The following is a 130,383-nucleotide window of genomic DNA, read 5'->3' as shown; positions in this document are numbered from 1 at the left end:
GTTTGTCACATTTAAAAAAATAAAAATATACTCACCTTTCTGAGGGCCCCTTGTAGTCCACGGCAGCTTCCGGTCCCAGGGTTGGTATGAGCGCAGGACCTGTGATGACGTTGTGGTCACAGGCAATATACTACGTGGGCTGGGCAATATAGTACGTGGCTGGCCAATATAGTACGTGGGCTGGCCAATATAGTACGTGGGCTGGCCAATATAGTACGTGGGCTGGCCAATATACTACGTGGCTGGGCAATATACTACGTGGGCTGGCCAATATACTACGTGGGCTGGCCAATATACTACGTGACTGGGCAATATACTACGTGGCTGGGCAAAATACTACGTGGCTGGGCAGTATACTACGTGGGCTGGGCAATATACTACGTGGGCTGGCCAATATACTACGTGGGCTGGCCAATATACAACGTGACTGGGCAATATACTATGTGGCTGGCCAATATACTACGTGGGCTGGCCAATATACTACGTGACTGGGCAAAATACTACGTGGCTGGGCAATATACTACGTGACTGGGCAATATACTACGTGGGCTGGCCAATATACTACGTGGGCTGGCCAATATACTACGTGACTGGGCAATATACTACGTGGCTGGGCAAAATACTACGTGGCTGGGCAATATACTACGTGGGCTGGGCAATATACTACATGGCTGGGCAATATACTACGTGGCTGGGCAAAATACTACGTGGCTGGGCAATATACTACGTGGGCTGGGCAATATACTACGTGGCTGGGCAATATACTACGTGGGCTGGGCAATATACTACGTGGCTGGGCAATATACTACGTGGACATGCATATTCTAGAATACCCGATGCGTTAGAATCGGGCCACCATCTAGTATATCTACATATATATATATATATCTATTCTATGTGTACACATTTATTCCACCTATTCTACTGTAAGCTGTCAGTGTGATTTTACTGTACACCGCACTGAATTTCCGGCTTTTCTCTCTAACACCGCTGCGTATTTCTCGCAAGTCACACTGTTGGTCCGTGTGTAATCCGTATTTTTCTGGCCCCCATAGACTTTCATTAGTGGATTTTTTGCGCAATACGGTGACAAACGCAGCATACTGCAATTTTCTATGGCCGTAGAAGACCGTATAATACGGATCAGTAAAACACGGCTGATAGGAGCTGGGCCATAGAGAAGCATTGTACCGTATGCAATCCGTATTTTATGAACCGCTCATACGTCCGTAAAACTCGCAGGTGTGAGGTCGGCCTAAGGCAAAAATTTTCGATAAAGATATACTTAGGGATTCAGTGTTTATTTCAAATGTAAAGTTACTCTATAGCAATGTATGGGTTTGCCTTGTTGAAAACGCAATTAAAGTTTAACCTCCGCTAATTTATTTTTAAATAGTGAAGTGGAAAGGAAAAATAGATTAAAAACATTCAACTTTAGAAAAAAAACTACCATAGGCATAGGTATGGCAGAATATGGCGCATAAAGAATGAATCCCTAAAATGATCCTAATGAAACTTGGAAGATAATGTCATTGTACTAATATGAACTAATTCCAATAAAAAAAACGGAGCTCAAAACCGTTTTTCCGTTTCCAACCGTGATAACACTGTAGGCATAGGTATGGCAGAATATGGCGCATAAAGACTGAATCCCTAAAAAGATCCTAATGAAACTTGGAAGATAATGTCATTGTACTAATATGAACTAATTCCAATAAAAAAAACGGAGCTCAAAACCGTTTTTCCGTTTCCAACCGTGATAACACTGTAGGTATAGGTATGGCAGAATATGGCGCATAAAGAATGAATCCCTAAAAAGATCTTAATGAAACTTGGAAGATAACGTCATTGTACTAATATGAACTAATTCCAATAAAAAAAACGGAGCTCAAAACCGTTTTTCCGTTTCCAACCGTGATAACACACTAGGCATAGGTATGGCAGAATATGGCGCATAAAGACTGAATCCCTAAAAAGATCTTAATGAAACTTGGAAGATAACGTCATTGTACTAATATGAACTAATTCCAATAAAAAAAACGGAGCTCAAAACCGTTTTTCCGTTTCCAACCGTGATAACACACTAGGCATAGGTATGGCAGAAAATGGCGCATAACGACTGAATCCCTAAAAAGATCTTAATGAAACTTGGAAGATAACGTTGTTGTACTAATATGAACATATTCCAATAAAAAAAACGGAGCTCAAAACCGTTTTTCCGTTTCCAACCGTGATAACACTGTAGGCATAGGTATGGCAGAAAATGGCGCATAACGACTGAATCCCTAAAAAGATCTTAATGAAACTTGGAAGATAACGTCATTGTACTAATATGAACATATTCCAATAAAAAAAACGGAGCTCAAAACCGTTTTTCCGTTTCCAACCGTGATAACACACTAGGCATAGGTATGGCAGAAAATGGCGCATAACGACTGAATCCCTAAAAAGATCTTAATGAAACTTGGAAGATAACGTCATTGTACTAATATGAACATATTCCAATAAAAAAAACGGAGCTCAAAACCGTTTTTCCGTTTCCAACCATGATAACACACTAGGCATAGGTATGGCAGAAAATGGCGCATAACGACTGAATCCCTAAAAAGATCTTAATGAAACTTGGAAGATAACGTCATTGTACTAATATGAACATATTCCAATAAAAAAAACGGAGCTCAAAACCGTTTTTCCGTTTCAAACCGTGATAACACACTAGGCATAGGTATGGCAGAAAATGGCGCATAACGACTGAATCCCTAAAAAGATCTTAATGAAACTTGGAAGATAACGTTGTTGTACTAATATGAACTTATTCCAATAAAAAAAACGGAGCTCAAAACCGTTTTTCCGTTTCCAACCATGATAACACACTAGGCATAGGTATGGCAGAAAATGGCGCATAACGACTGAATCCCTAAAAAGATCTTAATGAAACTTGGAAGATAACGTCGTTGTACTAATATGAACATATTCCAATAAAAAAAACGGAGCTCAAAACCGTTTTTCCGTTTCCAACCATGATAACACACTAGGCATAGGTATGGCAGAAAATGGCGCATAACGACTGAATCCCTAAAAAGATCTTAATGAAACTTGGAAGATAACGTCATTGTACTAATATGAACTAATTCCAATAAAAAAAACGGAGCTCAAAACCGTTTTTCCATTTCCAACCGTGATAACACACTAGGCATAGGTATGGCAGAAAATGGCGCATAACGACTGAATCCCTAAAAAGATCTTAATGAAACTTGGAAGATAACGTCATTGTACTAATATGAACATATTCCAATAAAAAAAACGGAGCTCAAAACCGTTTTTCCGTTTCAAACCGTGATAACACACTAGGCATAGGTATGGCAGAAAATGGCGCATAACGACTGAATCCCTAAAAAGATCTTAATGAAACTTGGAAGATAACGTTGTTGTACTAATATGAACATATTCCAATAAAAAAAACGGAGCTCAAAACCGTTTTTCCGTTTCCAACCGTGATAACACACTAGGCATAGGTATGGCAGAAAATGGCGCATAACGACTGAATCCCTAAAAAGATCTTAATGAAACTTGGAAGATAACGTCGTTGTACTAATATAAACATATTCCAATAAAAAAAACGGATCTCAAATCCGTTTTTCCGTTTCCAACCGTGATAACACACTAGGCATAGGTATGGCAGAAAATGGCGCATAACGACTGAATCCCTAAAAAGATCTTAATGAAACTTGGAAGATAACGTTGTTGTACTAATTTGAACATATTCCCATAAAAAAAACGGAGCTCAAAACCGTTTTTCCGTTTTCAACCGTGATAACACTGTAGGCATAGGTATGGCAGAAAATGGCGCATAACGACTGAATCCCTAAAATGATCTTAATGAAACTTGGAAGAGAACGTTGTTGTACTAATATGAACATATTCCAATAAAAAAAACGGAGCTCAAAACCGTTTTTCCGTTTCCAACCATGATAACACTGTAGGCATAGGTATGGCAGAAAATGGCGCATAACGACTGAATCCCTAAAAAGATCATAATGAAACTTGGAAGATAACGTTGTTGTACTAATATGAACTAATTCCAATAAAAAAAATGGAGCTCAAAACCGTTTTTCCGTTTCCAACCATGATAACACTGTAGGCATAGGTATAGCAGAAAATGGCGCATAACGACTGAATCCCTAAAAAGATCTTAATGAAACTTGGAAGATAACGTTGTTGTACTAATATGAACTAATTCCAATAAAAAAAACGGAGCTCAAAACCGTTTTTCCGTTTCCAACCGTGATAACAGACTAGGCATAGGTATGGCAGAAAATGGCGCATAACGACTGAATCCCTAAAAAGATCTTAATGAAACTTGGAAGATAACGTTGTTGTACTAATATCAACATATTCCAATAAAAAAAACGGAGCTCAAAATCGTTTTTCCGTTTCCAACCGTGATAACACACTAGGCATAGGTATGGCAGAATATGGCGCATAACGACTGAATCCCTAAAATGATCTTAATGAAACTTGGAAGATAACGTTGTTGTACTAATATGAACTTATTCCAATAAAAAAAACGGAGCTTAAAACCGTTATTCGTAATTCTTACCAAAGTGATGATGGGAGAGCCTGGTGTTGATGCTTGACTTCAGTAAGGTACAGTCACACATAGCGACGCTGCAGCGATATAGACAACGAGCCGATCACTGGAGCGTCGCTGTTTATGTCGCTGTAGAGACGTCAAACAGAACGATGCAGGAGCGATCCAGTGACGTAACGGCGACTCGCTTATTGTTCTCGCTCCATGTAAAACGTTGCTGGCGTAGTTGTTTTTGATGTCAAACATGACGATACGCGCCAATCTAGCGACCAAATGAAGTTCCGGACTTCTAGCTCTGACCAGCAATGGCACAGCGGGATCCAGATCACTGCTGCGTGTCAAACACAACGAGATCGCTATCCAGGACGCTGCAACGTCACAGATCGCTGTCGTTCTCGTTGCAAAGTTGCTGAGTGTGACGGTACCTTAAGATATGCCCCAGCCAGCATGTCCACTTACTCTGCATTCTGTGGTTGCTGGGTACTGGATGTGTGAGAGGAGGGTTTATAAACTATCTCAAGGTAAACAATATTAGGCTAGGTTCTCATTGCGTCAGGGCAATCCGTTTAGCGCTAAGCGCTAGTGGATTGCGCTAACGCAATGTCTTTTTAGGGGTCGCGTTAAATGTCCCCGCTAGCGCTAGCTGCAAGCAGCGTCCGAGGCGCGCCACAAAAGAACGGCACATCGCTAGCGCGTGCCGAAAATGGCACGCACTAGCAATGCGCTTTAACATTGCTGGCAATGGGAGCGTTAACGGACACGTTGCACGGCGTTAATTTCGCCGTGCAACGCTGTCTGTTAGCGCTCACCCGAAAACGAAATGAGAACCTAGCCTTAATATTATCTCACTCAAAACATCCCCCTCCCTCTCTCAGTTCAGGTACACAGAGAAGGGTGTTGTAAGGCTATGTGCACACGTTCCGTATTTTTCGCGGTTTTTTTCTATAAAAATGCGATAAAAACGTGAAAAAAACGCTTACATATGGTTCCCAATCATTTCAATGTAATCCGCAAAACTTGTGCAAATGTTGCGATTTTTTTCCGCGAAAAAAAACAAATCGCGGAAAAAAAAGCAACATGTTCATTAAGGCCGGCTTCACACTTGCGAGTTTTACGGACGTAAGAGCGCAGAAACTACGTCCGTAAAACTCGCAAAAAATACGGCACAATTATTCTCTATGCCCCTGCTCCTATCTGCCGTATTTTACTGATCAGTATTATACGGCTTTCTACGGCCGTACAAAATCGCAGCATGCTGCGTTTGTCACCGTACTGCGCAAGAAATACGCCAATGAAAGTCTATGGAAGCGTGAAAAATACGGATTTCACACGGACAAGCAGTGTGACTTGCGAGAAATACGCAGCGCTGTTAGAGAGAAAAGCCGGTAATTCAGTGCGGTGTACAGTAAAATCACACTGACAGCTTACAGTCCAATAGGTAGAATAAATGTGTACACATAGAATAGGTATATATATATATATATATATATATATATATATGTCATTAGACACATATATGTATATATATTAATATTTATTCCAGCGCTATACAGCTTGAAAGCCGGTAATTCAATTGCCGGCTTTTTCTTTCTCCTTCCTAAAAGCCGACATGATTTGAGACCTGGTTTACATACAGTAAACCATGTCTTCTCTCCTTTTTTTTGCAGATTCCACACTACTAATGTCAGTAGTGTGTATCTGCAAAATTTGGCCGTTCTAGCTCTTAAAATAAAGGGTTAAATGGCGGAAAAAATTGGCGTGGGCTCCCGCGCAATTTTCTCCGCCAGAGTAGTAAAGCCAGTGACTGAGGGCAGATATTAATAGCCTGGAGAGGGTCCATGGTTATTGGCCCCCCCCTGGCTAAAAATATCTGCCCCCAGCCACCCCAGAAAAGGCACATCTGGAAGATGCGCCTATTCTGGCACTTGGCCACTCTCTTCCCATTCCCGTGTAGCTGTGGGATTTGGGGTAATGAAGGGTTAATGCCACCTTGCTATTGTAAGGTGACATTAAGCCTAATTAATAATGGAGAGGCGTCAATTATGACACCTATCCATTGTTAATCCAATTGAATGAAAGGGTTAAATAAAACACAAACACATTATTTAAAATTATTTTAATGAAATAAAAACAATGGTTGTTGGAGTATTTTATTCTACGCCCAATCCAATCACTGAAGACCCTCGTTCTGTGAAAGAAAAAACATAATAAACCAACAATATACTTACCCTCCGCAGATCTGTAACGTCCAACGATGTAAATCCTTCTGAAGGGGTTAAAACATTTTGCAGCAAGGAGCTTTGCTAATGCAGGCTGCTCCTCGCTGCAAAACCCCGGGGAATAAGTCTAAATATAGATCAATGAGCTATATTTAGCTTCATTTGCGGTGAGGCGCCCTCTGCTGGATGTTCATAGATCGTGGGAAATTTCCTAGAAAGCTATATATATATATATATTTTTTTCTTTTTGGGACACATGGATCATTTCTATAGCGGTATGTTGGTTTTGCAAGCCTGCGAGAAAACCACGCAGTACGGATGCCATACGGATTACATATGGAGGATGCCATGCGCAAAAAACGCTGACACACCCTGCCTACGGAGGAGCTACGGACCACTATTTTCGGGACATTTCAGCGTATTACGGCCGTAATATAAGGACCGTTTTTTCATACGCTGAGTGTGAAGCCGGCCTTATTCTGCGGAATCGCTGATTTCCCGCACACTGTAAAAAATCTACCATAGGTATAGACTAATATGACTAAAAAAATCTACCATAGGCAAAATCTACCATAGGCATAGGTATAGACAAATGACACATAGGGTTTTAGTATTTTCCGGTGCAGCCTCATGACCTAAAGGGGTTGCAGCAATTCCTGGGCTTCGCTAACTTCTATAGGAAGTTCATTAAAGTGTTTTCGTAGGTGGTGAAACCCTTGACGGACCTCACTCTCAAAGTTGCAGATGTAAAAAATTGGTCCGTGGCTGCAAAAAATTCCTTTCTGACATTGAAGAAATGTTTTACTTCAGCCCCTACAACCCAATCCGTTGAGACCTTTTATTGTAGAGGTCGACGCTTCTGAGGTGGGGGTTGGGGCACTAACCTCAAACCCTGCACCTTTTTCTCTAAAAAATTATCTTCGGCCGAGACAAATTATGACATCAGCAACAGGGAATTGTTGGCGGTTAAATTAGCCTTAGAAAAAGGAGTCATGGCAAAAATTCTGTGAAGCACCTGTGAGATCAAGGTGCTCACGCCACATCTAAATAGATTCCATAAGGAGTCTAGTTTCAAAGACTGAATCACTTGTGTTTTTTTTTCACTGTTTAGGCACATCAGGGGTTCTCTAAATGTGATATGACACTAAGGGTACCGTCTCACAGTGGCACTTTTGTCACTACGACGGTACGATCCATGACGTTCCAGCGATATCCATACGATATCGCTGTGTCTGACACGCAGCAGCGATCAGGGACCCTGCTGAGAATCGTACGTCGTAGCAGATCGTTTGGAACTTTCTTTCATCGCTGGATCTCCCGCTGTCATCGCTGGATCGGTGTGTGTGACACCGATCCAGCGATGCGTTCGCTTGTAATCAGGGTAAACATCGGGTTACTAAGCGCAGGGCCACGCTTAGTAACCCGATGTTTATCCTGGTTACCATCGTAAATGTAAAAAAAAAAAAAAAAACAGTACATACTTACATTCCGGTGTCCGTCAGGTCCCTTGCCGTCTGCTTCCCACACTGACTGACTGACGGCCGTAAAGTGAAAGCAGAGCACAGCGGTGACGTCACCGCTGTGCTGTGCTTTCACTTTACGGCCGGCAGTCAGTCAGTGCGGGAAGCAGACGGCAAGGGACAGACACCGGAATGTAAGTATGTAGTGTTTGGGTTTTTTTACGCTGGTAACCAGGGTAAACATCGGGTTACTAAGCGCGGCCCTGCGCTTAGTAACCCGATGTTTACCCTGGTTACCCGGGGACCTCGGCATCGTTGGTCGCTGGAGAGCTGTCTGTGTGACAGCTCTCCAGCGACCACACAACGACTTACCAACGATCACGGCCAGGTCGTATCGCTGGTCGTGATCGTTGGTAAATCGTATAGTGTAACGGTACCCTAAGAGACCATTTCATCAAAGTTGAATTTCAAAACATCACTCCTTTTGTGAGCCCTGTCGTGCCCCCAAACAGTAGTTTACCCTCATATATTGGGCAGCTACATACTCAGGAGAAATTGCACAACAAGTTTTGGGTTCTATTTTCTGCTGTTACCTTTTGAAAATAAAAAAATGGGGCTAGAATAACATTTTTGTGAGGAAAATTAGCTTTTTTTATGTTCACAGTTCTACATTATAAACTTCACATAAATCTACACATCTAGATACATTTCTCGAGGGGTCTAGTTTCCAAAATGGCATCACTAGTGGGGGATTTCCATTGTTTAGGCACATCAGGGGCCAGCGTCAGACTGCAGCACCTTGGGCCCACCAAAGAAAATCATTCTTGGGGCCCACTATGTAGCTACATAGAAATAAATACAAGACCACCAATTATGCGGTAAAATACACTAATATCAGGGCATAACATAAGGTAGTACACGTCTTAATGATATAGCAGGGGTTGGCACCCACGTTTTGGTTCAAACTCAATGATAAATGTTCCCTGGTGTTTATTAACCACTAGGCCAATGTGTTATTGCACCAGTGTACAGGAGGGGATTCTATGACATCTCATCTATATTCTGAGAAAATCCCTGGCGGTAGTAGTAAACGCAGCAATATCTGCACCATGTCTATTTCCACTGTTAATTTTCTGTTTGATCTCTGCAGCAAATACATTATGTGAATGCCCCATCTTCTAGTGCTGGGGGTCCTAGATCACTTATGTATGACACTGGAGTAATATCGAAAGCGTTTTCTCTCACATCGCCCATACACTTTTTACAGAAATCTCTCTGCCACCTATAAGGCCATAACTTTTTATAAAGGGCCTCATTTTGTTAGTAGCAAGGAAAGAAAAGTTTTAGTCAGGGGTGACAAAGGGAGAGAGGGGATCAATCAGCGTGATGGAGGGGGAGGTGATGCAGTCAGTCAGGGGTGATACAGGGGGAGGGGATGCAGTCAGTCAGGGGTGATACAGGGGGAGGTGACACAGTCAGTCAGGGGTGATACAGGGGGTGGTGACACAGTCAGTCAGGGGTGATACAGGGGGAGGGGATGCAGTCAGTCAGGGGTGATACAGGGGGTGGTGACAGTCAGGAGTGATACCAGGGGGAGGTGACGCAGTCAGTCAGGAGTGATACAGGGGGAGGTGACACAGTCAGTCAGGAATGATACAGGGGGAGGGGATGCAGTCAGTCAGGGGTGATACAGGGGGAGGTGACACAGTCAGTCAGGGGTTATACAGGGAGAGGTGACACAGTCAGTCCGGGGTGATACAAGGGGAGGGGATGCAGTCAGTCAGGGGTGATACAGGGGGAGGTGACACAGTCAGTCAGGGGTGATACAGGGGGAGGGGATGCAGTCAGGGGTGATACAGGGGGAGGTGACGCAGTCAGTCAGGGGTGATACAGGGGGAGGGGATGCAGTCAGTCGGGTGATACAGGGGGAGGTGACACAGTCAGGAGTGATACAGGGGGAGGTGACACAGTCAGGAGTGATACAGGGGGAGGTGACACAGTCAGTCGGGTGGTACAGGGGGAGGTGACACAGTCAGTCAGGGTTGATACAGGGGAAGGTGATGCAGTCAGTCAGGGGTGATACAGGGGGAGGTGACACAGTCAGTCATGGGTGATACAGGGGGAGATGACGCAGTCAGTCAGGGGTGATACAGGGGGAGGTGACACAGTCACTCAGGAGTGATACAGGGGGAGATGACGCAGTCAGTCAGGGGTGATACAGGGGGAGGTGACACAGTCAGGAGTGATACCGGGGGAGGTGACGCAGTCAGTCAGGAGTGATACAGGGGGAGGTGACACAGTCAGTCAGGAGTGATACAGGGGGAGGTGACACAGTCAGTCAGGGTACTTATCTACAGCATTCTGTAATGCTGTCCGGTCCGATGGGTGTTGCGATCGGGTCCGGGGCCTCCCATCTTCTTACGATGACGTCCTCTTCTTGTCTTCACGCCGCAGCTCTGGCGCAGGCATACTTTGTCTGCCCTGTTGAGAGCAGAGCAAAGTACTGCAGTGCACAGGCGCCGGGAAAGATCAGAGAGGCCCAGCGCCTGCGCACTGCAGTACTTTGCTCTGCAGACAAAGTACGCCTGCGCTGGAGCCGCAGCGTGAAGACAAGAAGAGGATGTCATCCTATGAAGATGGGAGGCCCCGGACCGCGACGCCCATCGGATCGGACCGCCCGCCCAGGTGAGTATAATCTAACCTTTTTTTCTCATTTTTCAGGATACATCGGGGGCTTATCAACAGCATTACAGAATGCTGTAGATAAGCCCCTGATGCTGGTGGGCTTAGCTCACCTTCGATTTTAGGGGTTCCCTTTAAGCAACCAACCAACCAACCAGGGGAATGGGTTTCCAAAACCGCTTTAACCCCTTTACCCCCAAGGGTGGTTTGCATGTAAATGACCGGGCCAATTTTTACAATTCTGACCAATGTCCCTTTATGAGGCTATAACTCTGGAACGCTACAACGGATCCCGGTGATTCTGACATTGTTTTCTCGTGACGTGTGTACTTCATGATAGTGGTAAAATTTATTTGATATTACCTGCGTTTATTTGTGACAAAAACGGAAATTTGGCAAAAATTTAGAAAATGTTGCAATTTTCCAACTTTGAATTTTAATGCAATTAAATCACAGAGATATGTCACACAAAATACTTAATAAGTAACATTTCCCACATGTCTACTTTACATCACCACAATTTTGGAACCAAAATTTTTTTATTAGGGAGTTATAAGGGTTAAAATTTGACCAGCAATTTCTCATTTTTGCAACACCATTTTTTTTTAGGGACCACATCTCATTTGAAGTCATTTTGATGAGTCTATATGATTGAAAATAACTAAGTGTGACACCATTCTAAAAATTATACCCCTCAAGGTGCTCAAAACCACATTCAAGAAGTTTATTAACCCTTCAGGTGTTTCACAGGAATTTTTGGAATGTTTAAATAAAAATGAACATTTAACTTTTTTTCACAAAAAATTTACTTCAGCTCCAATTTGTTTTATTTTACCAAGGGTAACAGGAGAAAATGGACCCCAAAAGTTGTTGAACAATTTGTCCTGAGTACGCCGATACCCCATATGTGGGGGTAAACCACTGTTTGGGCGCATGGTAGAACTCGGAAACTAAGGAGCGCCATTTGACTTTTCAATGCAAAATTGACTGGAATTGAGATGGGACGCCATGTTGCGTTTGGTGTTGTGAATTCAGCTTTTGAGCTCCCTCCGGTGGTTGTAGAGGGTAATGCAGTTGTGCCTGGACTGCAGGAGTGGACAGGTGTATCTACTAATTGCAAAACTGACTGGGGTATATAGCTTTGCAGGATCCTTTAGTCAGTGCCAGTTGTCCATTGTTCTTGAAGGATTCACTTCCCTGCTGGTCTCTCCAGTTTGCTGTGTTTTTCTACAAAGATAAGTCCTGGCTTTGTTTTTGCTGTCCACCTGCTGTGGACCTTATAGCTCTGTGCATTTTCATGTTTTTGTCTTGTCCAGCTTAGTCTGTGAAGGATTTTTTGCAGCCTAGCTATTTCTCTGGAGATGCAGATATACCCCCTGTGATGAGGGAACAGCCGCCATCTTGGAACAGGCATGCTATCAGATTGGCGTGACTCCATTTTGTCTCCTGGACACAGGAGTGCTCCTGGCCCCCACCTTTGCTAATGAATAGAGTTCCTATTAGTATGCTAACGGGCTGAGCTCAGTGTAAACTGTAGATGGTAGTTCAAAGCCCCATGAGGAAACCACGCCACCAGGGGGCTTGGAAATGCTTGGGGGCTTAATTAAAACACGCATGCCAAGTGGCCACTGGATACACATCTATTATGGCAGCCCAGCCAAACCGTCTCCAACATGGAATTGTGAATTATGGACGCATCGTCCGAGGTACAGGCTCATAAAAAATATTCTCATTACCCTAAAGAAATTGTACATCCAACAGTGTGACTCCCGTGACGGTGGAAGGTCTGAAACCCGAGATATAGGGATCAGCCTCCCACAGGGACCGAATGGGTCCAGGTTTGATCCCAGTATGACCGGCAGAACAAACCACAGGCGCTGGTACTGCCCGTGTGCTGATCCGATCATCCTGAGAGAAGTTATCCCATTTATTATATATTGGAATAAATCTTGCAGGGAGACAGAGGGGGTGGAGATTGCTAAGCCCCCCAGCTGCAGGCAGGGGGGCTCAGCCAGGTATAAGAAGAAGCTGAGGTCACTGGGAGGGACTCACTCCACAGAAGATGATGATGATGACATCTTAAGGAACAGGGTATGCCAGCCAGAGGGGAGCAAGCACATGCTTTCTGGGGGCTGCCCGGCAACTAAGTTTTTGGACCTGCGGAATGCTATGCCCCCCGGCTTCCACAAGCGACCTTCGACCTGGTAAATTGACCTCCAGCTTTATACCTTTAAGCCTTGTATTATTGTTGTTATATTGTACTCTGACTGTAACTCTTGATATATTGTGATTGTATATTCCTTGTAATTATCTAGTGCGCCCTTAAGGCAATTAAATCATAAATTAATTTTGGGCTGATACTTTTACTCTGATTGCGAATCTTAGAATACCCAGGGTGGGTAACAGGGCAGTCTCCCCGGCGGCCATTTGCTCTAGGTGCAGTCCCTTTACTGACCTGAGAGACAAAGGGGGCGCCGGAGAGCTGGACCTGTGTAGTGACGTCACGGATTGGTGACGTGGGAGGAAGGGGTAATCCTTCACAGTGGTGGCAGCGTACGTGGGATCAGAGTAATAGTGTGCGTGGGACCCCTACTCCCAGACACTAAAGACTACCAGTGGTAACTTTCACTGCTGGGGTCTTAAGGTCAGCCCAGCACTAGACGGTCAGAGTGTAGATATAATAAGTTGTGTGCAAGGTCAGGGGTACAGCTGTGTCAGTAACCAGAGGTTCCAAAGATGGCGGAGGGCACCAGGAGTGCATTGAGGGCGCAGGCCAGTGCTATGGCCTATGAGGAGGTGGTGGTGGACGGCACTGTTCCAGGCGAGGGGGAGCTCAGCCCAGACTCCCCAAGGAGCCAGCCACCCGTGCTTAGCCCGGCAAGGGACTACCCACCACCTACCCGCCCCAGCCTGTCCACATCAGCGGCCCTTGTTGCAGCGGCAGTAGCACGTCTCGAGGCGGGTAATGAAGACGCCTATATGAGACTCATGGCAGCTGCAGAGAAAGCAGCGGAGGCCGAGCGTGCAGAACGCCGTGAGGCAGCGGAGCGGGCAGAGAGAGCTGCTGAGCGGGCAGCGGAGCAAGCAGCGGCAGAGAGAGCAGCGGAGCGCCAGCACCGACTGGAGATGGCTCAACGCGGGCTCCCGCTGGACGCCCCAGCACCGCCAGAGTCCAGGGTTTCCAAAGTCCGGGCCGAGGACTTCCCTCTGCTTGAGAAGGATGGAGACCTGGATTCCTTCTTGCTGGCCTTTGAAAGGACCTGCCTTCAACACCATCTGGCCCCGGATCAGTGGGCAAGATACCTGACCCCCCGTTTGAGGGGTAAGTCCCTGGAAGTTTTGGGGGACTTACCTGCCGGGGCGGAGCAGGACTACAGCAGCATCAAGCGGGTCCTGATCCAGCACTACAACCTCACCCCAGAGTCTTACCGCAAGAAGTTCCGGAGCCTGCAGCGGGGCCCAAAGGACACCTGGACCGACCACATGCGGGCGTTGCTGAGAGCTGCAGAGCACTGGACCTCGGGTCTAGCGCTCACCACCCACCAGGAGGTCCAGGAACTGTTCGTCACGGAGCAGTTCTTGTGGAACTGCCCAGAGGACCTCCAGCAGTTCCTCCGTGACCGGAAACCGAAAGGGGCTTCTGCTACAGCCGCCCTGGCAGACGAGTATGCCAATAACAGGGCACCTGAGCCGAAGAAGCCTGCCAGCAGCACCTGGAGAGGGGGTAAGCCCAATCCTGCCCCTGTTCCCCCAGCCCCCAGAGTGCAAGGGGTGTACCCCCCTGCTGCCCTCTCCAGGCCAGGCGCAGAACCCAGACGTTGTCATCACTGCAACCAGCTGGGACACTTCAAAGCTGCATGTCCCCAGCGTCTTAAGGCCCCATCCCTGTCCCCGGAACCGTCCACTGTTTTATGTGTGGGAGGGGGTGGTGGGAGGTCCCTGGACAATTACCAACCCGTCACTATCGGCCGCTCAGCGGTCGTGGGACTGCGGGACACAGGCGCTGAACGAACCCTAGTACGTCCTGAGGTGGTGTCCCCTCAAGACTTGGTGCCAGGGAGAACCCTGTCCGTCTCCGGAATTGGAGGCGTGGAACCGGCGCTGCCTGTCGCAAAGGTGTTTTTGGACTGGGGTGCCGGGAGGGGAATGCGGGAGGTGGGAGTAACGTCGAATATTCCTGCTAATGTATTACTTGGGACCGATTTGGGGCGGCTAGTGTCTCAGTATGTGGCCACTGAACCCCCAAGTTCGGCTCCCCAAGAATGTCATGACTCTACTGTGAATGTTGATGTGTTGAATGTGCCTCCAACAGTGGGGGAGGGAGTGAAACCTGAGGGTACTCCATACACTGACACCACACACGCAGGGCTCACAGTGAGGACAGGTGAGGAGACTGTAGGGGAGAGCTCAGAGGTGGAGGGAGGGGCTGCTACGGGCAGTGTAGGGCCCCTAAGTGAATCCAGCCTGCTGAGTCTAGGGCCCCTGCAGGAAAAGGAACAGGCCATGGGGGGAGGAGGCGTCCCGGGAGAGGAGCCACCAGGTAAGACCCCAGGGCGGGAGTTCCCCACACCCGGGATGTCAGGAGGGCCGGGAAGTCTGCCTGACCCGGCGACTTGGTCAGGAGCCGGGGGGAAGCAGGCGCTACCCATGGACACAGTGGTCGTGGCCGCTGTCACCAGGAATGGGAGCGCCGGAGCCCAAGGAGCCTTGCAGAGGTCCGACGGCTTCCCCCTCTCTGACCAAGTGGCTGCCGAGTCAGACAGCGGCCAGGAGACAGATCCCGGGGAGCTGACGGTGGATGTGGCGGTGTTGTCCATTCTCGCCACATCGAGTCAGGGATGTCAGGAAGCGCTGGAAGCTGACGCTAGCCTGAAAGCTCTTAAGGAGCAGGCGGCACAGCCTCCCGGGGAGTCAGACCGCGAGCAGGTGGTCTGGGACCAGGGACGGCTGTACCGGGTAACGGTCCAGCAGGGTTCACCGGAGGCGTGGCCCAGGGACCGACAGTTAGAGGCAGCCTCTGAGAGAGAGGGAGAAGGAGGAGGGGGCAGAGGCAGCCTCAGAGAGAGAGGGGAGGGGGCAGAGACAGCCTCAGAGAGAGAGGGAGGAGGAGGCAGAGACAGCCTCAGAGAGAGAGAGGAGGGGGCAGAAACAGCCTCAGAGAAAGAAGGAGGAGGGGGCAGAGACAGCCTCAGAGAGAGAGAGGAGGGGGCGGAGACAGCCTCAGAGAGAGACAGAGGAGGAGGCGGAGACAGCCTCAGGAAGAGAGGGGAGGAGGCAGAGACAGCCTCAGGAAGAGGAGGAGGGGGCAGAGACAGCCTCAGAGAGAGAGAGGAGGAGGCAGAGACAGCCTCAGAGAGAGGAGGAGGGGGCAGAGACAGCCTCAGAGAGAGAAAGGATGAGGCAGAGACAGCCTCAGAGAGAGACAGGGGAGGAGACAACCTCAGAGAGAGAAAGGAGGAGGCAGGGACAGCCTCAGAGAGAGAAGGAGGAGGGGGCAGAGACAGCCTCAGAGAGAGAAAGGATGAGGCAGAGACAGCCTCAGAGAGAGACAGAGGAGGAGGCGGAGACAGCCTCAGGAAGAGAGGGGAGGAGGCAGAGCCAGCCTCAGAGAGAGACAGGGGAGGAGACAGCCTCAGAGAGAGAAAGGAGGAGGCAGGGACAGCCTCAGAGAGAGAAAGGAGGAGGCAGGGACAGCCTCAGAGAGAGAAGGAGGAGGGGGCAGAGACAGCCTCAGAGAAAGAAGGAGGAGGGGGCAGAGACAGCCTCAGAGAGAGAGAGGAGGGGGCGGAGACAGCCTCGGAGAGAGACAGAGGGGGAGGCAGGGACAGCCTCAGAGAGAGGAGGAGGCCGAGACAGCCTCAGAGAGAGACAGCGGAGGAGGCGGAGGCAGCCTCAGAGAGAGAGAGGAGGGGGCAGAGAGAGCCTCAGAGAAAGAAGGAGGAGGGGGCAGAGACAGCCTCAGAGAGAGAGAGGAGGAGGCCGAGACAGCCTCAGAGAGAGACAGCGGAGGAGGCGGAGGCAGCCTCAGAGAGAGAGAGGAGGGGGCAGAGACAGCCTCAGAGAAAGACGGGGGAGGGGGCAGAGACAGCCTCAGAGAGAGAAAGGAGGAGGCAGGGACAGCCTCAGAGAGAGAAGGAGGAGGGGGCAGAGACAGCCTCAGAGAGAGAGAGGAGGGGGCAGAGACAGCCTCAGAGAAAGAAGGAGGAGGGGGCAGAGACAGCCTCAGAGAGAGAGAGGAGGGGGCGGAGACAGCCTCGGAGAGAGACAGAGGGGGAGGCAGGGACAGCCTCAGAGAGAGAGAGGAGGCCGAGACAGCCTCAGAGAGAGACAGGGGGGGAGACAGAGTCAGCCTCAGAGAGAGGAGGGGGCAGAGACAGCCTCAGAGAGAGACAGGGAAGGAGGCAGAGACAGCCTCAGAAAGAGGGGAGAGGCAGAGACAGCCTCAGAGAGAGAGAGAGGAGGGACAGAGTCAGCCTCAGAGAGGAGGAGGCAGGGACAGGCTCAGGGAGAAAGTGGCAGAGACCATGGTAATGCTGATGGGTTGTCCCGGCAAGGAGAAGGTGTGGAAGGGCGCATGGGGGAACACAGGAATGTGATGCCCCCTAGCGCCCTCTAAAGCAGGGAGGTGTGATGAGGGAACAGCCGCCATCTTGGAACAGGCATGCTATCAGATTGGCGTGACTCCATTTTGTCTCCTGGACACAGGAGTGCTCCTGGCCCCCACCTTTGCTAATGAATAGAGTTCCTATTAGTATGCTAACGGGCTGAGCTCAGTGTAAACTGTAGATGGTAGTTCAAAGCCCCATGAGGAAACCACGCCACCAGGGGGCTTGGAAATGCTTGGGGGCTTAATTAAAACACGCATGCCAAGTGGCCACTGGATACACATCTATTATGGCAGCCCAGCCAAACCGTCTCCAACATGGAATTGTGAATTATGGACGCATCGTCCGAGGTACAGGCTCATAAAAAATATTCTCATTACCCTAAAGAAATTGTACATCCAACAGTGTGACTCCCGTGACGGTGGAAGGTCTGAAACCCGAGATATAGGGATCAGCCTCCCACAGGGACCGAATGGGTCCAGGTTTGATCCCAGTACGACCGGCAGAACAAACCACAGGCGCTGGTACTGCCCGTGTGCTGATCCGATCATCCTGAGAGAAGTTATCCCATTTATTATATATTGGAATAAATCTTGCAGGGAGACAGAGGGGGTGGAGATTGCTAAGCCCCCCAGCTGCAGGCAGGGGGGCTCAGCCAGGTATAAGAAGAAGCTGAGGTCACTGGGAGGGACTCACTCCACAGAAGATGATGATGATGACATCTTAAGGAACAGGGTATGCCAGCCAGAGGGGAGCAAGCACATGCTTTCTGGGGGCTGCCCGGCAACTAAGTTTTTGGACCTGCGGAATGCTATGCCCCCCGGCTTCCACAAGCGACCTTCGACCTGGTAAATTGACCTCCAGCTTTATACCTTTAAGCCTTGTATTATTGTTGTTATATTGTACTCTGACTGTAACTCTTGATATATTGTGATTGTATATTCCTTGTAATTATCTAGTGCGCCCTTAAGGCAATTAAATCATAAATTAATTTTGGGCTGATCCTTTTACTCTGATTGCGAATCTTAGAATACCCAGGGTGGGTAACAGGGCAGTCTCCCCGGCGGCCATTTGCTCTAGGTGCAGTCCCTTTACTGACCTGAGAGACAAAGGGGGCGCCGGAGAGCTGGACCTGTGTAGTGACGTCACGGATTGGTGACGTGGGAGGAAGGGGTAATCCTTCACACCCCCCCATGTCTTTAGTCAGATGTGGTGATTCGTATTTTCTGCGGTGGATATTTTCTAGTGTTTTTATACTGACCGCATAGTACTCTGTTCTATTCTTTCTTTTTAGCTAGTATGGCCTCCTATGCTAAAATCTGATTTCATATCTGCGTATGTTATTTCCCTCTCCTCTCACAGTCAATATTTGTGGGGGGCTATCTATCCTTTGGGGATTTTCTCTGAGGCAAGATAGGTTTCCTGTTTCTGTCTTTAGGGGTAGTTAGATCTTAGGCTGTGCCGAGGGGTCTAGGGAGTGTTAGGTACCCCCCACGGCTACTTTTAGTTGCGCTGCTTGTTTCAGGGTTTGCGGTCAGTACAGGGACCACCTTCTCCAGAGTACGTCTCATGCTGCTCCAAGGCCATCAGATCATAACAGTACAACTGGCCAACAATGAGTTAATTGCATCTCAGAAGAAGGGTGGAAAGATTTTGAGCCATTTTTTTTTCCTTAGCCTGTTTGGTCTGTTCCTCCCTCTTTACCTCTGGGTGGCTACGGAGTCTAGTATTAACATGAATGTTCAGGAGTTAGTTTCTCGGGTGGATCAGCTTGCTGCTAGGGTACAGGGTATTTCAGATTTCATTGTTCAGACTCCTGCCTTAGAACCTAAGATTCCCACTCCTGATTTATTCTTTGGTGACAGATCCAAATTTTTGAGTTTCAAAAATAACTGTAAACTGTTTTTTGCATTAAGACCCCGGTCTTCTGGTGATCCTATTCAGCAGGTTAAAATCATCATATCTCTGCTGCGTGGTGACCCACAGGATTGGGCATTTTCCCTGGAATCTGGCAATCCTGCTTTGCTTAATGTTGATTCGTTCTTTCAGGCATTGGGGTTGTTGCATGATGAGCCTAATTCTGTGGATCAGGCTAAGAAAATCTTATTAGCCCTGTGTCAAGGTCAAGAAGCGGCAGAATTGTGTTGCCAGAAATTTAGAAAATGGTCTGCACTGACTAAATGGAATGAGGATGCCTTGGCGGCAATTTTCAGAAAGGGTCTTTCTGAATCCGTTAAAGAGGTTATGGTGGGGTTCCCCACACCTGCTGGTCTGAGTGATTCTATGTCTCTGGTCATTCAGATTGATCGGCGCTTGCGCGAGCGCAGAGTTGTGCACACTGTGGCGTTGTCCTCTGAGCGGAGCCCTGAGCCTATGCAGTGTGATAGGATTTTGTCTAAAGCTGAACGTCAAACATTCAGGCGTCAGAATAGGTTGTGTTTTTACTGCGGCGATTCTGCTCATGTTATTTCTGATTGCCCTAAGCGTACTAAGAGAATCGCTAGTTCTGTTGCCATCAGTACTATACAACCTAAATTTCTGTTATCTGTGACCTTGATCTGCTCATTATCATCATTTTCTGTCATGGCATTTGTGGATTCAGGCGCCGCTCTGAACTTAATGGACTTAGAATTTGCCAGACGTTGTGGGTTTCCCTTGCAGCCTTTGCAGAACCTTATTCCTTTGAGGGGCATTGATGCTACACCGTTGGCTAAAAATAAACCTCAGTTTTGGACACAGCTGACCATGCGCATGGCGCCAGCCCATCAGGAAGATTGTCGTTTTCTGGTGTTGCATAATTTGCATGATGATATTGTTGTTGGCATATGCAACAGATTGGGATTTATTATAAGTGAAAGGAGGACTTTATACTAACCAGACAGCAGATGGCGATAGTGTGTAAAGTTATATACTTGCTGTAATGTGGGGAGGGAAGCTCTTTGTGGTTTTGCTTTTCTTCATGAATGTGTTGTCTTCAGTGCACGGACTGTGTGACACTGAATTGTATCTCATGTTTATCCAGTATGAAGTAAATACTGTTTACTCAAGATATCTTGCTGATTGAAGCTCTCCTAAGTACAGCGGTGACTGCAAGAAGACGCAAGAAGACGCACTCTGCAACAATTGTGCTGGGTTTTCCATGGTTGCAGCTACATAATCCGGTGTTAGATTGGAAATCTATGTCTGTGACTAGTTGGGGTTGTCAGGGGGTTCATGATCAGGTTCCTTTGATGTCAATTTCCTCTTCTCCCTCTTCTGAAGTTCCTGAGTTTTTGTCAGACTTCCAGGATGTATTCGATGAGCCCAAATCCAGTTCCCTTCCACCGCATAGGGACTGTGATTGTGCTATTGACTTGATTCCAGGTTGTAAGTTCACTAAGGGCCGACTTTTCAACCTGTCTGTGCCTGAACATACCGCCATGCGGAGCTATATTAAGGAGTCTTTGGAGAAAGGGCATATTCGGCCATCTTCTTCACCGTTGGGAGCGGGGTTCTTTTTTGTTGCCAAGAAGGATGGCTCCTTGAGACCCTGTATTGATTATCGCCTCTTGAATAAGATCACGGTTAAATTTCAATACCCCTTGCCTTTGCTTACTGATTTGTTTGCTAGGATTAGGGGGTCTAGCTGGTTTACTAAGATTGACCTTCGAGGGGCATATAATCTTATTCGTATCAAGCAGGGTGACGAATGGAAAACTGCATTTAATACGCCCGAAGGCCATTTTGAATACCTTGTGATGCCATTCGGACTCTCTAATGCCCCATCTATGTTCCAATCCTTCATGCATGATATCTTTCGGAGTTATCTTGATAAATTCATGGTTGTATATTTGGATGATATTTTGATTTTTTCCAATGATTGGGACTCTGAGCGGGGATGTCAGGTGGGCATACCGATGCCCTGTCTTTCGCCCTTACGGGGTAACAAACGTTCAACCCCACAGGTATGAACAGGGGGGAGGATATGTGAGGCAGTGACCCCTGTTACAGCTAGGGGGCGCTGTATGTGCTCTCCAGAATGTGCAAATGAAGCGTAGTGAAGCCATGAGGGCGTACTACAGACACAGCTATGGCTGTAATTAGAAGAGTAAAGCAGTGACTGATTAAAAAGCCCTGTAGTACTGGGTGAAGGGTGTCAGTGTGTTCTTGGAAGCAGACAGGGCAGTTGTCTACAGAGCTCTCTCTGTGTGGAGCAGCACAGAGGCTAAAGGAACCAGAGAGACTGACACCCTGCGTCTTGGACTGTCTTATGTGTACCCGGCTGCACTCCAGAGGATAAAGAGTGCAGTTCGCTGAGTGAGTACAGAGACTTTTTACTGGCGTGCGGTCACCCAGGGAAACTGGCCAGAGGGAAGTTTGGCCTGTGTATTGACTGGGTCATATAGTCATGCATTATTAATGGACTGTATGAAGAAGCTGAATACTATATTGACTGTGTGAAGTAACACAATAAAAGAACGTTTTATTTGAACTTGCTTGGGTCACTGCAGTTTCACTGTGTAGTATGGTCCTACCGCTGCATCACATATGGTGGAGAATGCGGGCAATGTGAACTGAAGCATACCCAAAGCGTGCTGCATGTCAGTGATTAAGCCTGCAAAGCTACAGTTTAAGCCAGCTGATAAAATGGAGGAGCTTTTGAAGCAGTTTGCCCACTCACAGCAGCAGCAGCAAGAGGCGCTGCAGTTGCAGCGGCAACAGTTGGAGCTACAAAAGCAGCGACAGCAACAGACTACTGAATTGTTGATGCAGCAGTTCACGGCTATGCGAAAGGCAGGTCCACCAGGGACAGCATTCCGGTCTGAGGCTCGGTACAAGGTCCGGTCAGCGCTGAGGAAGATGGAGCCTGAGGATGACATGGAGGCTTTTCTCACCATCTTTGAACGTACTGCGGAGTGGGAGAGCTTGCCGGTGACTCAGTGGGCTGAGGTGGTGTCTAATTTCCTGACGGGAGATGACCAGAAAGCCTTCATAGACCTCAGTTGGAACGATGCCCTGGACTATGGGAAGCTGAAAGGTGAGATCCTTGGTAGACTGGGGGTTAATACATATGTGCGGGCCCAACAGGTGTTCCAGTGGTCCTTTTCTGAGACGCGCCCTGCCCGATCTCAGGCGCATGACTTGCTGCAACTGGTTAAAAAATGGCTTCAGCCTGAGACATTAACCCCGCTCCAGATGGTAGAGAGGGTGGTGGTTGACCGCCTGGTGAGAGCTCTGCCAGCAGCCATACAACGTTGGGTGGGACAAGGGGACCCAGGCACTCTGGATGAAGTGGTAGGACTGGTAGAGCGATATACAGCCACTCAGGACTTTATACGGGACACTGCTCCATTTCGGCTGTCACGTAAGGTTTCCCCAGCCCAGGAGCCGGGGAAAACTAAATCGACTCCTGGGCACAGTCATGCCACAGCGATCAGGTGTTGGCGCTGCCAAGGGCCTGGCCATGTGGCTGCTAACTGCCCGTTGGTGTCTGAACCCATGGACTGCAGGTATGGTCGCCGTATTTCTATGTATGCTCAGCCAGTCGGTACCACCACTACACTTCAGCTGGACGTGCATCTAAGGATTAATTACAATGTTGACCTACAGGACCAGACTTGAATTATTCTTCATTCATTCACATATGTATGTAAATGCCGACTGCATAACTATGAGCTGGATTTCATACACCTGTAGCCGTGATCACTGGATCGCCCACCTCATGCACCTCATAGTCATCCATAAAGTATAATGCATAGTCCATAGTCACCTATAAAGTATAATGCACAGCCCATAGTCACCTATATAGTATAATGCACCTGATAGTCATTCAGAAAGTTTAATGCACAGCCCATAGTCATTCATGTACTATAATAAAAAACCCATAGTCATCTATAAAGTATGATGCACAGCCCATAGTCATCCATAAAGTATAATGCACAGCCCATAGTCATCCATGTAGTATAATCCACAGCTCATAGTCATCCATACAGTATAATGCACAGCCCATAGTCATCCATGAAGTATGATGCACCTCAGTCATCCATGTAGTATATTCCACAGCACATAGTCATCCATACAGTATAATGCACAGCCCATAGTCATCCAAAAAGTATGATGCACCTCATAGTCGTCCATGTAGTATAATCCACAGCACGTAGTCATCCATATGTATAATGCACAGCCCATAGTCATCCATAAAGTATGATGCACCTCATAGTCATCCATGTAGTATAATCCACAGCACATAGTCATCCATACAGTATAATGCACAGCCCATAGTCATCCATGAAGTATGATGCACCTCATAGTCATCCATGTAGTATAATCCACAGCACATAGTCATCCATACAGTATAATGCACAGCCCATAGTCATCCATGAATTATGATGCACCTCATAGTCATCCATGTAGTATAATCCACAGCACCTAGTCATCCATAAAGTATGATGCACCTCATAGTCATCCATGTAGTATAATCCACAGCACGTAGTCATCCATATGTATAATGCACAGCCCATAGTCATCCATAAAGTATGATGCACCTCATAGTCATTGATGTAGTATAATCCACAGCACCTAGTCATCCATAAAGTATGATGCACCTCATCGTCATCCATGTAGTATAATCCACAGCCTATAGTCATCCATAAAGTATGATGCACAGCCGATGGTTAACCATTAACTTTAATGCACAGCCCATAGTTCTCAATGTAGTAGTATGGCCACTGATTTTAAAAAATACGTAAATAAATCGTCACCTCCCCTCGCTTCTCCGTCATGCGGCGTCCTCTTCTGAAGCCGGCAGGGCGCATGACGTCACTGTTATGCACCCCTGGTCATGTGCATGCTGACGTCAGCTGCTGGCCTCTGATTGGCTGCCAGCGTGTATTGCTCTGGGACTGTGCAGTGCAATACACTTCAGCTGGACATGCATCTAAGGATTAATTACAATGTTGACCTCCTACAGGACCAGACTTGAATTATTATCCATTCATTCACATATGTATGTAAATGCCGACTGCATAACTATGAGCTGGATTTCATACACCTGTAGCCATGGAACTGAATGAATACCCTGAATTCAATGATTTATAGGTGTGTCTCGATACTTTTGTCCAAATAATGTATATATGAGTATTTATATATTAGATTATCATAGACCTCTCTTTTTTAAAATCTTTAGATATGATTAATAAAGTGTTTATCATACATAGGGTTAATAATGCCAGATGAAATACAGTAATGAACTGATGTGTAGCATTAGATTAAGAGCGGAGTCGGAATGGTGGACATTAGGACCCAGCACTTTCATCATCAGCATAGCTGAGCCCAACATGCCATCCAGACACCGGTGGACTAAGCGTGCACATATACGGTATTATGGAGATCTCCCCTCCTTTTTCGCTGGCACCAGGGATTTTATGTGACAGTCACCGGAGGAGGCTATGACCATGATACATGCAGCCTTAGAAGGTTGGTTTTATCTCATCACATTTTGCAGTCAGTGACACACTCACTCATTCAAGCTTTTTTGCAGATGTTTAGGAATACAGGGACCACTGACATAGTGACATGCATCTGTACATGGGTTACATGGTGCTTCGTTCCTACAGATGGCTGTGATCTCACCCATGCTATAGTGATAGAATACACCTGCCGCCCACCTGATGCAGAATGAGGGGATAGCACTTATGTTATCAAACGTCAGCCACAACATGCCACAACCGCTCATATGTTTAAAGGGAACACACAAGTCCGCCATGTACGAGGATGTGTCTTCAATAACCAATCACAGATCTCCGGGCTCCAATCAGAAGGGATGTTACATCGCAGACAGTAGTAAAGGGTGCAATGTCCCGCATAGCAGCATTGGTGGTGCCAGACTGCTGTCATTCAGGTGACGCACACTGGAGCCCTGATTCCTGATCTACAAGCTGCAGGGATATAGCAGAGCATATCCCATTCATAGCAGGATGCGATCTGCTGAAGAACAATAGAAGACAGCTACAGCACATCTAGGATCTCTGCTCAGCAGCGGTGACAAGCTCCCTTGTATAGTCCCAGGACTGGTCCAGCACCACGGAGGTGGGCAGCTCTGATCTGGGCAGTAGAGGCTAGATTCAGCACCATAGCTGTGGACAGCTTTTATATGGGCAGTATAGGCTAGATTCAGCACCATAGCTGTGGACAGCTTTTATATGGGAAGAACTGTCTAGATTCAGCACCATAGCCGTGGACAGCTTTTATATGGGAAGAACTGTCTAGATTCAGCACCATAGCCGTGGACAGCTTTTATATGGGAAGAACTGTCTAGATTCAGCACCATAGCCGTGGATAGCTTTTATATGGGAAGAACTGTCTAGATTCAGCACCATAGCCGTGGACAGCTTGGCATCTGGACATTAATATCAAATATTGGTTCAAGAACACAAGGTTGGAGGGCAGTGCCATCCAGATTCAGCACCACGCTAGTGGACAGCTTTGGTGCCTCTAGCTACAACAGTTTCAGCACTTCTGCCTAGGACAGCGCCAGCATCTTCACCTCTACCTTGAAGAACCTGTCCTTCTCCTCCCATCTCTGATATCATCAGTTATAAACCAATGCACTGGTTATTGGCACAAGGATAAGTCGGCGACCGAATCCAAGTATACAGCAGGTCTGGACAAGGATATTCGTATTGGTGGGAAATGGCTCTTAAGCCTGTCCTTTCCTTCTGTGCCCTTATCGGAGTGATATGTTATGTTCATGGATTTCCAAAACCAGAAAGTAGCCAAGGTAAATCTACTTCTTAAATATGCAATTATTGCTATCATTTAACATCGCTTACATGGTGTTTATGGGCCAGATGTTCGATAGCAACTATAAACCAGATCTTGTGTGCTAGAAATGTCTATTGCCCTCTAGAAAGATGTAAGACAGAATGTATATGGGGAGAATGCAGCTGACATGTTCTCCGTAATCCAACGATTAAAGTAATCCAACTAAATCCATGTTCACGAATCCACTCTTAAAGGAATAAAGCACCATTATTGAAGAAAGCAGTCTTAGAAGCATGCATATGCGTATTTAGGGTTATTCTTCTATAGCTTATGTTCAGTAATTATTCCTGAATTTATGCATATTAAATTTAAATACATGGACTTGGGGATGAGCTAATTGTAATATTTCTGCCTTTTTATGATCCCTTCTAGACAAGGCTGTGCATAACAGAGAATTAAGTGTAGAGAGACCACTGGAAGAACAGGCAAGTTTCCAGACTTTTACATGGTTTACTTCATTACGTGCAGAGAATTTATACAAAACATTTCCAATCAGATGAGTTGTGTTTAGTGGGTTGCCGATAATTATTTAATAATATGATATAATATACGTGTTTGTCAGATTACCCTAATTATTATACAACCTAGATCAAATCTAAAGCAGATATGTCGTGCAACAGATTCACAGACCTGACTACTATTGTCCTTCTATGGGGTACAGCAATATTCTTGGTATTTAGAAGCATAAATATTTTGGTTAGGGGGGATTTAATATAATTTGTCAGTGCGCCAGCTCCATGCAGCTGTATTGTGGAGGATGGAACAATGAACTCTGGAGACTGCTAATGTTTTTCATTATTTCTCCTTAGATTGCTGAAGCAGATACAGTAAGCAGAGGAGCAAGTAAAGGTAAGATCTAGCAACCACAGGCATCCATTGCTACTAACAGTGAGAAGCAGCAATGAAAGCGACAGTTTTTCCTGTTTTTCCATCCTGTAGATAAAGTACAAAATGATTCCCTTGTGGATGACTTAAGCTTCTTGATGTCAGTAGCGGAGAAAGAAAAGAACGTCAAAAGAAGTGGTTTTACGAAGAGCACGGGCGGTGACCACAAGACCTCCACGGATGAGGCAGACTCGACAAAAAGCTTAAAGCCAGTGGAGTATTTTGATTCCACTAAAAGTCGATTGGATGATAAATATGAAGGTATTTTATAATCATCACAGCCAAGTTGTATTATAAATAAGTGATAAAATACTCGTCCAAACTTTATATATTGCATGAATTTGGTTCAATTTCTCAAAAAAACAAATATCACAACATAAAAGCAGAACACTTGAAAGGCTGCAGATCACAATCGCAACTGGGTGGCCACACATACAGCATATACATCTCAGGACAGAGCATCACAACATCATGTTTTGTTATCCTCTTTTTTCATTAATAGATGGTAATCTTGCTCAACACTGTAGTTCATGATTAATCCATCTACTTCATTAGTGGAAGCAGGTATCTTGTACATGAGAAAGACAGCAAAAGCGATCATCTCCTAGGACACAGGTGGGATGACCACATTAGTGCAGTCTGTGACTCAGGGTGGAATTGATTTTATGACTAAAATGGTCGGAGGTTAATGATTAATCCCCTTTGCCTCTGCTCTGATACTTCAGTTACTGGAAATAGCCATGAGTTTAGAGGATTCCAGTGATAAAAGGAATCACTCAGTGGCGCTGAAATGGTTTATTGCACTAAACAATTGGAAAATGATCAAGCTCTTTTTTTTAATAATATTGGTATTATGTAGCAATAATAAAAATGAATCTACCATATCAAACAACAAAAAGAAAAAAAAGTCGCCACCATACTCAAAGAATTAATACAGTGGCGGCACACATAAGAGAGACGATCACTTTGGGGTGGGTTTCCTCTTAAGGATTCATTGATGTAAATGACATATAATTTATGACCTATAAATACTAAATTCAGAGATATTGGGTCTATAAGTCTAACCCCCCAAATAGTATTCAATTTATTTAAAATGTAATTTATCCATCAGTACCATTAATCACACTGCATCAATCTACACAACGCCATTGACATAAATCACATACCGTAATTAATTACTGAGCAGCTATTATATACTTGAAGATACAACAAAGCATGTAAGCTGTAACAAATAGTAAAGTGCTACTGTTTGTACAAAATCTAAATAGCTAATTAATATCTAGAATACTTACATTATAGACATATATTGCATAACGCATCCTGTAATGACAATGCTTATCGTATAAGCAAAGGCCCCGATTCATCGTTGTATTTGTTCCTTTTTTTGTCAGTTTTGCGCTTTTTTTTGTTCGATCCCAATTCAATATTCTATTTTTACCTTTTTAAGTCTATTTTATATATACTCGTCTTTGTTTTTTCTGCATTGTGGGTAGAGTTTATCAATTACAGATGTTTTCACCTTATTCATCAATAGCAACTTTTTAAAAAGTCACAAAATTTGGCACAACTTTACTCCAGTCCGCTTTTGATGCTAGTGTTTTGGTGCATGTTTACATCATGTTGCAAAACGTGTGACTTTTGGAACCAAAAAGTCTCAAAAACAGTTCAAGGTTGAAAAAATTATAATTTTTGACTTGTCAAATGCCAAATTTATGAATCATGTGCGCCATTTTAGGGAATTTAGCAACAAGAAATACTTCTAATACCAAAAAACAAAAAAGGACAGTGACTTAAAAAACAGCAAATGATGAATCGGGACCAAAGTTTCATGGATACGTACTTTTAAAATAAGATGAATTTTAGATGGAAGGATTGAATAAGCTAATGAGACTTCTTTTAGTATAAATCATACTGTAGATTTATTTCTTTTTATAACTACCCCAATAACCATATTAATGGCACCTAGATTTTTCCCTATTTAGGTTACTATTTTATGAATGGAAATGAATGCCTGATTTTGTCAATGGGGACTCTAGGTTTAAGCACTAAGCCTTAATGAGGAGACATTAAGTGCAGTTCTCCAGAAATGACACAATTAGATGGCTTAAAGTAGGTCAGAAATGATTTATTCTTTTAGATGATCCTGACGGGCTTCACCAATTAGATGGAACTCCCCTCACCGCAGAAGACATTGTGCAGAAGATTGCTATGAGAATATATGAAGAGAATGACAGAGGAGTATTTGACAAGATTGTTTCCAAGCTCCTAAACCTTGGTCTGGTAGGTGAAGACTTTTTATACCTACAGATTATCAGTTAACCAGTTATTCCCTGCAGGAAATATTGGATTATTTCCTTGTAATTTTCTCAGCGGTCTCCCAAAAGGCAAATTAATTTTAGCTTGCTCCTAGATGTTTAGCACGGAGGCAGTAACCCATTTTGGCCTTATGCTTGATGATGTAAAGTTTTCATGCAGCTGCTCAGCCACTAAAACCCATTACATCAAGCTCCCTACACTAAATTTTTGTTCTGATTATTATAGAGAACCTGTCACGAGGTTTTCCTAATAAAAAGTTCAGCAGGCACCCTTAAGACCTGTTTTACAGCATTCTAGTGTGCTGTATGTATGTCTCCAATTCCCTATTCAAGACACAAAACAGACCTTTTATTACACTCACCTATGGCTCGACCCAGACCGATGGGCGTCTCTGGTCTTGATCCGGCACCTCCTCTCTTCCTTCAATGGTCGTCCTCCTCCTCTGCTTCATGTGGATGACGCATCCTACATCATCCACTCAGTGTCCTCCATCGTGCTCCTGCACAGGCGTTCTGCCCTGCTGAGGGCAGAGCAAAGCACTGTAATGAGCATACGCCGGCTTCACCTATTGGTTATCAGCGCTCAGTGCCCTTTCCCGCCACATGCGCATTACAGTACTTAGCTCTTAACTCGGCAAGGCAGACAAAAGTGCGCCTGCGCAGGAGCATGATGGGGGACACTGTATGAATGATGTAGGACACGTCATCCACATGAAGCAGGGAAGGAGGATGGCGATTGTAAGAAGAGAGGAGTGCTGGATCAAGACCAGAGACAACCATTGGACTGGACCTGTGAGTATAATAAAAGGGCCTTTTTGCGCAATGCAGAAGGGATTGGGTATATATATATATATATATATATATATATATATATATATATATATATATATATATATATATAAAATATAGCATGCTAGAATGCTGTAACAGGGGTCTTATAAGGTGTTGGCCCTACTTTATATTGGGAAAGCCTAGTGACAGGTTCCCTTTAATGGGAGAGGTTTGTAATTCCCTGAGACCCCTGTCTGTCACTTTGGTGGTTCTCAGTGCTTCCACCTTTCAATAATACCACTCACAGGAGATGGTGGAATATTTTGGAGGAAAGAAATTTCACAAACTGACGTGTTACAATGATGACATTGCATTAGAGTATCACTCTCAAATTCAGTGAGCTCTTTAGAACGGGCTATTGTTTCACAATTGTCTTCAAAGGGCAGAAAGCATGGCGACGGGCTTGATTTTATATTCCTGTGGAGACTGAATGGAGAACCTGAATTCAATGATTAAGAGGTGCTTCCCAGTACTTGTCCTTGTAGTGTACTTAGGTATTAGAAAGTGATCCCATATGCATAGGACATATGACTGATAGCTAGGCTTCACCCACTGGGACCCCAGTGATGCTGAGAATGTTGAAGAAGAAAATCATCTCATTGATTCCTTCATTTACTCAGCAATACAATAGCAAACTGGAAATTACTGTCAGATTTGTCCTTAAGAATAAATAATATTTTGCTATAAATAAATAAATAAATACGCTGTATAGTATTTAAAAGTCAGGGAAATTGATGTTAATAATGCATCACTTACAGAATAGTACAAATACAGCTTAAACTACAGACTAAAGATATAATAAGTAGCAGAAACCCCATTCCGAGCCAGCGTGAGCACGTCTTAGAGAGCTCTGCAGACAATAAATTAAGAAATTAGACGCCAGCAGGCCTAATAAATCAATTCCACCAGCACAAGAGAGATGATAAAGCCAATGCTTCTCCCAATAGGTAGGACATGACCTGGATGACTAATGCTCAGGAAGGGGAAACATTGGCAGCCGCTATATTGACGACGTCCGCCATCTTCATTCTGATCTTACCTGCAATTTCACCAAGTCATGTTTGCAATAAAACTGTTGTATATAATACATAACCTTTCATGGAAGCATCAAGGAAACATTATACATTCTCCTCAGTGTTTCTACACCTTCATGCTGTAATCTTATGCTTCTGTACAGAGGAAGACCGTTGTATTGATTTAATACAATGTCAAAGTTGATACCTCTGAGAAAAATGTTCCTCCACAGGATTTATTTAACTTCTTAAGGGAAATCAGTCAGCAAGTTTTTGCTATATAATCTGACAGCATCACCATGTAAGGACTGAGACCCTGATTCCAGCGATGTATCACTTATTTTATTGGGTGCAGCAGTTATGATAGAATCACAGTTTTTTCTGCTGCAGATCTAGCAGTGCTCTGAATGCGGAGCTCTGTATAACCCCACCCACACCACTGATTAACTCTTCTGTGTACTGAAGTCCTCCAGTGATAATCTCCTGGACATGCAATCTATCTGTCATCTGAACACATACAGTATGCATTCTTGGTGTTTCCCTTCTTTGTCTTTTTTAGATACATGCTGGTATTATATTACTTGTAAATACATTTATCCTGTTTTAGTATAGTGGATTATCATTATAGAGTCAATTATTGCAGGTATGTCCATACTTTACGTGCTACAGTATATGGTTGGTTGGGGTGGGCCATAACTCCAGTATGGGTTGAGTGGTCAGTACTGTAAGGCCGTGGGCTTTTTCAATTTTTTTTGCATATCTTTTTCTTTCTTTTCAGTCAGTGTTGGGGGCGCAGTTACAGCCGTCGCTCTCTATATACAGAGCAGTGACTGAGCCCCCTGCCGGCACCATGTCTATGAATGAATGCCAGGCTTTAAGTACGGGTGCTGGCAGGTTTAGATTGCTATTAACCCAATATCTGCAGGTTAATAGCGTTTCTTCATGTGACATAATCCCTTTAAGCTGAAGCGGCTATCATATAAAAATCTGTATAATTCCTAAATCAGCACCACATTTAATATTAAAGCTACCCTACATGGACGGAGGATAATGCCTTTACTGCTATGTCACATGAATCATCATTTGAACAGTGAAGCTAATGTAAGCACTAGGACTCTGACCTTAGGGTAGATACGCCCTGGGAATACCCATGTGGTACAGCCTGGAACGAGTCAAATCCCAATTAAATCCTCTACTGTGCAATGTCAAAAGGTGACCTGTAACTACTGTTTCACCTAAAGGGTTAGAAAATATACATATATATGGCATTAATGCAGTTCAACGTCCTGTACTCTATGGTGCCATATACTCCAGCGTCCACGTGTGCAGTTGTGTCTGTGTGTGTGTGTGTGTGTGTGTGTGAAGATACAGTGGGGCAAAAAAGTATTTAGTCAGTCAGCAATAGTGCTAGTTCCACCACTTAAAAAGATGAGAGGCATCTGTAATTTACATCATAGGTAGACCTCAACTATGGGAGACAAACTGAGAAAAAAAAATCCAGAAAATCACATTGTCTGTTTTTTTAACATTTTATTTGCATATTATGGTGGAAAATAAGTATTTGGTCAGAAACAAAATTTCATCTCAATACTTTGTAATATATCCTTTGTTGGCAATGACAGAGGTCAAACGTTTTCTGTAAGTCTTCACAAGGTTGCCACACACTGTTGTTGGTATGTTGGCCCATTCCTCCATGCAGATCTCCTCTAGAGCAGTGATGTTTTTGGCTTTTCGCTTGGCAACACGGACTTTCAACTCCCTCCAAAGGTTTTCTATAGGGTTGAGATCTGGAGACTGGCTAGGCCACTCCAGGACCTTGAAATGCTTCTTACGAAGCCACTCCTTTGTTGCCCTGGCGGTGTGCTTTGGATCATTGTCATGTTGAAAGACCCAGCCACGTTTCATCTTCAATGCCCTTGCTGATGGAAGGAGGTTTGCACTCAAAATCTCACGATACATGGCCCCATTCATTCTTTCATGTACCTGGATCAGTCGTCCTGGTCCCTTTGCAGAGAAACAGCCCCAAAGCATGATGTTTCCACCACCATGCTTTACAGTAGGTATGGTGTTTGATGGATGCAACTCAGTATTCTTTTTCCTCCAAACACGACAAGTTGTGTTTCTACCAAACAGTTCCAGTTTGGTTTCATCAGACCATAGGACATTCTCCCAAAACTCCTCTGGATCAACCAAATGCTCTCTAGCAAACTTCAGACGGGCCCGGACATGTACTGGCTTAAGCAGTGGGACACGTCTGGCACTGCAGGATCTGAGTCCATGGTGGCGTAGTGTGTTACTTATGTTAGGCCTTGTTACATTGGTCCCAGCTCTCTGCAGTTCATTCACTAGGTCCCCCCGCGTGGTTCTGGGATTTTTGCTCACCGTTCTTGTGATCATTCTGACCCCACGGGGTAGGATTTTGCGTGGAGCCCCAGATCGAGGGAGATTATCAGTGGTCTTGTATGTCTTCCATTTTCTAGTTATTGCTCCCACTGTTGATTTCTTCACTCCAAGCTGGTTGGCTATTGCAGATTCAGTCTTCCCAGCCTGGTGCAGGGCTACAATTTTGTTTCTGGTGTCCTTTGACAGCTCTTTGGTCTTCACCATAGTGGAGTTTGGAGTCAGACTGTTTGAGGGTGTGCACAGGTGTCTTTTTATACTGATAACAAGTTTAAACAGGTGCCATTACTACAGGTAATGAGTGGAGGAAAGAGGAGACTCTTAAAGAAGAAGTTACAGGTCTGTGAGAGCCAGAAATCTTGATTGTTTGTTTCTGACCAAATACTTATTTTCCACCATAATATGCAAAAAAAATGATAAAAAAACAGACAATGTGATTTTCTGGTTTTTTTTCCCTCAGTTTGTCTCCCATAGTTGAGGTCTACCTATGATGTAAATTACAGACGCCTCTCATCTTTTTAAGCGGTGGAACTTGCACTATTGCTGACTGACCAAATACTTTTTTGCCCCACTGTATATACATGTGTGTGTATTTGTATATATTATATATATATATCCTCTGCCTCAGCCCACAAGTTTAAAGGGTAGGTAATGTCCTGCTCTGATTAAAAACAGCTTTGAACTGATGGGAGTCAGTCACTACCTCTCAGTGCATATGATAGACAGACAGATAAATATTTACTTAAAGGGAACCTGTCAGCAGGATTGCGCACAGTAATCCACAGACACTGTCAGGTTGGCGCCATTATACTGATTACAATGATACCTTGGTTGATGAAATCCATCTTGTGGGCGTTGTTTAATCCTTATTTTCAGTTAATGATATGCTCATGCTCCGGAGCGGCATGTGGGGGGCTGTGGGCAGGGCTGTGGGTGGGGCATTATGTCGTCTGCTTACATATTCATCCTTATGGGATTAAATGACAGGTCACTGATCCTTTTGTGACCTGCCTCCTATCTTAAACACTGGGCTTGCCCAGTTCATATTTTGGTCTTTGTTTAACTGCGGCAAAATGGCACTGGCTCTTGCATATTGATGCTACTGCGCCCGCACCATTTTGTTGGAGGAGAAAAAAAAATTGGTTGTAGGAAAATCGCATCGGTGGCCGTGTTTGTGCAGCAGCATCTATCTGCAAGCGATAGATGCTACTGCGCATGCACCGCCGTCTGCGCCATTTTGCTGTAGTTCAAATTTTTTTCCAAAGACCACAATATGAATTGCGCAAGTGCAGTGCTTAGAATAGGGGCAGGTCAATGTAGGGTCAGCGACCTGTCACTTAAGCCCATAAGGATGAATGTGTAAGCAGAAGACCACATAAACCCGGCCGCCCCTGAGCACGAGCATGTCATTAACTGAAAACTACAAATAAAGATTAAACAAAAACCACAAGACGGATTTCATCAACCAAGGTATAATTGTAATCAGTGTAACGGCGCTGGCCTGACACTGTCTGTGGGTTACTGTGCACAATCCCGCTGACAGGTTCCCTTTAAGCAAACCAAAGAATACAGCAGCACCACTATATAGCATATACTTATAAAATGAAGGTACATAGCGCACAAATTGGCCATTTCGTATGTGCCCATCAGCAACAACAAGGTGTACCTTTCTTTGAAGGGCCTCTAACCATTTCTATCAGACATACTTTTCTTGGGCCAAAAGCCTACAAATTGAAATGGCAGGTAGGATCCAATGTTAAGAAAAAGCCTTTGACTGATGGGAGGAGTGCTCAGCCAACAATGGAGGCATTCACTACTCCTAAATGAGTGCCTCCTAGAAACAAAAAACTGACCAGCATCTCCTAATGGAATGGAGCATGTGTGAACAGGTGCAAGCTGTCACAATTGTTTGTATATATCTTAGTGCTGCTACATTCTGTTAGGAGATGCTGGTCAGTAAATATATATACTGTATAGAGACACACACTGCATATTCTACTATTGGACAGTAACTGCCACAGTGCATCGTATTAGTGCTGCAATTCTGTGTAGTACTGTGACAAGTTGTTGGTTAGTGTGTGGTAACACCATATGGTAGTCCCGGTATATTATACTTTTAACCATTGTGTTCTCCATTACTATTACATTGCACTAGCACAAATGGAGTTTTTTTATACTAAATTGATTGGTCCATTTGGCTTCATCTGAAGTTGTCAACTCTTCTGTTTAAACTGATTGCCCAGTATGATGTAATGAACTAAGTATAGAGTCATGAGCGCTCTCTTCTCTTCCAGATTACAGAAAGTCAGGCATACACATTAGAAGATGAAGTGGCAGTTGTGTTACAGCAGATAATTGCTAATGAGGCCAACAATCCTGATCAGGAGTCAGAAGGCCATGATTATCCTGCGGTCAGAGCGGACAGCCAAGGGGATGAGAAGCAGGAGGAAAGAATGGTATTTTTTTTTTTCATATTCTTTTTCAGAATAACAAATGTGAAATACAAGAGCCTTTAGCCTGAGGAAATAATTATCTAATTATCTCACAGTTGTAATCAAGGGGATATATTTAATGTAATGGTATGTGATAGTGGGCAGAAATTATAGCCTGCACATGGTCGCCGATAAGGTTAAGGCCACATTCACACATTGAGTATTGAGTGAGTATTTTACCTCAGTACTTGTAGCCAAAACCAGGAGCAGAGCAATCAGATGAAAAGTGTAATAGAAACATATGCACCACTTCTGTATTTATCACCCACTCCTGGTTTTAGTGATGTAAAATACTGACCAAACACTGAACATGTGAACATGGCCTTAGGCTGTGTATGTGGAACAGACATGGTACGTGAAATGAAAATAATCATCCAAAAGCAAAATCTGTGCCTGTATGTGTAATGTAATATGCCATAATGCACCATTTGGTGTGCAGAATAGTGAAGAGAGAACGTGCTCAGGTAACATCTTATCACAGCATGCTCGGGTGTCATCCGAACATCTGGCAGTGCTCGTATATTATGTTCAAGTTCCTGCGGCTGCATGACCTGCGGCTGCTAGACAGCCTGAACACATGTGGGGATTCCTATTGTGAATTCTGTTTTCGAACTCCCTCCTGTGGTCATGAATGGTACTTCGGCGAGTTCTGTCCATGGACTCCCTCTGGTGGCTGTGAGTGGAGCTGCTGCTTCTGAGGTTCCTTCCACAGGTGACGTAGTTTATTCTTTGGCTGGCTGTTCTATTTAACTCCACTCAGATCGTTACTCCATGCCAGCTGTCAATGTTCTTGTACTGGTTCAGTTCGCTCTTGGATCTTTCTGGTGACCTGTCTACTCCAGCAGAAGCTAAGTCCCTGCTAGTTAATTATTTGTTCATTGTTTCCTTTGTTATGACCTGGTGGTAAGGACAATAATAGACCTGGTGGTTAAGAGCACACGGAATGACCTGATAGTTACTAATAATATAGGACGAGCTCTGAGACATGGGAACTCTGCTGACCGCAATCCCTAATCCTATCACACACACTAGAAATAGCCGTGGATTGCTCCTAACGCTCCCTATGCAACTCGACACAGCCTAAGAAACTAGCTAGCCCTAAAGATAGAAATATAAAGCCTACCTTGCCTCAGAGAAATTCCCCAAAGGAAAAGGCAGCCCCCCACATATAATGACTGTGAGTAAAGATGAAAATTACAAACACAGAGATGAAATAGATTTAGCAAAGTGAGGCCCGACTTACTGAACAGACAGAGGATAGGAAAGGTAACTTTGCGGTCAGCACAAAAAAACTACAAAAAGACCACGCAGAGGGCGCAAAAAGACCCTCAGCACCGACTCATGGCGCGGAGGCGCTCCCTCTGCGTCCCAGAGCTTCCAGCAAGCAAGACAAAAATCAAAATAGCAAGCTGGACAGAAAAATAGCAAACCAGAGAAAAACAAGCCGGAACTTAGCTTCTGCTGGGAAGACAGGTCACAAGAACGATCCAGGAGAGAACTAGACCAATACTGGAACATTGACAGGTGGCATGGAGCAATGATCTAAGTGGAGTTAAATAGAGCAGCCAGCTAACGAATTAATCTCGTCACCTGTGGAAGGAAACTCAGAAGCCGCAGCTCCACTCACAACCACCAGAGGAAGCCCATGGACAGAACCAGCCGAAGTACCATTCATGACCACAGGAGGGAGCTCGACAACAGAATTCACAACATTCCTTGTCCAGTTGGCTATCATGATTTTGTCTTGCTAGCTGGAAGCTCTGGGATGCAGAGTGGCACCTCCGCACCGTGAGTCGGTGCGGAGGTCTTTTTGCACACTCTGCGTGGTTTTTTGTAGTTTTTTGTGCTGACCCAAGAAGAGGTGCGAAACCGGCTAAATAAGATTAAAATAGATAAATCTCCGGGTCCGGATGGCATACACCCACGAGTACTAAGAGAACTAAGTAATGTAATAGATAAACCATTATTTCTTATTTTTAGTGACTCTATAGCGACAGGGTCTGTTCCGCAGGACTGGCGCATAGCAAATGTGGTGCCAATATTCAAAAAGGGCTCTAAAAGTGAACCTGGAAATTATAGGCCAGTAAGTCTAACCTCTATTGTTGGTAAAATATTTGAAGGGTTTCTGAGGGATGTTATTCTGGATTATCTCAATGAGAATAACTGTTTAACTCCATATCAGCATGGGTTTATGAGAAATCGCTCCTGTCAAACCAATCTAATCAGTTTTTATGAAGAGGTAAGCTATAGACTGGACCACGGTGAGTCATTGGACGTGGTATATCTCGATTTTTCCAAAGCGTTTGATACCGTGCCGCACAAGAGGTTGGTACACAAAATGAGAATGCTTGGCCTGGGGGAAAATGTGTGTAAATGGGTTAGTAACTGGCTTAGTGATAGAAAGCAGAGGGTGGTTATAAATGGTATAGTCTCTAACTGGGTCGCTGTGACCAGTGGGGTACCGCAGGGGTCAGTATTGGGACCTGTTCTCTTCAACATATTCATTAATGATCTGGTAGAAGGTTTACACAGTAAAATATCGATATTTGCAGATGATACAAAACTATGTAAAGCAGTTAATACAAGAGAAGATAGTATTCTGCTACAGATGGATCTGGATAAGTTGGAAACTTGGGCTGAAAGGTGGCAGATGAGGTTTAACAATGATAAATGTAAGGTTATACACATGGGAAGAGGGAATCAATATCACCATTACACACTGAACGGGAAACCACTGGGTAAATCTGACAGGGAGAAGGACTTGGGGATCCTAGTTAATGATAAACTTACCTGGAGCAGCCAGTGCCAGGCAGCAGCTGCCAAGGCAAACAGGATCAAGGGGTGCATTAAAAGAGGTCTGGATACACATGATGAGAGCATTATACTGCCTCTGTACAAATCCCTAGTTAGACCGCACATGGAGTACTGTGTCCAGTTTTGGGCACCGGTGCTCAGGAAGGATATAATGGAACTAGAGAGAGTACAAAGGAGGGCAACAAAATTAATAAAGGGGATGGGAGAACTACAATACCCAGATAGATTAGCGAAATTAGGATTATTTAGTCTAGAAAAAAGACGACTGAGGGGCGATCTAATAACCATGTATAAGTATATAAGGGGACAATACAAATATCTCGCTGAGGATCTGTTTATACCAAGGAAGGTGACGGGCACAAGGGGGCATTCTTTGCGTCTGGAGGAGAGAAGGTTTTTCCACCAACATAGAAGAGGATTCTTTACTGTTAGGGCAGTGAGAATCTGGAATTGCTTGCCTGAGGAGGTGGTGATGGCGAACTCAGTCGAGGGGTTCAAGAGAGGCCTGGATGTCTTCCTGGAGCAGAACAACATTGTATCATACAATTATTAGGTTCTGTAGAAGGACGTAGATCTGGGTATTTATTATGATGGAATATAGGCTGAACTGGATGGACAAATGTCTTTTTTCGGCCTTACTAACTATGTTACTGTGTTACTATGTATGTTACTATGACCGCAAAGATACCTTTTCTATCCTCAGTCTGTTTAGTAAGTCTGAACTCCCTTTGCTGAAACCTGTTTCATCTCTGTGTTTGTGACTTTCATCTTAATTCACAGTCAATATATGTGGGGGGCTGCCTTTTCCTTTGGGGAATTTCTCTGGGGCAAGGTAGGCTTTATTTTCTATCTTTAGGGCTAGTTAGCTCTTAGGCTGTGAAGAGGCGTCTAGGTCGTGTTAGGTACGCTCCACGGCTATTTCTAGTTGTCTGATAGGATTAGGGGTTGCGGTCAGCAGAGTTCCCACTTCCCAGAGCTTGTCCTGTGTGAGTTTAACCATCAGGTCGTTCCGGGTGCTCTTAACCACCAGGTCCATAACAGATTCCCTAACAAACAGGCAATCCTCGCATGTGTTGAGTAGGCTGCAAATCATGCAGCTGACAGGGACTCGAACATAATATATGAGCACTCCCAGACGCTCGGATAACACCCAAGCATGCTCAGATACGACGTTGTCCCAGCACATTCGCTTTTCACAAGTGCGGATGTTACCACTTTGCAATGGCACTGACAAAAATAAAAGAAAATAATGTTCTTGAATGCAGCGTGCACTCAATTAACCCCTCTGTGACCTTAGACGTACTATCCCGTCGAGGTGCCCTGGGCTTATCTGACCCTGGACGGGATAGTACGTCATAGCCGATCGGCCGCGCTCACGGGGGGAGCGCGGCCGATCGCGGCCGGGTGTCAGCTGCTTATCGCAGCTGACATCCGGCACTATGTGCCAGGAGCGGTCACGGACCGCCCCCGGCACATTAACCCCTGGCACACCGCGATCAAAGATGATCGCGATGTGCCGGCGGTACAGGGAAGCACCGCGCAGGGAGGGGGCTCCCTGCGGGCTTCCCTGAGCCCCCCGCAGCAACGCGATGTGATCGCGTTGCTGCGAGGGTCTCCTCACCTCCCTCCCTGCTCGAGCCCCGGATCCAAGATGGCCGCGGATCCGGGTCCTGCAGGGAGGGAGGTGGCTTCACAGAGCCTGCTTAGAGCAGGCACTGTGAAGGCTGCAGCGCTGCATGTCAGATCAGTGATCTGACAGAGTGCTGTGCAAACTGTCAGATCACTGATCTGTGATGTCCCCCCCTGGGACAAAGTAAAAAAGTTAAAAAAAAATTTTCCAAATGTGTAAAAAAAATAAAAAAAAATATTCCAAAATAATGAAAAAAAAAAAAATATTATTCCCATAAATACATTTCTTCATCTAAATAAAAAAAAAAAACCAATAAAAGTACACATATTTAGTATCGCCGCGTCCGTAACGACCCGACCTATAAAACTGTCCCACTAGTTAACCCCTTCAGTAAACACCGTAAGAAAAAAAAAAAAAAAACGAGGCAAAAAACAACGCTTTATTATCATACCGCCGAACAAAAAGTGGAATAACACGCGATCAAAAGGACAGATATAAATAACCATGGTACCGCTGAAAGCGTCATATTGTCCCGCAAAAAAAGAGCCGCCATATAGCATCATCAGCAAAAAAATAAAAAAGTTATAGTCCTGAGAATAAAGCGATGCAAAAATAATTATTTTTTCTGTAAAATAGTTTTTATCGTATAAAAGCACCAAACCATAAAAAAATGATATAAATGAAGTATCGCTGTAATCGTACTGACCCGAAGAATAAAACTGATTTATCAATTTTACCAAACGCGGAACGGTATAAACGCCTCCCCCAATAGAAATTCATGAATAGCTGGCTTTTGGTCATTCTTCCTCACAAAAATCGGAATAAAAAGCGATAAAAAAATGTCACGTGCCCAAAAATGTTTTCAATAAAAACGTCAACTCGTCCCGCAAAAAACAAGACCTCACATGACTCTGTGGACCAAAATATGGAAAAATTATAGCTCTCAAAATGTGGTATTGCAAAAAATATTTTTTGCAATAAAAAGGGTCTTTCAGTGTGTGACGGCTGCCAATCATAAAAATCCGCTAAAAAACTCGCTATAAAAGTAAATCAAACCCCCCTTCATCACCCCCTTAGTTAGGGAAAAATAAAAAAAATGTATTTATTTCCATTTTCCCATTAGGGCTAGGGTTAGGGCTAGGATTAGGGTTAGGGTTAGGGCTAGGGTTAGGGCTAGGGTTAGGGTTAGGGCTAGGGCTAGGGTTAGGGTTAGGGCTAGGGTTAGGGCTAGGGTTAGGGCTAGGGTTAGGGCTAGGGTTAGGGTTAGGGCTAGGGCTAGGGCTAGGGCTAGGGTTAGGGTTAGGGTTAGGGCTAGGGTTAGGGCTAGGGTTAGGGCTAGGGTTAGGGTTAGGGTTGGGGCTACAGTTAGGGTTGGGGCTAAAGTTAGGGTTAGGGTTTAGATTACATTTACAGTTGGGAATAGGGTTGGGATTAGGGTTAGGGGTGTGTCAGGGTTAGAGGTGTGGTTAGGGTTACCGTTGGAATTAGGGTTAGGGGTGTGTTTAGATTAGGGTTTCAGTTATAATTGGGGGGTTTCCACTGTTTCGGCACATCAGGGGCTCTCCAAACACGACATGGCGTCCGATCTCAATTCCAGCCAATTCTGCGTTGAAAAAGTAAAACAGTGCTCCTTCCCTTCCGAGCTCTCCTGTGTGCCCAAACAGGGGTTTACCCCAACATATGGGGTATCAGCGTACTCAGGACAAATTGGACAACAACTTTTGTGGACCAATTTCTCCTGTTACCCTTGGGAAAATACAAAACTGGGGGCTAAAAAATAATTTTTGTGGGAAAACAAAAAGATTTTTTATTTTCACGGCTCTGCGTTATAAACTGTAGTGAAACACTTGGGGGTTCAAAGTTCTCACAACACTTCTAGATAAGTTCATTGAGGGGTCTAGTTTCCAATATGGGGTCACTTGTGGGGGGTTTCTACTGTTTAGGTACATTAGGGGCTCTGCAAACGCAATGTGACGCCTGCAGACCAATCCATCTAAGTCTGCATTCCAAATGATGCTCCTTCCCTTCCGAGCCCTCCCATGCGCCCAAACGGTGGTTCCCCCCCACATATCGGGTATCAGCGTGCTCAGGACAAATTGGACAACAATATTTAGGGTCCAATTTCTCCTGCTAACCTTGGAAAAATACAAAACTGGGGGCTAAAATATAATTTTTGTGGAAAAAAAAATATTTTTTATTTGCATGGCTCTGCGTTATAAACTGTAGTGAAATACTTGGGGGTTCAAAGCTCTCACAACACATCAAGATGAGTTCCTTAGGGGGTCTACTTTCCAAAATGGTGTCACTTGTGGGGGGTTTCTACTGTTTAGGTACATTAGGGGCTCTGCAAACGCAATGTGACGCCTGCAGACCATTCCATCTAAGTCTGCATTCCAAATGGCGCTCCTTCCCTTCCGAACCCTCCCATGCGCCCAAACGGTGGTTCCCCCCCACATATGGGGTATCAGCGTACTCAGGACAAATTGGACAACAACTTTTGGGGTGCAATTTCTCCTGTTACCCTAGGGAAAATACAAAACTGGGGGCTAAAAAATAATTTTTGTGGGAAAAAAATTTTGTTTTATTTTTATGGCTCTGCATTATAAACTTCTGTGAAGCCCTTGGTGGGTCAAAGTGCTCACCACACATCCAGATAAGTTCCTTAGGGGGTCTACTTTCCAAAATGGTGTCACTTGAGGGGGGTTTCAATGTTTAGGCACATCAGTGGCTCTCCAAACGCAACATGGCGTCCCATCTCAATTCCTGTCAATTTTGCATTGAAAAGTCAAATGGCGCTCCTTCCCTTCCGAGCTCTCCCATGCGCCCAAACAGTGGTTTACTGCCACATATGGGGTATCAGCGTACTCGGGACAAATTGGACAACAACTATTGAGGTCCAATTTCTTCTCTTACCCTTGGAAAAATAAAAAATTGGGGGCAAAAATATAATTTTTGTGAAAAAATATGATTTTTTATTTTTACGGTTCTGCATTATAAACTTCTGTGAAGCACTTGGTGGGTCAAAGTGCTCACCACACCTCTAGATAAGTTCCTTAGGGGGTCTACTTTCCAAAATGGTGTCACTTGTGGGGGGTTTCAATGTTTAGGCACATCAGTGGCTCTCCAAACGCAACATGGCGTCCCATCTCAATTTCTGTCAATTTTGCATTGAAAAGTCAAACTGCGCTCCTTCCCTTCCGAGCTCTCCCATGCGCCCAAACAGTGGTTTACTGCCACATATGGGGTATCAGCGTACTCAGGACAAATTGGACAACAACTTTTGAGGTCCAATTTCTTCTCTTACCCTTGGAAAAATAAAAAATTGGGGGCAAAAATATAATTTTTGTGAAAAAATATGATTTTTTATTTTTACGGTTCTGCATTATAAACTTCTGTGAAGCATTTGGTGGGTCAAAGTGCTCACCACACATCCAGATAAGTTCCTTAGGGGGTCTACTTTCCAAAATGGTGTCACTTGTGGGGGGTTTCAATGTTTAGGCACATCAGTGGCTCTCCAAACGCAACATGGCGTCCCATCTCAATTCCTGTCAATTTTGCATTGAAAAGTCAAATAGCGCTCCTTCCCTTCCGAGCTCTCCCATGCGCCCAAACAGTGGTTTACTGCCACATATGGGGTATCAGCGTACTCAGGACAAATTGGACAACAACTTTTTGGGTCCAATTTCTCCTGTTACCCTTGGTAAAATAAAACAAATTGGAGCTGAAGTAAATTTTTTGTGTAAAAAAGTTAAATGTTCATTTTTATTTAAACATTCCAAAAATTCCTATTAAACACCTGAAGGGTTAATAAACTTCTTGAATGTGGTTTTGAGCACCTTGAGGGGTGCAGTTTTTAGAATGGTGTCACACTTGGGCATTTTCTATCATATAGACCCCTCAAAATGACTTCAAATGAGACGTGGTCCCTAAAAAAAAATGGTGTTGTAAAAATGAGAAATTGCTGGTCAACTTTTAACCCTTATAACTCCCTAACAAAAAAAAAAATTGGTTCCAAAATTATGCTGATGTAAAGGAGACATGTGGGAAATGTTACTTATTAAGTATTTTGTGTGACATATCTCTGTGATTTAATTGCATAAAAATTCAAAGTTTGAAAATTGCGAAATTTTCGCCAAATTTCCGTTTTTTTCACAAATAAACGCAGGTACTATCAAAGAAATTTTACCACTATCATGAAGTACAATATGTCACGAGAAAACAATGTCAGAATCACCAGGATCCGTTGAAGCGTTTCGGAGTTATAACCTCATAAAGGGACAGTGGTCAGAATTGTAAAAATTGGCCTGGTTATTAACGTGCAAACCACCCTTGGGGGTAAAGGGGTTAAGCTATGCTTTCTGGTAGTGTGATGTTATGTGGTGCACTCCGAATAGTCCAGAAAACAGGGAGGCATACACAAGTACATTCAGACAAACAATGATTGAACAGAGTTTCAATTAAATAATATATATATTAATATATATATAATATATATAATATATATAATAATGCAGATACTGTATAGAAATGGTGCATGGAGAGACTTCCGAGCTTCAACTCCTGCTTATATACACAGTCTTGGTCATACAGCTGTCTGAAGCGGAGGCTGTGGTTTCTTATATACAGGAGCTATAGCTGCTCCCTTAGGCTACGTTCACATTTGCGTTGCGTCGGGCGCAACCGCAGCGACGCATGCGTCATGCGCCCCTATATTTAACATGGGGGCGCATGGACATGCGTTTTGTGACACATGCGTCATTTTTGGCGCAAGCGTCAGGGCACAGAGGACGCTGCATGTTGCATTTTTTTTGCGTTCAAAATCAAGCAAAAAATGGACGCATGCGTCACAAAACAATGCAATTTTGCATGCGTTTTGCATGCGTTGTGCTTGCGTCGCCGACGCAACACCCAACCACGCAAATGTGAACGTAGCCTTATCTGCTCCTTTAGCTTCCCAGGGATGATCACTTCCCTGGGATAAACCCAGGGCCAGTAGTGTGGTCTAACCTTGTGACCTTATGGCCATATATGGAAAGCAGGGCTGCTATGTTAACTCTTTACAACCTTCTAATGGCAGAACATAATAAGTAAATCACTTTGTGTGTATATATATATATATATATATATATATATATATACTGTATATATGTATACGGTATATACAGTAATATATATATATATATATATATATATATACACATATATATATATATATATATATATATATATATATGTATATATATATATATATGTATATATATATATATATATATATATATATATATATATATATACATACCACTTCTGTGCACTGAATCCTCATGTACATTATCTGCAAGGGATAATATCAACATAGTACAAACGTAAAGAGGTAAAGAGGTATCTGCCAGCTCTGCTGCATCTTAAAGGCACAAACACAACAACTTTGGGGAATTCCATATATAGTATACATCCAGCCAGATCTGCTACTGTATGCAAGGATAATATTTTCCACATAACTACAATGCTCTTAGCTAAACTACAAAGTCAGTCCAAAAATTATACTATGGAATTAATCAGAAGCCTTGTATAGAGTCTAATCTGGAGGTAATTCATAGAGGCTGGATATGATGGGAAACATACAGCTGCTACCATCCAGAAACAGCTCCACTCTAGTGCATGGACCTTGTCATTTTTTGCAGGATTCACTTGAATGAGGCCTTCAATATCAGACACAACCTATGGATAAGGGCTCATTCACACCTCAGTATTGGGTCAGTATTTTGCATCAGTTTTTGTAAGACAAAACTAAGAGTGGTACTTCCAGAGAAAAATCAAAACATGTTGACACATGTTCTATGTTTTGGAGACACTCCTAGTTTTGTCATACAAATACTGATATGTGAATAAATCCTAAGAGTGACACTAGGAAGACACCCATGTGTTTCTTAGTTCAGCCCATTTATTCATTTTTCCAATTAAGTTATATTAAACAAAAGAAATACAGGTTAACCTGCTCACAACCATTGCAAGGGATAATGTATCATATGGTATATTGGTGTGGTGGTTTTGATCCCCAACAACATCAATAGGTTGGTCTGGAAAAGGCTTGTTCATCAGACTATATACGGATTATCCACCCTGATACCACTGCCTGCTATTTGTTTTCAGCTTTGATTTTAAGGGTTGGGAGTCTAGAGTCTCCTTAGCATAGCATTGTCTATGTCTATTGTTAGGGGTCCCTCCAGAGTCTGGGTAGAGGGATTCCCTAGTGGCTGCAGGGTACAATAAGGCCCCTAGGGTCAGTCATCGTGAAGCGGGGGCGCCAATACGCTTCCCTCTAGGTTGTCAACCTCCGCAGCCTGGGAGGTGTCAGCTTAGGCGGCACACTTAGGGACTCTCAGTTCACCCCAACAGGTATTGGTTTTTATGAGCACTTTTTGTTTGGTATTTGTTCTCTTTTTGGTGTGGACCCTATTTAGGTCCTTTTAATTAATAAAGTATTTTTATATAGGGATTTCATATGATATTGATAGTCACCATGTCCCAACATGGCTGTGACATCAACAAAGAGGTGGCAGTGTCATGTTTTGCGTCGGAAACATGGGGAGAGAGCAAGTAGGCCCTTTAAGGGTCCCTGAAGGTGTGATATGAGCTGGGCAAAGTATATAGAGTTTCTGACAGATTACTTTCTTCCGTGGTACAAACAGAAGAACCGTGCTAGGAAAATCATCTTCATACATGATAATAAAGCATCTCTTGCAGCATAGCATACCGCTAACTCTTTGGCTACTAAGGGCATAAAAGGATAGAAACTCATGTTGTGGTCACCATCCTTGCCAGACCTTATCCCTATTGAGAAACTTTGGAGTATCATCAAGCAAAATATCTGTGAGGGTGGGAGGCAGTTCACATCAAAACAGCAGCTCTGGAAAGCTCTTCTGACATCCTGCAAAGAAATTCAAGCAGAAACTATCCAAAAATTCACAAGTACAATGGATGCAAGAATTGATATCAAGGAAAGGACCTTATCTTAATATGTATCTTGGCCTGTTAAGATGTTTTTGATTGAAACATCTTTTGATTTCAGTAAATGTGACCTCTTAATGCGTTTCAGTTCTTTACAACCTACAAGGCCTCTTTAACACATCAGTTTTTTTAGAATCAGTCACAATCCGTATTTTTTAGAAAAAAACGGCTCCAGCAAATGTTTCTGCTGGATCCGTTTTTTTCTTATAGACTTGTATTAGCAACGGATTGTGAGGGATGGCCTTCCGTTTCATCCGTCGTTTGACGGAATTGTCGTAAAGTCTTTGTCCGTCGTCCGGAGACAACGAACAAAGTAACGTTTTTTGCGTACGTTGAAAAGTCGGACAAAAGACGGAATCCAGCGACGGATTTCATTTTTTGAAACTGAGCATGCCTGGAAGAATTTCTATCCCTTTAATTTTACTCATTTTTCCATTCAGGGAAAAAATCTCTCTCTCTAGAATTCTGTTCCTTAAAATTCCTGTGGAAGCTGCTTAGACGGATCTGTCGAAAAACAGATCCGTCTTTTTAACACTTTGACGGATTGTGACTGATTCTAAAAAACTGATGTGTGAAAGAGGCCTAACATGTTTGGAAGCTCTGTTGTGCATAATAATAATAAATAATAATAATCTTTGTTTATATAGCGCCAACATATTCCGCAGCGCTTTACAGTTTAACATCTTCAAACACAAGTCATAAGGAATAACGTTAACAATACAATAATTAAAGCAAAATAACACGACCCTGCTCTTGAGAGCTTACAATCTACAATGAGGTGGGGGAGATACAAAGTACAGGTGTGTATTTACAATGATGTATTTACAATGATGGTCCAGCCATCTTCAGGGTGTGGGGGATAGATGAAAGTAGTGAATGGGCTACACACGCACACTTACACATAAAATGACTTTTATTAGGGAATGTGATAGGCCGCTCTGAACAAATACGCTTTGAGGGCACACCTAAAACTATGCAAACTGTGAATGGTCCTAATTTCTTGGGGTAGAGCATTCCAGAGGATTGGTGCAGCATGGGAGAAGTCTTGGAGACGGGAGTGGGAGGAACGGATTAGTGCAGAGGTTAGTCAAAAGTCATTTGCAGAGCACAGCGGTCGGCTAGGCCAATAGACAGAAATGAGGAAGATGTAAGGGGGTGCTGCACTGTGGAGAGCTTTGTGGGTGAGAACAAGGACTTTGAATTGGATCCTATAATGAGGACTGGGTAGCCAGTGTAACGACCGGCGAAGAGTGGCTGCATCTGAATACCAATTAGCCAGGTGGATGACCCTGGCTGCTGTATTGAGGATAGACTGAAGAGGGGAAAGTCGAGTAACGGGGAGGTCAATTAATAGAGCGTTAAAGTAGTCCAGGCGGTAGTGGATCAGGGCGACAGTGAGGAATTTTGTTGTTTCCATGGTGTGAAAATGGCGGATTCTAGAGATGTTCTTTAGGTGTAAGCGGCACGAGCAGGCAAGAGATTGTATATGGGAAGTGAAGGAGAGATTGGTGTCAAACGTAACACCCAGACAGCGTGCCTGCTGCCGGGGTATTATTATGGTGCCACCCACGGAGAGGGAAATGTCAGGTTAGGGAGGTTAGTATACGGTGGGAGCAGAAGAAGTTCAGTTTTGGAGAGGTTGAGTTTCAGATAGAGGGCAGACATGATGTCGGAGACTGTGGACAGACAGTCACTGGCGTTCTGTAGTACAGCGGGAGTAAGGTCAGGGGATGACATATATAGCTGTGTGTCATTGGCATAAAGATGGTACTGAAAGCCAAAGCTGCTGATTGTCTGTCCAATTGGGGCCATGTAGAGAAAGAAGAGTAGGGGGCCAAGGACTGAGCCCTCAGGTACCCCAACAGAAAGAGGAAGAGGAGATGAAGTGGAGCCAGTGAACAGAACACTGAAGGAGTGGTCAGAAAGATAGGAAGAGAACCAGGAGAGAGCAGTGTCCTTAAAGGGAACCTGTCACCCCCCCCCAGGCGTTTTTAACTAAAAGAGCCACCATGTGCAGTGCTAATGCTGCATTCTGTCAAGGTGACTCTTTTAGTTGGGGTCCCTTCCTACGCTAAAATATTTGTTTTTATAATTAGTCTCTCATACCTGTAGTTTGTCAGGGGGGCATGTCTTTTCCCCACTGACACAAATGCCTCCTAGCCATCACTCAATGCTCCGTGCGCCGCCTCCACTTCCTCCATTAACGTCCCCGGAGCCTACGCTGTAATTTTTTTTCGGGCATGCGCAGTTTGCGCTGCCCTTCGACTCCTTCAACTTACAGCGCAGGCGCCGGGGACGGTAATGGATGAAGTGGAGGCAGCGCCGGGCACGCAGAGCATTGAGTGACGGCTGGGAGGTATTTGTGTCGGGGGAAAATACATGCCCTCCTGACAAACTACAGGTATGAGGGACTAATTATAAAAACGAATATTTTAGCGTAGGAAGGGACCCCAACTAAAAGAGCCACCTTGACAGAATGCAGCATTAGTGCTGCACAAGATGGCTCTTTTAGTTAAAAATGCCTGGTGGGGTGACAGGTTCCCTTTAATGCCTAGTGATTGGAGCCTAGAGAGTAGGAGAGGGTGGTCAACAGTGTCAAAAGCTGCAGAGAGGTCGAGAAGAATGAGCAGAAAGTGGTCACCGTTACACTTTGCTGTCAGAAAGTCATTGGTCACTTTGATGAGTGCAGCTTCTGTCGAGTGTAGGGGCGGAAGACGGAATGTGAAGGGTCTAGGAGGGAGTGAGTGGAGAGGTAATGGGTAAGGTGGGAGTAGACCAGGCGCTCCAAGAGTTTAGAGATGAAGAAGAGATTGGGTACTGGTCTGTAGTTCTTTGTGCAGGATGGGTCGAGAGCGGGTTTCTTTAGTAATGGAGTAATGATAGAGTGTTTGAAGGAGGATGGGAAAATGCCTGAGAATTTGGAGAGATTAAAGATTGTAGCTAGGTGAGTTGTGACGACTGGAGAGACTGGAAGAGATGAGAGGGAATGAGGTCAGTAGTGCATGTAGTCGGACGAGAAGAAGAGAGGAGCCTGGAGACTTCTTCTGTGATGGGATCGAATGTGGAGAGTGAGCGGGCTGTTTTACTCTGTGCTTAGAGGTTCTGAGGGTGAGGGGCGCTACTTGGTCCAGGGTGCTTCTAAGAGTGTCATTGTAGTGGTGTACAGCCAGATCAGGACAGGAAAAGGAGGAGATTGGGGACAGTGATGAGTGTAAGGAGTCTGAAAGTGTATGAGAGTTAATGGCGTGTAGATTTCTGAATGTGTGATAGGTAGGAGTGTACTGGGGTGGGCGAGGGATTGTGAGTGTGAAGGAGAGAATGTTGTGGGCAGAGAGGGGAAGCGGTGAGTTATCTAGGTAGGAGATTGAGCAGAGCCGGGCGAAGACCATGTCAAGGGTGTTACCGTCTTTGTGTGTTTCAGAGGTTGAGAGATGTGAGAGGCCGTGACAAGTGGTTAGTAGAACCTGGGATGCAGATGTGGAAGTGGGGTTGTTTATGGGGATGTTGAAATCTCCCAGGATTGGGATTTCTGAGGACATGAAGTGCATAATAATTTGGAACAGTGCATTTTGAGTTTTTTAATACTGTTACCATTGGGAGGTTTGTCCAATAAAATTTTATTTATTCTCTTGATGGTTTAAACATCATATCAAATCATTTGCTTTGATCATTTAGAAAAATCAGAGAAAAATAGCATGTGCACAATAATTTAAAAAGTGTATATGTTCTAACAGCCTTGTAGGCTTCTACTTGGATCCAACAGTAAGAAATAGGATCTGTTAGGAATCTCGGTTGTGAGCTACATCACTTTAGACAGCAATAAAGAATAGTATTTTGGTAAAATTGTTAATTTATGCATAGATACCATAGGCAACTCCAGATTTTCTGCTGGTCCTAAAATGGAACTGGAATCTCATCAGCTGAAGTCCCTGGACTAAATTTGATACTTTATTCATGCACTAACTACTTACAAATGCATAGTTGGCATATCCATTCAACCAGCCTAGGGTCAACTGAAGGAGTTTGCACCTAGTATGTAGCAAGTGCTGTACTTGGCTGTGTCCACCAGTCTCTAAGAGAATGAATGGAATGAAGGTGTACATGATCAACCTTGGCTCTATTTAGACAGGCCCATTCTTAGGATTAGTGAGGATCCCAGCTGTCAGACCCATAGAAATCAATAAGTAATAAAGCCATAACAAACTCTTTAAACAAGCCACCAAAAATAGTGATATCACAAATGTAATACATATTTTTCAGTATTTACTAACTACATTGCATAATTGTATTATAGAGGCTTCAAGATAAAGAATCATCTGAAGGAAACAACATTGCGGACAATGACTGGACCCCAGCAGCCACGTTGGAGAGGAGGAATGATATGCCTATGGAAGAAAATTTTGAAGATCTTCAATATTTCCCAAATTTCTATAGACTTATAAAAAGTTTAAATTCAGGTAAATTTCTTACTAATCAGGAGCAATGGATTGTTTTTACATTTATTTTTTATGTGCACTTTTTATGTACCTGTCCCTTTTTCATATCCTAGAAAATGACGCCAAAGAGAAGGAAACATTGATCACTATTATGAAAACGTTGATTGATTTTGTAAAAATGATGGTAAAATATGGGACGATTACGCCAGACGAAGGAGTCAGTTACTTGGGTAAGCATGATATGTTTCATTTATTCATTTCTCATTCATGTGACCATCCAGATAGAACAAAACACTGCAGATCATTTGTCAGCTTTGCTATGTAAATTGAGATGGGTAAAGGTATCCATACAGTGGAGATTTCAAAAGAAAAAAAAGTCGATTTAAACCATTTTCTGTTCACCGTCAGCATCTTCTACTGATACGAACCTGCGTGATATATGCTGGCCGATGGGGGAAATCTGTTATAAAGTTGCCGTGTTAGATTTTTGCAGACTTTTGTGTGGCCGGCAATAAAGGCAAATGACAGCTCAACTATACTGCTAATATCACAAATAGTGCAGGGAATAACAGTATCTATAGTACATAGGTCAGACAGTATGTGCATTTCCCCTGTGACTTCCTAGTCTCTGCAGGAGCTAGGCCCACCAGCATCAGTGGCTTATCTACAGAATTCTGGAATGCTGTAGATAAGCCCCCCGATGTATCCTGAAAGATGAGAAAAAGAGGTTAGATTATACTCACCCAGGGGCGGTCCCGGTCCGGTTCTGGTCTGATAGGCTTCGCGGTCCAGTCCGGCAGGCTTCGCGGTCCAGTCCGGCGCCTCCCATCTTCATACAATGTCGTCCTCTTCTTGTATTCATGCTGCGGCTCCATGTTGAGGGCAGAGCAAAGTACTGCAGTGCGCAGGCGCTGGGCCTCTCTGACCTTTCCCGCAGCGTGAATACAAGAAGAGGACATCATCGTAAGAAGATGGGAGGCCCCGGCCCGGACCTCAATGCCCATCAGACCAGAACCAGACCGTGACCGCCCCTGGGTGAGTATAATCTAACCCCTTTTTCTCATCTTTTAGGATACATCGGGGGCTTATCTACAGCATTACTGAATGCTGTAGATAAGCCCCTGATGCTGGTGGGCTTACCTCACCTTTGATTTTGGGGGTGACATGTTCCCTTTAATTACCCAATATAATTTGAACTATAAGGTGCACTAAGGAAAAATCTAGGTAAACTGTATGTGTTATGGGCATCTTCCTGTGATTCAGGTGAACGCCAGTCCTGAGATGGGTATTAGTTCCTCTGGAGCCAACCACTGAGCTCCTGTAGACCAATAGTAGACAGAGTGAAGGAGCTGCACACCTAAAGGCACTTGGAGATGCTTCAAATAGGATTTAATGTCAGTGATTAATATCCATTGGTTACACCACGGTAAGTACAGAACTAGGTACTGTTTTAGGTGAAAAACCCTTCATCAGTCATAATAGGCTATGTTCACTGCAAATGGGTCAAGGGAATCCAAGGTGCGGTTAGGTTTCCCCCAAACAGGGACAACCAGAATCCAACTAAATCAAGGCCTGAGGTGTATGCTTGAGGTAAGCCCACTCCGCACCTTGGATCCCTTTGACCTATATTCAGTGAACATAGCCTATATGTCTGATGAAGGTTTTTCACCCGAAACGTTACATAATACTGTACTTACCGCGTTGTAACCAATGGATATGAAATACTGTTACTGACTGTCATTTCAGCTATGTATGGTTTACTCTGAAACGCTGCAAAACTTCAGGGAAAAATACATCTAATAGCCGGCTGGGACTATGTGGCTCGGACAACTAGTCCACGTGGCCGGTCCTTGGCAGTTTCTCCATGACTCACCCCTCTTAAAGGGAACCTGTCAGCAGGATTGTGCACAGTAACAGACAGTGTCAGGTCGGCACCATTATCTAATATATAATATAATATATCTGGCGCCATCTAAGTTGAAACAATTTTTTTTTTCTCTAGCAAGATGGCGCTGCCTGTGCAGTACCAGCTACCGGCAATCCGATAGATGCTACTGTGCAGGCGCTGGCAGCGCCATCTTGGAGGAGGCAATTTTTTTCTCTAGAAAGATATCGCCATCGGCGCCTGCACAGTAGTATCTATTGGATCACCGATAGCTGCTACTGCGCAGTCGCAGCTGGCGCTATTTTGAGACTGATTAATTTTTCTAGAAATGAATGCATACCATCAAAAAAAGTAATTAAACTCACATCTTAGATGCAATCAGGCTGCAGTGTTGGTGATGCCTCCGGCACTTGCCTGCAGAAAATACATATAATATTCATTATGTAAACTAAGGGGCAGGTCAGTGAGGGATCAGTGACCTGTCAGAAGCCATACTGATGAGTACCTAAGCAGAGCACTACATAAAGACCCCCAACACACACACACACACACACACACACACACACACATAGGCCGCCCTGGAGCACAAGTATATCATTAACTCAAAACTGAAAATAAAGATTAGACAACAACCACAAGACGGATTTCATCAACCAAGGCATCATTTTAAGCAGTATAATGTCGCCGACCTAACACTGTCTGTAGGTTACTGAGCACAATCCTGACAGGTCTTTTCCTATGCACACATGTAGGGACAGATCTAACACTCAAGGGAATCGTCCATTGAGAAACCGCAAAGGACCGGCTTCTCAGACTTTGGTCAGCGGCTGGTTTCTAAATGTATTTTTCTCTAAAATGCTGCAGCATTTCAGTGTAAAACATAGCTGACTGAAACGAGAGACAATGTCTGATACATGTTACATGTGGTTCACTTTAAGCTTCAACAGTACATGATGATAAAAGTGAAGTTCCATTTCAAGAGTAAATTAGTATTTTCTTGTGCTTGTCTGTGATTATTTTTTTAATGTAAAATATTCTCTTTGTTATACAAATCAAGCCCAGCAGGAAATTAATATTCAGAACAATTAAAATATATGTTGGCTGATGGGTTATTAGAAAATTTCTTAATCACTGCTAGCCCATCTTAAGCTGTAAGGAATCTAGGTCAGCCTGCTATCTCTTTGTAGATAAAGGCTTTTTTTTAACCCATTATCTACCAATGCCCTTTTTTTGGGACTCCTAATCTTTTGCTTCTAGCAACTAAGATTTTATAATTGTTATAATTAGGTCCAATTTTTTGTGTTGTGTTTGTAAAATGAATGTTTTCAAACTAGGAAATCATGTCATTGTCATTTTTAATGGAATATTGGGATGCCCTTTTCTGAAAAACCCGCAAAATGAAAATTTCAAATTTGGCAAGTAATGGGTTAAGGAATAGATGCAATGATAGATCTGATTTGAATGTATAGCGCTGGAACAGCTTGTTTTATCCCAGAGATTTGATGGAATATATCAGCAATGTATCATGCTATTGGGGAGGAAATTGTCCAGACATGGCATAAAATTTGGCAACAGAATCAAAGGCCCAGGGTCCAATATTATAGCATTGATGTCTGCAGTGGAAAAGATATCTCCTGTTTTACAAGGAAATGTTCTTCCATAATTAAATGAAAAGCACCATTAGAAATAATAAGATAATAAATTCTGAATGAACTGAATAACGAATATATCTCCAGGCATGTCCTGTGAATGCACAATGAAGCCGTGTCTATGTCCCCCATGCCCAGGAAGGCAATGTGGGCGCTGGTAACCACTTTGTGGGTAGCGGAGGAGGAGCACCTTGTTAAGTTACTAATCTGCTTCTCCACGGCTGCCTTGAAAGAAGATATTAGCTTCACTACTGCCTTTGTGTGCAACATAGAAGACACTATCAAAATACAGCCCTCGTCATATGTGATGTGAAGGTGGCACTTCAGGCTGTGCAAGGGAACTTGAATCCCCTTCATCACTGCATAATAGAAGTCTATGGATTTTTTGTTACACTACCTGTGCTCGCAGTCTCTGAAAACATTTTTTGTTAATATTAAAAGACCGAAAATAGGTCTGGTACCTTGGCCATGTCGTGACAGAGTTGTATTTACATAGATACGATGATTATATCATACAGGTCTGGATGCAGTTTGCGTTACAGTGAGCACCTCCATAGTAATAGGAAATACCATGAAACGTATGTCGGCAGGGCTGGAGATGTGATCAGGGTCTACTATCTTTACAGAAGAGAAGTATGGTGAATATATAACAGGAGAAATCAGTGTAGCCGCTGCTGCAGGGCCTTCGCCATTCTGTGAAATTCTGTGAAATGAAGAAACTGTATTAATCCTGATAAGAGTCTTCAGAATACTGAGGCTTTTCATGAACATAAGAAAAGTGGGGGAAGCAGAGGACAGACAAAGTGGGTGAACCAGAGAGTAATTTTATAAATCTATCAAGTATGCCGTCAGATTTAGTAAGTGCATAGAACATGTATTGTGAAATCTATGTTGGGCCACGTTCACACGGTCAGTATTTGGTCAGTATGTTACCTCAGTATTTGTAGGCCAAAACCAGCAGTGGTGACGTGTTTCTGTTATACTTTTCCTCTGACTCTTCCACTCCTGATTTTGGCTACAAATACTGAGGTAAAATAGTGAACATGTGAACAGTGAACGTGGCCTTACAGGGAATCTGTTCACATGATTTCCCTCCCCCTACACCTCCCAAACTATTTTCATCACACTCCAGTTGATTGACATGTCTCTCCTATGTGTGTGTATATAGGGAAAGACATGTCAAGCCTAATATAAAGTGCATGTGCATAATTCACAAGGCTGTATATAAAGTCAAAGTGCTTCTGGCATTTAGACAAGGGTATAGGATTTTAGGTAGATCAAGCCACACAGAGTAAACCTAAAGTAAGCATACTTACAAAGTGGCCAGTGTTTTTAGGTGTAGATGCAGTAAGCCACCACCCCGAATACGCCGTTTCACCAAAAGCTTTCTCAAAAGGAGCATAAAAGGAATCTGTCAGCAGAATTTCACGCCACAAACTATTTATATGTACACTAGACGGTGGCCCGATTCTAACGCATCGGGTATTCTAGAATAAGTATATATGTACGTCGCACTTAGCCACGTAGTATATAACACAGCCACGTAGTATATAACACAGACAGCAAAGTAGTATATACCACAGCCACGTAGTATATAGCACAGCCACATAGTATATAACAGCCACATAGTATATAGCAACACTGCCCACATAGTATATAGCAGCCAGGCAGTATATAACACAGCCCACGTAATATATAGCACAGCCCACGTAGTATATAACACAGCCCATGCAGTATATAACACAGCCCACGTAGTATATAGCACAGCCCACGCAGTATATAACACAGCCCACGTAGTATATAACAGTGTGGGCACCATATCCCTGTTAAAAAAAAGAATTAAAATAAAAAATAGTTATATACTCACCCTCCGTTGTCCACCGAAGCTGTCCTAACGCGCACGATGCAGCCGCCAGCTTCCATTCCCAGAGATGCATTGCAAAATTACCCAGATGACTTAGCGGTCTCGTGAGACCGCTAAGTTATCTGGGTAATTTCGCAATGCATCTCTGGGAACGGAAGCTGGCAGCCGCATCGCACGCATCGGTGGACATCGGAAGGTGAAAATGGCACAATATTTTTTTATTATTATTTTTAACATTATATCTTTTTACTATTGATGCTGCATAGGCAGCATTAATAGTAAAACGTTGGTAAAAAGTTGGTCCGGGATGGGGCGACACACTGGCACTGACTGAAGGGGAGTAGGGAGGGGGCACTGACTGGAGGGGAGTAGGGAGGGGCCCATTCGCGGCCGGACTAAGCGTGTCGCTGATTGGTCAGCGACACGGGATTTCCGTTACAGAGAGACAGACAGAAGTACCCCTCAAACGATTATATAGATAGATGGAGCTCTTTCAAAGACAAGTGCAGCAATACCTTTACACATGGCCAGTGTGTTCCTCTGTTACTGAGAATCAGGGCTTGAGTTGATATGCAAATGAGGCTGGAGAACTACAGAATATCTGAAGCCTATGTCACTCCAGCTCTTTTCCTCACGCTCCTGCTTGACTAACGCCTGTGCCTTAAAGGGGTATTCCCATCTCCAAGATCGTATGCCAATATGAAGTGGGTATAATATTAATATTAGCAAATGCCTCCAGTTAGAAATATAGTATAGTTTTTTTGATTCACTATGGCTCTTTTCTCATGTGCAGGCATAGCTGGACCTTAGGAATCCATGGTTATGTCCACTAATAAATTGACATCTAGTTGCTAGTGGTTGTAACCATGGATACCTAAGGTCCTGCAATGCCTGCACTTGAGAAAAGAGCCATAGTAACATAGTAACATAGTTAGTAAGGCCGAAAAAAGACATTTGTCCATTCAGTTCAGCCTATATTCCATCATAATAAATCCCCAGATCTATGTCCTTCTACAGAACCTAATAATTGTATGATACAATATTGTTCTGCTCCAGGAAGACATCCAGGCCTCTCTTGAACCCCTCGACTGAGTTCGCCATCACCACCTCCTCAGGCAAGCAATTCCAGATTCTCACTTCCCTAACAGTAAAGAATCCTCTTCTATGTTGGTGGAAAAACCTTCTCTCCTCCAGACGCAAAGAATGCCCCCTTGTGCCCGTCACCTTCCTTGGTAGAAACAGATCCTCAGCGAGATATTTGTATTGTCCCCTTATATACTTATACATGGTTATTAGATCGCCCCTCAGTCGTCTTTTTTCTAGACTAAATAATCCTAATTTCGCTAATCTATCTGGGTATTGTAGTTCTCCCATCCCCTTTATTAATTTTGTTGCCCTCCTTTGCACTCTCTCTAGTTCCATTATATCCTTCCTGAGCACCGGTGCCCAAAACTGGACACAGTACTCCATGTGCGGTCTAACTAGGGATTTGTACAGAGGCAGTATAATGCTCTCATCATGTGTATCCAGACCTCTTTTAATGCACCCCATGATCCTGTTTGCCTTGGCAGCTGCTGCCTGGCACTGGCTGCTCCAGTGAATAAAAAAACTATACTACAATTTTAATTGAAGATATTTGCTAGTATTAATATTATTACACCTATTATATATTGGGTCCTGTTCCAATTTTTGTTTTGCCCATTCTGCAAATTCAGCGTGCCGATCTGGCATCAGTCGAACATCCCTTCGGCGGCTATTAGCTACTCACAAATGGCACCCTTACCAAATCCAGCTGCTGCAGCATCTCAATGAGGATGAGCGAGACTGGTGCGCTGAATTTGCAGAATGGGCAAAACAAAATTTGGAACAGGACCCTCAGTTTACACAGAACATTACGTTCAGTGATGAGGCAAACTTTTTTGGGTGGGCCATTTATATGGATACACCTAAATAACATGGGAATGGTGACAGTTTTCTTGCGTAGTGTGTCTTGCATTGAAATCTGCTGCAGTGACCCGGGTACTGCATTCACCAGACATCAACACAATTTGTATCCGCTCCTCACGTGTTAACCTCTGCGACATGTCAATGGCTGTAAACAAAGAGAAACTTGTAAATAACTCATGAAAAAATAAAGTTACATTAAAACCAAGCACACCATTGTTTTTCTTGTGAAATTCTCAATAAGTTTGATGTGTCACATGACCCTCTTCCCATTGGAAAATATAAAGTTGGATCCAAAATGGCCAACTTCAAAATGGCCACCATGGTTACCACCCATCTTGAAAAGTTTTCCCCCTCTCATATACTAATGTGTCGCAAACAGGAAGTTGATATCACCAACCATTCCCATTTTATTTAGGTGTAGCCATATACATGACCCACCCTGTAGTATCCTCTATGTCAGGGGGTGGGGAACCTCAGGCCCCAGAGCCACTTACGGCCTTTTTTATTACCTTTTATTAGGCCCCCGAGCAGATTCTCAGGGACCACACTCTTAGGCCGGGATCACACATGCGAGAAATACGTCCGAGTCTCGCATGGTAATCTCCTGCCCTGCACCCGACACTCAGGAGCGGAGCGTGCAGCTCCATGTATTGCTATGCGGCTGCACGCTCCGCTCTAGAGTGCAGGCGGCAGGGCCGGGGATTACCATGCGAGACTCAGACGTATTTCTCGCATGTGTGATCCCGGTCTTAGGTAGGGAGGTGTACTTTGATTACAACAAGCTCACTAATTTCTGCTTGCGCTACTCAACACTGAAGGGCATGCAATGAAAGATTACATCCTGAAACCAGTGCCAGAGTCAGGATGTACTTTGTGGGGGGAGTGTGTATGGCCCCCGAAGGATGGTATAAATATCCAAATGGCCCTTGGCAGAAAAAAACGATTCCCCACCCCTGCTCTATGTGATCCAGATTATGTGTTGCCTGTGTAGAGACAATAATCAGCACTCGAAACAGATATTGAATATGTCTAGGATATTTCCATATAAAAATCATTGATTTTTTTTTTACCAACTTCATGTAATTTAAAGCCATGTGCATAATCGGAAATATTCTGCAAACAGTTCAACGTCCGCACTATGGATCTGAAAGTCAGTAAGATAACCTCTGCATGTTTTTGACTACACAGCAATATTTTAATGATCCTCTAAATTTCAAGGTCTCTCAAACTCCCCAGGTCAATTTATTTTTAACAGAAAATTGTATTCTAAACAATAAATAGCCGCCATGCTGGCAGAATACTATAGAATGGATTGCCCTTCTGAATCTCCTTAGCCCTTCCTAACCTTGGTTCCTTTTATCTTTATGCACTGTATCTGTCTGCTAAATATTAATGTACGTAGAAAAGCCATCAGTCTCCAGAAAACGACTTTGTACGGCGCAGATTCACGCGTAATGTTGGAATTTAGTTTTCTTTTAAGGACACTTTGAGATTGTTCTCTGCTTCTAGCACCAATGTCAGAACAGACTGGAGACAGGCAAATCAGAAACTAGCCTGTCCAATAATGTGAGAAAAGGTCTGCTTTTCATCTAGAAACAGTGCCACTTTTGTTCGTAGGCTGTGACTGGTAATGCAGCTCAGCCCCAATCAATAATTCTCTTCATTACCTTTACATTCAATGTCACTGCTATACTAATAACATAGTAATAACATAGTTAGCAAGGCCGAAAGAAGACATTTGTCCATCCAGTTCAGCCTATATTCCGTCAGAATAAATGCCCATACTATGTCCAAATGAAAAAAATCACTGAAAGAGTTACCGTTTTTTCCTTTGTTATTTCATAAACCAATAGAACACATGAAAATAAGCAACTTTCTAATATATCTTATCACATATATCTGCTTCTTCATCTGCCAGGACTGATCATTTATTCTCCAAATTCTCAATTCCTGGGTAAAATCCATATTAGACAGGTTGTTACATTACTGAGATAGGAGAAGGCAGTTTCTTTGGATAAGATTTTATGAAGTTGACAGGAGGGAAGATGAGGGAGAGAGCCTCTAGCTTTAGCCATAAAACTTATCAGCACCAACTGCCATCTCCTATTACAGTAATGTAACAATCTGTCTTCACTGAATATGGATTTTACCCCTGAATTGACAATTTTGAGAATGAATGAGCGGTCCTAGAAGAGAAAGTAGCAGATATCCCTAATAAAATATATTACAACATTTCTAATTTTCATCTGTACTATTGATTTCTGAAATAAAAAATAAAATGATGGTAACTTTTTTCTTCTAAAAATTGTTCAAAAATTTTACTCCATTATGCAAGAGGTCAGTTTCTTGCAATTCTCAGATTTACAAAGTTTGCTGCAGGTCATGTACAGCATCAATTAAAAAAACATATAGTATTAGTGAGATAATACATCAGAAGCACTGTCAGTTTGTAAAACTTGCATTAAAGGGTTACTCCCAAAACAACAAGCTATCCATCCCCCAAGATTAAGTCAAGTTGTTCATTTTGGATAAAGCTGAGTATAGTGATCTGGTATTTCTTCCAGTATCAGAGACTATGAGTGGAGGTCGCAATCAAATCACCACTCTGTTCTATGCAGAGCCCCATTCTCGGGTTTCCAGAGCCCCTTTCTCTGGATCGCTCAGTGATTGGACCCCAGCGATCAGCAAATTATCCCCATCCTACAGATAGGGAATAACTTGTTATTCTGGGAATGGACCTTTAAATTACTTGTATAGACCATCAGTTATGCAATAAAGATATTTACATTGCTCTATGCAAATGACCGACATCTTCATCAGGCTTGAAAGATGTCTGCTACTTCTCGTACAAGAATCATGGACTTACAACTTCCTAGACTGGTAAAATCTGTACAATAGATACTGGGAAGACATATGATCAACATGTTATAATATTAAAGATGGTGGATGTTTGCATGAAGAAACACTATCCTGAGTATTAAATCTTAGATACGGTCTCCGTTAAAGGAAATATGACACTGGGATCAACCCTCCCTTTATATAGGTGCGTAGGTCATAGGAAGCTGAACAAAATGATACCTTAATATCTGCAATCCAACGTCTTAAGGAATCCAATGTTTTTAATATGTTAATGAGCTATTAAGATCTATGGGCGGACATAGATCTCCCTGAGAATCTGCCTCCAGAGTTTAATTCTAATAAAAGCGGGAGTTACCAGTGTGAGACACATAACTAACAAGCAGCAGTAGAACTTACCTTTCTCTCCTCACAAACTTCTCTGCTGTATAGCAACCCTGTGACATTGAAGCTGAAGGTGAGAGGATTCTGTAGATATGTCAGTTATAATCACACACAGCTCTGCAGTGAGCTCAGGTGACCAGAGAGCAGCCATTACACATCACACTGGTAACGCCCCCTTTTATTTATAATAATCCCTGGGGTCAGATTCTCACAAAGATCAGAGTCCCGCCCATAGTCCTGAAAAGTTCATTCACATATAAGGAAAACCTGGAAATCTCTGGAATAAGACATCAGATCGCAAATATCAAGGTTTTAATTTTATTCAGATTCCTATGATCTACATGTCCATATAGACGGCTTAGAAGGTTGATCCTACTAACAGATTTCCTTTCATGAAGCAATAGCCAATATGGATTTGTGAAGTTTATACGCAATCATTCACCACATACCCTTAGGGCTCCTTATCACTGGCGAGAAATACGTCCGAGTCTCACAGGTTAAAACACTGCTCTGGCACCGGCACTCCAGAGCGGAGCGTGCGGCCGCACAGCAATACAAGGAGCTACACGCTCCGCTCTGGAGTGCCGGCGCCAGAGCTGGGTTTTAACCTGTGAGACGTATTTCTCGCAAGTGAGAAGGAGCCCTTACTGTCAGCTACTCGGTGTCGTCTTCTGCTGAAATCTCACACTGCTCAGTACAAGCTGCAGCTGTCAGGCTGGGAGAGTGGAGACTGGCTAGACTTGGAGTCATGAGCTGTCTTATGCTTTAAAGCTGGAGTTACACATAGCGATATCGTTAACGATATCGTTGCAACGTCACGCTTTTGGTGACGTAGCAACGATCCCGCTAACGATCTCGTTATGTGTGATAGCGACCAACGATCAGGCCTCTGCTGGGAGATCGTTGGTCGTTGGGGAATGATCAGGACCATTTTTTGGTCGCTGATCACCCGCTGTCATCGCTGGATCGGCGTGTGTGACGCCGATCCAGCGATGTGTTCACTTGTAACCAGGGTAAATATCGGGTTACTAAGCGCAGGGCCGCGCTTAGTAACCCGATATTTACCCTGGTTACCATTGTAAAAGTTAAAAAAAAACAGTACATACTCACATTCCGATGTCTGTCACGTTCCCCGGCGTCCACAGGGTTAAAACTGTCAGCACCGGCCGTAAAGCAGAGCACAGCGGTGACATCACCGCTGTTACTGTCGACGCTGACACAGTCAGTGCACGGAAGCTCTCGGCAGCAGCGCGTGCATTAGCAGCGCTCTTGCCGAAAGCAGTTTTAACCCTGTGGACGCCGGCGGGGAACGTGACAGACATCAGAATGTGAGTATGTAGTGTTTTTTGTTTTTTAACTTTTACAATGGTAACCAGGGTAAATATCGGGTTACTAAGCGCGGCCCTGCACTTAGAATCCCGATGTTTACCCTGGTTACCCGGGTGCTGCAGGGGGACTTCGGCATCGTTGAAGACAGTTTCAACGATGCCAAAGTCGTTCCCCTGATCGTTGGTCGCTGGAGAGAGCTGTCTCTGTGACAGCTCACCAGCGACCACACAACGACTTACCAACGATCACGGCCAGGTCGTATCGCTGGTCGTGATCGTTGGTAAGTCGTTTAGTGTGACTAAAGCTTAACTAGACTCATAGATGCTCAGTTTACCATCAGGATTATACTGCCATTCTGACATGGATTGTTAAAGCAGGACATCACCCTTATCAGGCCTGAGAGATCTATTTAACAATGTTTGCCGTTTGTATTGTTATGTCTGGTGACAGATCCCCTTTAATGGAAATCTGTCAGCAAGATTTTACCCCCCAAACTATTTATTTATACATGCATGCAGCTCTTTCAAAGACAAGTCCAGCAATACCTTTACATGGCCAGTCCTTTCCTCCATTACTAAGAAAACAGCATTTGAATTGACATGCAAATGAGGCTGAAAAGCTATTGTAAATCTAAATCCTCTATCACTCCAGCTCAGTTCACTGCCCAGTGCCACCTCCTCTTGCTTGACTCACCGACTCTAAGCTTTGTGAGTTTAGGCAAAATAGCTGTGAATTCAAGCATGAGGAGGCAGCACTGGGCAGGGAATAGAACTGGAGTGACAGAGGTTTCAGATCTACAAATAGCTCTTCAGCCTCATTTGCATGTCAATTCAAATGCTCTTCTCTCAATAATGGAGGAATGGATTAGCCATAAAAAGGTATTGTTGGTCTTATGTTTGAAAGAGCTATATGCAGTTAACCCCTTCATGACCGGAGATATTTTCGGTTTTGCGTTTTCGTTTTTTGCTTCCATTCTTCCCAGGCCATAACTTTTTTTCCATCAATATGGCCATGTGAGGGCTTGTTTTTTGTGGGACAAGTTGTACTTTTGAATGACACCATTGGTTTTAACATATCATGTACTGGAAAATGGGAAAAAAATTCCAAGCGCGGTGAAATTGCAAAAAAGTGCAATCCAACAGTTGTTTTTTGTTTTGTTTTTTACTAGGTTCACTAAATGCTAAAACTGACCTGCCATTATGATTCTCCAGGTCATTACGAGTTCATAGACACCAAACATGTCTAGGTTCTTTTTTATCTAAGTGGTGAAAAAAAATCCAAACTTTGTTTAAAAAATAGAAAAAAAAATTTCAAAACTGTTAAACAAAAATTGCGCCATTTTCCAATACCTGTAGTATCTCCATTTTTCGTGATCTCGGGTTGGGTGAGGGCTTATTTTTTGCGTGGCGAGCTGAAGTTTTTAATGATACCATTTTGGTGCAGGTACAATCTTTTGATCTTCCATTATTGCATTTTAATGGAATGTCATGGCAACCAAAAAAACGTAATTCTGGCATTTTTATTTTTTCTCGCTACACCATTCAGCAATCAGGTTAATCCTTTTTTTATTGATAGATCGGGTGATTCCATCTCCATGGGAGACTAGAAGCTGCCCTAACCCGATCGGCTCTGCTATACAGAGGCGATGATCAGATCGCCTGTGTAGTAGAATACCTCACTTGCTATGAGCGCTGACCACAGGGCGGCGCTCATATCAGTCTGGCACTGACTACCATAAAGGTCTCCAGGAGACCTCTGGTTATTGTGCCAACCCATTGGTGACCCACGATCACGTGACGGAGGTCACCGATGGGCAGATTTCCAGCACGATTGCCAAAAATGCATGTTGAATGCCGCTGTCAGCGTTTGACAGCGGCATTTAATGGGATAATAGCCGTGGGTGTTCAAAACAGCTGACATGTGCCGGGAAAGATGTGGGCTCAGAGCCGGAGCCCACATCAAAGGGAGGGAGTCCAACATGGGTGTACTATTATGCCCAACATCGGAAAGGGGTTACAGTTTGGGTGTGAAATCTGTTGACAGATTACCTTTAAAGGCAATTTATCACCAGATTTATGCTGCCCAATCCAACCACAAGTAGTATAAATCAGAGCCTTACTGCATAATTGCAGCAAGGTATGTTTTACTCTAAAATGCCCCAGTGCAACAGAGAAGACAAAGTTTGAAAAGCCGGCCGGGAACTACAGTGGGGCAAAAAGTATTTAGTCAGTCAGCAATAATGCAAGTTCCACCACTTAAAAAGATGAGAGGCGTCTGTAATTTACATCATAGGTAGACCTCAACTATGGGAGACAAACTGAGGAAAAAAAATCCAGAAAATCACATTGTCTGTTTTTTTTAACATTTTATTTGCATATTATGGTGGAACATAAGTATTTGGTCAGAAACAAACAATCAAGATTTCTGGCTCTCACAGACCTGTAACTTCTTCTTTAAGAGTCTCCTCTTTCCTCCACTCATTACCTGTAGTAATGGCACCTGTTTAAACTTGTTATCAGTATAAAAAGACACCTGTGCACACCCTCAAACAGTCTGACTCCAAACTCCACTATGGTGAAGACCAAAGAGCTGTCAAAGGATACCAGAAACAAAATTGTAGCCCTGCACCAGGCTGGGAAGACTGAATCTGCAATAGCCAACCAGCTTGGAGTGAAGAAATCAACAGTGGGAGCAATAATTAGAAAATGGAAGACATACAAGACCACTGATAATCTCCCTCGATCTGGGGCTCCACGCAAAATCCCACCCCGTGGGGTCAGAATGATCACAAGAACGGTGAGCAAAAATCCCAGAACCACGCGGGGGGCACTAGTGAATGAACTGCAGAAAGCTGGGACCAATGTAACAAGGCCTACCATAAGTAACACACTACGCCACCATGGACTCAGATCCTGCAGTGCCAGACGTGTCCCACTGCTTAAGCCAGTACATGTCCGGGCCCGTCTGAAGTTTGCTAGAGAGCATTTGGATGATCCAGAGGAGTTTTGGGAGAATGTCCTATGGTCTGATGAAACCAAACTGGAACTGTTTGGTAGAAACACAACTTGTCGTGTTTGGAGGAAAAAGAATACTGAGTTGCATCCATCAAACACCATACCTACTGTAAAGCATGGTGGTGGAAACATCATGCTTTGGGGCTGTTTCTCTGCAAAGGGGCCAGGACGACTGATCCGGGTACATGAAAGAATGAATGGGGCCATGTATCGTGATATTTTGAGTACAAACCTCCTTCCATCAGCAAGGGCATTGAAGATGAAACGTGGCTGGGTCTTTCAACATGACAATGATCCAAAGCACACCGCCAGGGCAACGAAGGAGTGGCTTCGTAAGAAGCATTTCAAGGTCCTGGAGTGGCCTAGCCAGTCTCCAGATCTCAACCCTATAGAAAACCTTTGGAGGGAGTTGAAAGTCCGTGTTGCCAAGCGAAAAGCCAAAAACAACACTGCTCTAGAGGAGATCTGCATGGAGGAATGGGCCAACATACCAACAACAGTGTGTGGCAACCTTGTGAAGACTTACAGAAAACGTTTGACCTCTGTCATTGCCAACAAAGGATATATTACAAAGTATTGAGATGAAATTTTGTTTCTGACCAAATACTTATTTTCCACCATAATATGCAAATAAAATGTTAAAAAAACAGACAATGTGATTTTCTGGATTTTTTTTCTCAGTTTGTCTCCCATAGTTGAGGTCTACCTATGATGTAAATTACAGACGCCTCTCATCTTTTTAAGTGGTGGAACTTGCACTATTGCTGACTGACTAAATACTTTTTTGCCCCACTGTATAAGGAGAGACCTGATTAGTCTGATGCAGTCCTCGGTCGACTTCTTCCTACTCAATTCCAGTTGACTGACAGGTTTCTCCAAATGTACACACATACAGTAAATTAAATGGAGTGGGAAGAAGCCAACCATGGACTGGACAGGTCTCTCCTTGTGGTAAAGGTACCGTCACACTAGACGATATCGCTAGCGATCCGTGACGTTGTAGCGTCCTGGCTAGCGATATCGTCCAGTGTGACAGGCAGCAGCGATCAGGCCCCTGCTGTGATGTCGCTGGTCGGGGAAGAAAGTCCAGAACTTTGTTTCGTCGCTGGATCTCCCGCTGACATCGCTGAATCGGCGTGTGTCTTCTCTGGTAACCAGGGTAAACATCGGGTTACCATCGTTAAAGTAAAAAAAACAACCACTACATACTTACCTACCGCTGTCTGTCCTCGGCGCTGTGCTTCTCTGCACTCCTCCTGTACTGGCTGTGAGCACAGCGTCACCGCTCTGCTTTCCGGCTGACCGGCGCTCACAGCCAGAGCAGAGAAGCACAGCACCGAGGACAGACAGCGGTAGGTAAGTATGTAGTGGTTGTTTTTTTTACTTTAACGATGGTAACCAGGGTAAACATCGGGTTACTAAGCACGGCCCTGCGCTTAGTAACCCGATGTTTACCCTGGTTACCGGCATCGTTGGTCGCTGGAGAGCTGTCTGTGTGACAGCTCTCCAGCGACCAAACAGCGACGCTGCAGTGATCCGGATCGTTGTCGGTATCGCTGCAGCGTCGCTTAGTGTGACGGTACCCTAACCGGCCGGGAATTCTTAGATGTTGCCAAATCAACCATCTAGCCTCTGATTCACGCTGCCTGTAGATTGGGCAGCATGAATCCAATGACAAGTTATGATGACTAGCTTTTATGGAACATTAGTGTTTAGCTGTAAATCGTAAAAATCAAGTTTCAGGACTGTAAAGGTACCGTCACACTCAGCGACGCTGCAGCGATATAGACAACGAGCCGATCGCTGGAGCGTCGCTGTTTAGGTCACTGTAGAGACGTCAAACACAGCAACTCCAGAACGATGCAGGAGCGATCCTGTGACGTAACGGCGACTCACTTCTCGCTGTAGCTGGTTGTTAGCTCCATGTAAAACATTGCTGGCATCATTGCTTTTGATGTCAAACATGATGATACACACCGACCTGACGACGAAATAAAGTTCTGGACTTCTAGCTCCGACCAGCGATGGCACAGCGGGATCCAGATCGCTGCTGCGTGTCAAACACAACGAGATCGCTATCCAGGACGCTGCAACGTCACTGATCGTTGTCGTTCTCGGTGTAAAGTTGCTGAGTGTGACGGTACCTTAACCGGGTAGTGCTAAACTAGATAAACTATCGATTCATCTTGAGAATTTGATCATTCACTCGTCCTATCTTTAGTGTCTGCAATTATGTAAAGATGAGCATCCAGACAGATCAAAGCAGTATATTAAAAATGAAGTATTGTATTAAGGAATATCATGTTTCATATCCATTATCAGCAGTAGAGCGTAAGAGTACAAATAATTATTACATTACTGGAAGTGCTTCCTATAAATTACACTCCTGTATATTTAAGAGTATATTCTAGCTAAGAAGAGCCAGGCCTTTCTGTAATTACTGATTTGCACTTTAGACTCATATTTAAAAGGTAAAAATGCTGATGTAAATGATCAGTTGTACTTATAAATGCTTTATGCACTTTTTGTATTGTTCCAAAGGTACCAAGGTACCTAAAATATACAATGGAGCAACTTTTAAAATTATCTTTATTGATAACATCTAGTAAATTTGCTCATACATTTATTCACAAAAAGCTATATTACGCTCACCTCCCATATGAAAGTAGAAGTAGAGCCGCGAGGTGTGCACAGACACAAAACGCGTGGGAAGTTCTACTCTTTTCAGGATGTTCTGTTTTTAATATGTGTATTTTTTTTATTTTGTGACGAACCAATAAACATCTAATATTTTTATACTCCTACAAATCACAATATATACCCAAGACCAAGCTGTCCTCGATCAGGGCAAAAAAGGAATAAAGTGCCAAGTGACAAAGCAATATAAACCACCATTAGCGATGAAGCATAATGTAGCTAGATGTATAAGGGCTCAGGGAGGAGAATGATACATGACCTGTGTAGCAGCGCGGACCCCGACGCGCGTTTCGCGTTTAGCTTCTTCCTTGGGGGAGATTAGTATGAGTGGAAGATGTCAGATAACGTCCTTATATACCTTAGAAATACTAATCTCCCCCAAGGAAGAAGCTAAACGCGAAACGTGCGTCGGGGTCCGCGCCGCTACACAGGTCATGTATCATTCTCCTCCCTGAGCCCTTATATATCTAGCTACATTATGCTTCATCGCTAATGGTGGTTTATATTGCTTTGTCACTTGGCACTTTATTCCTTTTTTGCCCTGATCGAGGACAGCTTGGTCTTGGGTATATATTTGTACTTTATACCATAGATATGGGTTATATATGAAATATTACAACTGTCACTAGGCACTTTATTGGCAGATTATCTGGGGCCTGTGCTGCCCTTTATTGATATATTTTTCTCACCTTAGCGTCCAATGAGTAATAATATTGTACAGAGTATACAGCACTAGATTGTGATTTATGATAGAGTATTATTACTTAGTCTATCTGTAATTGTGTGATACAGCTCTATATATATACCTAGGAGTTGATTATTATTTTCCCTGTGTACTTTACACTCTTGACAGATAACATTGGTCCAGGTACTTGTGTATCTGATGATAGGCATCCTTCTGTATGGAGGACATGGCTTTGTAGTGGCAGCTAATTTTGTATTGTGATTCTCAGTTTGTGTATGTATATGTTTATGTGTTATAAATAAAATTGTACTATTTTTATCCTCAATTGGCATATGCTTCCGTTGTGATTTGTAGGAGTATATATATTGGAAGTGCCCTTTGTTAGGCCTTTAATTTTGGGTTATCTAATATTTTTACCCTAATCCTTTTGGGAAACCAAGTACTGGACAAATTCTTATTAACCTTTTCCGCCAAGGGGTAAAAGGAACCCTATTTTAGGGATTGTACATAAAACTTGACTTTTATTATTTAAATTAATAGCATTTTAAATGAATCCAAATATGAAAAATGCAGATGCAGTTACATATTTTTTGTCTCATTTGATGTAAGAATTATTCCCTATCTGTCTAAAATATTTTTCCTTATGTGTCAGACCTTCACTCTGGATGTAAAACTCCATAGCTGTACGTCCATGAACTAGCATAGAGTTGTTAAGGTGAATATATTCTGATATACAGGTCCTTCTCAAAAAATTAGCATATAGTGTTAAATTTCATTATTTACCATAATGTAATGATTACAATTAAACTTTCATATATTATAGATTCATTATCCACCAACTGAAATTTGTCAGGTCTTTTATTGTTTTAACCCCTTAATGACCGCCAATACGTCTTTTAACTGACCTGAGATATAAGAGAATAGCCTCCCCATACAGATGACAATCCAGCATCTGTCGGTTGTACACTATAGCTGACAACTTGCTGTACCAGCCACGATCAGTATTTGCACCATCTAAATCTGTTTAACCCCTTAGATGCTGCTGTCAATAGTGACTACATCATTATAAATGGTTAACAGAGTGTGGGGGCTTCTTCTTTGTCACAATTGGTGCCCTCAGATCATGATTTTGTTGTCCTGATGTTTGCCATGGCAATTCATGACCAAATAGCGGCCTTAGGGTACCGTCACACTATACGATTTACCTACGATCACGACCAGCGATATGACCTGGCCGTGATCGTAGGTAAATCGTAGTGTGGTCGCTGGGGAGCTGTCACACAGACAGCTCTCCAGCGACCAACGATGCCGAGGTCCCTGGGTAACCAGGGTAAACATCGGGTAACTAAGCGCAGGACCGCGCTTAGTTACCCGATGTTTACCCTGGTTACAAGCGTTAAACTAAAAAAAAAAAAACAGCACATACTTACATTCTGGTGTCCGTCACGTCCCTTGCAGTCTGGTTCCCGCACTCAGTGACTGCCGGCCGTAAAGTGAAAGTGAAAGCACAGCCGCTGTGCTCTGCTTTCACTTTACGGCCGGCAGTCACAGTGCGGGAAGCAGACGGCAAGGGACCTGACGGACACCAGAATGTAAGTATGTGCTGTTTTTTTTTTTTTAGTTTAACGCTTGTAACCAGGGTAAACATCGGGTAACTAAGCGCGGTCCTGCGCTTAGTTACCCGATGTTTACCCTGGTTACAAGCGAACGCATCGCTGGATCGCATCGCTAGATCGCTAGATCGGTGTCACACACACCGATCTAGCGATGACAGCGGGAGATCCAGCGATGAAAGAAAGTTCTAAACGATCTGCTACGACGTACGATTCTCAGCAGGATCCCTGATCGCTGCTGCGTGTCAGACACAGCGATATCGTAATGATATCGCTGGAACGTCACGAATCGTACCGTCGTAGCGATCGAAATGTTATAGTGTGACGGTACCCTTAGAGTCTGACAGCTGTAGTAATCTGTTCAGAAGTTAGCAACATTTAGGTGGTAAAAATACACATTTTCATTTCTGTCATACCACTTTGCATTAATTCCTGTAAAGCACTTGAAGGGTTAATAAACTACCTGACAGCAGTTTTCAATATGCTTAGGGGTGCTGTTTTTAAAATGGTATCACGTTTGTGGGTTTCCCAATATATGGGACCCCTAAAGTCACTTCAAACATGGATAAGTCCCTAGAAAAATAAATTTTGTAAATTTCTTTGAAAAAATGAAAAATTGCTGCTACATTTAAAATGCTAACAAAATAAAATAACATTTTACAAATGGTGCTGATGTAAAGCAGACATGTGGGAAATGTTATTTATTAATGGTTTGCTGTTGTATGACTATCTGGATTAAAGGGATAATCATTCAAATTTAGAAAATTGCTAATTTTTTAACATTTTTCTCAAATTTTTGATATTTTTTATAAATAAACACAAAAAATGTTGAACAAAATTTACCATTATCATAAAGTATAATGTGTCACGAAAAAACAATCTCAAAATCACTGGGCTTTGTTGAAGCGTTGCAGAGTTATTACCACATAAAGTGACACTGGTCAGATTTCAAAAATTTGGCTCGGTCACTAAGGGGTTAATACTGATGATTTTGGCATACAACTCCTGATAACCCAAAAAACCTGTCTCAATAAATTAGCATATCAAGAAAAGGTTCTCTAAACGACCTATTACCCTAATCTTCTGAATCAACTAATTAACTCTAAACACATGCAAAAGATACCTGAGGCTTTTATAAACTCCCTGCCTGGTTCATTACTCAAAACCCCCATCATGGGTAAGACTAGCGACCTGACAGATGTCAAGAAGGCCATCATTGACACCCTCAAGCAAGAGGGTAAGACCCAGAAAGAAATTTCTCAACAAATAGGCTGTTCCCAGAGTGCTGTATCAAGGCACCTCAATGGTAAGTCTGTTGGAAGGAAACAATGTGGCAGAAAACGCTGTACAACGAGAAGAGGAGACCGGACCCTGAGGAAGATTGTGGAGAAGGACCGATTCCAGACCTTGGGGAACCTGAGGAAGCAGTGGACTGAGTCTGGTGTGGAAACATCCAGAGCCACCGTGCACAGGCGTGTGCAGGAAATGGGCTACAGGTGCCGCATTCCCCAGGTAAAGCCACTTTTGAACCATAAACAGCGGCAGAGGCGCCTGACCTGGGCTACAGAGAAGCAGCACTGGACTGTTGCTAAGTGGTCCCAAGTACTTTTTTCTGATGAAAGCAAATTTTGCATGTCATTCGGAAATCAAGGTGCCAGAGTCTGGAGGAAGACTGGGGAGAAGGAAATGCCAAAATGCCTGAAGTCCAGTGTCAAGTACCCACAGTCAGTGATGGTGTGGGGTGGCATGTCAGCTGCTGGTGTTGGTCCACTGTGTTTCATCAAGGGCAGGGTCAATGCAGCTAGCTATCAGGAGATTTTGGAGCACTTCATGCTTCCATCGGCTGAAATGCTTTATGGAGATGAAGATTTCATTTTTCAGCACGACCTGGCACCTGCTCACAGTGCCAAAACCACTGGTAAATGGTTTACTGACCATGGTATTACTGTGCTCAATTGGCCTGCCAACTCTCCTGACCTGAACCCCATAGAGAATCTGTGGGATATTGTGAAGAGAAAGTTGAGAGACGCAAGACCCAACACTCTGGATGAGCTTAAGGCCGCTATTGAAGCATCCTGGGCCTCCATAACATCTCAGCAGTGTCACAGGCTGATTGCCTCCATGCCACGCCGCATTGAAGCAGTCATTTCTGCCAAAGGATTCCCGACCAAGTATTGAGTGCATAACTGAACATTATTATTTGATGGTTTTTTTGTTTGTTATTAAAAAACACTTTTATTTGATCGGATGGGTGAAATATGCTAATTTATTGAGACAGTTTTTTGGGTTATCAGGAGTTGTATGCCAAAATCATCAGTATTAAAACAATAAAAGACACGCAGCAGCGATCAGGGATCCTGCTGAGAATCGTACGTCGTAGCAGATCGTTTAGAACTTTCTTTCATCGCTGGATCTCCCGCTGTCATCGCTAGATCGGTGTGTGTGACACCGATCTAGCGATCTAGCGATGCGATCCAGCGATGCGTTCGCTTGTAACCAGGGTAAACATCGGGTAACTAAGCGCAGGACCGCGCTTAGTTACCCGATGTTTACCCTGGTTACAAGCGTTAAACTAAAAAAAAAAAAACAGCACATACTTACATTCTGGTGTCCGTCAGGTCCCTTGCCGTCTGCTTCCCGCACTGTGACTGCCGGCCGTAAAGTGAAAGCAGAGCACAGCGGCTGTGCTTTCACTTTCACTTTACGGCCGGCAGTCACTGAGTGCGGGAACCAGACTGCAAGGGACGTGACGGACACCAGAATGTAAGTATGTGCTGTTTTTTTTTTTTTAGTTTAACGCTTGTAACCAGGGTAAACATCGGGTAACTAAGCGCGGTCCTGCGCTTAGTTACCCGATGTTTACCCTGGTTACCCAGGGACCTCGGCATCGTTGGTCGCTGGAGAGCTGTCTGTGTGACAGCTCCCCAGCGACCACACTACGATTTACCTACGATCACGGCCAGGTCATATCGCTGGTCGTGATCGTAGGTAAATCGTATAGTGTGACGGTACCCTAAGGCCGCTATTTGGTCATGAATTGCCATGGCAAACATCAGGACAACAAAATCATGATCTGAGGGCACCAATTGTGACAAAGAAGAAGCCCCCACACTCTGTTAACCATTTATAATGATGTAGTCACTATTGACAGCAGCATCTAAGGGGTTAAACAGATTTAGATGGTGCAAATACTGATCGTGGCTGGTACAGCAAGTTGTCAGCTATAGTGTACAACCGACAGATGCTGGATTGTCATCTGTATGGGGAGGCTATTCTCTTATATCTCAGGTCAGTTAAAAGACGTATTGGCGGTCATTAAGGGGTTAAAACAATAAAAGACCTGACAAATTTCAGTTGGTGGATAATGAATCTATAATATATGAAAGTTTAATTGTAATCATTACATTATGGTAAATAATGAAATTTAACACTATATGCTAATTTTTTGAGAAGGACCTGTATATATATATAACCACATAGGCAGTTAAAAGTAGCTCATAGCCTCCCCAACATGTTTCACCTAGATAGGCGTCATCAGGGGATTGAGGCTATAATGAGCTGTTGCATAAACCAGTGGACCTTTTAAAGGCTTTGCCATGACAGGATCACTGTTGTCAATCATATCATGTGACCTTAGAAAATAGATATACACCGTACCCGCCCTTGTACTCTATAGCCAAACACATAATGTTAAGCATCCCAAGTATTTTCAGATTGGGCGCATATTTGCTAAGAACACCTACTGGACGCCGTGACATAGTTCTGATTCGATCCTCGTCCAATCTGCTTATCTGGCTTCAGACGCCTAATGGTTATCACGTGAAAAGTAGCGTCTGTGTCCATGGCACAAGATATGCATGCATGCTACCACTCCATTCACACAGGATAGATGACACCATTCTGTGTCACACCCATAATCGTACATTGATAGCTGTGGATTGCCACTCTGAAACCCTACGTTTCACATCCAATCATGTAGGCTTCCTCTCCAGACAAGTAACTGGTGCATGTTTGCCTTCCCTAAAGTGAGAACTATGGACCTTGAGCTTGCACACTGCAAGTTTATGGGTCATCTTCCTTTCGAAACTACAACGATGTGACAGCTGAACATTTTTTCCTTTTTTCTCAACCACAAGGACAACTAGTTACCAACTTTCTCTAACTTTCATTTTATTTTAGATGGATTGAAGCAACCAAAAAATCTATTGCAAAATGCAATTTCTAAAAGAAAGTTTCTAATATCATATATTTACACAGCAATGTATGATAAGTGAGAATTATGCAATGCATGCAGCAGACGTTTGTTTTTCTAGATATCTGTATATATCTATATATAGGTTTTCTTCTTATAAACATTACATTTAAATGTACAGTGCTATGCAAAAGTTTGGTCACCCCTGGTCAAACTTGATGTTATTGTGAACAGTTAAGCAAGGTGAAGATGAAATGATCTCTAAAAGGGCGAAAATTAAAGATGACAAATTTCCTTTATAAAATATATATATTGTCATGTTTTACATTGTAAAAATTACAAAAAGGAAAATGGGCCAATGCAAAAGTTTAGGCACCCTTGGAGATTTCTGTGCTGAGATAACTTTGACGAAGGTTTCAGACCTTAACTAGCCTATTAGTGTTAAGGCTTGTTCACTATCATTGTTAGGAAAGCCCCGGTGATGCAAATTTCACAGCTTTATAAAAACCCAGCCTCTAACCTTGTTCCAAAAGCCAGCAGTCATGGGTTCTTTAAGCAGCTGTCTAGCACTCTGAAGATGAAAATGGTTGATGCCCCCAAAGCAGAAGAAAAGTAGAAGACGATGGCAAAGCATTTTCAAGTTGCCCTTTTCTCAGTTCGAAATGTAGTTGAGAAATGGCAGTTAACAGGAACAGTGGAGATCAAGATAAGGTTTGGAAGACCAAGCAATATTTCAGTGAGAGCTGCTCATAGGATTGCTAGAGTGGCAAATCAGTACCCTCACTTGACTGCAAAAGACCTTTAGAAAGATATAGCAGACTCTGGAGTTGTTCTACTGTTCGGAGACACCTGCACATATATGGCCTTCATGTAAGAGTCATCATAAGAAAACTTCTCCTGCATCCTCACCATAAAATTCAGTGTCAGTAGTATGCAAAATAACTTCTAAACAATCCTGATGCATTTTAGAAACAAGTCCTATGGACAAATGAGGTTAATATCAAACTTTTTGACTACAGTGGTCAAAGATATGTGTGGAAAAAAGGGCACAGAATTTCAGGAAAAGACTTCACGGGTAGAGGGAAGAATGGATTCAATGAAATTTCAACAAATTTTTGATGCAAACATAACACAATCTGTAAAAAAACTGAAGTTGAAAAGATGATGGCTTCTACAAATGGATAATGATCCTAATCACATGTCAAAATCCACAATAGACTACCTCAAAAGGCGCAAGCTGAAGGTTTGACAATGGTCCTCACTGTCCCCTGATCTCAACATCATTGAAAATCTGTGGCTAGACCTCAGAATAGCAGCGCATGCAAGACGACCAAGGAATCTCACAGAACTGGAAGAATTTTCCAAGAAAGAATGGATGAAAATCCCCCAAACAAGATTTGAAAAACTCTTGGCTGGCTACAAAAAGAGTTTACAAGCTGCAATACGGTCAAAAGGGGGTGCTACTGGGTACTGACATTTTGTAATTTTTAAAATGTAAAATATGAAAATATATATTTTTTTGCCTAAAGTACAAAGGAAATTTGTCATCTTTAACTTTAGGCCTTTTAGAGATCATTTAATCTTCATCTTACTTAACTGTTCACAATAACAGAAATTTTGAGCAGGGGTGCCCAAGCATTTACATGCCACTGTAAAGTAAACTGGTTGAGCAATTAAGGCTATATGTGCACACGTTCAGGATTTCTCGCAGAAAATTCCTGAGAATTCCGAACATTTTCTGCAAGAAATCCGCAAGAAAACCGCATGCGTTTTTGCTGCGATTTTGCCGCGTTTTTTTCCGGACACTTCCCAATGCATTTTGGAGTGGGAAATCCGCAAAAAAACCGGAAAATTAATGAACATGCTGCGGTTTTTACCACGATGCGTTTTTTTCACGGAAAAAAACGCATCATGTGCACAAAACATGCAGAATTCATTCTAAATGATGGGATGCTTATGTATGTATGCGTTTTTTTGCGGTTTTATAGCGTTTTTATCAGGACACACCGCGGAAAAACCGCGAAAAAACCGCAACGTGTGCACACAGCCTAAATCTACTCTATTGTCTTATGTTGTTAACATAAAGCTCAGAGTGGATTTACCTGCCCAACCAACTTACTGTACGTTTAAAAATACTGCCTATAAAAAAAGTAAACCTATATATAGATATATACAGACATCTGGAAAACAAAGGGCTACTGCATGCATTACATAATTCTATCAGTACTGTGCAGAGGAGATTTAAACAGTTTGTAAGCATACATTTCCTAGCCTGGCAGTCACGCAGTTAAATAGCGCATAGTCATTTTGGCTGTCAATGCACTGAATGCACTCAATGTTTTCTTCATTGCACTCGCTGACGTCAAGCTGTTCTTTGGCTCATCAAGCACTACAAATAGCAGCAGTTAAAGGAAGCTTCAGTAACATCATGACCTTCTGTTAGTTAATGTCATAAAAGCAGCAGAGCTCTGAAAGGCCAGCGCGTTCTTACTGCCACCTCCTATCTCATTATTTGCAGAATTCATCTTGATTACGGCTCATGGCTTTGTGCTTCTGTAGGTCTCAATGACATTAGCAGCTCGTAGAAAGGTCAAAAGAGAAAATCCATAAAATCATCTTGATTAGGGATTATTGTTCTTATTATGTAGAATATAATCATTTACTTTCATGTCAGGCATTACAGTAAAACACTGATATAAACATAGAACACATAGGATCTGATTATAGCCGTCAGTCTTAATGAAGGAGCGTGGTGGAGTAGGACGCATCGAATACATTAGGGCGCATACACCACATAATGAGATCAGCGCATCTGCTCAGTAGCGTGCATCTCTGTGTGCCCCACCGGACATACAATTCTAGTTAGGGACTGGAAAAACATTTCTGATGTAAGTAATGACATAACATTTGATAAATTCTAAGACAGGTCGCTGCCACATCTGTCCCGCCCATGCTCTGCCCACTTTGGGAGAACGCAAAAAGTAAAACAGAATTTGCACAACTTTGCATTACGCAGATTCTGGCATAAAACACCTTTCAAAGTGTTTTACCGTATATCAGAATCTATATATATAATTGTCTAAGGGGTACTTCCGTCTGTCTGTCTTTCTGTCTGTCGGCAACTTCCGTCACGGAACTCCTGCATCGCTGATTGGTCTCGCCAGCTGCCTGTCATGACTGCCGCAACCAATCAGCGACGGGCACAGTCCGATTAGTCCCTCCCTACTCCCCTGCAGACAGTGCCCGGCGCCCGCTCCATAATCCCCTCCAGTCACCGCTCACACAGGGTTAATGCCAGCGGTAACTGACCGCGTTATGCCGCGGGTTACGCACTCCGTTACCGCTGCTATTAACCCTGTGTGACCAAGTTTTAACTATTGATGCTGCCTATGGTATATACCACAGGCCACGTAGTACTCCTATATACTACGTGGCCTGTGCTATATACTATGTGGCTGCTATATACATACATAAAATACATACATATTCTAGAATACCCGATGCGTTAGAATCAGGCCACCATCTAGTTCTAGTAAAAAACACTTCAGTGACTTGACATTACTTCAGTCTTTCCGTTTTTTTCACCAAGGGCACATACCTCCTACCACAAACCAATTGAGTATCAATTTTAGTGATAAATGTGGAACTTAAATAACATTTGGAACAAATCAACTGGACAATAATGGAAACAAATGCTAGTTAGTTGATTTGTCCCCCATCCTTGGCCCTTCCTATAATAATTTCACCATCCTGGCCCCTTCCTATAATATTGTCCTCATCCTGTCACCTTCCTGTAGTAATGCCCCCATCCTAGCACCATCCTGCAATGATGTCCACCATCCTGGGCCCCTCCTTATTATATCATCATCCATACTGGCCCCATTGTATAATAATTCATCCCATCCTGGGTCTCTTTCTGTAATAATGTCCACTGTTCTCCAACACATTTTAAAAGAAATAAACAATTCTTCTTACCTTCCCATACTTCGACAAATCGAGACATTCTCTTCCATAGCCAGCGCAGAGGTGGCTGACTTTGGCGTGCAACATCAGCTGCCATCCTGTGATTGGTCAGCAGTTTGAATTGCAGTGCAGTGAGCCAGCAGGTTTCTGCACCACAATACATTTCAATTGAATGTGTATCATCGAACGGACAACCAGCGGAAATAGGCACTAGTGTTAGCGCGGGTCCCCCTCCTACTCAGGCCCAGTTGCAGTCGCCCCTGCTAGTAGGGCCCTCGTTGTAAGTGGGCTCCATACAACCAGCTTCCTGCCCGCCTAATAGCTATACCTCTGCATCTAATATAAATCTCATCTAATATACACAGGTATAATTACAGTAGGAAATGAATAGACCAGCACACTACTGTGTTAAATGTTACTAAAATAAGGTTAGTCTTACTTCTGCCAGACATAGCCCACATTTCATCATTGCCTTTCTGCCTGTTTTTTGGTCTAGTTTTGTGTGTTTTGTGCTTGCACCCCTTTTTATATGTGCTTGCCTATTTTGTTTTTTATTTGTTGGTAGAGTCTAGAAATTCCGGATGATTTTGCCTGATTCATCAATTGCAGCTTTTGAAAAAGTCACAAAATTAGGTTTAACTTCACTTCAGTTTGCTGCAATTTTTACAACTTTTGGTGTCAAAAGTCACAAATGCAGAAAGACAGCAACAAGGCCTATTTTTGACTTTTAATGAATCACATTCTCCATTTTGATGCAACTAATACCACAAGACAAAAAAGGAAAGTGACTTAAAAAAAAACAAAAATGACAAATCGCCCCAATAGAAATATTTATTTAATCTGTTTATTACAGTTGTAAAAATAAATTCAACGTGTGATCTTTGTAAATACATATTACAGCAGAGAAACATACGATTGATGGTTTTCTTTGAACAATTGCGCCTGCTGATTCCATGTCTTTCTGTAGCTCTCCATAGATGGTCCTTGGCTCTTGAACAACTCTTTTGATAATTCTTTTCACTTCTTTGTCTGAAATCTTGCTGCAAGCACCTGGTCGTGGCCAGTTTATGGTGAAATGATGTTCTTTCCACTTCCGGATTATGGCCCCAACAGTGCTCACTGGAACCTTCAGTAGTTTAGAAATTCTTCTGTAACCAATGCCATCAGTATGTTTTGCAACAATAAGGTTGCAAAGGTCTTAAGACAGCTCCCTGGTTTTACACACCATGAGATGTTTCTTGTATGACACCTTGGTAATGAGACACCTTTTTATAGGCCATCAGTTGAACCAGCTGATATTTTTCACTAAGTGGCAGGATTGCTTTCTAATTACTGATAGATTTCAGCTGGTGTCATGACTTTACATGGCTTTTTGCATTGCTCTCTCTTCATGTGTTGAATACTTTTTCCCTGTGTCATTTCTTATTATTACACAGAACAATGTATGGTCATGTATCGTATGATTTCTTTGCCTGTGTGGATTAGATGGGTTGTTACCAACCTTTGGTGAGAATTTCATGTCAATGGCACCTTTAAGAATATATTTACTTAGAAAATTGTTAATGTGTTCAATACTCATTTAACTCACTGCATATACCGTACATATGCTGCGTAGAGTTTCGTTGATGTTCTCTAGATGTCATCTTTAGATTCAGGAGAATTGTCATAAGTCATTACCTGCAGTGCAGACAGATTGTTTTTAGACTTTACAATCTATTTAGCACTGAAGTATGGCTACATGCATTCTGCTAATACAAAATAAGATAATGTAACTTAACTTAGAAGGTGGTGTACAATTGTATATGGAAAAGTTAAGTGATCTATTAAGTTGAGCTGCCCATAATGACTAACGGACGACAGCTATTCCTTATAACTCCCCCCCCCCCCCCCCCATACACATATTTACCATGCCCGACATCCATGGCAGCAGATTATTTCCCAAGGGATCATGGGATTGGGCATGTTGAATTCTAATGCTTGAACCTTACTTCCCCTGATATCTGTTGCTTGCAGAGCATCTGAACATCCCTATATGTAATGGATGGATAATTCCCTCTGAAATCGGCAGGTTTAGAAATCTTATATGTAATGTGAACGAGCACCCTTACTTACAGTTATCTGGCATCATCCGAGGGCAAAAACAAGGACTAATTGTACAAAACAAGTACGATATATACAAAGTGCAAATTATGGATCTGGGATGCAGGAAAGTAGGGGTTAAAAAAGTATTCATAACCTATAGAAATGTCAAAAAGTCAACTAGATAAGTCTAATACAAAACTAGAATAATAAGATCCTGTGGTTGCCTGGAGACCGGCCACTAACGTAAGCCCGGTACCTGGAATGAGTCACCTCGAGCAAAGGCCTAATGTACCTCCGAGCAAACACTGTCCACCTGTGCACAGATGGCTGTGATCCTATTATGTCTCCATGGTAGAGACAAATGAGTTATTTGTTGAGCTGTGTGGACAAGTAGGCAGCTGTTTTCCATTATTGATAGCATTACAAAGGAAATACAGAAATAACCTGCAGTGTTGGAAGAAGGAATTAAAGATTCGAATGTACCATAATTATGGAACCAGCAAAAAGTGGTGGTCAGCCTGCTAAACAACGACATGTTTACTGAGAAAGACTCTGAATACTGAAAGTCATTATCCCAAAAGGTGCAAGGACAACAGGGACAGAACCTTTTTTTACTTCCCCAATAGTAAAGTATTTTTTTGGAAGTAATGCTGTCAGTGGAAGACCGATAATGGGTTCTCGTAATAGTAGTCATTTTACCTTGGCACACAGTGGACCAAGTGGGCCCAATTCATCAAAGCTTTCGCACCAGAATTCTGGGAGAAAAGGTTTGAAAAGTTCCAAAATTTAGGCGCAACTCAGAGCTGGGCTTAAATTTTGCAACTTCTGGTGTCTTCACGTCAGTTCTTCCCAAGTCCACTAAAATAGATGGAGCTTAGTGACTGCATTTGTTACACCACAAATCTTAGTCCAGCAGGGACTTGATTAGGATTTGTGGTGAAGCACACACGGAAGTGAACTCCACTTGTCCTGCGCTCCTCTTCATGGATCCGGAGCATCTGACTCCAGCATGCCCCTTCAAGATAGTCGTGAACAACACCAGTATTGATGCATAGGGACCAATATGTTTAAAAAAAACAAATAGGTTCAACTGTTGAAACTCTGTCATGGACATCATAGAGGGTTGTACACCTTGTTCTGTACACTTCTTTATATTTTAAGGCAGGTCGAGGAGTCCCTTAGAAATAGGAGCTTCCAGTTACATAATGAATGATTCCCCATTAGAGAGGTCCTATCTCCAGTTTGAGCATGTTAAATTGGTCACATCGTAGTATAGTGGCTGCAGAGCTTAGTAAAACATGTTTTTTAATTTCTCCTATTCACTGTAGAGATATTAGCTTAAGTTTAGGTTATAATTTATGCAACGCCAAAAGGGTGTTACTAGAGATTCTTCACTGGGGGCGTGTATGTCTTAGGCCAGCGTCACACTAGGCGTAAGTAAATATGGTCTGTTTTTTACGGCCGTAATACACAGTAATTGTCCCAAAACACTGTTCTGTATTCAATGCGAGGATGCGATTTGAACTCGAGCCTGGGAACTTTTCAGAATATTTTCCCACGCTCGAGTTCATATGAGTTCATCCACAGAGGGCACATCACATCACTGCGACACGAGGTAACTACAGTACATTCCCCTGCATTCCATTTATGCACCAAGTTTTACAGTCAAGAGCACAGCTGCATTAGCAGAGCTCCTGGGTGTAAAATTATTTAACCCCTTCAGATGGATTTACAGCGTGGGACAAGACTGTAACGACGGAAGATATGGAATATTGTTGTTTGTTTTTTTTAACTTTGTTTCAGGTGACAAGGGTCTTCAGGTGGATTAAGAGTATAATAAAATATTAAAACACCATGTGTCTTTATTTCATTAAAATACTTTTTAATAATGTGTGTGTGTTTTATTATCCATTTCGTACTATTGGATTAATAATGGATAGGTGTCATAATGGATGCCTCTCCATTATTAACCTGGCTTAATGTCACCTTACAATAGCAAGGTGACATTAACCCTTCATTACCCCATATCCCACTGCTATACGGGAGTGGGAAGAGAGAGGCTAAGTGCCAGAATAGGCGTCTTACAGATGTGCCTTTTCTGGGGTGGCTGGGGGCAGATGTTTTTAGCCAGGCGGGGTCCTATCACCATGGTCCCTCTCTAGGCTATTAATATCTGCCCTCAGTCACTGGCTTTTCCACTCTAGCGGAGAAAATTACGCGGGAGCCCACGCCAATTTTTTTCGGGATTTAACACTTTAATTTAATAGCTAGAGACCCCAAATTTGACACAGACACTTCTTACATTACTAAAGAGGAATATGTAATAAAAGAAGGGATATGAGATGGTTTACTGTATTTAACCATGTCTCATATCCTGTCGGGTTTGTGAAGGAGATAGGAAAAGCCGGCAATTGAATTACCGGCTTTTCTGCCATCTAGCGCTGAATTATATATATATATATATATATATATACATACATACGTACATAATTGTCTAAGGGGTACTTCCGTCTGTCTGTCTGTCCTTCTGTCACGGTTATTCGTTCGCTGTTTGGTCTCGGCAGCTGCCTGTCATGGCTGCCGCGACCAATCAGCGACGGCCACAGTCCGATTAGTCCCTCCCCTACTCCCCTGCACTCACTGCCCGGCGCCCGCTCCGTAATCCCCTCCACTCACCGCTCACACAGGGTTAATGGCAGCGGTAACGGCCCACGGTGTAACGCACTCCATTACCGCTGCTATTACCCCTGTGTGTCCCCAACTATTTACTATTGATGCTGCTTAGGTAGCATCAATAGTAAAAATATGTCATGTTAAAAATTATAATAAAAAAAAAAACTGCTATACTCACCCTCCGCTGCCTTTCTCGCTACTCGCCACGCTCCCGGGACCGCTCCATTGCAAGCGGCAGCTTCTGGTTCCGTCCCAGGGCTGGTGTGCGACAAGGACCTGCCGTGACGTCATCATAGGTCCTGCTCACACCAGCCCTGGGACCGCTAGCTGCCGTTTGCAATGGAGTGATCCAGGGAGCGTGGTGAGGAGCGGGAAAGCCGGCGGAGGGTGAGTATAGCACGACTTCAATGGGCTATAGGTGAGTATATGTTTTTTTTTAAAGTCTCTATACTACGTGGCTCTGTGCTGGGCAATATACTACGTGACTGGGAAATATACTACGTGGCTGGGCAATATACCGTACTACGTGGCTCTGCTATATACTATGTGGCTGGGCAATATACTACATGACTGGGCAATATACTACGTGACTGGGCAATATACTCCGTGACTGGGCAATATACTCCGTGACTGGGCAATATACTACGTGACTGGGAAATATACTACGTGACTGGGCAATATACTCCGTGACTGGCCAATATACTCCGTGACTGGGCAATATACTACATCACTAGGCAATATACTACGTGGCCGGGCAATATACTATGTGGCTGGGCAATATACTACGTGGCTGGGCAACATACTAAGTGGACATGCATATTCTAGAATACCCGATGCGTTAGAATCGGTCCACCATCTTGTATATATATATATATATATATATATATATATATATATATATATATATATATATATGTGTGTCTCACTGACATATATATATATATATATACACCTATTCTATGTGTACACATTTATTCTACCTATTCTATTCTGTCAGTGTGATTTTACTGTACACCGCGCTGAATTGCCGACTTTTCTATAGAACACCGCTGCATATTTCTCGCAAGTCACATGCATGGTCCGTGTGTGATCCGTAATTTTCTCGCCCCCATAGACTTTCATTGGCGTATTTTTTGCGCAATATGCTGACAAACGCAGCATGCTGTGATTTTCTACGCCCGTAACATACCGTATATTACGGATGCGTAATATACGGCAGATAGGAGCTGCCCCATAGAGAATCATTGGGCCGTGTGCAATGCGTATTTTCTGCACTCATACGTTCGTAAAACTCGCTAGTGTGACGCCGGCCTTACCCTGCATGAGATTGATTAAAAAACACACACCCACAATACCTTAGAACAGGCTTTCTCCTGTGTGAGACATGTAATGACAAAAAGTCTGCTCTCCTCACTGATCTTGGTGCAGAGCTGTGTGTGATTACAAAGTGCCTGGAGTAGAGCACTGGAATTACTAACACTTCTTCAGCTTACATCTCACGGAAGTCAGTGTGACGGGAGAGTATATGGCAAAGCTGATAGCTCTGTGAAAGGAGAGCTGGTGAGAAGAAAGCTTAAATGTAATCACACTAATCTTTGTACCACTCCCAACAGTTTGTAATCACACACAGCTGTGCAGTGATATCAGTGAAAGCAGACTGTCTGTCATTACATGTCTCACACTGAGAAAACCTGTTCTAAGCTATTGTGGGGGTGTGTTCTTTTTTTTCCCCCAGTATATTGCTGCCTACTTATGATTGGTCACCTCATACAGGGGAAGAAGTACACGCCTCCACAGACAAATCTCTGGTACCGCTTCCATGGACTTAATATAAATTTACTACCTAAACTTTACAAGCTAACAGCTCCACAAAGGAGAGGAGAAATTTAGAAAAAAAATATTACTTTTTACTTAGCTCTGTAGCCACTTTTCCGTGATGTGACCTGTTTAACATGCTCAAACTGGTGAAAAGTCCTCTTTATTGTGTGGTCAGAGTAAGCTTTTAGGGGCCGGACTCCGAGTGATTGGTTGTATTTTTTTTGAGAATGGGATCTTGAGTCATTTTCACCACCATTATGCAGAAAAGTTTAATTCATGACTTTTTAACTTTTGCTTTGTGGACATTGAAATCCAGTAATGCAAGACAAGAAGCGAGTTAACCATAATTTATCATATAGCAACCATGTCGTTCGATATTCATGATACATATCGAGATTATTTCTCCTCCATATTTATCATTGAACAGTGCAATTTGGCTATTCCCCTGCTTTCTAGTAACTGGATTTTCCTCTGTTTTTTCTCATTGAACTTGTCTACACTTGGTTTAGAGTGTAAGCCGCAGTTTCCATGGCAAGTTATCCACCCCCAATGCTAGAAACTTTTGCAATTACTTGACAAATTGCTTAGTGAGCCTGTTTTGCTATGTTTAGTGCTCCACTTTTAGGGCTCATACACACTTGCTCGAGACTCTGATGAGTCTCGTACGGCAATACCCGTCACTGCACCTGGCACAGAGGAGCGGAGTGTGCGGCTGCATGTATTCCTATGTGGCCGCACGCTCCGATCTGAGTGCCGGCAGCAGAGCCGAGTATTGCCGTGCGAGACTCATCCAAGTCTCGCGCAAGTGAGTATGAGCCCTTATTCAGCTTCTCAGTTATCAGAATTTATTGATGTGGGTTTGTGTCCTGTGAAACCCACACATAGAGCAATACTAGAATAATTTGTCTTCAGTCCCATAGCAGGAAATGGTAGATTCAGACTTAAGCCCTCCGCACACATTAGCCGATTGATGGTCGAACCCCACCAAAATTGATGGTCTAATGTGTATGGGAACCCAGGACAACTGATTGTGGGGGTATCATCGATCTGGCTTGCTTGGTTTTGGACTGCTAACCATATTGCCTTCCAAATATAAGCCACCGCCAGACCTGTCTGCTGATAGCTCGTTCATAGAGGGCACTTGGCCGAACGAGAGTGCTGTGTATTGGAGAGTCGACTGAGTTGACCATCGTTTGGCCAACAGCCATCTAATGTTTATGGCAGGCTTACGGGTACATTCACATGAATGCTTTTTTGATCCTAGTGCTGTCCATGTGAAAAACAGACCGCATGCAACAGTACATGGACCAATGTTAATCAATGTGCTAGTTCACATGAATGATTTACATAAGGGCCAACAGTCTTTGTGAAAAGAAATCGTCCATTTTTTGGATGAAATTTGCCTATAAATTTCAATGGATGCAAAACTGATACCATCCATATGTCATCCATTTTTAACATATCCATTGCAATTAGTAGCATAGGAAGCGATGTATAAAACGGATTCCATACGGATGTCAAAAATGTACATACAGACGAAATACTTGAGACAAAAGAACTTAAAAATTGTTGTTTTTTTTCTGGATGATAAACTGACAATTTTTCATATGCTCTTGTGAACTTAGCCTCAGAGGTTTCAAGCCCTCCATGACAGATACAAAAGGGGCAGAGTGCTCACAAAGACCCCCACTGATGAATATGTGTAAAGGTGAACCCTCCGTTCGAAAAAAATCTCAAATTACTCAAACCATTTTCTCTCAAGATGTCTCAGGTGCACTGTGCAAATAATCTTCTGCGAATGTGTTTTAAGGTTAATTTTTAGGTAATTAATGCTATACATATATATTGTACGTATGTATGTATGTATGTATGTATGTATATATTTATATATAGCTTTCATTACTTAAAAAAAAAAAATCTCAAAACACACTGACATGATTATTTGTACAAGACATATAAGATGGGCTGCACTGCTGGAGTAAGTTAATTCTTCAATGATAATGATAAGGTTTTATATTCATAACGCGTTTCAGCAGCGTACCAACGTTGTATAGATATATACCGTATATACACTGCTCAAAAAAATAAAGGGAACACTCAAATAACTCATCCTAGATCTGAATGAATGAAATATTCTCATTGAATACTTTGTTCGGTACAAAGTTGAATGTGCGGACAACAAAATCACACACACAAATCATCAATGGAAATCAAATTTATTAACCAATGGAGGCCTGGATTTGGAATAATACTCAAAATCAAAGTGGAAAATCAAATTACAGACTTGTCCAACTTCAGTGGAAATGCCTTAAAACAAGGAAATAATGCTCAGTAGTGTGTGTGGCCTCCACGTGCCTCTATGACCTCCATACAACGCCTGGGCATGCTCCTGATGAGGCGGCAGATGGTCTCCTGAGGGATCTCCTCCCAGACCTGGACAAAAGCATCCACCAATTCCTGGACAGTCTATGGTGCAACGTGACATTGGTGGATGGTGCGAGACATGATGTCCCAGATGTGTTCAATCGGATTCAGGTCTAGGGAACGGGCGGGCCAGTCCATAGCTTCAATGCCTTCATATTGCAGGAACTGCTGACACACTCCAGCCACATGAGGTCTGGCATTGTCCTGCATTAGGAGGAACCCAGAGACAACCGCACCAGCATATGGTCTCACAAGGGGTCTGAGGATCTCATCTCGGTACCTAATGGCAGTAAGGCTACCTCTGGCGAGCACATGGAGGACTGTGCAGCCCTCTAAAGAAATGCCACCCCACACCATTACTGACCCACTGCCAAACCGGTCATGCTGAAGGATGTTGCAGGCAGCAGATTGCTCTCCACGGCGTCTCCAGACTCTGTCACGTCTGTCACATGTGCTCAATGTGAGCCTGCTTTCATCTGTGAAGAGCACAGGGTGCCAGTGGCGAATTTGCCAATCCTGGTGTTCTGTGGTAAATGCCAAGCGTCCTGCACGGTGTTGGGCTGTGAGCACAACCCCCATCTGTGGACGTCGGGCACTCAGATCATCCTCATGGAGTCAGTTTCTAACCGTTTGTGCAGACACATGCACATTTGTGGCCTCCTGGAGGTAATTTTGCAGGGCTCTGGCAGTGACCCTCCTGTTCCTTCTTGCACAAAGGCTGAGGTAGCGGTCCTGCTGCTGGGTTGTTGCCCTCCTACAGCCCCCTCCACATCTCCTGGTGTACTGGTCTGTCTCCTGGTAGCGTCACCAGCCTCTGGACACTACGCTCCCAGACACAGCAAACCTTGCCACAGCTCACATTGATGTGCCATCGTGAATGAGCTGTACTACCTGAACCACTTGTGTGGATTGTAGAGTCCGTCTCATGCTACCACGAGTGTGAAAGCAAAACCAACATTCAAAAGTGACCAAAACATCAGCCAGAAAGCATTGGTACTGAGATGTGGTCTGTGGTCCCCACCTGCAGAACCACCCCTTTATTGAGGGTGTCTTGATAATTGCCAATAATTTCCATCTGTTGTCTATTCCATTTGCGCAACATCATGTGAAATTGATTGTCAAACAGTGTTGCTTCCTAAGTGGACAGTCTGATTTTACAGAAGTTTGATTTACTTGGAGTTATATTCTGTTTAAGTGTTCCCTTTATTTTTTTGAGCAGTATATATATATATATATATATATACATATATATATATATAATGTTATTGCATTTTAATAACATGATGTGTATAGGATAAGGATCATGGACAAAGTATTACTAACAGTCTGAAAATAATGTATTTACAGAGAGCCTGGACGCCATGATAGCTGTACAGACGAAGAACAAACTGGGAAAGAATGCAGTTAATCACAATAACAAAGTCCTAACAGGTATATTACTAACCGTGTGTTGTTTTCGGTAGGTTCGATAATTGCTGTAATAAGCAGACATGATGCCTGGCATTTCCCAGTACACATGTGCCAGCATCAAGCTACGATAATTACTGATTTTGAATTGTCTTGCAGTTTCCGTTACATCACTACTGAGTACTGACCGACGAGCAGCAGTACATGTACAAAGAATGTCAGTTCTTTATATGGAAGCCAGGCAGTAAACTATCCGTCTGTATGTATGTGTATATATGAGATATAAGTAATGGAAGGTACATGGTGATGGCAACTCCCACATTGTAATCAGTAATCAGCATGAAAGATGCTATGTACCCTACAAGTAGGCCTCCTGTCATCTCGAGGTCAGGGATGTAGCTCTTAAGCCCCCCATACACTGTAGAAGGTTGTCGGTCGCTGTCGGCAGCTTAGCTCTAGAGAATAAAACGATTGGCATCCAAGATTGCCATGCTGATCCTTATCTATACACATTAGGGTTCACACTGCCGTAGATTCTCTAATTATGCTAATGACACTCAGATCAAACTCCGTTATGGAGGAGACGTAGAATTTAATTTCTCCTTCTGCTCCATTGTCTCTGTGTAAATCGGACTGCACTCGGGTGACATCAGAGTGCAGTCCGATGTTTTACACGCACCCATAGACTTTACGATCGATTATTGGATGCACTCACAGCATGCCGAATCGCCAGGAGACAAAAAAATTGCAGATCTGCACAACCCCATGTATAGTATTAGGCCGGCTGCTATCCGATAAAACATTGGATAGCACGCGGCAGTGTTATACGCTAGTGTGAGCAAGGCCTTAGGCTGCCGTCACACTAGCAGTATTTGGTGAGTATTTTACATCAGTATGTGTAAGCCAAAACCAGGAGTGGAACAATTAGAGGAAAAGTGTAATAGAAACATATGCACCACTTCTGTATTTATCACCCACGCCTGGTTTTGGCTTACACATACTGATGTAAAATACTGACCAAATACTGCTAGTGTGATGGCAGCCTCAGACTGTATGCCGTCAGGTCTGGCCAACATTAGCCTGATGTGTATCGGAGCCTTTACTAGAGGGCAGTGAGCGCTCTTCATAAGGGCTTGTGTTCACTTGCGAGGAACACGTCCGTGTCTCGCATGTGGAAACGAAGCTCTGGTGCCGGCACTCCAGAGCGGAGCGTGCGGCCGCATAGCAACACATGAAGCCGCACGCTCCGCTCCACAGTGCCGGCACCAGAGCTTCGTTTCCACATGCGAGACACGGACGTGTTCCTCGCAAGTGAACACAAGCCCTTAGACCGAGGGGTCCGACAGCCACAGTTGGATTCAATCACTCTACAGAAACAGCATCGTGTTATTTTAATGAAAAACAATGTGAATATTACCTTATATACCATTTACAAGACTCCAAGTGAGTTTACAAATCTAACATCAATATAAGCATCACTAGCCCTAAGCATCAATGTGTAAAGTGAAAAAGACTAGATGATAGCGGCCGCTTTCCATTTTATAAATTGCTTTAGAGGGGCGATCTGAACCCCAGAATTTTCCTTGCTGCCAACATAAATTATTCCTAAAGTATTCATTATTTTTAGCTAATCGCAAGATACTCTGCACTGTTTATTTCATTGTCATGTGTCTGCCTAAAATGTATGAAATTTTATTTTTTTTTAAACTAAAAAAACCGAAAAAATTTAAGTTTTTTTTTTATAAAGTGCAAAGTGGTTAGTGGACAGAAAATGGATTTGATAAATTGTCAGAAATGCTATTTACCTGCAGATAGCGGGACCAATTCATTAAGGCTGACGTAGCGCACACTCGCGCTTCGACAATCTTGATGTGGCTTGCGCGACGTTCTGCCAGAAATGTTACTTTAGTCAGGGACTGGAGTAGAGTTTCTGGTGTCCAAAACTCCAGCACATTTGATAAATTTGACAGGCAGTGGGCCACACCCCAAACTGATTCACGCTGCACCACCCACATGGCTGTAAAGCTAGGTTCCCATTGCGTTAGGGCAATCCGTTAAGCGCATAGCGCTAACGCAATGTTTATTTTGTGGCTGTGTTTGCTGTCCCCGCTAGCGCAGATCCCCGATCTGCGGTAGCGAGGGACGGAGCGTCCGAGGTCCGTCACAAAAGAACGGCACATCGCTAGCGCATGCCGAAAATGGCACGCACTAGCGATGCACTACAGGCAAAAATCACATTGCTGTCAATGGGTGCGCTAATGGACCTGTTGTACGGCGTTAATTGTGACATTTTCACCGTGCAACGCTGTCCTTTAGCGTTAACCCATTAACGCAATGGGAGCCTAGCTTAAGCGAGCGGCTATATGGAGAATAGAAGTTCATTTTCTCCCTGTAGCCATGCTTTCAGTAAGGCATCCAGACAGCATTATAATGCTATTTTCCTGCAGGTTAACCCTATATCTACAGGCAAAGAGAAAGTATGTTTGGACATGAAATGTTCCCTTTAAGTGCTTACCTAATTTTCTGTGTAATCTATCAATCGTTTCCATTATAAATATCTTGTCACTTATCCCTCACCATTCATCAATCATCCCACAGTATTTATTGTACTGGCTCTTCAGACATCACAGTCTTGTTTGGTTCTCATAATGGTATTCAGCCTGATATTGGCGTTAATAGAGAACCTCTCCTGACATGTCTGCTCTAGTAACTGCTTCTATATTCATGGCATAACAAATCTGAGGCTTATTTTCTCCTTCCTCTGTTATTACCCCCCCAAATGTATGAATATATTGACAACTGGGTGCTACAGTTTCCCTTGTAAAAGGGCCATGTCCTCAACTCCGCACACATGCTGACACTGGCAGAATACGACAATCTACAACAGATGGAGAAAAGTATTGGGACACATCTGTCTATCTTTGAATTCAGGTTTTTCATGCAGCCCTATTGCCACAGGGATATAAAATCTATCCCAGTACCATGCAGTCTGCTGTTCCATACATTTGTGAAAGAATTGTATGTTCTAAAAATCTCACTGAATTCGAGCCCGAGGAGCATAGTGCGTAAAAGTCACCAACACTCTGCTAGCTCAATAACTGCAGAGTCCAAACTTCCTCTAGCATCATCACAAAATGTGTGCTCCAGCAGCTTCATAGCATGGGCTTCCATGGTCAAAAAACTATATGCAAGCCGTACACCACCAAGCACAATGGCAAGTGTTGAATGGAGTGGTATAAGGCTCTTGTAACCGGACTCTAGAGCAGCTGAAACATGTTCTGTGGAGTGATGAATTACCCATCTGTGTCTGGCAGTCTGATGGAGTGGATTTGGTGACTGTCAAGAGAAAATTACCTACTTGACTGCATTGCGCCAAGTCTAAACTTTGATGTATGTGGGTTAATGCTGTTTTTGTTTTTAAAGGGGTTGGCCCAGGCCTCTTAGTTTCAGTGAAGAAAAGTATTAAAGAGGTTGGCCACTACTTTTTTTTTTAATTGGTGGTCTATCCTTTAGAAAAGGCCGTCGGAATCTGGTACAGGTGCGACACTCGGCACGGCTGCCATTCAGCTGTTACTGGCGCCGGTCGGCAGTTCTTGGATGCTGCCAGAGCACAGTAGCTCTGTAAAAACTATAGTGGCGGCAGCCAGGTACTACACATCTACTCCCATTACACTGAATATTGGGTGGCCACTGTAGAAATGACAGAGCTGCTCTGTTCTGACAACATCTGAGAACGTCCGGACGCTGACGCCAATAACAGCTGATCAGCAGGGATGAATGGTGTGGCACTCCCACCATTCGGATATTAACCCCTTTCTGACGTTGGGCGTAATAGTATGTCCATGTCGGATGCCTCCTGTTTTGTGCAGGCCCGCACCTTTCGGGTCACATGTCAGCTCATCTATACAGCTGACATGTGCCTGCAACAGCCGTGGGTGAAATTGCAATCCACCCATGGCTTTTAATTACGGTAGTTAAATGTCGCGGTCAATCTGACAGCTTCATTTAACTCTCGCTTACTGGAAGCGCATCCTTTATGCTACCCACCGTTGACCCCGTCACATGATCACGGGTTACCGATGGGTCAGCATGACATCCAGAGGTCTGAAGCAGACCTCTATGGTTGCCATAGCCAAATTGCTATGAGTGCCGCCCAGTGGTCGGCTCTCATAGCAAGTGAACATTTCTGCTACACACAGGCAATCTGATCATCATCTGTGTAGCAGAGGCGATCAAAGTAGTGAAGCTTCTAGAACATGGAACATGCAGAAAGTAAAAAAAAATAATATATATATATATATATATTTAAAAATATAAAAAATATATAAAAGTTCAAATCACCCCCTTTCACCCCATTCAAAATAAAACAATAAAAAAAAAACACACACATATTTGGCGTCGCCGCATTCACAATTGCCCAATCAGTATAAAAAAAGAATTAACCCGATCGCTAAATGGCATAAAAAGAAAAAATTCAAAACTCCAGAATTACATTTTTTTGGTCGCTGCAACATTGCATTAAAATGCAATAATGGGTGATCAAAAGATCGTATCTGCACCAAAATGGTATCATTAAAAACGTCAGCTCGGCACGAAAAGAATTAGCCCTCACCCAACATGAGATCGTAGTTAAAAATCTTCTGACAGGTTCCATTTAATACTTTATTTTCATCAATTAAAAGGCAAAGTGAATTATCAAAAGAGAAATCTAAATCAAATCAATATGTGGTGTGACCATCCTTTGCCTTCAAAACAACATCAATTCTTCTAGGTAGACTTACACATAATTTGAGAAGGAACTTGGCAGTCAAGTAGTTCCAAACATCTTGAAGAACTAAATACAGATCACTAGTCTAAAAAAAACTTGGCACTGAAAATTCAAAGAAAAAAGTGGTTCATTTATTATGCATTTAGACAATAATAGTTGAACATTTTCGGTCCTTACTTGGACCTTCTTCAGAACAAACTATTTCAGCGGCGTGGATATCTTTTTAATTATATTGTCTCAGTGGGAGATAAAAATTGCCTGTTGTCTGGGTTTGATGCCTATGGGAACGGAGTGTCCACGTGGTATGTTAGCCCGGTTTTGCTGTCCTTGGCCAAACACCCATTTCTTGGTGTCCTCCAGGCTAAGAAATGCAGGCAGATATCCATGCAATCTGATTGGCTCCAAATTTATTCTGCAGCAGGACAACAACCCCACACAAGTCATTAAGAACTATCTTAAGTGGCAAGAAGAAGTAAACAAGGAGTGTTTGAAGTGATTATATGACACCCGCAGAATCCTGATCTCAACATCATAAAGTGTTTCTGGGATTACATAAAGAGACAGAAGGATTTGTACAAGACTACATCCAAAATCATGTGCAACTGTAACTAGAAGAATTGATGCAGTTTTGAAGATATAGGGAGGTCACACCAAATATCGTTTGTGTGGGTTCTTTTGTTCATTCACTTTGAATTGTGTTAATTGACAAAAAAAAAAACTATTAACACTTCTATTTTAGAAAGTATTCTTACTTAGCTTCATTAGCATGGTACGATGAAATAAGAGTTTAGATATTTGTATGCTTCAAACATTGTTGGAACATTTTGGGAAAGGTCCTATTCTATTCCAACCCTGACCTCAACACCATCAAACATCTTCGGAGTTAACTAGAATGGAGATTACAAGCCAGGTTCAAGCTGGTGTCTGACCTCAAAAATGCTCTTATGAATGAATGGGCAAAAATTTCCAAAGACACACTCCGAAATCTAGTAGAAGGTCTGCCCAGAAGAGAAGGAGGTGTTGTAGCTGCAAAGTGGAGACCAACTCCATATTAATGCACATGGATTTATAATTAGATGTTAAAAAAGCTCCTGTATGTGTCCTGATACTTTGTTTTTATTGTGTATTTTGACCATGCTTTTGTCCTATTTAAAGGGAACCTGTCAAGGCCGACCAGTCTGAGGACACTAAAGGTACCGTCACACTAAACGACACTGCAGCGATATCGACAACGATGTCGATCGCTGCAGCATCGCTGTTTGGTCGCTGGAGAGCTGTCACACAGACAGCTCTCCAGCGACCAACGATCCCGAAGTCCCCGGGTAACCAGGGTAAACATCGGGTTACTAAGTGCAGGGCCGCGCTTAGTAACCCGATGTTTACCCTGGTTACCGTTGTAAATGTAAAAAAAACAAACACTACATACTTACATTCCCGGTGTCTGGTCATGTCCCTCGCCTTCAGCTTCCCGCACTGACTGAGCACCGGCCGTAAAGTACAGCGGTGACGTCACCGCTGTGCTGTGCTTTACGGCTGGCCGGCGCTCACCAGTCAGTGCAGGAAGCTGACGGCGAGGGACCTGACCAGACACCGGAATGTAAGTATGTACTGTTTGTTTTTTTTTTACATTTACAACGGTAACCAGGGTAAACATCGGGTTACTAAGCGTGGCCCTGCGCTTAGTAACCCGATGTTTACCCTGGTTACCAGTGAAGACATCGCTGAATCGGCGTCACACACGCCGATTCAGCGATGTTAGCGGGAGATCCAGCGACAAAATAAAGTGCTGGACTTTCCCCAGCGACCAACGATCTCCCAGCAGGGGCCTGATCGTTGGTCGCTGTCACACATAACGATTTCGTTAACGATATCGTTGCTACGTCACAAAAAGCAACGATATCGTTAACGATATCGTTATGTGTGACGGTACCTTTACGCCCCATCGACTGGTCAAAGGCTTCATTTACATATTATAAATGCACTTTAGAAATACATTTTCTAAAGATCTGTTTATATGTTTAATATAATAAAGGAAGGGAATTTATCTATGTAGACACAACTGCTGGTGATTCTGGGGACCTGACAGGTTCCCTTTAACAATTTTGTAAAATAGGACACACCATATATTAGTATGCCGGTTTCCAGATCAAATATTCTGAGATAAAGGCTAGAAGAAAGTTGAGAATATGAACTTTGCCATGAACTGAATTATTTATGCAGTAACGGTCTCAAGATGAGCCCTATCTTCTCTTGATGCAGCTGACAAAACAGATGAGGAATCAGATAGCACTAAGGAAGCCGCAGCCAACATGGAAAAAGAATATGAAAAATTAAAGGATTCTACAAAGCCAGAAGAGCCAAAAGAAATTGCAGACAGTAAAAAACACAAAGGTAAATACATATAGGAGAATAATATCCAATTACATATATTTTATTGTTTCAAACTTGTTTTCCAGGTAGGAACTGGGGAGTAAACCATGAAGTCATGTTTATACATGAACGAAATTGTGCAATAACAGCATACATCTATATGTTTTGTTTCGGTTCAAAGAATTGTGATGAATAAATAAATGCTCACACGAAAATTTAATAAGAAAAAAATGAATTTACTTACCGTATATACTCGAGTATAAGCCGACCCCCCTAATTTTGCCACAAAAAACTGGGAAAACTTATTGACTCGAGTATAAGCCTAGGGTGGAAATGCAGCATTTACCGGTGAATTTCAAAAATAAAAATAGATCATTATTTCCCCATAGCTGTGCCATACAGTGCTCTGCACCGTTCATTGTGCCCCATAGATGTGCCATATACGGTGCTCTGCACCGTTCACTGTGCCCCATAGATGTGCCATATACGGTGCTCTGCACCGTTCACTGTGCCCCATAGATGTGCCATTTACGGTGCTCTGCACCGTTCACTGTGCCCCATAGATGTGCCATATACGGTGCTCTGCACCGTTCACTGTGCCCCATAGATGTGCCATATACGGTGCCCTGCACCGTTCACTGTGCCCCATAGATGTGCCATATACGGTGCTCTGCACCGTTCACTGTGCCCCATAGATGCTCCACATAAATCTCTGCCGCCGCCGCTGCTGCTGCTGCAATAAAAAAAAAAAAACACATACTCACCTCCCTTGATTGCAGCTCCCGGCGTCTCGTTCCGGCGCCTCCATCTTCCCGGCGTCTCTGCTCTGACTGATCAGGCAGAGGGCGCCGCGCACACTATATGCGTCATCGCGCCCTCTGCCTGAACAGTCAGAGCGCAGACGCCGGGAAGATGGAGCGACGCTCGGCGGCTGGAACGAGGACAGGTGAATATGCTATACTTACCTAGTCCTGGCGATCCTCGCGCTGTCCCTCTGCCTGGTCTTCGGTGCCGCAGCTTCTTTCTCTATCAGCAGTCACCGTTACCGCTGATTAGAGGAATGAATAGGCGGCTCCACCCCTATGGGAGGTGGAGCCGCTTATTCATTTCTGTAATGAGCGGTCCCACGTGACTGGGGAAGAAGCTGCAGCACAGAAGACCGTGGGACGGCAGGGACAGCGCGAGGATCGCTGGGACTAGGTAAGTATGCCTCAGCGCCCTCACCCCCTCACCCGCCGACCCTGCCACCCACCTTGACTCGAGTATAAGCCGAGAGGGGCACTTTCAGCCCAAAATTTTGGGCTGAAAATCTCGGCTTATACTCGAGTATATACGGTAATAAAAGATAATAAATAGAAACAGTCACTCAAAATAACACATACCGTATATACTCGAGTATAAGCTGAGATTTTCAGCCCAAAAAAATGGTCTGAAAGTGCCCCTCTCGGCTTATACTCGAGTCATGGAAGGCGGGGCGTCGGCGGGTGAGGGGGAGCTTCTTCCCCTGTTCTGTGGTCACTGGTACCGCTCATTAAAGTTATGAATATGGACTCCACTCCCATAGAGGTGGAGCCGCATATTCATTACTGTAATAAGCGGTACCATGTGACCATATCTCACTATATCAAGTGCTGAAAACGCTGCAGAAAATATCGGTGTGAGAAGCAAAAAAAAAGAATAAAAACCATGTGTGGGGTGAGGAGTAATCTCTGTCACCCCACAACTAATGATGGCATATGGGAAGGTTTAGAATACAAGGCGTTCTAAGGGAGGGGAAGTTCCCCACCACCAGTTGTCTAGCCGGGACATGTATGGTGGGTCACACGGAATAACTGCTGGCTTCACCAGAATTTGGCCCACAACTACCTTTCGTGCATAGCCTCTTGTAGGCATAATTGCAAAAGCCATTGTGGTTGTGCCAAATTAACAGTTATCCAAAAATCCTGAAAAAAAGGGGGTTCTGTACTTCTTTGTCTGAATGGCGCTATGATCCATAGCTGAGCTTTGCAATAGGCTATCTCTGGTAGTCCCTTACACAAGAAGTGGAGTGGAGGTAATGCATGCTGGACCACCAGTCCATTCCAAGCGGGACCTTCAGAGCCCTGTTCTCAAGATTGGTGGGGATCCCAGCAGCGGGACCCTAGCGATTAGCAAGTTATGAGTAACTTGGTACAACCCCTTTAAATGAATTTATGCACAATACATAGCAGCGCGGCTCGCCACATACAGATGTCACGTGTCTTCAGGGTTTGTCAATTAATGGTACCAAGGGTTCTGGTCGAGACCATCTCTAGCTATGTTTTATTATCAGTGTGGACAGTTTCACTTAAATGAAGAATTTACTATAAGACCTTACTAGACTTAACACTCGAAGTTATTGTTTTATGCAGTTTTTCCTCTGTCAGATAAAATCCATTAGGTTCTGCATTCACTACAGTGTACTTTGCCAGGAAATCTGAAATGTTCTTGAAACTGTTACAACATCCTATGTATTTCTGGAGGGTATCACATGGGCATTCACTGGGATCTTGTTAATTAGGTCTTAACCCCTTCCCGACCCATGACGCCACGTAGGCGTCATGAAAGTCGGTGCCAATCCGACCCATGACGCCTATGTGGCGTCATGGAAAGATCGCGTCCCTGCAGATCGGGTGAAAGGGTTAACTCCCATTTCACCCCATCTGCAGGGACAGGGGGAGTGGTAGTTTTGCCCAGGGGGGGTGGCTTCACCTCCTCGTGGCTACGATCGCTCTGATTGGCTGTTGAAAGTGAAACTGCCAATCAGAGCGATTTGTAATATTTCACCTATTATAACGGGTGAAATATTACAATCCAGCCATGGCCGATGCTGAAATATCATCGGCCATGGCTGGAAATACTAATGTGTATTTTCCGCAGCATGTCAATTCTTTGTGCGGATTCCGCAGCGTTTTACACCTGTTCCTCAATAGGAATCCGCAGGTGAAATCCGCACAAAAAACACTGGAAATCCGCGGAAAATCCGCAGGTAAAACGCAGTGCCTTTTACCCGCGGATTTTTCAAAAATGATGCTGAAAAAATCTCACACGAATCCGCAACGTGGGCACATGGCCTTAGGGTTAGGGTTGGAATTAGGGTTATGGCTACAGTTGGGATTAGGGTTAGGGGTGTGTTGGGGTTAGGGTTGTGTTTAGGGTTATGGCTACAGTTGGGATTAGGGTTAGGGGTGTGGGGGGGTTAGTGTTGGAGTTAGAATTGAGGGGTTTCCACTGTTTAGGCACATCAGGGGGTCTCCAAACGCAACATGGCGCCACCATTGATTCCAGCCAATCTCGTATTCAAAAAGTCAAATGGTGCTCCCTCAATTCCGAGCCCCGACGTGTGCCCAAACAGTGGTTTACCCCCACATATGGGGTATCAGCGTACTCAGGACAAACTGGACAACAATATTTGGGGTCCAATTTCTCCTATTATCCTTGGCAAAATAGGAAATTCCAGGCTAAAAAATCATTTTTGAGGAAAGAAAAATTATGTTTTATTTTCATGGCTCTGCGTTGTAAACGTCTGTGAAGCACTTGGGGGTTCAAAGTGCTCACCACATATCTAGATAAGTTCCTTGGGGGGTCTAGTTTCTAAAATGGGGTCACTTGTGGGGGGTTTCTACTGTTTAGGCACACCAGGGGCTCTGCAAACGCAATGTGACGCCCGCAGACCATTCCATCAAAGTCTGCATTTCAAAAGTCACTACTTCCCTTCTGAGCCCCGACGTGTGCCCAAACAGTGGTTTACCCCCACACATGGGGTATCAGCGTACTCAGGAGAAACTGGACAACAACTTTTGGGGTCCAATTTCTCCTGTAACCCTTGGGAAAATAAAAAATTCTGGGCTAAATAATTATTTTTGAGGAAAGAAAACGTATTTATTATTTTCACGGCTCTGCATTATAAACTTCTATGAAGCACTTGGGGGTTCAAAGTGCTCACCACACATCTAGATAAGTTCCTTTCGGGGTCTAGTTTCCAAAATGGGGTCACTTGTGGGGGGTTTCTACTGTTAAGCCACATCAGGGGCTCTGCAAACTACTTCACTTCCGAGCCTCGGCATGTGCCCAAACAGTGGTTTACCCCCACATATGGGGTATCAGCGTACTCAGGAGAAACTGGACAACAACTTTTGGGGTCAAATTTCTCCTGTTACCCTTTGTAAAATAAAAAATTGCAGGCTAAAAGATCATTTTTGAGAAAATATATATTTTTTTTTTCATGGCTCTGCGTTATAAACTTCTGTGAAGCACTTGGGGGTTCAAAGTCCTCACCACACATCTAGATTAGTTCCTTTGGGGGTCTAGTTTCCAAAATGGGGTCATTTCTGGGGGATCTCCAATGTTTAGGCACACAGGGGCTCTCCAAACGTGACATGGTGTCCGCTAATGATTGGAGCTAATTTTCCATTTAAAAAGCCAAATGGCGTGCCATCCCTTCCGAGCCCTGCCGTGCGCCCAAACAGTGGTTTACCCCCACATATGGGGTATCAGCATACTCAGGACAAACTGGACAACAATATTTGGGGTCCAATTTCTCCTATTATCCTTGGCAAAATAGGAAATTCCAGGCTAAAAAATCATTTTTGAGGAAAGAAAAATTATTTTTTATTTTCATGGCTCTGCGTTATAAACTTCTGTGAAGCACCTGGGGGTTTAAAGTGCTCAATATGCATCTAGATAAGTTCCTTGGGGGGTCTAGTTTCCAAAATGGGGTAACTTGTGGGGGAGCTCCAATGCATAGGCACACAGGGGCTCTCCAAACGCGACATGGTGTCCGCTAACAATTGGAGCTAATTTTCCATTCAAAAAGTCAAATGGCGCGCCTTCCCTTCCGAGCCCTGCCGTGTGCCCAAACAGTGGTTTACCCCCACATATGAGGTATCGGCGTACTCGGGAGAAATTACCCAACAAATTTTATGATCCATTTTATCCTACTGCCCATGTGAAAATGAAAAAATTGAGGCGAAAAGAATTTTTTTGTGAAAAAAAAGTACTTTTTCACTTTTACAGATCAATTTGTGAAGCACCTGAGGGCTTAAAGTGCTCACTAGGCATCTAAATAAGTTCCTTGGGGGGTCTAGTTTCCAAAATGGGGTCACTTGTGGGGAAGCGCCAATATTTAGGCACACAGGAGCTCTCCAAACGCGACATGGTGTCCGCTAACGATGGAAATAATTTTTCATTCAAAAAGTCAAATGGCGCTCCTTCCCTTCCGAGCCTTACCATGTGCCCAAACAGTGGTTTACCCCCACATATGAGGTATCGGCGTACTCAGGAGAAATTGCCCAACACATTTTAGGATCCATTTTATCCTGTTGCCCATGTGAAAATGGAAAAATTGAGGCTAAAAGAATTTTTTTGTGAAAAAAAAAGTACTTTTCATTTTTACGGATCAATTTGTGAAGCACCTGGGGGTTCAAAGTGCTCACTATGCATCTAGATAAGTTCCTTGGGGGGTCTAGTTTCCAAAATGGGGTCACTTGTGGGGGAGCTCCAATTTTTAGGCACACGGGGGCTCTCCAAACGTGACATGGTGTCCGCTAAAGAGTGGAGCCAATTTTTGATTCAAAAAGTCAAATGGCGCTCCTTCCCTTCCAAGCCCTGCCGTGCGCCCAAACAGTGGTTTACCCCCACATATGAGGTATCAGCGTACTCAGGACAAATTGGACAACAACTTTCGTGGTTCAGTTTCTCCTTTTACCATTGGGAAAATAAAAAAATTGTTGCTAAAAGATAATTTTTGTGACTAAAAAGTTAAATGTTCATTTTTTCCTTCCATGTTGCTTCTGCTGCTGTGAAGCACCTGAAGGGTTAATAAACTTCTTGAATGTGGTTTTGAGTACCTTGAGGGGTGCAGTTTTTAGAATGGTGTCACTTTTGGGTATTTTCAGCCATATAGACCCCTCAAACTGACTTCAAAGGTGAGGTGGTCCCTAAAAAAAATGGTTTTGTAAATTTCGTTGTAAAAATGACAAATCGCTGGTCAAATTTTAACCCTTATAACTTCCTAACAAAAAAAAATTTTGTTTCCAAAATTGTGCTGATGTAAAGTAAACATGTGGAAAATGTTATTTATTAACTATTTTGTGTCACATATCTCTCTGGTTTAACAGAATAAAAATTCAAAATGTAAAAATTGCGAAATTTTCAAAATTTTCGCCAAATTTCCGTTTTTATCACAAATAAACGCAGAATTTATTGACCTAAATTTACCACTAACATGAAGCCCAATATGTCACGAAAAAACAGTCTCAGAACCGCTAGGATCCGTTGAAGCGTTCCTGAGTTATTACCTCATAAAGGGACACTGGTCAGAATTGCAAAAAACGGCAAGGTCTTTAAGGTCAAAATAGGCTGGGTCATGAAGGGGTTAAAATAATGTCATGCTCTATGAAAAAAGAACACTGATATAAATGGATGCTGAAAATAGCATTGCTGCGTCAAACGTCTCCTAATCCCATTATCCATCAATCATTAACAATCTCTGCCGTTCTCTCCAGGGAAAGCGGAAACGTATTTAGAAGCAATCAGAAAGAATATTGAGTGGATGAAAACTCACAACAAACAGGAGAACAAAGAAGGTAATAAAATCGGGGCACATTATTCACTCACTGCTGACACCACTCTGTGCGCGGGGCGGGGGCAAATCAGAGGTCTCCATCACCCTGGGCTTCAGTTTCCTTCACTATCACCCAGTGGTGCCCCCCCAAAAAGTTTTATATTGTGTATCTACAACAATACAAATTATTATTTGTAGCAGAACAGATGGTTATTTTACTTTATTTTAGATACATTTTTGGATTGTTTGAGGCTCCGAAGCTCCATATTTGCCTCCGATGCTCCATATTTGCCTCCGCTGCCAACTAGAAGAGATCTGACGGTCGAGTGTTCACATATAGGCAAGCAGGCAGCTTGAGGCCAAAACTAGAATAAGTGCTATTATTCCCAGCAATAGCACAGAAAAATGGAAATAAACCCTGCACATAATGGGGACCAGTGACGCCTGATGGACCCTTTTGATTATAATGAGGTTCATTGGGTTTCCATCATGGTGGACCACATGGTAGAGGAGTAAGCAGTGCAGCATGCTGAACTATTTTGTCCTGAATTGGAATTTGTGAAAGAAGCTAAAGAGCCACCAACAAATTAGGCAGTAAGGGTCTATACACTGAAACATTATCATAAATGACAGGATGTAGGAGCCCTCATTTCTCCATAATCTTAGTCTAATTAGGCTGCCGATCCCCCGATGAGTAAGCAAAACACTAGTTCATCAGGTGAAATGATCTTTTGGTTTTTAAAAAAGATCATTGTTCTTGATAGCGCATCTTCCTGGGTAAACAGATCTCATGGTTCTGAGAACAATGGCAGCCTACAGTTAGGGCCAGAAATATTTGGACAGTGACACAAGTTTTGCTATTTTAGCTGTTTACAAAAACATGTTCAGAAATACAATTATATATATAATATGGGCTGAAAGTGCACACTCCCAGCTGCAATATGATAGTTTCCACATCCAAATCGGAGAAAGGGTTTAGGAATCATAGCTCTGTAATGCATAGCGTCCTCTTTTTCAAGGGACCAAAAGTAATTGGACAATGGACTCTAAGGGCTGCAATTAACTCTGAAGGCGTCTCCCTCGTTAACCTGTAATCAATGAAGTAGTTAAAAGGTCAGGGGTGGATTCCAGTTGTGTGGTTTTGTATTTGGAAGCTGTTGCTGTGAGCAGACAACATGCGGTCAAAGGAACTCTCAATTGAGGTGAAGCAGAACATCCTGAGGCTGAAAAAAAAGAAAAAATCCATCAGAGAGATAGCAGACATGCTTGGAGTAGCAAAATCAACAGTTGGGTACATTCTGAGAAAAAAGGAATTGACTGGTGAGCTTGGGAACTCAAAAAGGCCTGGGCGTCCACAGATGACAACAGTGGTGGATGATCGCCGCATACTTAATTTGGTGAAGAAGAACCCGTTCACAACATCAACTGAAGTCCAGAACACTCTCAGTGAAGTAGGTGTATCTGTCTCTAAGTCTACAGTAAAGAGAAGACTCCATGACAGTAAATACAAAGGGTTCACATCTAGATGCAAACCATTCATCAATACCAAAAATAGACAGGCCAGAGTTAAATTTGCAGAAAAACACCTCAAGAAGCCAGCTCAGTTCTGGAAAAGTATTCTATGGACAGATGAGACAAAGATCAACCTGTACCAGAATGATGGGAAGAAAAAAGTTTGGAGAAGAAAGGGAACGGCACATGATCCAAGGCACACCACATTCTCTGTAAAACATGGTGGAGGCAACGAGATGGCATGGGCATGCATGGCTTTCAATGGCACTGGGTCACTTGTGTTTATTGATGACATAAGAGCAGACAAGAGTAGCCGGATGAATTCTGAAGTGTACCGGGATATACTTTCAGCCCAGATTCAGCCAAATGCTGCAAAGTTGATTGGACGGCGCTTCATAGTACAGATGGACAATGACCCCAAGCATACATCCAAAGCTACCCAGAAGTTCATGAGTGCCAAAAAGTGGAACATTCTGCAATGGCCAAGTCAATCTCCAGATCTAAACCCAATTGAGCATGCATTTCACTTGCTCAAATCCAGACTTAAGACGGAAAGACCCACAAACAAGCAAGACCTGAAGGCTGCGGCTGTAAAGGCCTGGCAAAGCATTAAGAAGGAGGAAACCCAGCGTTTGGTGATGTCCATGGGTTCCAGACTTAAGGCAGTGATTGCCTCCAAAGGATTTGCAACAAAATATTGAAAATAAAAATATTTTGTTTGGGTTATGTTTATTTGTCCAATTACTTTTGACCTCCTAAAATGTGGAGTGTTTGTAAAGAAATGTGTACAATTCCTACATTTTCTATCAGATATTTTTGTTCAACCCTTCAAATTAAACGTTACAATCTGCACTTGAATTCTGTTGTAGAGGTTTCATTTCAAATCCAATGTGGTGGCATGCAGAGCCCAACTCGCGAAAATTGTGTCACTGTCCAAATATTTCTGGCCCTAACTGTATGTGCTTTGTGGATTTATTCCAGGTCATTCAGTGCCCCTCGTTAAGTGCGGTCTGCCTGTGTAAATAGGATATTAAATGACGGTCGATCGGTAAATATTTTAACGTAGCACAATCTGGTAATGTAAAACCACCTTAATTCTGACATAAACACATTACATTTACACCAATGTCACGAGGTTTGGCCAAACATCTAATTGTATGGGGCATACTTAAGGTACCGTCACACTCAGCGACACTGCAGCGATATAGACAACGAGCCGATCACTGGAGCGTCGCTGTTTAGGTCGCTGTAGAGACGTCACTCCAGAACGATGCAGGAGCGATCCAGTGATGTAACGGCGACTCACTTATCGTTCTCGCTGATTGTTAGCTCCATGTAAAACATTGCTGGCATCGTTGCTTTTGATGTCAAACATGACGATACACGCCGACCTGACGACCAAATAAAGTTCTGGCCTTCTAGCTCCGACCAGCGATGTCACAGCGGGATCCAGATCGCTGCTGCGTGTCAAACACAACGAGATCGCTATCCAGGACGCTGCAACGTCACGGATCGTTGTCTTTCTCATTGCAAAGTTGCTGAGTGTGATGGTACCTTAAGAGATGATGATAGGGGTGATACAGATCAGGCCTTCTGAATGCAAAAGGCCAATCCTTTTGTTCTCTGAGAAACAAGGTGCTGCCAGAAAGAGTTTAAATGTGTATTCCCCTCTCCAAGATCCTATCCCATAGCGAATCAGGAAAACCATACTACATTTCTCATTGGGAGATATTTGCTAATATTATTATTATTACACCTGCTACGTATTGCGATAGGATCTTGGAGAAGAGATTACTCCCTTTAAGTCTACTTTACCCAGACTTGTGCCTATAGTCCTTGTGCCTGTGCTTACAAAAGGGGCAACTCTTGACACTGCTGTCTTCCATCAATCTCTATGAAACCCTGGTTGGTAAAAGTCACGTCTATAGACCAAGGAACTATAGGAAGTGTACTTCGCAGACCTACTCAAGCAGAAAACCAGAGATACCTCTCATGAAATATACTATGTGACCTATATGATTAAACTACACAGATAATATGCAGCATTATGCTATGTTTTTTTTCTAGATCGTGATATTTCAAAGCTGAGAGACCTCATTGACCAGCAGGCAGACACCTACGTAGAAAAAGGAATCCTGGACCAAGAAGAAGCCAATGTAATAAAGCGCATCTACAGCAGCCTGTGAGGAAGATACTGCGGCGCACTCTTACTACCATGGGAAATAAGCTTTAGATTTAGAAACTATCACTATGATCCAAACCCCACACTTCTCCAGTGTACTGTTAGTAAGCAGGTTGATTTACTAAAGGCATATAACTGTTCAGCAGGCAGCTTGAGGCCTGTGGACTTTTTTCAGTTGTATTTTTCTTATGGTTAATTTTACATGAATCGAATAAATATAGAAAAAGTTACATCGGTAGCAGTAGCGGGGTGCACATGTGGTGATCCTTAAGATGGCTGTATATTTTAAAGTTTTTCCTTTTCAAATGTTTTTGAGCCTGTTTACTTTTTTGATCTTTTGATCCTCAAATTGGGTCTCCACCATTAGTTATAGACCTCTATTCACATGCGGGTCAAGTTGGCCAAATGTGCTGATTTCAGCAGACCCATTGGCCATAAGGTGTGGTTTGTGGGCCGAATCCTTTTGTTCTCAGTGTAGATAAGCTGCGTCAGAGCTGTTTAACAGCAGTTTTCTACCCTCTCCCCATTGAATACATGTGAGCAACCAGCTGAGCGTTTATATCTAGCAGGAATCCAGAGGCAGCTGTTGACCGGTCCACAGATATGTCCAATGTATGGGCACCTAATCTTCTGAAGTCCAGAAAGGACGACCATTCATTGCAATGTGCAGCAATATTTACTGTAACGTTTTCAGGAATCTGAGCATAGCCCTTGTTCATCTCCAGCCCCAAACATCTGTAGAATTTCCCATAATCAAGTCATCAAGGGAAACATCGGATCTAATTTTCTCAATTATCTGATGCTGAACGTGTACAGTCTTAGGCTAGGTTAACATTGCGTATTTAGCCGATGGTCAGTGGTCCCATTGGGAGAATTTGACTGCATCTTGGAAGCTTCTTCAAATAGGCAGATACCACTGAAAATTTTGCAGAGCATACAATGACTGAATCTGCATCATCGCAGTCAATAGACCCATCAACACAAATGTCCGAATCTCATTTTCCAGGGTTCCAAACATAATACAGATGAATTCACAGACCATAAGCTAAAACAGAATGTAAACCCAGCCTTAGGGCTAACCCTCATGTCCGCTATGACACCGCAGGTCACGTCACTGCTCATGGGAGTGAGCCATACACTTTCTTCTTTTATATTGTAGGGCAGCGATTTCCATTCTGGTGTACAAAATATTATCTCCCAAACCTATCTCCCATATTGTATTGACAGATACATGCTGGAAGTTGTACTTTTGCCACAATTGGAGGGTCATAAACTAAAGATCACAACAGTAGAGGCACAATCCAAAATGAATGAATAAAAAACAGACATGGTAGAGATGGAATTTATGCGTATCTTATAAATATGTAGCAAAAGTTATCATGACACATTATCCTGATAACTCGTCACCCATCAACATCAGAGGAATGGCACTAATCCAGGAGGTAAGTATACTGTTTTTTTTTCTTTTATGATGGGCAGTGGAGTTAATAAGAATAGGTTTTCTAGTACTGGTCAAGTAATCTTAAAAGGGTTTGTCCGATATAAAAAGAAATGTCTTATGACATGGATACACATACAATAACAATAGTGACATATTAATCTTCCAGAGAGAAGCATCTGATGATGCACTTCTAGTCACATGACTACTGCAGGCAATCACAGGCTGCAGCGGTCCTCCGATATCCAATCGCAGCAGGCATTGCTTTTGGAGACGGCACACACCTCCAGAGCGTCCTGCACTAGATCTGCAGGAAGGTGAGTATGCCTGTTTTTTTTATTTTCACCTTGTCCATGCCTACAGTTTTTTTCTTTAATATTGTGCAAACCTTTGAGCAATGTCAAATTAGCTGTCGAATAACACTCTGTGTTCTGTGATATCGGAGTCAATTTAACCATTGCTAGATCAGTATCTATCGTAGCTCTATGAAATCAATGGTTCCTGGGAATGTTTGATGTGCCGATGACAGATGCACTTTAATAAATCAGCCTGTTCCATCCCTTTGCATCACTCTAATTTGTAAGTACAAGAGATGATGACCTCTCCTTCATGGCATCGATTTGCTTATATTTATACCAGTTGATTCCTTCACTTCTACCCCTGTTCAGGACTGAGGTAGCCTGGATGGTCACAAACCATGAACCTTCCATAATCCATTGAATTTTCTTAATTTTCTAAATATTACAGATGATATTTGAATGAATCTGTTACAAAGTTTCTACAGAAATCTATGGGAACTGTTAGCAGTAAATGAGGATCTCACCTACAATGAAGCAATGCCATTACTTTTTTTCCCTAAACCGGTGTAAAATGTTGTCGTCATCAGTGGCGTATCCAGGGGGGGGCAGCCGGGGCATGTGCCCCGGGCGCAGCCGACAGGGGGGCGCCAGCGGGCCGCCTGATGATGCGGCGGTCCAAGGAGGCTCGGGTGGGACTGCACTTGTCCCGCAGCTGAGCAGAGCCCCTCCACCGCAGAGAGCCGCACACCACAGCTATTGCTTGTGCAGCTCTGTGCTCACAGGACCTGTGATGAGGTCACGGGGGGGAGGAGTCAGGAGTCACATGATGAAGGGCTTCTGTGTAGTGCAGGACGCTGCTGATTGTCATGGTGCTCGGTGCTGGACGAGGGTAAGGGTCAGGAGTGGTTTGTGTGGATGTAGCAGAGCCATGTGTGTACTAGGTGTACAGAGCGGAAGCCGTGTCTGCAAGGTGTACGGAGCGGAGCCGTGTCTGTGTACAGAGCGGAGCCGTGTGTGTACGGAGCGGAGTTGTGTGTGTGTGTACGGAGCGGAGCCGTGTGTGTACGGAGCGGAGCCGTGTGTGTACGGAGCGGAGCCGTGTGTGTTTACGGAGCGGAGCCGTGTGTGTGTACGGAGCGGAGCCGTGTGTGTACGGAGCGGAGCCATGTGTGTACGGAGCGGAGCCGTGTGTGTTTACGGAGCGGAGCCGTGTGTGTGTACGGAGCGGAGCCATGTGTGTACGGAGCGGGACCATGTGTGTACGGAGCAGAGCTGTGTGTGTGTGTACGGAGCAGAGCCGTGTGTGTGTGTACGGAGCGGAGCCATGTGTGTACGGAGCAGAGCTGTGTGTGTGTACGGAGCGGAGCCGTGTGTGTGTGTACGGAGCGGAGCCGTGTGTGTGTGTACGGAGCGGAGCCGTGTGTGTGTGTACGGAGCGGAGCCGTGTGTGTGTGTACGGAGCGGAGCCGTGTGTGTGTGTACGGAGCGGAGCCGTGTGTGTGTGTGTACGGAGCGGAGCCGTGTGTGTGTGTACGGAGCGGAGCCGTGTGTGTGTGTGTGTACGGAGCGGAGCCGTGTGTGTGTGTACGGAGCGGAGCCGTGTGTGTGTGTGTACGGAGCGGAGCCGTGTGTGTGTGTGTACGGAGCGGAGCCGTGTGTGTGTGTACGAGGTGTACAGAGCTGAACTGCGTGTGTGCAAGGTGTACATAGCGGAGCCGTGTGTGTACGAGGTGTACATAGCGGAGTCGTGTGTGTACGAGGTGTACGGAGCGGAGCCGTGTGTGCAAGGTGTACGGAGCTGAGCCGTGTGTATACGAGGTGTATGGAGTGGAGCCACGTGTGTACGGAGCGGAGCCGTGTGTGCAAGGTGTACGGAGCTCAGCCACGTGTGTAGGAGTAACTAGGTGTGGCCATTACATTACTGTACTCAGTGTGTGTGTGTGTGTTTGTGCGTGCATGCGTAGCGCTGCGGGTGAATGTGCAGAGACGTAAATGGTTTTGTGTGTGTACGGAGAGGAGAGGCGAGGGCAATGATGGGACTGACGGGGAGAGGGCAATAATTGGGATGGAGGGGGAGGAGGAAATGATGGATGTGGTGGAATGGGCAATAATGAGGGGGGGAAGAAATGATGGAGGTGGTAGAATGGACAAGGATGGTGGTGGTGGAAAGCACACTGATGATATTGGAGGGGGAGAAAATGATGGAGGTGGTGGAATGGGCAAGTATGGTGATGGTGGAAAGGACAATGATGATGGTGGTGGAATGGGCAAAGATGGAGATGGTGGGGGAAAAGAAAATGATGGATATGGTAGAAAAGGCAAAGGAGGAAATGATGGAGGTGGTGGAATGGGAAATTATGGGGTGGTGGGGGAGAAAGCAATTATAGTGGTGGTGGAGAAAGTAAAGATGGAGGTGGTGAAGAGAGCAATGATGGGGTGGGGTAGAGGAAAATAATGGGCATATATGAGGAAACAGTTCAGGAGAATGGGGGGCATATCTGAGGAAACAGTATGGGGGATGGGTGCAGACAGTATGAGGAGCGAACGGGGGAATGTATGTGGACACAGTATGAGTAGCAATGTGAAAAATGTATGTGGACAGAGTACGGGGAGTGAGGGTGATGGGATGTGTGCAGACACAATATAGGGAGTCAGGTGAGCAGGCAGTATAGAAAGCGAGGGGGTAAATATATGAGGAGACAGTTTGGTGAACAGGAGGGATGTGAGAGGAGACAGTATGAGGAGGGAAGGGAATAGTGTGAGGAGACAGTATGCGGGAGAAAAGTGAGTGGGCACAGAATAGAAACTGAGCAGTAGGGGTGTAGAATGAGGGGACAGTGTAAGGGCACAGCCAGCAGAGGACGGTATACCAAGGAGGGGGGAGTGTAATCAGAGTACAGTACAAATACTGGGCCCTATAGAGGGGGACACAGTGTGAGAGGACAGTGTGAAGAGGGGACCGGTATGGAAAGGAGAGGTTAGAGTGAAGAGTATGTACCATAAGAGGGACAGTGTGGGGGTCATATTTTGGGCAGACAATATAGTGAGGGGCAATTTTTTATTCAGGAGCATTATAATGACACTTGTATCTTTAAGGGCGTCATGTGGAGATTTTCTGCAAAAGAGCGGACAAGATGGAAGTCTGCAGAGACGGCTGTGGATGAGAAAACTCATCATGGGGTCTGGACAAGATGAAGAAAAGAAGTAGAACGACTCCAGAGATGACGACATCTATAAGGTACCTGGATGTAAATGTTATTTGTGTGTTGTGAATTCTGTGGCAGAGCTCCCTCCTGTGGTCACAAGTGGTACTGCGGCTTCTGAGTTTCCTTCCTCAGGTGATGTGGTGAAGTCGTAAGGTGTTGCTCTATTTAACTCCACCTAGTGCTTTGCTCCTGGCCTCCAGTCAATGTTCTAGTGTTGGTCTTGCTTCCTCCTGGATCTTTCCTGTGGCCTGTCTGCTCAGCATAAGCTAAGTCTGCTTGTGTTTATTTTGTTGCTATATTTTCTGTCCAGCTTGCTTTTTGGGTTTTGCTTGCTTGCTGGAAGCTCTGAGACGCAGAGGGAGCACCTCCGTACCGTTAGTCGGTGCGGAGGGTCTTTTTGCCCCTCTGCGTGGTTGTTTGCAGGTTTTTGTGTTGACCGCAAAGCTATCTTTCCTGTCCTCGATCTATTCAGTAAGTCGGGCCTCACTTTGCTAAACCTATTTCATCTCTGTGTTTGTATTTTCATCTTACTCACAGTCATTATATGTGGGGGGCTGCCTTTTCCTTTGGGGAATTTCTCTGAGGCAAGGTAGGCTTATTTTTCTACCTTCAGGGCTAGCTAGTTTCTCAGGCTGTGCCCGAGGCGCCTAGGTCTGTCAGGAGCGCTCCACGGCTACCTTTAGTGTGGTATTATAGGATTAGGGATTGCGGTCAGCAGAGTTCCCACGTCTCAGAGCTCGTCCTATGTTTTGTGGGTTTTGTCAGGTCACTTGTGTGCTCTGAACTTCAAGGTCCATTGTGGTTCTGAATTACCTAATCATAACATTGTGATACTGACTAACTCATGTTTTTATTTATGTTAGGAGCATTAAAGGGGTTGTCCAGGTTTGTAATGAGTCTGCAGTCATTCTTTGTGACTGCAGACTTCTGAATTCTCACAGTGCGCCCTGCACGCTGTCAGGATTCTCTCGTGCTGGTGATTTACATACATGCGGTCACGTGCTGACTAGACATGTGTGGCCTCACTCAATGAAAATGAACTGAGCGAGGCCGGCACGTCTAGTCGGAATGTGGTCAGAAGTATACAAATCACATGCTTTTGCTGACATGACCGTCCACCGGCAAGGGAGAATCCTAAAAGAATTCAGAAGCTGCGATGTCAGGATTCAGCTCTGCAGGTTCCAGTAGTCGTCACATGGACACTTCACTCATATGCGACTTTCAGACTTGTGGTCCTGTGACAACGAGCTTCTCTTCTGCTTCTCTCAGTTTTTCACTGAATATTGAGAGCATTAGGGAGAGGAGCTCGTGGGTACATGACTAAGTGTGAAAATCACATATGTCCTGGGGGGGGGCGCCGAAATGAATTCTTGCCCCGGGTGCCAGAAACCCTAGATACGCCTCTGGTCGTCATATAGTGTCTTTGTGTACTATACTCACCGATAGCCGTCTTCTCCAATATCCAATTCCGTTCTGCTCCTCTTCTGAGTTACGTGACGGGAAGTCCGAGTCTCTGGATAACACCGTGGGCCGGCAGTCTATGGAGCCCTAGTCTGGCTTACATTGTAATAGCCTATTCCGGCTCACATAGAGCACAGCGTGATCTGGAAAGTCTGAAATTGCCATCTTGTGACTCGGAAGAGGCATTGGAAACCAAGAAATACGGCAGCAGCTATTTTGGTAGCAGGAAGGACAGAACGACAAACCTGAGTGGTGAAGGTAGACGGAAGCAAGCAGAAGGCACCAAGTAGGGTGACTACACAAGAAAAGAACTCCTCAGCCCATGATGCAAGGCTGCTTTTACCATTTATTTTATGAGTGTAATACAATTCATACGACAGACATTTATGGCAAAGTGCTAGGATGTCTCTAAATCAACACAGTGCACAAAAGAAACAGTGAATTTAGCACGGTTATACCTATATGTACATGAAGGATGGTATATAGAATAGAAATGGAGAGACTTATGGAAGATGCGAGTTCACCTCGGCTACATCTGTAGGTAAAGTGACATTTGTAAACTCAATAAATAAACCATAAGTGACTGACTAGAACCACAACTTATTTACTATTAGGGTATGTTTCCACGGGCATCGCTTTGGCTGCAGCACATGTCCGCTCCGTCCAAAGAGCTGCCGGCTTTTGAATGCAAGTGATTCCGCATGTGTTTGGATCGCCCCTAAGGGCTAAGGGTACTCGGTACCAGGTCCTTCGGTTCTCAAGGGGAATGTCACGGTGGCTGACCCGGTCCGTGGCCCTCGGGAGGTCCGTTAATAAAAGGGAAAGGTCTTTAAAGGGGAAATGCTCATGACGCCACCTATGGTATTCAGTCAGGGTGACCGACGTGGCTTAGGGGTCCGCTGGGGTGATGTTAAGGCAGCTAGATGGTATACCTTCCCACAGGTGAAGTGTGTCCCCAGGGCTTCCCAGTATGTAGATGGTGGATGGTGTGAGGAGCAGTGAAGAATGAGGACACAAGGGGTGCAGTCTCTTTACCTTATAACTGAAGGCTTCAGGATCCACAGCACCAGATCACAGGGCAGGCAGAGTCCGGCCAGTCTGAAGGCAAATCCAGAGTCCCCTTATCCAGGTGGAAATCAGTAGCCTTCCTCTAGCGCCTAGGTGTTGTAGTACCTTACTGCTGAGCTTCCCATAAGGTCCTCACAACTGTTGTAGATGTTCTAGATGTTGTGTCTTTCTCTCTGTCCCCCAGATGGATAGGAACAAACCCGTATGACTGATGGCCTGAGGCTTTTAGGGACTCTAGCACGCCCCAGCCTCCACCAGTTGCCACTGTGCCTTCTGGATATAGGGCGGATCAGTTACTTGGAATTAGCCAGAGGTGTCCATGAATGCATAGGGGACATGGGATGTCTTCAAATCCCATCCATTATCCTGTAACATCTGGATGCTGAGGGTTCAACGCTGCGGATGAACGCAGCGTCAAACCAGCAGCGTTTACGGACCATGGAAACATACCCTTACACCATGGTCTACATATCACGTGTTACTATTATTTGTACATGCTTTGTGCCGCACCATAACCCTGTACGTGCTATACAGCTCCACAACGATTCACATCCTCACCTGTATGATTAATTCTTCATCTAAATTTGATTAAAATTTACCAAAAAAAGTATTTTGCAATTCATTTATTGCATATTTTTTTATTCAGAATAGCATAAAGGCTGGGCTCTTCTGTTTAACCAAGATTTCTAACTTTAGAGCTGTTTTATTGCAATTCTGTTTTGGTGCCGATTATTACCACCATTTGCTAAGTTTTCTGATGCGGTTCCGTTCACAGTCATGCGTCAAGTACAGGTGAAGTCAATAAACATGACATGTCTACAAGTGTATGTATGTATGTATTGTAAGTATAGATTAAGAAAGTCTCCTCTCTTATTATGCACATCACTGCCCCTTATTACATAATGCCCTTTCTTGTTATATGTAGCACCATCCCTTACATATCAGATTTATAGCACTGTGTCTTTATTTCATAGCACCTTCTCTTGTGAGATATAAAATGAAATGACTGATGGAGCCTGGGAAAGCTTAATTTCTGATGGAGGAGCTGATGGACTGGTCTTCTGGGCACCGGCTGCACCATCAGCAGTCATTTTATATCTACAAAACCTGAAGGAAAAATGTATTTGGGGTCTCGATATTAGAAATACCAAAGAAAATACAAAACCCCTAAAATGTAACTTTTATTCCAGTCTTTAAATATACTGAATCTTAAAAAGGAGCCAGGATTAGTCAGGAACCACCAAAAAATTAAACACAAAAGGTATGATAACCAAAAAATATTGAGAAAGGGGGGCTAGTCTTACCCTACAAGGCCCTGATGGAAGCCCTGCCTGGCACCCTACTTGTAGACGATATGGCGCCCCAGCTCAACGTCGGTAGCCCTGAACACCCTAAAACAACCCTAACTGTTATGATCTGGTGGCCCAGGAGCAGCATGAGACGGACTCTGGAGAAGGTGGTCCCTGTACTGACCGCAAACCCTGAACCTAGCAGCGCAACTAGAAGTAGCCGTGGGGGGTACCTAACACTCCCTAGACCCCTCGACACAGCCTAAGATCTAACTACCCCTAAAGACAGAAACAGGAAACATGGGTATTACATACCTGGTAATGTGTTTTTTCATGAGACATGACGGCACCACGAGAGAGGGGATCCGCCCATCAAGGACAGGAAACCTTCAAGATAAAAGGGGAGGCTCCTCTCTCCACATCAGTTGTTTTACAGAGTACGAGAGGAACTCCGCTAGTTAGTGTACACATAAATAATACATCCTATACGGTTCTATTCACCGATACCTGTTATGAAAGGCAATTCAGTATAACAATGGACATGGAGGTCAGAGCACACACAGTGATCTGACAATAACCCAAAATAACAGAACGAGCTCTGAGACGTGGAAACTCTGCAGACCGCAATCCCTGATCCTCTCCAAACACAACTAGAGGCAGCCGTGGATTGCGCCTAACGCTCCCTATGCAACTCGGCACAGCCTGAGAAACTAACTAGCCTGAAGATAGAAAAATAAGCCTACCTTGCCTCAGAGAAATACCCCAAAGGAAAAGGCAGCCCCCCACATATAATGACTGTGAGTAAGATGAAAAGACAAACGTAGGGATGAAATAGATTCAGCAAAGTGAGGCCCGATATTCTAGACAGAACGAGGATAGGAAAGATAACTTTGCGGTCTACACAAAACCCTAAAGAAAACCACGCAAAGGGGCAAAAAGACCCTCCGTACCGAACTAACGGCACGGAGGTACACCCTTTGCGTCCCAGAGCTTCCAGCAAAACAAATAGACAAGCTGGACAGAAAAAATAGCAACAAATAGCAAAGAAGCACTTAGCTATGCAGAGCAGCAGGCCACAGGAATGATCCAGAGAAACACATGTCCAACACTGGAACATTGACAGGAAGCATGAATCAAAGCATTAGGTGGGGTTAAGTAGAGAAGCACCTAACGACCTCACCAGATCACCTGAGGGAGGAAACTCAGAAGCAGCAGTACCAGTTTCCTCCACAAACGGAAGCTCCCAGAGAGAATCAGCCGAAGTACCACTTGTGACCACAGGAGGGAGCTCTGCCACAGAATTCACAACAGATACCCCAGGGAGTGTATAATACAAATAATGCTAATAATGCACCAACTAATGACGTGATCAAAAGGGTGGGAATATAAGGGTGCCGTCATGTCTCATGAAAAAACACATTACCAGGTATGTAATACCCGTGTTTTTCCATCATACATGACGGCACCACGAGAGAGTTACAGAGATTTGTATTCTCTTTAGGGAGGGATCACTGCTTGTAACACTCTTCTCCCAAAAGTGAGATCAGAGGTAGCAGATAGGTCTAGCCTATAATGTTTAAAGAAAGTAGACGGAGAGGACCAAGTGGCCGCCTTACAGATTTGGTCGATGGTAGCATCAGCTCTCTCCGCCCACGACGTCGCCATGGCCCTCGTGGAGTGGGCTTTCAGACCCAGTGGAACAACCCTGCCTGCACTACTATATGCTAGAATAATGGCCTCTCTCACCCATCTAGCTATAGTCTGTTTTGAGGCTTTAAGGCCCTTCCTTGACCCCTGGAACGAAACAAATAAAACCCTCTGTTTCCTCCAGGATTTTGTACTCTCTAGATACTGTAGGATACATCTCCTAACGTCTAGGCAATGGAGTCTCTCCTCTTTTTTGTTACTAGGGTTGGGACAAAAAGAGGGTAGGGTTATATCCTGAGCTCTATGGAATCTCGATACCACTTTGGGGAGATATGCCGGATCTACCGTATATACTCGAGTATAAGCCGACCCGAGTATAAGCCGACCCCCCTAATTTTGCCACAAAAAACTGGGAAAACTTATTGACTCGAGTATAAGCCTAGGGTGGAAATGCAGCATTTACCGGTGAATTTCAAAAATAAAAATAGATCATTATTTTCCCATAGCTGTGCCATACAGTGCTCTGCACCGTTCATATTTCCCCATAGCTGTGCCATATACGGTGCTCTGCACCGTTCATATTTCCCCATAGCTGTGCCATATACGGTGCTCTGCACCGTTCATTGTGCCCCATAGATGTGCCATATACGGTGCTCTGCACCGTTCACTGTGCCCCATAGATGTGCCATATACGGTGCTCTGCACCGTTCACTGTGCCCCATAGATGTGCCATATACGGTGCTCTGCACCGTTCACTGTGCCCCATAGATGTGCCATATACGGTGCTCTGCACCGTTCACTGTGCCCCATAGATGTGCCATATACGGTGCTCTGCACCGTTCATTGTGCCCCATAGCTGTGCCATATACGGTGCTCTGCACCGTTCACTGTGCCCCATAGATGTGCCATATACGGTGCTCTGCACCGTTCACTGTGCCCCATAGCTGTGCCATATACGGTGCTCTGCACCGTTCACTGTGCCCCATAGCTGTGCCATATACGGTGCTCTGCACCGTTCACTGTGCCCCATAGAAGTGCCATATACGGTGCTCTGCACCGTTCATTGTGCCCCATAGCTGTGCCATATACGGTGATCTGCACCGTTCACTGTGCCCCACAGATGTGCCATATACGGTGCTCTGCACCGTTCACTGTGCCCCATAGCTGTGCCATATACGGTGCTCTGCACCGTTCATTGTGCCCCATAGCTGTGCCATATACGGTGCTCTGCACCGTTCACTGTGCCCCATAGATGTGCCATATACGGTGCTCTGCACCGTTCACTGTGCCCCATAGATGTGCCATATACGGTGCTCTGCACCGTTCATTGTGCCCCATAGCTGTGCCATATACGGTGCTCTGCACCGTTCACTGTGCCCCATAGATGCTCCACATAAATCTCTGCCGCCGCCGCCGCTGCTGCAATAAAAAAAAAAAACACATACTCACCTCCCTTGATTGCAGCTCCTGGCGTCTCGTTCCGGCGCCTCCATCTTCCCGGCGTCTCTGCTCTGACTGATCAGGCAGAGGGCGCCGCGCACACTATATGCGTCATCGCGCCCTCTGCCTGAACAGTCAGAGCGCAGACGCCGGGAAGATGGAGGCGCCGGCCGGGAAGATGGAGCGACGCTCGGCGGCTGGAACGAGGACAGGTGAATATGCTATACTTACCTAGTCCTGGCGATCCTCGCGTTGTCCCTCTGCCTGGTCTTCGGTGCCGCAGCTTCTTTCTCTATCAGCGGTCACCGGCACCGCTGATTAGAGGAATGAATAGGCGGCTCCACCCCTATGGGAGGTGGAGCCGCTTATTCATTTCTGTAATGAGCGGTCCCACGTGACCGCTGAAGAGGGGAAGAAGCTGCAGCACAGAAGACCGTGGGACGGCAGGGACAGCGCGAGGATCGCTGGGACTAGGTAAGTATACCTCAGCGCCCTCACCCGCCGACCCTGCCACCCACCTTGACTCGAGTATAAGCCGAGAGGGGCACTTTCAGCCCAAAAGTTTGGGCTGAAAATCTCGGCTTATACTCGAGTATATACGGTAATTTTAATACAACCCTATCGTCCATAATTTGTGTGTAAGGGGGGTCAGCTGACAACGCGTGTAAATCCCCCACCCTACGGGCCGATGTAAGTGCCACTAACAAAGCTGTTTTTAATGTTAGTATTTTATCTGAAGCTGTATTTAACGGCTCAAAGGGGCTGTCAGAGCTGTTAACACCAGATTTAGATCCCATGGTGGAGGAGTAGGAGATGGAACAGAGTCAGCTCTACTACAGGCTCGGATAAACCTCACCACCCACCTATTACTTGCCAGGTCACAGTTGAATAGGGCTGCTAAGGCTGAAATGTGTACTTTGAGGGTACTAACAGCTAACCCCAGATCTAAGCCCTTCTGCAGGAACTCCAGTATTGCCACTATCGGGACCTCCCCTTCCCGTATTGGCCCTGAGCTGGACAGGAATTTCTTCCATATCCTCCCATAGATCTTGGTCGTTACTGGTTTTCTGCTGCTGAGCAAGGTGTATATTAACCCAGCTGAGAACCCCTCTTTCTCTAGTAACGACCGCTCAAATGCCAGGCTGTCAAATGAAGCCCGGAGTTCTGTGGGTGGTTGAAGGGACCCTGAGTTAGAAGGTCCTGGTCTTCCGGGAGAACCCACGGGTCCGTCACTGACATCACTCTCAGCCAGTAAAACCACGGTCTTTTCGGCCAGAAGGGAGCGATCATAATTACTCTGGCCTTGTCTTCCCTGATCTTCCTCAGAACCACTGGGATTAGACATATCGGTGGGAAGGCATACAGGAGTCCTGACGTCCATTCTACGCTGAAGGCGTCTACTGCAAAACGGCCTTTCTGTAGGGTCCAGGGAGCAGAACTTTTGGACTTTCTTGTTGACTTTTGAGGCAAAGAGGTCCACCCTGGGTTTTCCCCACATGTGCACTATCCGTTGAAAAACGGACTTTTTTAGGGACCATTCCCCTTGCCTCAAGTGGTTCCTGCTTAAAAAGTCTGCCTTTATGTTGTCCACACCTCGGATATGCAGGGACAATAATGACAGGAAGTGCTTTTCGGCTAGAGACATGAGTCTTGTGGTTATGTGCATCAGTGCCCGAGAGCGGGTGCCTCCCTGGTGGTTCACGTATGCGACCGCTGTTCAGTTGTCCGATAGGACTCTCACATGATGCCCTGCCAAGTGTGGAAGTAATCTCTCTAGCGCCCTTTCTATTGCTAAGAGCTCCCACTCATTTGAGGATAGATCTTTCTCCTCTTGAGCCCAAGGGTCTTGGACCCATAGTGTGTCTGAGTGAGCTCCCCATCCCCATGGACTGGCGTCCGTTGTGATTATCATGGAGGCTGTGAATGTCCAGGGAACTCCTCTGGGGGATGACTCTATCTGTAACCACCATCTGAGAGATTGGAGCACAGAGAGTGGGAGAGTGAGCTTCTGCTCTAACTGTCCCTGAAGTTCTCGGTCGTTCTGCAGCACACACCATTGCAGTTCTCTTGCATGGAACTGGGCCCATTTTACTGCCGGTATGCAGGAGGTTAGGGACCCTAACACTGACATGGCCCTTCTTAAGGTCATTTACGGCTTTTTTAATGTGGCCATAATCATCTGTTTGATTTTTTCTTCTTTTTCTTCTGGGAGGCGGCACTCCTGTGCCACGGAGTCCACCGTTATCCCCAGGAAATTCTGGACCATTGCCGGCTCTAACTTGGACTTCTGAGATTTAGTTGCCATCCCAGTGTCTGAAGAGTGTCCATCACTATATCCTGACCTGCTCCTGACAGTGAGAAAAGTTCTTTCCCACTATCAGGAAGTCGTCCAAGTAGGGAATTATTAGAGTGTCTTTTTCCCTGAGATGTGCTGTGACCTCTGCAATCAGCTTCGTAAATACGCGTGGGGCGGTTGCTATCCCAAAGGGCAGAGCCTTGTACTGGAAGTGACGCAGCTGGGACCCCATCTGAACTGCCACTCTGAGGAACTGACGATCTTGTTGTCTGATTGGGACGTGATAATAAGCGTCCTTGAGGTCGAGGACGGACATGTAGCACTGGGGATAGAGAAGTTTCACCTCCGATTTTATGGTTTCCATCTTGAATGATGGTACTACAAGAAATTTGTTGAGGCCTTTTAGATTTATAATTGTCCTCCAAGAGTTGTCCGGTTTTTTTATGAGAAAAAGAGGGGAATAAAATCCTTCCCTCCTTTCGTCTATAGGAACTTCTTCCAAGACGTGCTTGTCTAGGAGTGATGTTACTTCCCCCTCCAGACTGTCTTGCTTTTCTTCGGAGGACTGTACCGGGGTCTGCATATACCTTCTTGGAGGCCAGTGGTGAAATTTTAGCTTTAGGCCTGATCCTACGCTCTGCCGGATCCATATGCTGGAGGAGATCCTCTCCCAGGCTGGAAGGAAGTGAGAGAGCCTCCCTCCCACCTGAGAAGGACCGTCACTGGGAGGGTTTTTTGGTGTCTCTGGGGGACTTGCCGAAATAGAAGCCCTTTCCTCCCCTGGGTCGCTTGTCCAGGTTGCTCCTGTCCCGGTCTCTGTATTGCTGCCTTCGGAACTTTTGGCCTCTCCGAAAGGAGCGACGAAAGGGCTGAAATGGCTGTTTTGGAAAGTTCTTCTTATTATCACCAGCCTTCTCCAGTACCTCATCTAATGCCGGTCCGAACAGGAAGTTTCCCTCACAAGGCAAAGAGCAAAGCTTCATTTTTGCCTGAGTGTCCCCCGGCCAGCATTTGAGCCATACGGCACGGCGTCCAGTGTTAGCTAACGCTGCTGATTTTGCTGCCAGCCTAGCAGAGTCTGCTGATGCTTCAGCCAGAAACATAGCCGCTGCCCTCATGGTTGGAAGTGACTCTAGAATAGCTTCCCTGGGAACTTTTTGCTCCACCTGTTCCTCCAGGTTGTCTATCCAGATTTTAAGGGATCTGGCGACACAAGTGGCCGCGATAGCTGGACTTAGTGCTCCTGCTGAGGCTTCCCAAGCTGTCTTCAGGGAACTGTCCACCTTCCTGTCCAGAGGTTCTTTTAGAGAACCTAGGTCCTCGAACGGCAGGGAGGACTTCCTGGCCACTTTTGAGACCGCCACATCGATTTTTGGGGCTCTGTCCCAAGATGAGGACGCTTCCTCTTCAAAGGGATACCTTCTTTTTAGGGAGGTAGTTATTTGGGACCTTTTTTCTGGCTTTTGCCATTCCCTTTTAATCAGTTCTTGTATTTGATCGTTAACAGGGAATGACCTCCGTTTTTTCTTTTGTAGGCCACTGAACATGAGTTCTTGGGCTGTCTTTTTGGCCTTCTCATCTACCAGCCCCATGGTAGAGCGAACGGCTTTAATAAGTTTATCTGTAGCCTCAGCTGGAAAAGAGTCTTCCTCCTCCGAGCTACTATCAGAACAGCGGGCCGTATCAGAATCCTGCTCTGACCCCGAGGAATCCCTTTGGGATGCTATAGAGGGGCTGGATCTGTCCCTAGATCTGGCATCTGTGTCAGGTGTCTGTAATGCTCTTACGGACTTAGAGACTTCAGACTGAATCAGAGATCTTAGACTGTCCGTAAAGGAGGGTGTTTCCTCCGCCACAGTCTGGTTAATACAGTCCTGACACAGTCTTTTTCCCCAAGATGATATTAAAGGCTTTTTACATAAGGGACATTCTCTATTTTTCATCTTCGCCTTATACTTTTTGGTGACCTTCTATACTCCACCCCGCAATGTATGTAAGAAAAGAGGGGAGAGAGAAGATGAGAGAAAAGAACAGACATTAGCGTGCTGGACTTTCTCGTAGTTCACTCACCACTCGGAAGTTTTCAAAGAACGGGTACCGGATCCGGAGGTTGACTGGTTTTCTCCGTGTCTCCCAATGAGACTAGGGACCCCTCCTTGGTATGCCGATCCATCCGTACACTGTCCGAGCGGCTTCTGCTGCTGCCATGGCGGGTCTGGCTCTTTTCGCTTGAGCGAGACTGCCTCTCCTGCTGTGGCATCAAATGCTCTGGCGAGAAACTCTCCATTATACACACCAGCACACAACAAGAGTAGTCACCTTCAACCTGGCCTGGTTTTAGTGACACAGGGCAACACTTCTAGCTCGTTTAAATAGATTCACTTTTTTTTTTTTTTTTAAAGAATCACCTGGTTGATCCTGCCTTACTGGTCGCTTCATTAATCAGGTGTACCATCGCACCTGTCATGAATGATTACCTGGCTGATCGTGCATGCACCACTTCCGGTGCTCCAATATGCAATCAAACACCTGGTTGATCCTGCCGTCGCTAGCGCAACGCCTGCGCTGTGCGATGCTTGCGCCGCAGAGTGGTACCTGAGCGCGCACCCGGCAACCACTTCCGGTGCGTGCTCCTTAAACAATTATACCGCCTGGTTGATCCTGCCATCCGACGGCCAGTGCGTGCATCCGGTCTTACTTCCGATGCGCGCTTTCATATCCACCATCTACCTGGTTGATCCTGCCTCTGCCAGAGCGCTGCGCGCTCACCCGGACCTTACCTCCGGTTCGCGCTGCTGAATTGATGCTCCAGGCGCGCATCACTTCCGGTGTGCGCCGCCTTTTGTGGTCCCCCTGCCCATTAGCCCTTCACAAAGGTTCCGCCTCCGGGTAATGCGCCCCCTCCATATCCGGGTACTCGGCGCAGCTGGAGGGAGGCTCGCAGCGCTGACCATCACCACGCTGTCCACGCCACGGAAGGAAGGCAGCAGCACTTACCCTCAGCGTCCCCGGTCCCCCCCATCGCCAGCACTTGCTCCATCTTGAGGGTTCCCCGTCAAGGACAGGAAACCAACTGATGTGGAGAGAGGAGCCGCCCCTTTTATCTTGAAGGTTTCCTGTCCTTGATGGGCGGATCCCCTCTCTCGTGGTGCCGTCATGTATGATGGAAAAACCTATCTTGCCTCAGAGAAAATCCCCAAAGGACAGATAGCCCCCCACAAATATTGACTGTGAGAGGAGAGGAAAATAACATACGCAGATATGAAATCAGATTTTAGCATAGGAGGCCATACTAGCTAAAAAGAAAGAATAGAACAGAGTACTATGCGGTCAGTATTAAAACACTAGAAAAATATCCACCACAGAAAATACAAATCACCACATCTGACTAAAGACATGGAGGGTATATCTGCATCTCCAGAGACACAGCTTGGCTGCAAAAAATCCTTCACAGACAAAGCTGGGCAAGACAAAAACATGAATATGCACAGAACTATAAGATCCACAGCAGGTGGACAGCAAAAATAAAGCCAGGACTTATCTTTGTAGAAAAGCACAGCAAACTGGAGAGACCAGCAGGAAGTGAATCCTCCAAAAACAATGGACAACTGGCAGGGACTAAAGAGTCCTGCAAAGCTATATAGCCCAGTCAGTTTTGCAATTAGTAGATACACCTGTCCAATCCTGCAGTCCAGGCACAACTGCATTACCCTCTACAACCACCGGAGGGAGCCCAAAAGCTGAATTCACAACACCTAACATACCAAAAAGGCGAGACAAACAACACACACACAAAATACAAAAAACAGACCGAAATATCCTTAATGGGGAGACAAATGTTGTCTCATAGGACAGGAGATAACTTATCTCGTAGTGTAAAAGTGCTATTGTGCTGTATACGGCTGTTAGGAGGTAGAGCCAGATCCCACACAAACCTGCAAAATATGTTGATATAAAAAATGTCCCTCAAAAACATAAAGATAAGCACATAAAAAGATTTAATAACCATATTATTGTGGGCATACCTCCAAAAACACACTTATATGCCTGGTTCTGGATAAATATCCACTCTACCAAAGAATTTGTATATTCTTATAGTGCAATCAGTAATCATAAGAAAAAGAGGGGGAGGGTCAGGATGTTAGCAGACCACAAATAGATAAAAAATATATACAATGAACAATATCAAAATGACCAATATATATTACCCCCAGATTCCAAAGCACACGTTTCTCCAAAAACCCATAATAAACATGGATCCACTAGGATATCTGTTATGACCTGGTGGTCAGGACAATAATGGACCTGGTGGTTAAGAGCACACGGAATGACCTGATAGTAAATGATAATAAAGGACGAGCTCTGGGACATGGGAACTCTGCTGACCACAATCCCTAATCCTATCAAACACACTAGAAATAGCCGTGGGTTGCGCCTAACGCTCCCTATGCAACTCGGCACAGCCTAAGAAACTAGCTAGCCCTAAAGAAGTAAAATATTATTATTATTATACATTTTTTTTTTTATAGCGCCATTTATTCCATGGCGCTTTACATGTGAATACGGGGCAAATATAGACAAATACATTAAACAAGAGCAGATAACAAGGCACACGAGTACATAAGGAGGGAGGACCCTGCCCGCGAGGGCTCACCTTGCCTCAGAGAAATTCCCCAAAGGAAAAGGCAGCCCCCCACATATAATGACTGTGAGTAAAGATGAAAATACAAACACAGAGATGAAATAGATTTAGCAAAGTGAGGCCCGACTTTCTGAACAGACCGAGGATAGGAAAGGTTACTTTGCGGTCAGCACAAAAACCTACAAAAAGACCACGCAGAGGGCGCAAAAAGACCCTCCGCACCGACTCACGGTGCGGAGGCGCTCCCTCTGCGTCCCAGAGCTTCCAGCAAGCAAGACAACAATAATAATAGCAAGCTGGACAGAAAAATAGCAAACCAAAGAAATACAAGCTGGAACTTAGCTTCTGCTGGGAAGACAGGTCACAAGAACGATCCAGGAGTGAACTAGACCAATACTGGAACATTGACAGGTGGCATGGAGCAAAGATCTAAGTGGAGTTAAATAGCGCAGCCTGCTAACGAATTAACCTCGTCACCTGTGGAAGGAAACTCAGAAACACCCACCAGAGGAAGTCCATGGACAGAACCAGCCGAAGTACCATTCATGACCACAGGAGGGAGCCCAACAACAGAATTCACAACAGATATCATAATAGAAACACCCAGGGAATTTAGGCATAGAAATCACTCAAAGCTCATCATAGTTCAGCAAAATATTTCAGAGGTACTTATAGGCCATAATACTCTTTAGGCACACCAGAGTAGTGATGCCAGTTCCAGATAACATAAAAAATGAAATAAAGTACATATCAGCCATAAGTTTTCTTATTCCCATTTCCGACACGTTTCCCCCTTAACATAATCAAGGGTTCATCAGGGGATCAAAAAGGGGGGCTTCCATCTCCCCCACAGGCTGAAAGATCGATGCTGTGTGCGGCGTGTTCATCATGCAGGCGCCGCCATTAAATCCAAATAGCCAGTCGTCACATTGAAGCGTCACTTCCAGACTCATGCAGAACGCATCCTGCGTTCCAGCTGTCCGCGCACCGGAAGTGAGCTAATTTCCGGCATAAGACTAAAGTGAATGGTACGCAAACTGCCTTCCAGCAGCCACTCACGTGCAGCAAAGCTATATATGGAATGCAAAAATCATTCCAGCTGTCCACACGCTGAAAATGGGTTAATACCCAGGCTATACTAGAGGCGCTGGATGTGCAACAAACAGGAGAAATCTCCAATTTAAATGGCACTATAAAATATGTGCCTGTGCACATTAACCATTTTATAATTTAAGATTCAGTATTTTTAAAGGCATTTTATATGTAACAAGAGAGGACTATGTAATAAAGAAAAGGCACTGTGAATAACAAAAATAAGACTACACTATGTAAGAGATGATGCTGTACATAAGAGATGATTCTATTTAATAACGGCACGGCGCTGTACATAACAGATGACACTACATAATAAGGAACAGCACCAAACATAACTAGATAGGATGCTACGTAATAAGGGACAAAAAGAGAAAATTAATTAACCCCTTAATGACCGCCTTTTAACGGCAGTAGTTAAAGGTACTTATTCCTCAGCGCCACTTTTTAACGGCGCTGAGAAATAAGAGTATAACGCTCTCCAGCATCGGAAAATCTCCAGGGTCTCAGCTACCAGGGGTAGCTGAGACCCCAGAGAACATGATTCGGGTTGGTTTTCACTCTCCCCAGTGTTGTGATCGCTGTTATTCACCAATTAACAGCGACCGCAAAAAAAAGTCCGCTTTCCCATGTATTTCTCTCTTCTCTGATATGATCTAGCATACCAGACCTGAGAGAAATGGGGTCTCCCGAGCCTCCATGGTACCTCCGGTGTCCCCCCGATCCCTCCGGCTCTGTTCCCCGGTCCTCGGCGTCTTCTTCCGGGAAGAAAATGGCAGGCGCATGCAGTGTGCCCGCCTAGATCTGCCGACCGACACCTGGCAACAATAGATTTTTCCTTTTGATCACTGTGATAGACCATATCACAGAGATCAACATAAAAAAAAAATAGTAAATCAAACCCCCTTTATCATCCCCTTAGTTAGGTAAAAATAATAAAATAAAAAATTTGTTTTCCATTTTTCATTAGGGTTAGGGTTGGGGCTAGGGTTAGTGTTGGGCTGGGTTTAGGGTTGTGGGGGTTACGGTTGTGTTGGGGTTAGGGTACGGATTAGGGGTGTGTTGGGGTTAGGGCTGTGTTAAAGGTGGAGTTAGAATTGGGGGGTTCCACTGTTTAGGTACATCAGGGGGTCTCTAAGTGCGACTTGGTGAATGCCATTGATTCCAGCCAATTTTGCGTTCAAAAAGTCAAACGGTGCTCCCTCCATTCTGAGTCCTGCCATGCACCCAAATAGTGTCTTTCCCCCCACATATGGGAGGGGGTATCGGCATACTCAGGAGAAATTGCACGACAAATTTTGTGGTCCATTTTCTCCTGATACCCTTGCGAAAATAAAATAAGTTTAGTTCCAAAGTAATTTTTTGTGAAAAAAAGTAAAATGTTCATTTTATCCTTCAACATTGCTTTAGTTCTTGTGAAGCACCCGAAGGGTTAATAAACTTCTTGAATGAAGTTTTGCGCACCTTGAGGGGTTCAGTTTTAAGGCTAGGTTCACAATGCGTTAGCGTATGCGCTAAACGGATTGCACTAACGGAATGCGCTAACGCAATGTACAAAAAAGGATTGCGTTTAGCGATCGCGCTAGCGCAGATGCCCGATCTGCGCTAGCAAGAACAGACGCAAAAACGCTGCAAGCAGTGTTCGAGGTCCGTCAGAAAATAACGGGACATCGCTAACGCATGCCAGAAATGGCATACGTTAGCGATGCGTTAGACACATTGCGGTCAATGGGTGCGCTAACGGATCCGTTACATTGCGTTAGTGGCGCTATGTAACGGATTCCAGTAGCGGACTGCCACTAACGCAATGTGAACCCAGCCTTAGAAAGGTGTCACTTTTGGGTATTTTCTGTAATACTAACCCCCCCAAACTCACTTCAAATGTGTGGTGGTCCTTAAAAAAAATGGTTTTGTAAATTTTGTTGGAAAACTGAGAAAACGTTGGTCAACTTTTAACCCTTATAATATCCTAACAAAAAAAAATATGTCTACAAAATTGTGCTGATGTCGACATGTGGGAAATGTTATTTATTAACTATTTTGTGCGATATGACACTAAGGACACAAAAATTAAGTTTGAAAATGGCAAAATTTTCAAAATTTTTGCCAAATTTCTGCTTTTTTCATAAATAAACGCAAGTCATATCAAAGAATTTTTATCACTAACATGAAGTACAATATGTTGCGAAAAAACATTCTCAGAATCAGTGGGATCCGTTGAAGTGTTCCAGAGCTATAACCACAAAGTGACAGTGGTCAGAATTGTAAAAATTGGCTCGGTCATTACGTACAAAATTGACTGTCACTAAGGGGTTAAAGAAGGCGCAATATATAACAAGAAAGTACACAACATACATAATAAGTGAGTTCACTATATACTAAGAGACAGTACTATACATAATAATTAGTTTTGGGCGAATATACT

The 130,383-nt window shown here is 44.1% G+C and overlaps 1 protein-coding gene across 2 annotated transcripts; it reads left to right on the top strand.

Annotated features, from left to right (window-relative positions):
• The first annotated feature begins 24,882 nt into the window (after positions 1 to 24,882).
• On the top strand, positions 24,883 to 110,077 carry SCG3 (secretogranin III). Of its 2 annotated transcripts, none has more exons than XM_069765997.1 (12): positions 24,883 to 25,012; positions 26,732 to 26,784; positions 27,169 to 27,208; positions 27,299 to 27,505; positions 29,382 to 29,524; positions 36,098 to 36,259; positions 52,042 to 52,204; positions 52,297 to 52,413; positions 90,606 to 90,689; positions 97,693 to 97,824; positions 104,328 to 104,408; positions 107,966 to 110,077. In XM_069765997.1, the coding sequence occupies exons 1-12, from the start codon at positions 24,985 to 24,987 to the stop codon at positions 108,082 to 108,084; spliced, it is 1,329 nt and encodes a 442-aa protein (XP_069622098.1). In that variant the 5' UTR covers positions 24,883 to 24,984; the 3' UTR covers positions 108,085 to 110,077. The 2 variants fall into 2 exon arrangements, with proteins under 2 accessions (XP_069622098.1, XP_069622097.1); XM_069765996.1 differs by lacking the exon at positions 24,883 to 25,012 and adding an exon at positions 25,260 to 26,315.
• The last annotated feature ends 20,306 nt before the right edge of the window (positions 110,078 to 130,383 follow it).

The sequence above is a fragment of the Ranitomeya imitator genome, chromosome 4 (genome assembly GCF_032444005.1).
Source record: "Ranitomeya imitator isolate aRanImi1 chromosome 4, aRanImi1.pri, whole genome shotgun sequence".
Classification (NCBI taxonomy): domain Eukaryota; kingdom Metazoa; phylum Chordata; class Amphibia; order Anura; family Dendrobatidae; genus Ranitomeya; species Ranitomeya imitator.
Note: the sequence above shows the minus strand (reverse complement) of the source record. Positions and strands in the feature narration are given on the sequence as shown.

Coding starts and splice junctions, on each gene's coding strand:
- SCG3 (XM_069765996.1), top strand. CDS start 26,228: ATGGCTCTTAAGCCTGTCCTTTCCTTCTGTGCCCTTATCGGAGTGATA. Junction 26,316..26,731: donor AAAACCAGAAAGTAGCCAAG/GTAAATCTACTT, acceptor GATCCCTTCTAG/ACAAGGCTGTGCATAACAGA. Junction 36,260..52,041: donor AGAAGCAGGAGGAAAGAATG/GTATTTTTTTTT, acceptor ATTGTATTATAG/AGGCTTCAAGATAAAGAATC.